The sequence below is a fragment of the Chiloscyllium plagiosum genome, unplaced genomic scaffold, assembly GCF_037043375.1.
Source record: "Chiloscyllium plagiosum isolate Xiang-an unplaced genomic scaffold, Cpla_swu_hap1 HiC_scaffold_13, whole genome shotgun sequence".
NCBI lineage: Eukaryota > Metazoa > Chordata > Chondrichthyes > Orectolobiformes > Hemiscylliidae > Chiloscyllium > Chiloscyllium plagiosum.
This window is the reverse complement of record NW_028270151.1, coordinates 12867872-13012050: the sequence shown is the minus strand read 5'-3', so window position 1 is coordinate 13012050 and position 144179 is coordinate 12867872. Positions and strand designations below refer to the sequence as shown.

Here is a 144179-nt window from a genome sequence, read left to right as displayed (position 1 = left end):
CCCTCCCCCCCCGTCTCTCTCCCTCCCCCCCCGTCTCTCTCCCTCCCCCCCCGTCTCTCTCCCTCCCCCCCCGTCTCTCCCTCTCCCCCCCGTCTCTCCCTCCCCCCCCCCCCCCGTCTCTCCCTCCCCCCCCCGTCTCTCCCTCCCCCCCCCCGTCTCTCCCCCCCCCCCCCCCGTCTCTCCCCCCCCCGTCTCTTCCCCCCCCCCCCCGTCTCTTCCCCCCCCCCCCCAGTCTCTCCCCCCCCCCCCCGTCTCTTCCCCCCCCCCCCGTCTCTCTCCCCCCCCCCCCCGTCTCTCCCCCCCCCCCCCCCCCCCCCGTCTCTCCCCCCCCCCCCCCCCCCCCCCCCCCCCCGTCTCTCTCTTCCCCCCCCCCCCCCCCCCCGTCTCTCTCCCCCCCCCCCATCTCTCTCCCCCCCGGTCTCTCTCCCCCCCCCCCCCCCCACCGTCTCTCTCCCCCCCCCCCCCCGTCTCTCTTCTCCCCCCGTCTTCCCACCCCCCCCCCCCGTCTTCCCACCCCCCCCCCCCGTCTTCCACCCCCCCCCGTCTTCCCACCCCCCCCCCGTCTTCCCACCCCCCCCCCCGTCTTCCCACCCCCCCCCCCGTCTTCCCACCCCCCCCCGTCTTCCCAACCCCCCCGTCTTCCCACCCCCCCCCGTCTTCCCACCCCCCCCCCCGTCTTCCCAGCCCCCCCGTCTTCCCAGCCCCCCCCCGTCTTCCCACCCCCCCTGTCTTCCCACCCCCCCCCCGTCTTCCCACCCCCCCCCCCCGTCTTCCCCCCCCCCCCCGTCTTCCCCCCCCCCCCCCCCCCCCCGTCTTCCCCCCCCCCCCCGTCTTCCCACCCCCCCCCGTCTTCCCCCCCCCCCGTCTTCCCCCCCCCCCCCGTCTTCCCACCCCCCCCCCGTCTTCCCACCCCCCCCGTCTTCCCACCCCCCCCCCGTCTTCCCACCCCCCCCCCCGTCTTCCCACCCCCCCCCCGTCTCCCACCCCCCCCCCCCGTCTTCCCCACCCCCCCCCCCCGTCTTCCCACCCCCCCCCGTCTTCCCACCCCCCCCCCCCGTCTCTCTCCCCCCCCCCCCCCCCCGTCTCTCTCCCCCCCCCCCCCGTCTCTCTCCCCCCCCCCCCCCGTCTCTCTCCCCCCCCCCCCGTCTCTCTCCCCCCCCCCCCGTCTCTCTCTCCCCCCCCCCGTCTCTCTCTCCCCCCCCACCCCCCCGTCTCTCTCTCTCCCCCCCCCCGTCTCTCTCTCTCCCCCCCCCGTCTCTCTCTCCCCCCCCCCCCCCCGTCTCCCCCCCCCCCCCCCCGTCTCTCCCCCCCCCCCCCGTCTCCCCCCCCCCCGTCTCTCCCCCCCCCCCCCCGTCTCTTCCCCCCCCCCCCCCCCCGTCTCTCTCTCTCCCCCCCCCCCCCCGTCTCTCTCCCCCCCTCCCCCGTCTTCCCACCCCCCCCCCCGTCTTCCCACCACCCCCCCCCGTCTTCCCACCCCCCCCCCCCCCCGTCTTCCCCCCCCCCCCACCCAGATAATCTCTCCAACATTGTCCTGTACAGGGCAGAGGTGGAACCTGTCAAAAAGGGGTGTGCGCGTCTATTTGGTCACGTATCCCCAAAAAGGCAGCAGCAGTTTTACTATTAGTGTACAGTCCGGCTGCCATGGGGGGGGTGGGGACACAGACGTGGGTCAGCTGGTGGGTGGGGATGGACAGGGGAGCGGGTTTGGGGATGGTGGGGGGGCGGGGTCTCGTGCACAGTGTGCTTCTGCCTCGTCTCCTGAACGGGGAACAGACGTCACAGAAAACTCCGAGCCCCAGAGGAAATCCATTAACTGAATAATCAATTATCTGAATGAAATAGTGCCCGCCCCTCTCGTTTGGATAATCGAGGTACCTCGGTACTTGGAAATGAATGCACTGGAGCATTGGTCTAAGGTAGACCAGATAAGACGGGCCAGTATACAATCATTCACAAGTTTTACTGGGATTGTTTCTGAATACATGCCTTGTGTAGATACGTTTGATAGTGTGATTTTGATTGTTTAATTATATAATCAAGTATATCAGAGTGCTTAAATATTATTTTAGTGGACAGAAAACCGTGAGTTTGAGGTCTTTAGTTTCTCCATACGATACTTGGCAAAGATAAACATTTCATTTTAAATTCTTTACTGCAGCTGGGACTTCATATTTTTGATGAAGTGCTTCAGCTTCTGTGGCAGTGCTCATGGACAAGATAGAAATAATCTGCAATTGTCTTAAATTCTTTTCTCACTCTCCCGTTCTCTCCTGTTTTGCTGAGCACTTCGGGGAGGATGCCATTTGGTGGCTGTCTCACCCTGCTGTATGTGTAAAGCCTTGACAACCCATGAGTCCAGGGAGGACACGGCGCTGACTGAACATATCAGTTTGCTGCTTTCAAACACACACGTCCACCATTTAACACTTACCTGCCTTACAACATTTTTCAGATATTTCAGTGAAGGATCCGTTTTCACACATTATGCAGATGTCCTCGCTATCCTCGTCTGGCTGAGGCAGCTGTGTTGTCATCCGCGTCTGTTTGCAAATTCTTCAGCTGTAATGGGTTCCTCAGGTGGGTGCAGCTGACTCCGAACTTCTGTCATTATCCTAACGTCAATAAAACAGGAGACTGTATCAGAGACGTTTGATATACAATTGAGGTTCATGAGATTTGAATGGGCAGTGTGAATACAAAATGGACTGAGATAGAACCATGGGTTTTCCCACAGTAGGGTGGTAGTTGTTTATTGTCGTGTGCCCTAGGGGTCTTTTGGAATGAATGGTTGGTTGATTGGATTAAATTAGATTAGATTACTTAGTGTGGAAACAGGCCCTTCGGCCCAACAGGTCCACACCGACCCGCTGAAGCGCAACCCACCCAGATCCATTCCCCTACATTTACCCTTTCACCTAACACTACGGGCAATTTAGCATTTTCCAATTTACCTAATCTGCACATTTTTGGACAGTGGGAGGAAACCGGAGCACCCGGAGCAAACCCACGCAGACACTGGGAGAATGTGCAAACTCCACACACAGTTGCCCGAGGCGGGAATTGAACCCGGGTCTCTGGCGCTGAGGCAGCAGTGCTAACCACTGTGCCACCGTGCCACCCAAAAAGAAAAAGAAAACGCCACTTCGCAGCCAAGGAAGCAATTGGAGAGAGAACAGTGAGCACTCCACCCCTGGGTGGTTGATTTATTATCACGTATCTAGGGAGGTACAGTGAGAAAAGGGTTTTGTCACCACAATCCAGCACCATTTTAAGTTACAAAAGAATGCATGTAAAGAAAAGTTCACCTTCAATGTCCCAAACGCTGCTCCAGGGTTTCTGCAATGCTTCCACAAGAGTAGGCCTCAAGGAGTTCCCTGCTCCAGATACAGCACTGATGATGCTGATGCCCCAGGAGATCCTGGCTCCTGGTGCCACCCGCTGCCTCAGTCACACTGTCACAAGTCTCTGCTCTGGGCCTACTGGAGTCAGGGGTCCGAGCTCTGGGCACTAACACTACCTCAGTCAATGTTGTGACACCAACACCAGGAGTGTTTTTAAGGATTACAGCACTTTCACACCTATAGAATCCCTACAGTGTGGAAACAGCCCCTTCGGCCTAACAAATCCACACTGACCCGCCAAACAGTAACCCACCCAGACCCATTCCTCTACCCTATTATCCTATAGAATCCCTACAGTGAACACATCATAATGATCTGGATTTCACAATTTAGGACATAACTATGAAACTTGCAGATGTGCAGAAACACTCAGAACAGCAGTCATCAATTATGGACTTCAGGATACAGATGGGTAAAATGGGCAGGTATGTAAATGGCAGATGAAATTTAACTGAAAATGTGAAATCCAGTTTGTCTTTGTTCTTCCGATGTGTAAGGATTGCAACAATGATACCTGGACTTCAAGGGTTCAGTTCTGAGTAGAGGTGAGACAAATTACACCTGTTTTTCTCTAGAATTTAGAACGTAATGTGGTGATCTGATTCAAGTCTTCAAGGTATTAACAGAATAAACTATTTCCAGATTGTGGATACCAGAACCAGGGGTAGAGTCTGAGAATTAGGGCCAGACTGTTCAGGAGAGATGTAGAAAACACTTCTACATCCCAAAGGGTGGTGGATATTTGGATTTTTTTCCACCAGCAACAGTGGATATTGGATAGTTTAAATCTGACACAGATAGTTGTTAAGCAAAGGTGCTAAGGGGTATGGGTCAGAGGACATGGAGTGAACACCCTAGGACAGCCATGCTCTCTCTGAATGGTGGAACAGACTTGAGAGGCTGAATGGCCTACTCCTCTTCCTACATATGGTATAGCTTTTAAAGGGGCTGCAGAAACATTGAGGCCTGGAGAGTTTGCAGGTAGAAATCCTTTTTAAGGTAGAAGAGAAACAAATTGTGGTCTAGTGGTGCATTTGATAACATCCCTGCCTCTGGACCGGAAGCTTCATGCTTAAGGCCCACTCCAGGACTCAATGGCCAAGGAAGGTGCATTTGTAACCTGGCAAAGTGGGTTCACTGTCAACTTGTAAACCCCTTGACCGTACACCAGTGGCAGGCAGTAAGGATGGGACAGATGCCTGGCTAACCATGTGATGGAACATCACTAGATCCAACACAGTTGGATTCCCAAACTGCAGATAGGGGAGTGGCAAGCTGAGATTTTGGGGTTGCCAGCTCCAATGCGTTAGTGGCTGATCCTGCCCTATTGAGTACTCCACGACCTTGCACCCCCTCAGCCAGGGGTCAGGCCAAAATTGGAGCCTCAAAATGGAGGAAAGGGTTTGGGAAGCACTACCCTACGATCACCACTCGTAACTCCAGGCTACAAGCATGTAAAAGTGTGTGTTGTCATGGCAATGTGAACACATGGGGCCAGTTCAGTCAGTGTTTGGGGTGGAGGGTGGGGGAGGGTGTCACATTGGTACAGGCTGAGGGGCAATCCCACTTCGGCTGGGGTACATCTGGGAATTGCCTCCTTACACTGTCCATGGCGAAGATCCTGATGGTTCGGAGCAGCCTTCGGGTTGAGGACTGGAGAAGGATAAGAAAACACAAGTCAGCCATGATGTTAAATGGCAGAACTCTGGGCTGAATGGTCCACTCCTGTTCCTGTGGTTGAATTGAAGAGACATAAATTTTCTTTTCATTAAAAATTTTGACTTTATAAGTGGAGGCACAGAGTGCAAAAAGCAGACAGTGATGGTAAATGTTTATGATATCCTAATTTAGATCCATGTTGAAGCATTGGGTCCAATTCTGTGTGCCATGCTTAGAGAAGAATGTCAGGGCATCAGAGGGGTTTGGCAGAGAGAAGCTGAGTTAACGTTTTGAATCCAGTATTGACTCTTTTTCTGAACTAGAGGGGCAGCAAAAATGCATCATCTTTTGTGTTGTTGACAAAGAAGGTGGTGATGTAAGGCAGAGAGATGACGAGTGCCCAGAGCGAAAGCGAAGGGAAGAGTTAATGGTAATAGAGGAGTGATCCAGATGAAGAATAAGCGTTAATGTTAGGTGTGAATATGTGATTGGTTAGCTCTGCAACATGTAGCTGGGGAGGGGAGAGGAGTGGTGGTAGAGGGTGTAATCTGAATGGAGGACAGAGTGCAATGGATACATGGGCTAGAGTTGTTGAATTCAGTGTTGAGTCATGAAGGTTATAAAGTGCGTTAAGTATAACATTGGATACTGTTCCTCCAGCTTCACTGCAGCAAGCCTGGGACAGGGATGTTAGCATTGAGAGTTAGATGGCGTATGGAAATGGAAAATTGGACGTCCTGGGTCACATTGAGGAGGACAGGCCAGCAGGTCTCCTCCCGTCTGCAGGTTCCCCTCCAAGCCCCTCACCATCCTGACTTAGAAAAATACTGCTGTTCTTTGCTGTCGCTGGGTCAAGACCTTTGAATTCCCTCCCCAGTGGCATTGTGGGTCACCCCACAGCAGATTCAAGAAGGAAGCTCACCCCCAGGGTGTCCACCTTCTCCAGGCCAGCTAGGGACAGACAATAAATACTGGCCCAGCTCGCGGCAGCACATCCCATGAGTGAATACAGATCAAAATTGACCAAATTGAATACTGATCCAAACAAGGCCATTTTGTAAACTGGGTAAAAACAAGGACTGCAGATGCTGGAAACCAGAGTCTAGATCAGAGTGGTGCTGGAAAAGCACAGCAGGTCAGGCAGCATCCGAGGAGCAGGAAAATCGGCGTTTCGGGCAAAAGCCCTTCCTCAGGAATAAAGGCAGAGAGCCTGAAGGATGGAGACATAAATGAGAGGAGGGTGGGGAGAAAATAGCATAGAGTACAATAGGTGAGTGGGGGAGGGGATGAAGGTGATGGGGTGGGGGGAAGTGGAGTGGATAGGTGGAAAAGAAGATAGGCAGGTAGGACAAGTCATGGGGACAGTGCTGAGCTGGATGTTTGGAACTGGGGTGAGGTGGGGGAAGGGGAAATGAGGAAACTGTTGAAGTCCACATTGATGCCCTGGGGTTGAAGTGTTCTGAGGCGGAAGTTGAGGCGTTCTTCCTCCAGGCGTCGGGTGGTGAGGGAGTGGCGGTGGAGGTGGCCCAGGACCTCCATGTCCTCGGCAGAGTGGGAGGGGGAGTTGAAATGTTGGGCCACAGGGCGGTGTGGTTGATTGGTGTGGGTGTCCCAGAGATGTTCCCTAAAGCGCTCTGCTAGGAAGTGTCCAGTCTCCCCAATGTAGAGGAGAACGCATTGGGAGCAACGGATACAATAAATGATATTGGTGAATGTGCAGGTAAAACTTTGATGGATGTGGAAGGCTCCTTTAGGTCCTTGGATAGAGGTGAGGGAGGAGGTGTGGGCGCAGGTTTTGCAATTCCTGCGGTGGCAGGGGAAGGTGCCAGGATGGGAGGGTGGGTCGTAGGGGGGCGTGAACCTGACCAGGTAGTCACCGGAGGGAACGGTCTTTGTGGAAGGTGGAAAGGGGTGGGGAGGGAAATGTATCCCTGGTGGTGGGGTCTGTTTGGAGGTGGCGGAAATGTCGGCGGATAATTTGGTTGTAAACTGATCAACGATAATAGCAGTTGGCTGTGCTGAGGTGAATAGGCGATCTGTCTGCTTGTGCAAATTATTTAAATTAGGATGATGGGTAATTCTGTTCGAGGTCAGTACATTGTGTGTCTCTCGCTGTCTCATTTTATTTCTTTCTCTCTAGACAATGCCACTCCTGACGAACTGCGGGAGAAACTGCTGAAGAAAATGAAACTGGTTTTGAGTTGTGGCTCTGATGAAGAGTGTGCCATTTGCCTGGAATCACTAACCTTTCCTGTGATTACCCACTGTGCCCATGTTTACTGCAGACCGTGTATCTGTCAGGTCATTCAGAGCGAGCAGGTCAGCGAGCGCAGCTTTTTGTTCATTCTGGAATTTCACAGGATTCCTGGATATGTTTGTGTTTGACCTTGTTATTAGGAATTTGTTTGGGAGATTGGAATCTCTGTGAAACCTCCATTCATATATGTATGAAGTTTTTATTTTATTCATTCACAAGATTAGGGCGTTGCTGGCTGGTCCAGCATTTATTGTCCGGAGGGTAGTTAAGAGTCAACTACGATCACATTGCTGTGGGTCTGGAGTCATGTGTAGGGCAGGCCCTCTCTTTCCTAAGGGGCATTAGTGAACCAGATAGGTTGTTCCTGACAGTCAACAATGAATTCATAGTCATTGTTAGACAGTAATTCTAGATTTTTATTGAATTCAAATTCCTCCATCTGCCGTGGTGGGATTCGAACCCAGGTCCCCAGAGCATTACCTAGGTCTCTGGATAAACAATCCAATGATTAATATCACTGGGCCATTGCCTCCCCCTAAGTGTTGTCTGCATAAGGCATGGCTGTTTAGAGGCTGCTTTATCACGGTTTTGCACATAGTAGTTCTGCTTCATATTGGTGTGAAGTAAAGTTGCCGTATGTTCCCCTTTTAATTGTTCCTGAGTTAGGTGGTGGTTTCTGACCAGTAGAGCTGGTGGGTGGATGGGTCTTTCTCCGGCCTGTAGATCTCTGACTCTAACACCACTTCAGGAGTTTGCTTATGTGATGCACCATAAAAACCCTTAAAAGGTATCAACAAATTTTCATTCAAAGTCTGCACAGGGAGCTCCATGTGAGGCAGTTCCACCTTTACTCTGTGTGTTGGAAAGGCTTACGAGTAAACTGTAAGCTCACCAGTGCATTTATATTGTAGTGTTCACTCTGCAATATTAAAAAATGACAGTCTTAATGCTTCTGGCTAAAAGAAAATCACCTCCGATGTTGATGTGTGCCACAGGTTATTTTCTAAAGAGCGTGGAAAAGGACCTTTCAGCCATTCATGTCTGTGCCAATTCTCCTGGATTCTATCTATTCTAATCCCATTTTGCTGCATTTGGCCCAGAGCCTTGTTTCAGGGACCGATTTAAATATTTTTTGTACGTCTCGCGTGTTGTCGCCACAACCAGCCTTTTAAGCCCCGGGTTCCAGACACCCCCACCCTCCCAATCCTCTGGAGGACTTTTGCTTTACGTTCCCTCTCTCAACCTGCTCCATACCTTGAAACTGTGCCGATTGGTTACTGACCCCTCTACTAAGGGGAAAGGTTTCTCTATATCTACCCTGTCCTTGTCCCTCAGAACATGGTACACCTCGAACTGATCTGCCACCCCCCTGCCTCCGCCTTCTCTGCTCTGCGGAGAACCATCCCAGTCTGAAGTGATGTTGACCACAAAGGGAAATGCAGCAAACCTTTTTATTGACCGGGATCAGGAGCGTGCTAGTTCATCAAATATTCCGGAAAATGAAGAGGTTACACGTAACTAGTTGGACCGAAGTGTCTGTTTCCGTGCTGTACATCTCTCTGACTCTATAACTGCAGTAAACCCTGAGCAAGCGAAGCTTCAAGGCATCAACATTCCTCAAAAAGTCTGTGTGAAAACATCAACGTACCTCCTAAAACCAACGTTAAAAACACACAGTAAATAGTAGAATTGTAACGCAGGGGGTGTGCACATCACTGTTATACTTATTTCCAGCAAAACCACTCAGACATTGCAGTAGATTATGGTATTTCTGCTGGTTTATCAAGAGTGCTGGTTACTCAAAACAAAGATTGCTGTATAAGAAGCCAGCGTTGACCCAATCCTTAAATGCTGGGGTGTGTGCTATAGTGTCCTGTCATTTCGGCTGTCTTATGCAAATGGTGAACTTTTAAAGCATTTGTGGCTTTGGTGGAAGGCGTTGATTGGTGTAAGGGCAACAGCTTTGCCTGCTATGTGTTAATTAAGTGTGTCTGATCTTTGGCTACGTCCTATTTATATTTGCCTCCTGTTTTGTTTCTGTTGTTGGTGCTAGCCCACTGCCAGATGCCCCTTGTGCAGGGCAGAGATCCGAGTGGAACAGCTGGTGGAATGTCCCCCTGAAGAGGCAGACGTCGCGGCACCTGATAAATCCCAGCAGATCTGGGTCTCCAGTTCAAAGGTCAGCCTGCAGCCCTTGTTTCTAAAAAAAAAGCCTCTTCCATTTGTGGGAAGGAGAAACACCGACATCAGGGAAGGGGAGATTCTGTGAGAGAGAGAGAATGGATGTCGTCTGTGGAATGTCAGCGTGCAGACATTTGCAAAACCCAGCAGCTGCAACGTATGGGCAGTCTGCATCCATTCAGGAATAAGGGAGGGGATTGAATTCCTGACGTTTAGCTTGAAGGTGACCAGACAGGAGAGAGGATTTTCTTTAAGGCCACTTTTTTTTTAAAGTGAGGAGAGGGCTTGATTCCAGCCAAGTGGCATGTAATTTTCCACGTTACAGCTGAGTTTCTGCGTTTTACTGGAAACGTAGAAGGTCAGAAATGTCTGCCGTGTTTTGAGTCGTGTACTGACTTTGATATGATTGCATTACTCATACGGGTGCAGAGGAGATTTACCAGGATGTTGCCGGGTATGGAAGGCTTCAGTTACAAAGAAAGACTGGATAGGCTGGGACATTTTACACTGGAGCGCAAGAGGTGACTTCATAGAAATTCATAAAATCATGATGGACGTAGATAGAGTTAATGGTAGTTGCCTTTTCCCTAGGAGGGGGGATTTCAAGACTAGGGGGGTAAGTTTTTAAGGTGAGAGGAGAGAGATTTAAGAAAGACGTGAGGGGTAACTTTTTCTGACAGCGGGTGGTTCATGTGTGGAGTAAACATTCTGAGGAAGTGATGGATTCAGGTATAATTACAATGTGCCAGAGACTTTTGGGTCAATACGTGAACAGGAAAGGTTTGGAGGGATATGGGCCAGGAGCAGACAGGTGGAATTAGTTTAGTCTAGGATTATGTTCGGCATAGACTGGTTGCACTAAAGAGTCTGTTTCTGTGCTGAATGACTATAAGGTGATTTTAGACCAGTCGAGTGAGTGGGCAAACCCATGGCAGATACAGTGTAGCTAAATGTAATGTTATACACTTTGGTGTGAAAAACAGGCAGAATACTGTTTATTGGGAAACGTAGATATATAAAGGGATCTCTATGTCCTTGTACAACAGTCAGTGAACATAAACAGGCAGGTGCAGCAAGCAGTTGGGAAGGCAAGTAGTATATTGGCCTTCATTACAAGAGAATTTATATTCAGAAGCCTTACTGCAATTAAATGGGCCCTTGATGAGACCACATCTGGAGTATTGCATGCAGTTTTGTTCTTCCTGCTTAAGACGGGATATACTTGCCACAGTGGGCCTGTAGCACAGGGTCACTAGGCTATTACTGACTGGGTCAACACTGTCCAAAGGGGAGATATTGACTTGAACGGGGCTGTATTCTTTGCTTACTGTCTGGCTGTGAAAAGTAGTGGGTAGTTGTGGGATAGAAATACTAAACCACTGGTCCTGTAGTAAGTGTGTGTAATAAGATTTTAGTTAGAATTAAATCGAAAGGCCCAATGATCATAAAGCAAAGAGTTGGCTGTTCCACCCATTGACCCTGCGTTGATTCTTTACAAAAGCTGTCCCTTGGGATTCACTGCCCTGCCCTTGCCCCGTGGCTATCTAAATCTTTCTGTTTGAGTATTTATTCATTTTCTGCTGACATATCCTCCACTGTTCTCTCTGGCAGTGCATTCCAACCTGCGTATAAACATTGTGTTAGGGAAAACAAACATTCTCTCATCTCCCTTCTAATTATTTTGGCAAGTTATCTAGATCTGTGTCTCCTGATCCTTCAGCCAGTGGAAGGGTCTGTGTTAATTGTCCTATTGAAGCCCCTGGTACTTCTACAAGTTGCCCCTTTACCTTCTCTATAGCAAAGAGAACAATCCATATATTTACAGCCTCCACACAGCACGAGGAAGTGCAGAATGAGATTGAGAACAAAAGTAGTACTGATCGCTGTGAGTGAATGTAAATGTAACTTGCTGTCTTGTCTTGCTATGAGACATAGAAGTAGGCTGTTTAACCTATCAAGTCTGCTCAGCTATTCAGTGAGATCATGGGCTGATCTGATATTCTTCAACTCCACTTACCTGCCTTTTCCCCCACAGCCCATGATTCCCTTCCTGATTTCAAAAGCTGCCTATCTCAGACTTGAATATACTGAATAACCCAACCTCTGCAGTAAGGGATTCACTATCCTCTGAGGGACATCATTCCTCCTCATCACTGCTAAATGTGCAATCCCATATCCTGAGATTATGCCCTCCTGGTCCGAAACACTCAAACAAGGGGAAGCAACTTTGGATAGGTACATGGCATTTGGATAGGTACATGGATGGGTACGTAATCTAGGTTAGAAGTTCGGCACAACATCGTGGGCCGAAGGGCCTGTTCTGTGCTGTATTGTTCTATGTTCTATAACTTTCTTGTTAAGTCACCTAAGAATCTTGTTTGTTTCAATAATGTTGCCTCTCCTCAGTGAGTACAGGCTCCACCCACTCTACTTCTCCTCCATAGGACAGTCCCTCCATACCTGGGATCAGCTTAGTGAACCTTCTCTGGATGCCACTATAACCTTCCTTAGATAATGGGCCCCAAACTGTTCACCATACTCCTGCAGTGGTCTGATTAGTGCTTCGTAGAGTTTAAGCACAACGTCCCTCCTTATGTTATTTCACAGCAAGGTAAATAAAAGTAACTGGAACAGATTAAATGTCTGGCTCCCTCTCACCAAATGTTTGCTGAGTTTCAAGAAAGAGCACGTGTGAAAGATGCAAATATCTGTTTCAGAAGAAAAGGAGACACTGATATAACGTCTCTGTGTACAGATAGATACTATACAGGAGAACATACCTACTTCATCATACCTACTACTCTGTTGGAATACTGTGTGCAGTTCTGGTCTCCTTCCTCTCCGGAAAGATCGGAAATATCTTGAAAGGGTTCAGAAAATATTTACAAGGATGTTGCCAGGTTTGGAGGATCTGAGCTACAAGGAGGGGCTGAACAGGCTGGGGCTGTTTTCCCTGGAGCATCGGAGGCCGAGGGGGGAGGTGTGGGCGCAAGTTTTGCATTTCTTGCGGTTGCAGGGAAAGGTGCCGGGAGTGGAGGTTGGGTTGGTGGAGGGTGTGGATCTGGCGAGGGAGTCACGGAGGGAGTGGTCTTTTCGGAATGCTGATAGGGGAGGGGAATATATCCCTGGTGGTGGGGTCCGTTTGGAGGTGGCGGAAATGACGGCGGATGATACGCTGTACATGGAGGTTGGTGGGGTGGTAGGTGAGGACCAGTGGGGTTCTGTCCTGGTGGCGGTTGGAGGGGTGGGGCTCAAGGGCGGAGGAGCGGGAAGTGGAAGAGATGCAGTGGAGGGCATCGTCGACCATGTCTGGGAGGAAATTGTGGTCCTTGAAGAAGGAGGCCATCTGGGTTGTAGGGTTTTGGAACTGGTCCTCCTGGGAGCAGATGCGGCGGAGACGAAGGAATTGGGAATATGGGATGGCGTTTTTACAGGGGGCAGGGTGGGAGAAGGTGTAGTCTAGGTAGCTGTGGGAGTCGGTCGGTTTATAGTAAATGTCCGTGTTGATTCGGTCACCCGAGATAGAAATGGAAAGGTCTAGGAAGGGGAGGGAGGAGTCTGAGACGGTCCAGTGAATTTGAGGTCAGGGTGGAAGGTGTTGGTAAAGTGGATGAACTGTTCAACCTGGGAGCACGAGGCAGCGCCGATACAGTCTTCGATGTAGCGGAGGAAAAAGGTGGGGGGTGGTGCCAGTGTAGCTGCGGAAGATGGACTGTTCCACATATCCTACGAAGAGGCAGGCATAGCTGGGGCCCATGCGGGTGCCCATGGCTACTCCTTTGGTTTGGAGGAAGTGGGAGGATTGGAAAGAAAAGTTGTTCAGGGTGAGGACCAGTTCAGTCAGTCGAAGGAGGGTGTCAGTGGAAGGGTACTGGTTGGTACGGCGGGAAAGGAAGAAGCGGAGGGCTTTGAGTCCTTTGTGATGGGGGATGGAGGTGTACAGGGACTGGATGTCCATGTTGAAGATAAGGCCTTCCCCTGCAACTGCAAGAAATGCAAAACTTGCGCCCACACCTCCCCCCTTACTTCCCTCCAAGGCCCCAAGGGACACTTCCATATCCGCCACAAATTTAGCTGCACCTCCACACACATCATCTATTGCATCCGCTGCACCCGATGTGGCCTCCTCTATATTGGGGAGACAGGCCGCCTACTTGCGGAACGTTTCCGAGAACACCTCTGGGACACCCGGACTAACCAACCCAACCACCCCGTGGCTCAACACTTCAACTCCCCCTCCCACTCCACCAAGGACATGCAGGTCCTTGGACTCCTCCATCGCCAGACCATGGCAACATGACAGTTGGAGGAGGAGCGCCTCATCTTCCACCTGGAAACCCGCCAACTACAAGGGATGAACTCAAATTTCTCCAGTTTCCTCATTTCCCCTCCCCCCACCTTGTCTCAGTCAAATCCCTCGAACTCAGCACCACCTTCCTAACCTGCAATCTTCTTCCTGACCTCTCCGCCCCCACCCCCACTCCGGCCTATCACCCTCACCTTGACCTCCCTCCACCTATCGCATTTCCTACGCTCCTCCCCCAAGTCCGTCCTCCCTACCTTTTATCTTAGCCTGCTGGACACACTTTCCTCATTCCTGAAGAAGGGCTTATGCCCGAAACGTCGATTCTCCTGTTCCTTGGATGCTGCCTGACCTGCTGCGCTTTTCCAGCACACATTTTCAGTTGTGTGATTTTTAATTTGGTACACCCCAGTCCAACACCGGCATCTCCAAATCAAGGAGTGATTGAAAACAGGGATGCTGAAAAGGCCAAAGTTAAATAAGTACAAATAACTTGAAGGTTTATTGAGCCGGAGGAGAGAAGGATCGCAAGTTTGAAAAAATCTGAAAGTAAGGCTGAGCTGTTTTTAAACTTGAGGCGTTGCTTGAGCAGGAAGCAGTGGAGGTTGGTAAGGCAATGGGTAAGCAGGACTTGGTGAGATTGAGACCACAAACAATGGAGTTCTAGTTGACCTGAAGCCTAGCGGGTTGACTGTGGGAGACCAGCTAAGATTGTCTTGGATTAATTAAATTTAGAGGCTTTTTTTAAATAAAAAGGGGGAGATAAGTGTTTGAGGAAGCAGAGGAGGAATTGAGCCAAGCTACCAATAGGTGGTCTTTGTGACATCATGGCGATGTATCAGCGGATCACCCTGAGATCAAACATGGCACCTGGGCGGCAACAGTCTGGTTCAGCCTCAAATTGTTACCACAGAGGAACGGCCTCAGAAGCTGGGGAACAGAGTTTCCAGTGTGTCCAAGGACATTGGCTTTGGCCTTCCCAATATTTAGTCAGAAATGTTTCCTTCTAGATGTTTCCTCTTCCACTACCAGATGTCTGACCTGTTTAAAATGGCGAGGGAGTTGAGACACATGGTGATGAGGTAGAGCTGGGTGCAATCAGTGTACATTTGGAAATTCTACTGTGTTTTTAGATATCACTGAGGGGTAGCACATGGATGAGAAATCATGAGGGGTCAAGGAGGGCTGTTTGAGGGATACCAGGGGTAGTGGTGTAGGGGCAGGAAGTCAAGCCATTGCAAGCAGTACATTGATCACAGTAAAAGTAGAGGAGAATGGAACCTTTGGGTGCCATTTTGTTTTAGCTAGTTCATGGGGCGTGGGCATCACTGGCTGGGTCAGCATTTATTGTCAATCTGTAGTTGCCCAGGGGGAGGTGGTGATGAGCTGACATCTTGAACTGCTGCAGCCTATTTGGTGTGAATAAACCCACAGAGCTGTTGGGATATGATCGTTTAGATATGTGGCAATTAAAAGGAAGTGCTGCACTGTGCCACATAGCCTGTAAATCTTTCGGAACGCATGTCAGCCAGCTACTGATACTGACCTATATAATGTTACGGTGTGTCATGACAGGTCGATGCCCTGATGCATTCCTTGATCGAGCTTCGAAAGCAGGATCCCACCGTCAAGAGTTTAGTAGTGTCTCAGTTCACAGCTTTTCTAACTCTTATAGAAACACCACTCCGGTAGGTACAGACCTGTTTCATATTTCTTTTCTTGTGTTTCCTTGAATTGAAGCAGCTGGTATTGTTACAGTGGGAGGTCAGGAAGCCTGGCACTGATTCATCATGAGTATTGCAGTTTTAATAAATGTTTTTTTGGAAGTGTTTAGGAAAAAATAGCTGCTACTTGTGAAAAGCCAATGGTTGGTCCTTTATAGGAGAGGAAGGTCACCAGTTCTTTGCAGCTCATTGAGAAATAAAAATCCCAAATAGTAAACAAAGTTAAAAATCACATGACACTAGGTTATAGTCCAACAGGTTTATTTTAAAGTTCAATCTTTCAGAGCGCTGCTCCTCCCAGGCAGCGAGTGGGGCAGGATTGTAGGACACAGAATTTATAGCAAAAGATCAAAATGTTATATAACAGATGCAATGTACATCGAACAATACAGCGCAAAGCAAGCCCTTCAGCCCTCGATGTTGCCCCGACCTGTGAACTAATCTAAGCCCATCCCCCTACACCATCCCATTATCATCCATGTACTTATCAAAGGACTGTTTAAATCTCACCAATGCGGCTGCGTTAATTACATTGGCAGGCAGGGCATTCCACGCCCTTACCACTCTCCCTGAGTAAAGAGAGTAAACGGCCTGGCACCCAGAATGAAAAGTGGTGGAAGGGGAACTGTCGATCTCTAGTTGCCCATGAGGAGGTGGTGATGAGCTGCTATCTTGAACTGCCTGTTTGGTATAAGTGAGCCCTCTCAGCTATTGGGATATGAACATTTACGTACCTGGCAATTAAATATTGCTTGCCCAGCAGCAATGTCTTTGTGATTGTTTTACGAGTAGCTTTTTTTTCATGTAGGGCTGTGTTCTGAAGCATGATACACACCAAAAGCAACTGGGATCATTGTACACTCCCGGATAACTTGCTTGTTGCCTTTGGTTCCACACATTTTCGGGGAGTGTAGTTGGATGCTGAGTCGCGTACAATAGAGATTTGTTTTGTTTTAATTTCACTGAAGACTTGAGTGACTCGACCAAATGCAACCCATGTTAGTGTCTGCTTTTAACGATAAATTTCTCAGTGCACTGCCTCCCAACCAGTTTCCCAAAGCTACCTCGTTTTGAGGTTTGAAAATGGGCCCTGCCCACAGAGGCGGGGGGATTAGGAGGGTGGGAGGGGGCAAGTGATGGCCTGCGACAGTAGGGCAGAGAGCTGGTTGGGGGAAGGAGCTGTTTAGACTTTAGCGTCTTTTAAATAAGGAACACATACCTCGTAACTGGGAGTTTCAGAAGGCTGCGCTCAGGAATGCCTGCTTTGAAGGGAGGGGGAGGGAAGGGGGTTAGATGTTGCTTTCAGGGGAGGTGGATACTACTGAAAGGGGTTAGGGTGGGAGGGAAGGGTGAGAGGAGGTGGTTTGGAAAAAGAGGTGGGTTAGAGGGGAGTGTAGGGGTGGTAGGCAGGGGGAATGGAGGGGATGGATGCTGCTGTGAGCAGGAACTGAACCTCCGTGATTAGCCAGTTAGTCCACACCCACTACTTTATTCGCAAATGCAGTGCACGGATTTAAAGGTTGTGATGTGGAGGAACTGGTGATTGACTGCATGGACATAGTTAAAAATCACAACACCAGGTTATAGTCCAGTAGATTTATTTGGAAGCACTAGTCTTCAGAGCGCTGCTCCTTCAGCAGGTAACTAGTGTGGCATGATGGGAAATTTACCTTCCCAGCAACCCCCAGTCCTTGGTTCTGAAAGGTTCCTTATAATATGTTCGGGCTGTGGTGAACTGCAGGTAACAAACCGTGGAAAACAATTCTGCAGATATGGGGATCGCCCTGTAATGAACAAACCTAGATTGTTGTTAAGTCTTTCATCTTTTAGAATGGGTTGCAGGTTTCGGTTCATTTAATATGTAAATCACTGAACTTAGTGGGCGGCACGGTGGCACAGTGGTTAGCACTGCTGCCTCACAGCGCCAGAGACCCGGGTTCAATTCCCGCCTCAGGCGACTGACTGTGTGGAGTTTGCACGTTCTCCCCGTGTCTGCGTGGGTTTCCTCCGGGTGCTCCGGTTTCCTCCCACAGTCCAAAGATGTGCAGGGTCAGGTGAATTGGCCATACTAAATTGCCCATAGTGTTAGGTAAGGGGTAAATGTAGGGGTATGGGTGGGTTTCGCTTCGGCGGGTCGGTGTGGACTTGTTGGGCCGAAGGGCCTGTTTCCACACTGTAATCTAATCTAATCTAATCTAATTTTAAGAGTCATAGAGCCGTACAGCATGGAGACAGACCCTTCGTTCCAATCCGTCTATCCTGATCAGGTATCCCAACCCAATCTCGTCCCACCTGCCAGCACCCAGCCCTTATCCCTCCAAACCCTTCCTATTCATATACCCATCCAGATGCCTTTTTAAATGTTGCAATTGTACCAGCCTCCACCACTTCCTCTGGCAGCTCAATCCATACACGTACCACCCTCTGCATGAAAAGGTTGCCCCTTAGGTCCCTTTTATATCTTTCCCCTCTCACTCTAAATCTATGCCCTCTAGTTCTGGACTCTCCCACACCGACAAAAAGACTTTGTCTATTTATCCTATCCATGCCCCTCATGATTTTATAAACCTCCGACACTCCAGGGAAAACAGCCCTAGACTATTCAACTGTCCCTAGAGCTCAAATCCTTCAACCCTGGCAACATCTTTGTAAATCTTTTCTGAACCTTTCAAGTTTCACAACATCTTTCCGATAGGAAGGAGACTAGAATTGCACGCAATATTCCAACAGTGGCCTAACCAATGTCCTGTACAGCCACAACATTACGTCCCAACTCCTCAATACTCTGACCAATAAAGGAAAGCATAACAAACGCTGCCTTCACTATCCTATCTACCTGTGACTCCACTTTCAAGGAGCTATGAACCTGCACTCCAAGGTCCCTTTGTTCAGCAACATTCCCTAGGACCTTACCATTAAGCATATAAGTACAGCTAAGTTTTGTTTTCCCAAAATGCAGCACCTCTCATTTATCTGAATTAAACTCCATCTGCCACGTCTCAGCCCAATGGCCCACCTGGTCAAGATCCTGTTGTAATCTGAGGTAACCTTCTTTGCTGTTCACTACACCTCCAATTTTGGTGTCATCTGCAAACTTACTAACTGTACCTCTTATGCTTGCATCCAAATCATTTATATAACTGATGAAAAGTAGTGGACCCAGCACCGATCTTAGTGGCACTCCACTGGTCACAGGCCTCCAGTCTGAAAGACAACCCTCCACCACCACCCTCTGTCTTCTACCTTTGAGCCAGTTCTGTATCCAAATGGCTAGTTCTCCCTTTTGTTCTCCTTTAAGTCACTTTCTTTAATACATTTTCTGAGCTGAGATGTTACCTTTTTTTTTAATAAAGCCTTAAGTTATTTTGAGAATGTGACTTAAAAGATGTTTTGGGTTTTGCGTATTAATGAACCGGAACCTGCAACCCAATCTAAAAGATGAAAGACTTCACAGCAATCGAGGTTTGTTCAGTATATCATCTTAATTGCATGACACTGTGATCTTTTGCTATAGATCCTGTGTCGTATGATCCTGCCCCATTAGTAGCCTGATGAAGGAACAGTGCTGTGAAAGCTAGTGCTTCCAAATAAACCTGTTGGACTATAACCTGGTGTTGTGATTTTTTAACTCTGGATTTAAAGGTGGCTGGCAGCTGTTCGCAGTCTGAGCTCTGTGCTGGCCATTTCTGTATTGGAGCTCGCAACCCTTTATTTCAGCCAATCTCTCAATACTTGGGGAAGCCCTGCTCTAGATCAAACCTGTGTCCAGCTTCAGAGTGAATGTGAGAAGCTGGGAGCTGACACTGTTTTAGCATTCGAGTGTAAGCTGCAACGATGTTGAAACTTAACTAGGAGCTGGCACGGATGAAGTACATGAGGTCAAAAGTCACATGACACCAGGTTTATGGTCCAATATGTTCATTTGAAAACGCAAGCTTTCAGAGCCTCCCTCCTCCAGGTGCTAGGAATGATACCATGGGATTTTGTAGCATTAGGTTGAACACACTTTAGGAATCCGTGTAGAGGAGTTGGCTCCACAATGCAAATACAGTAGCTGCGGTATCAAGCACTCCTGGAATAGTCTGTTGAAACCACTTGGTAACTGTGCCAGAGTTTATCATGCTGAATCGGACTTGTGGATACCACGGGACAGATTCAACATCAGGTATGAACTGTGGTGTGTGCGATTTAGTTTTGGAGCAGCTTTGCCTCAGTTGGTGAGTGGAGGGGAAAATAACCAGGGTTTCTCCAACCTGCTCATGGACAGTTAGTGTACAAACAAACAACTGAACAAAACCAAGCCATTTGGCCCTTCCATCCTGCTCCAACATACAATAAGATCGTGGCTGATCTGATTTTAACCTCGACTGTATGTTCCTGCATACCCCTGATAATGTTTACCCCCTCGGTGATCAACAATCTATCAAACTCTGCCTTAAAAATATTTAAAGATTCTGTATCCACTGCATTTGGAGCAAGGAAATTCTAAAGACTCTTGACCTTCTGAGAGGTAATCCTAACCTGTCTTAAATGGACAACCTCTTATTTTTAAACTATGATGCCCAAGTTCTAAATTGTTCCACAAGAGGTAACTTTTTTTTCCACATCCACCCGGCAAGACCTCTCGGGATCTTATGAAGTTACCTCTGACTCTTCTAAACTCCGTAGAATCCAGGTGTAACTTGGACAGCCTTTCCTTATTAGACAATCTGCTCTCTTTAGTAAACCTTCCCTGAACTGTTTCACTGCAGTCAGTACAGTGACCGCTGCTGTACACAGTACTCCAAACGTGGCCTCACCAATGAAGCCTAACTCTTGCATTTGATTCCCCTTGCAATAAAAAAAAGTGGCATTCTGAGCTTTCTTGATTACTGGCTGTACCTGCATACTAACCTTCCGCACTAGTTCATGCACTAGGGCACTCCGATCTCTCAGCGTCTCAGAGCTCTGCAACATCTCCCTATTAGGATAATAAGCCTTTTTTTCCCTTTCTGCCAAAATAGACAAATTCACACTTGCCCACATTGTCCTCCATTTGCCAAATCTTTTCCCACTCGCTAAAATTAATGACTGTTACTTAGAATCGTAGAATCCCTACAGTGCAGATAAAGGCCATTTGGCCCATTGAGTGTGCACCAACCCTCCGAAGCACATCCTGCTTTATCCCCATAACCCCACGTTGATTGTCGTTAACTCACTTAGTCTGCACATCCCTGAACATTATGGGGCAATTTATCATGGTCAACCTGCATGTTTTGGACTGTGAAAGGAAATTGGAGTACCTGGCAGAAACCCACACAGACATGGGAGAATTGGAAACTCCTCACAGATAGTCACCCGAGCTGGAATTGAACCTGGATTGCTGGTGCTGTGAGGCAGCAATGCTAACCACTCCTCTAACAGTGCTAAGCAGTGAGGCAAAAGTGAGGACTGCAGATGCTAGGAATCAGAGTCAAGATTAGAGTGGTGCTGGAAAAGCACAGCATCCAAGGAGCAGGAAAATCAATGTATCGGGCAATAGTCCTTCTTCAAGAATGATGTAGGGCTATTGCCCGACACATTGATTTTCCTGATCCTCGGATGCTGCCTGACCTGCTGTGCTTTTCCAGCACCACTCTAATCTAGTGCTGAGCAGTGAGCCAACCCTCCTAGGCTTGTGCTATTTCCTACATGCTAAAGGGAGGAGATTCAGTCAGTCTGCACAGATGGGCTGTAAGGGCAAGCTGATAACTGTCTTGCTGCAGTCAACTCAAAAATGGGTAACTCTGAAGCATGTACTTTGATCAGCATGGCAGTGCTAGTTTGGGTGTTGATTCAGAACTCGGTGATTGTTAGACTTTGGGTCAAGTTTCACTATGTTGCTGGTAGATAATCCTTCAGCATAAAGGATGCATTAATAGTTCCCTACATTTTTTTAAAAATCTGGTAAAGCTGATTGTTTACAGATTGACCTTTACATATAAATTCTGTGCTATCAGCAAAAGCTAGGAAGCCACGAATGAAATGGGGGGGCTGTCCTTTGTCATCTTTGACCCGTGCTCTGAGAGAAAATCTGCCTACAGTGCGGTTCTGCTTTGGTTTTTGTTTTGTAGACAAGAAGGCTTTGCATTTACGCGCCTGGATGGCTCAATGCCCCAGAAACGGCGGATAAATGCCATTGAGTCCTTCCAGAGCAGTGAGCCAGGCTCTCCGACTGTCATGCTGCTGTCGCTGAAAGCTGGTGGAGTTGGTTTGAATTTGACGGCAGCGTCTCGTGTATTCCTCATGGACCCTGTGAGTATTGATGCAGAACCTCGTGACCTTAATGTGAAGAGCTTTTGCAGCCATTGCTGCCACTTTTTCTGTTTGTGAAGAATCTGTGTTGAATGCACATTGTATTCTGATTTAAGTCATCCGAAAATAAAGGCAGTGTTGTGGAATGTTCCAGATCCACCTTTCTCTCCCTGGACTAGAAATTACATGGATTCCATTTGTTAAAACATTAGAAATCACATATAACTACACCTCCTGAATTAACTGTTTAATTGTCTTCTGGGATGTGGGCATCACTGGCTGGGCCAGCATTTATTGCCCGTCCCTCGTTGCCCTTGAGAAGGTGGGGGGGTGGGCTGCCTTCATAGGGCTGCTGCAGTCCACCTGCTGTGGGTTGACCCACAATACCATCAGGGAGGGAATTCCAGGATTTTGACCCAGCAACAGTGAAGGAATGGCGATATATTTCGAAGTCCAGATGGTGAGTGGCTTGGAGGGGAACTTGAAGTTGGTGGAGTTCTCATGTATCTGCTGCCCTTGTCCTTCTAGGTGGAAGTGGTCATGGGTTTGGAAGGTGCTGCCTGATGATCTTTGGTGAATTTCTGCAGTGCATCTTGTAGATAGTACGCACTGTTGCTTCTGAGCTTTAGTGGTAGTGGGAGTGGATGTTTGTGGATGTGGTGCCAATAAGCGGGCTGCTTTGTCCTGGATGGTGTCAAGCTTCTTGAGTGTTATTGGAGCTGCACTTTCTGGTTTTTGTGTGAATGGTTTCTTGTCACTTGTCAGCCTAAGCCTCCAGATCTTCTTGGATTTGAACTTTTGAACTGCTTCAAGTTCCGAGGAGTCGAGAATGAACGTTGTGCAATCATTAGCGAACGTACCCATTTCTAAACCTTCCTTTATCAAGGAGGGGAGGTGACAGAATGAATCTGGGAAAACGGATTGCCATTTTTTCCCCAAGATGGAGTCGGACGAAGTAGAGTCCTCCAGCTTATTTTGATCCCTTGCTTCCAAAATACTAGCATTTTCGTTTTTCCATGACTGTGTATAGTAGGAAAGGGGCATTGAGGTTTAATGATCGGTCATGGTCTAAGTGAACTGGGGGTAGCAGGCTCAATGGTCTGCAGGGCCTACTCCTGTCGTTTTATTATTTAACATCCAAACTCCCACTCGTCCCACTATAAAACTTGCGTTCCTTTTCCCAGATCTCCTACATCAAATCATCAGTAAAAGGTGGTGCTTAATGCAGTTTGTCTTAACAGCATAGAAATCTGAGACTTTTTAAACCAATGACCAATCGCCTGACTTTATTTTCATAGGTAGGCAAACCCCATGTTACTGTACTCTCCACTTGAATGACTGTTAACAGAGTGATACTGGTCACGTAGACAGGAAATCCTCTTCACATGAATGACTGATAAGATTTGTAAAGTGACAAAATCCCAGTAGCAGTGACACTAAAGAGGGGGAAAAACACAATGATTAAAATCTGACTTCCACCAGTTCAGTTTAGGCAGTTGAGAGTAAACTGGATGTCCACGGTCACTTCTGAATGTACTGTTCGCACTCAGTTTCTGTGTCTTGTTTACAGGGGACTTTTGGGTGAATTTTCTTTTATAAGCTGAGGATGTTGTTGGGTTTGACAGATGACGGGGCAGAGTTGGTGTTCTGTGGCTTGTGGTCGTGTTCACGTGGTGCAGGTGTGGCCTTGTGACATTTATAGAATGGTACAGTAGAGAAGAGGTCTATCGGCCTATTGAGCCAAGGCGAAGCTAAATCTATACGGGTCTCACTTTCCAGCACTAGGCTCATAGCCTTGAGTGTTATGACATTTCAGCTGTTCAGCCAAGAACTTTTTCAAGGTTGTGCGGTTACCTGCTTCAAATGCCCTCCCAGGTAGTGTATTTGAGACCCCCAGCACCCTCTGGGTGAACTGGATTTCCTCAAATCCCCCTCCACCTCCTGCCTCTCACCTTTTAAAATGAAGTTGGTTGTTTACTGTGCAAACTGTATTGTGCATGCCTGTAATAAGGTGCCATTCCCACAGTGCTGTAACTATCCTTTCTGTGTCAGGCCTGGAATCCTGCTGCTGAGGATCAATGCTTTGACAGATGCCACAGACTGGGCCAGACCAGGGATGTTGTAATCACCAAGGTAAGTCATTAGCACAGCTCTGAAGAGCTGATTGGTAAATATTTATTCATAGAGGCGGCATGCTTTATCTGTGTAGAATTGGACTGTACTGCTCTGCATGCAGTCGCTGGGATTTGTGAAATTAGCTTCACATGCATTGTTGTAGAGTCTTAACTACTGTCATCAATTACACTCCATCTCTATGCAGCTTTAGTCTCAAAGCATTCTGTGGTATCCTGGTGTTGGGAGAGAAGGTGCAACGTAAAGGGACCTGGGGGCACTTGTGCACGAAACACAGAAAGCTAGCATTTAGCAATAATACCACCAGGCCATTGTATTTGAAAATATTTAAATGAGACAAAAGTACTGCAGATGTTGGAGATCTGAAACAGCACTTAACATATTTACTCATCCCTGTTCCCTCTTTTGTATTTATCTCTCATTGTCCCTGTGCACCATTTTTGTCTTTATAAAATCCATTTTCTGTCACTTGTTAGGCATATCCATTTAGATTTGCTTTAATATTGTAAAAGATGTCCACCTGAGAAACAGAAGAAGACATATGGAAGAGAGAAACCATGAGGGGCTAGGGAGAGCGAAACACCGAGAGATTCTAGGAGGAGTGGTTGGTGATAGAGGTTTGGAGCTAATGGAGAGAAAATCAGAATGGAGGCAAGATTGACCAGGTGGAGAGAAGAATTAGAAAATGGAAATGAGGAGGAAGAGAAAGTTATGTATTAATTTGTAGAAACTGAACGTTTAACCAGCTCTATTTGTCAATTATTTTCATAAAAGTATTGATAGTTTGCATGTGAAGGCTCCATTGAAGTGAAAAGTGTTAATTGCCCTTCTCTGTTATTCTCATACAGACCAGAATATCCCAGAACTCGAACTTAAAACAGTTTCACAGACATGTCTTTCTGCCAACAAAAATATGAGGGAAAAGCTAACAACTCAACATACCATAAACCAAATGATGTAAACAAATTTGTGGGGGCAGTAGCCTAGTGGTATTATCGCTAGACTATTAACCCAGAAATTCAGCTAATGTTCCGGGGGCCTGAGTTCACATCCTAACATTGCTGATGTGGAATTTGAATTCAATAAAGAATCTAGCATTAAAGAGTCTAATGATGACCACAAAACCATTGTTGATTGTCAGAAAAACCCATCCAGTTTGCTGATGTCCTTTTAGGCAATGCAACTGCCATCCTTACCCGGTCTGACCTACGTGTGACTCCAGACCCACAGCAATGCCACTGACTCTTATCTGTCCTCTGGGCAATCCGGGATGAGCAATAAATGCTGGTTCAGGAAAGCACTGCTACTCTAGCCAACATGTTCAGATTAAATCTTCATCCCCAGCTATAAAGGCAGGTTAATTTGGACTTGGTACTGCTGGATTCCTTATTGGCAGCTTCCTTAGGGATGAACAGTGTCATGTTTTTCTGTACAAAGTCTCTCACTGAATGTGAGATGCAGGGAGAGCAGACAATGTACCTATTGACTCATCAGTTTTTTTTTCACTGGACATAAGCTCCTTACGTAGTTTGGTGTCAAATTTTGTCCAAAAATAATTCTGTGAAGCAGCTTCAGATATTTTACATTTTTAAAGGTGGCACATAAACAGGCTGTGCAAGCTGCTGTGCTGTGAGAGGCTGAGCTGCTGTAGAGGTTTAGGCTTCCATGATGCAAAGCCCAGCTCAGCTCCGCTCGTCAGCAAAGGGTTAGAATGAATTTAAACCTGGGTGGGTTGAAAATAGATTAGTCCTGCTCAGACCAGAACAAGCAAAAAAGAAAGAAATGTGGTGAATCAAAACATCTATAGATTTGAGACAACTGTTCCTCTGACTGACTGACTGGGTGAGTGAGCAGCAAGTGAGGCAAGAAGAAAGCAGAGAGCATAGACCGAGTGGACAAAAGCTTAGATGGAATATGGGAAAATGTGAGGTTGTGCACTTTGACCAGAAGAATAAAAGAGCTGAATATTATTTAAATGGAGAAAGACTGTAGAAAGTTGGGAAACAAAGAGAACTGGGGCTCCTAATGCATGAATCACTAGAAACCAGCACCCAAGGCCAGTAAGCAATAGGGACGGCAAATGGAATGTTGGCCTTAATTTCAAAAGGAATCGAGAATATAAGGAGGGAGATTTTGCTGAAGCTATACAGAGGAACCTCTGATTATCTAAAGGAAACGGGCAGGGAGTATTTCATTCGGTTAATCGATGCCTGGCGAACTGTTATCTGGCATCAGGACCTTGCGGTCTTGTTTGGATCATCCAAAGTTTGGTTAATCGAATGGCAGGTAATCCAGGTTCCTCTGTACAAGGCACTTGTCAGATTACAACTGAGATGCATTGAATGGGTTTGGGCCCCTCAGTCTAAGGAAGGGTATACTGGTGCTGGAGGTAATCCAGAGAAGGTTTTAAGCTAATACCAGGCGTGGAGGGTTTTTTTCTCGAAGAGAGGTTGAACCGGTTGGGCTTGTGCTCATTGGTGTTTAGAAGAATGGGAGGAGACCTATTCAAATATAAAAGATTTGTAGGCTGAGTGCGGAGAGATTGTTTCCCTTTGTCGGAGAGTGTAGGACCAGAGACCATAATCTCGGTGTAAGGAGTCACCAATTTCAGACCGAAATGAGGAATAACTCTTTACCTACAAGTCAGTGGTAAGTCTTTAGAATTCTTTACTACAGGTGAATCTCAAGACTGGGTTATGACATATATTTAGATATAGACATCTATTTCTAAGGTTAAAAATCACACAATACCAGGTTAGAGTCCAATAGGTTTATTTGGAATTACAAGTTTTCAGAACACAGCTCCTTTGTCAGGGAGCTAGTGGGACAGGATTATAGGACGCAGAATTTCTAGTAAAACTGATCCTGCCCCACAAACACCCTGACGAAGAAGTGTCACTCCGAAAGCTTGTACTTCCAAATAAATCTGTTAGATCTTAACCTGGCGTTGTGATTTTTAACTTTGTACACCCCCGTCCAACACTGGCTCCTCCACATCATCGATTTCTAACAGAGGGTTATGGAGATAAAGCAGGAAAGTGGAGTTGAGGATTATCAGAGCAGCCACGATCACATTGAATGGTGGAACGGACTCAATGGGCCGAATGGCCCGCTTAAGTTCCCATGTCTTTTTTTTTATTTAATCTTGCTTATTATGCTCGTGACGAGGAATGTAAATGGTGCGTGCCTGACACTGCAGTTTTGTAGTCATAGATTTTTGACAGCATCCACTAAACCTCATCCTACTGTCTGTCTGTCTACCTCTGTGCAGTTCATTGTGAAAAACTCCGTGGAGGAAAATATGATCAAGATTCAGAACAAGAAACGAGAACTTGCAGCAGGGGCTTTTGGAACGAAGAGACAGCGCGAGATAAAACAAAGCCGAATTGAAGAGATTAAGATTCTGATTGACATGTAACGCTGTTTTATGGCATCGTGTCTGCTTTTATTTTTCCTTTCTAGCCCTCCCAGACATTTGAGCTTATTGAAATTTTCAAACTTTTGAGTACTGTATTGGGACAGAAAAATGGGAAGTAATTTGTAAACCAAATACAAATTTATATGAGATGGTAACTTTTAATGCGAAGTGTTTGTTGAATTCTGAATCAAAATGTAGAAAACCAATTGTTCCGTCTGATATAGTGTAGAAACTGTTGCAGCTGAAGTGCATCACTCAGATGAAAGATTGAGACTTAGCTCAATCTGCCTATTTCAGTTGTCAGGTGGACATTTAATAGCCCCATGGTAATACTTAGAACCAGAGTGTTCTGCCAGTCTTCTGACTAATGTTTCTCCCTCAACCTACACCAACTAAATCAAATTTGCTGGTATCTCGTCTTATCATTATTTGTGACGTGTTTGTGTGAGCCTTGTGTGCTTGCCTGAGTAATCATTTATTGTATTCCAGAATTCACTATGTGAAAGGGATTGAGATATTTTACAGATGTGGTGGAATGCTTCGTAAAGGCAAGGTTTGTTTTTTTTTAAAAAAAAAGCTTGTCCCTGCTCTGTTATTCAGCTAAGGACCTTCTAAACTTGACGTTACTTGTCCAACTTCATTACACCTCCCTTTTTAAGAAGAATAGAAACTTCAGTAAAGTCCTGCTGGTTTACATTCTTCAAAACCCTCGCAAATGGTGATTCTTACAAATGATGAATGTGGCAGACGGGATGGGTGCTATGCAGGGGGAGCCCAATTTACAAATGCTCACACTTCCAAGCTCGATCCCGCACAGGGCTGTAATTGTAAAGAACTGACGTATGGCCGTTGCCAGTATGTATGAATAGCTATTTTAGTTTGTTCTGAGCTATCTTCCAACTTCTATAAAACTCTACTCGCAAACTGCACCCGTTTGCAATGCAGGGTCTCCCCGTATGAAAGACTTTTGGATCTGGGGCAGTTTTGAGGATAACCAGTTTTCCACCAGAAGGTGGTGAATATCTGGAACTGACTTTGTGAAAGGCTGGTAGGGACAGGAACCTTCAGACCGTTGGCAGAGAGGTGGTGATTTAATGTGAGGGTCACCCAGCCTCAAGTGAGAGGTGAGGTTGAGAGGGACAAACCTTGGGGCAGCACAATGGCTCAGTACTCTTGCCTCTCAGCACCAGGCACCTGGGTTCGGTCCCAGCCTTGGGTGCCTGTGTGTACAGAGCTTACATGTTCTCCCTGTGTCTGTCTGGGTTTCCCCTTATAGTCCAAAGGTGTGCAGGTTAGGTAGATTGGCCATGCTAAATTGTCTATGGAGTCTAGGGATGTACAGGCTAAGTAGATTAGCCTTGGGAATGCACGATTACAGAGATAGGGTAGGAGATGTGGGTCTTAGTGAAATGGTCTTTGGATGGTTGGTAGATACTCGATTGACTGCATGGCTTCTTGCTGTACTATAGGCATTCTATGGTGCAGGAATTGAACCCATGCTGTTGGAGTCATTGTATTGCAAGCCAGCTGTCCGGCCAACTGAGCTGACCAGTCCCCCTCTGGCTCTTGTGATGGGATATCAAGTCTGGCTTTCCCATTGAAAATACCACTATGGTGCTTTCTGATATAGGTTTAAGAATGAGTCTAGCCATTGAAACCTATAAATTCATGTCTCTGTATTATCTCTCTCCCTCTATCACCATCAGGCTAGATCACTGGCGCTGGTTCAGTGAGGGCTCGCAAGTGTAGACAAAAGTATTTGCAACCTTCTTTACCAGAGGGAATCAGAAATGCTGAGTGGATGATCCTTCTTGACCTTCTCCTGAGCTCCCAACCATCACCAATGCCCATCGTTGTGCAATTTGAACCACTCCACACACTATCAGCAAGTGACTATGTACACGACATGACCCCAGTAGCAGCTCAGTTAAATTGTTGGAGACCTGACTCCCCCGAACCAGCAGTGCCTCCAGCCAGCCTGAAACCAAACTGGCACAATCCAGCAACTCAAATAGGCCACTACCACCCCTCACTGATCTGGCTAGTCAAACAGACAATTGGTTACAGGTTGTGCAGTGACAATGGCTCACATGGTGACCTCCGTCCTGTCAACTGCCCCGACAAAGGGCCAACAGCAACACGTTTGCCTTGCATGCTCTCCACTTATCCAGATCAACACTCCAGCCTCAAACTATCCAGCACAAAATAATCCACCTGCTCAAATGGGAGGGGAATAGGGAGATGGTTAAACTTGGGGCTAACAAAGTGCAAGGTGAAGGCTTCAGTAGCAGATGGGTTGCAGGATGTGAGGAGAGGAATGATGTGGTGTATTTTCTGATTTGGATGATCAAACTAGCTCCTATCCGAAAGCCCCTTTTTCTCATTGTGCAAAGGCTTCTAGTGGTTTATGTATGTACAAGGGTGCTTCTCAGTACATTCCATCTGAACTTGTTCACTATGTGTGTGAGAACTGTGGCCTATTATTTTACCCTCCTCCAGATGCATGGAGAGCAATGGTAGCCTGTCTCAAATATGCAAATACATCACAGACTAGAAATTTTCCCAGAGTCCTGTAGATCTGCTGAGGTCACTGCAGCCTTGATGAGAGGTAGGACAAGTAACATAGAGATGGTCTTGTTTTCACAGTAAGTACAGTCTGTACACCCCTCATTATGATTAAGTTCCACTGCTCAGAACATTAAACCAGAAACATTTTGTTTCAATTTGTCATAATTTGAACACTTCTGTTTAAATTAAAATGTCACATCAGAATGGTAAGAATGAAGCATATTTTGATAGTGGATACAGTTTCACTCTTTAAAAGTTGGAATTCAGCACATTCTGTTAATTCTCCAGTATGGCTGCTCACTGCAGGCAACTGCAAAGGTGTCTGTGCAGGCTGCAGTGAATTCAGAATCAGCAACTGTGTGTTACACGGAGGGTACTCTCAGGTGTTCCTGAACATGAAGCCTAGTTTATATTAGTAACACGGGGCCAGTTCCTCACTTCCAGTAGAGGAGATGAATCAGCCTGCAAGGAATGTCACGTGAAGAAGGATTCTACATACACAACAACTGCTCATAAATCTTCATTATGGCTAACCCTCTAACATAGTGTGAATGTGCTGGCCACCTGTCATGTCAAATAAAACTCTGTGCTCATGTTTGTAGCTTCCCACAGGCCGGTTAGATTGGTTACAGTGACAGAAAGTGGAAGATTCAATTCCTCCGCTCGCAACTGGGTGCCATTTGATAAGTTAGGGCTGCTGAGGACTGTTGGGAAGAGAGAAAAAAATCATTTAATAGACCTTGAAGATCTTGGAGCATCTTAAAAATGCAAAAGGCACTGTTATTGTGACTTCTTAATCTCTTCATTTTTCTAATTTATTACTGTGATTTTGTACTTTTGAAGGTCTGTAATATTGGACTTTTTATTTCTTTATTTTCTGTTTTTTTTCTAATGTGTACTCTAGGATATGTACCTTTTGTGCCTAAGATGGTGCTGTAAATGGTGACTTGTAAACTCCACTGTACTCATGTGAGAGCGTGTGACACGAATAAGGTAGCACTGGTTAGTTCTGATGTCTCACAGCTCCAGGGACCCAGGTTCAATTCCAGCCTCAGGCGACTGACTTGTGGAGTTTGCACATTTTCCCTGTGTTTGTGTGGGGTTTGCTCCCACAGTCCAAAGATATGCAATTTAGATGGATTGGCCATTCTAAATTGTCCAAGGATGTATAGGTTTAGGTGCATTAGCCATGGGAAATGCAGGGATAGGGTAAGGGAATGTGGATGGATCTGGGTGGGAAGATCTTTGGAGGGTCCCTGTGGACTTGATGGACCGAATGGCTTGTTTCTACACTGAAGGTTCTATGGTCTATAAACCTAATTCAATTCAGTTCACAAATGCAAATCTCTTGTCACACAGTAGCTGTGTTTCTACCTCAGACCAGAAGACTCTGCTTCAAGTACCACCCAGTCCAGCGATGTGTCTGAACATATTGATTAAAAATATCTGTAAGTGTAAGTATTTCACCATCTGAAGACTCTTGTCTGAATGACTGGTGGCAATATGAAATGAGAACATGGCTGTGGTTTGTGAGTAACGGACAGCTTCAGAGGGTGGGGGTGACAGTGATATAAGTACAAATGGCAGATACAGTGTGGAAGCCTGCCTGTTATTGAGTTGCTCAAATGAATTAGCTGACCAATGCAAAAGCAGTCATCATGAAAGGGAGTCAATAATGCAGCTGTCTGTTCTGTGTTCATGGTGAGTGTTTAGGATTCTGTAAATATCCTTGTCCAGGAGGATGAAGGAACAAACATTCAAGCAGTAGCTCAACTACACATTAGGTCGTCTTTGACCTCGGTACTCAGTCCCATTGGGAAAGCAGCAGTAACTTACAGATGTGCTGTGGAAAACAAACTGCACATCAGCCTGGTATGTCAACTGCTCTGCCCAGGGCCATAAGAAAGTTGTGTGTACAGCCCAGAACATCACGGAAGCCAACCTCCCAACATCGACTCCACTTACACTTCTCGCTGCAGAAAGGCAAGTAACATTATCAAAGACCCATCCTACCCTGGTAATGCTCTCCTCCAACCTTTTCCGTCAGGCAGAAAATACAAAAGCTTCATCACATGCACCAACAGGTTCAAGAGCTTCTTCCCTGCCGTTATTAGACTGCTGAATGAACTCTAACCAGATCAACAACATTTGGGGTTAATGTTGCTCTTGTTTTGTGCTCTCTTGTGCAGTGTAGCCTTGTATTCCTTGCTCTGACTAAGCACCCTATGATCTGTAGGTCCTTGTTTGCTTTGATCTGCCTATACTGCTTGCAAAACAAAACTTTACACTGTAATAAGGCACACATGACTACAATAAATTGTATCAAATCAGAGAATGAATATTGTGCGGCATCTCATTGAAGGTCACCTTTACAAGCAGGCATTGCTCTCAGAGATTTTATGGGCAGATGTTTCATTAACATGCTGACTAAACAGACCCACTTCTTTTGATGGCTATTGGCCAATGTTATTACTGACAATCTTACAACATGCAAGAATCACTGGTTTCCTGTAACTGAATAATTCAGATTGATTTAAATTATATATGATTAAAGGATTTTAGGTTGTATTTTGAGGGTGAAATCATCTCCATCTGGGGTCATTGGGTTGATGTGACTAAGTGAAGGATAGGTTTTCATGGAAACTATTTTATATTGCAGCATCATAGGCACTCTTAGTGATGAAATGCATCAATGGAAAATTGCCTGAGAATTCCTGATGTACATATCTCTGCAGGTGATTGTAAAAATTCCACAACTGTTCAATGAAGAAGAAGAATTCTCCCAGTAGCCTGGCTGATGGTTTCCGACCCCTCCACCCACTCCACATCACTTGTTGTTAGGAAGAAAGTCTCACAAATCTACTTCGCAACCGATGACTCTTTATGCCAATATATTTGTTCTTTCATGGAGGTAAGAATCAGTCAATGCTATGTTTTCGAAAAGGAACCAGAAACCCAATAACAGTTACGCAGAGGTAGGGGTAATACGTTTGCTTGGATAGAGGATTGGCCCACCAGACAGCAGAGAGGTGGGATAAATGGTGGGCAAATGCAACTAGCCACACAGTTCAGTCCTTGGGCTCCAATTGTTTGAAATCTATGTTAGTGACTTAGATGCACAGATAGAATATACTAAAGCCAAATTTGCAGATGACACTAAAATAGATCGGAGAGTTAAGCTGCAATGAAGGGCTTTTGCCCGAAACATCAATTTTTCCTGCTCCTCGGATGCTGCCTGACCTGCTATGCTTTTCCAGCACCACTCTAATCTAGAATCTGGTTTCCAGCATCTGCAGTCCTTGTTTTTACTCAAATAAAAACAAAATTATAAATGGATGGGTGAGGTGAATGCGCTAAAATTTGGAAGGTGGAGTTTAATGTGGATAAATGTGAGGTTATTCATTTTGCTCAGAATAGAAAGGCAACATATGTAAGTGGAGGGAAATTTCAGACAGCTTCAGTGCAGAGGGATCTGAGTATCTTTGTGCATGCATCACAGAAAGCTAGTATATAGGTACAGGAGGTAATAAGGAAGGCAAATGGAATTTTGACATTTATTGCTAAAGGAATGCAGTAGAAGATTAGGGAAATGTTGCTGCAACTGCATAAGGTATTGGTGAGATCACAGCTGGAGTATTGTGTAGAGTTTTGATCTTACTTGAGAAAAGATGTCATTGATTTTGAGGCAAGTCAGTGGAAAGTCGCAAGATTAATTGCAGAGATGAAAAGCTTGTTGTATGAGGAGAGATTGAGCATTTTAAGCCTATACTTGCAAGAGTTTTCAGAATGTGAGGATTTAGGCTAAAGGGTGGCAGACAAAGGTCCTGTTTCCACACTGTAGGGATTCTATGATGATGATTTAAAATATGGATAAGCAGGAATTGCTTCTCTGACAGGGTCATGAATCTGTGGAATTCATTACGCCAGAGTGCATTTGACATTACACCAGTGAATAAATTTGAGGAGGTACATTATTTAATTAGAGGCAGGTTGATGTGTTATAAAGAATGGGGCAGGAAAGTGGAGTTGAGGTTGAGATGAGATCTAGAAGGCATTTAGCACACTTACCTTCATTGATCAGACCATTGAATAGGAGTTGGGATGTCCTGTTGAGGTTGTACAGGATATTGGAGAGGCCAGTTTTGGAATACTGTGTACCCTGCTGGAGGAAGGATATTGAATTGGAGAGCATTCAGAAAGAGGTTACCAGGACTGGAAGGTTTGAGTTATATGGAGAGGCTGGGACTATTTTCACTGGAGTATCAGAAGCTGAGGGGTGACCTTGTGGAGATTTATAAAAACATGAAAGACATAGATAAGGGGAATAGTAAAGGTCTTTTCCGTATGGTAAGGGAATTCAAAAATAGACAACATTTTTAAGACTAGAGGAGAAAGATTTAAAAGGGATCTGCGGGATTACTTTTTCACACAGACGGTGGTTCGTATGTGAAATGAACTGTCAGAGGAAGGGTAGCTGTGGGTACAGTTAAAACATTTAAAAGACATTTAGACAGATTTGGAGGCCCAAACGTAGGCAAATGGGACTAGTTTAGTTCGGGAAACCTGTTCAGCATTGACAAATTGTTCTGAAGGGGTAAAAACAATGACTGCCGATGCTGGAAACCAGATTCTGGATTAGTGGTGCTGGAAGAGCACAGCAGTTCAGGCAGCATCCAAGGAGCTTCAAAATCGACGTTTCGGGCAAAAGCCCTTCATCAGAAGCTACCTGAACTGCTGTGCTCTTCCAGCACCACTAATCCAGAAATTGTTCTGGAGGGAATGTTTTCATGCAATATGACTCTATCAGCCATGAACTTATTGAATGGCGGAGCAGGAGTGATAGGCTGAATGGCCTACTCAAGCTTCTCGTCCTTAGAATATGCAAAGTGTGCCTTCTGTGAGTGTTTTGAAGAAGGGTCACTGGACACCAAACGTTTGCTGTTCTCTCCACAGATGCAGCTGGACCTGCTGAGTTTTTCCAGCAATTTCTGATTTTGTTTCTTCTGTACTTGTTTCTACATCACATGTCCTTTAGACTAGGAGATAGTGAGGACTGCAGATGCTGGAGAAGTCAGAGCCAATAGAATGTGGCGCTGGAGAAAGCATAGCAGGTCAGGCAGCATCTGAGGAGTAAGAGTTAACATTTTGGGCATAAGCTCTTCATCAGGAATGAGGAGAGGGAAAGGGGGCTGAGACACAAATGGGGGGGGGAGGGGTGTGTGCTGGGGAGGAAGTAGGTGGAATGGCAATAGGTGGGCGAAGGTAGGAGGTGATTGTGATAGGCCGGTGGGAAGTGTGGAGTGGATAGGTGGGAAGGAAGATGAACAGTCAGTCAGGTCAAGAGGGCAGGGCCGAGTCAGTGGGTTGGACCAGGAGTGGGGTGGGGAGATTTGGAAACTGGTGAAGTCAATGTTGAGGCCATGTGGTTGTAGGCTTCTGAGGCAGAAGATGAGGTGTTGTTCCTCCAATTTGCGGGTGGCCTGTAGGTGATGGAGAGGCCCAGAATGGACATGTCATCGGGGGAGTTGAAATGGATGGTGACAGGAAGGTGGGGTTGGTTGGTACGTATGGACCAGACATGTTCCCTGAACCATTCCCTGAGTCCTTTCTACTAGCCCTGTCTTAAAAGCAGTCGTGGTACCATGCCTGACTGTTATGAAGGCAAAAGATCAGCAGATAACACCACTCCCTCAAGACTTTCCACTTTATTTTTAGCATCTGAGTTGTTCTGCCAAACTATTACACAAGTACATCCTGAGAACATTAGAAATGTATTCCAGTTAGTATCGTTTAAATGCTGGCAGCCTCAGCTCAGTCAGCTGATTGCAAATGGCATTCTCTCAATTCCATCCACCACCCCCATGTTGGCAGTATTGCGCGTCACCATCCAGCTGAGAAAAACAATGTCGAACGTCTTGCTTCCAGCCTTTCTTGCTATTAACTGCAATTGATCCCTTTAGCCGAACACTTCCAGGAACTGTGGTTCCATCGGAGATGTTATTTTTGGTAAAGTCTCAGTTGAAAAGCTATAAAGCAACTTGGATAGCCAATCATTAAGAATGTCCAGTTTAAAAGTTGGGTGTTGAGGCTCTTTGTGACCCATTGAATAGATACAACAGCCGTTTGTTTCATCTCAAATGAAAAGTTTTTAAAGGAATATTAATGAACCAGACCTTTTTAAAATGAAAGTCAGTGAGAGTCTCAGTAATAGGGACCAGGACAACTAAGTCTCAGTTCCAGATTTTGTATGAATTGAATTTGAGTTTCATCAGTTGGTAAGGTGGACTTTGAACGCACGATCCAAATAGTATAGCCTATGGTTCTGTTTGGTGACATTACGATCATGTCACTGTCCCTCCGCAATTGAAATGTCATGTCAAATTTGGTGACTGCACATTACCATACTAAAAATGGTAGGTGCATTTCAAATTTCAGGAATGTGAAAGAAGTACTAGGATACTGGTCTCAGCATTTTGAATAGTGTTCCAACCATTATATAGGATTTAAGTTTCATGGTGAAGGTTTTTTTAAAAAGTGTAGCATAGAGAGGAAACCGGGGCAGGCACAAACTTAGGAATGAGATTTCTCAGAATCGTAGAGATGTACAGCACGGAAAAAGACCTTTCGGTCCAACTCATCCACGCCGACCAGATATCCTAAATTAATCTAGTCCCACTTGCCAGCACTTGGCCCATATCCCTCTAAATCCTTCCTATTCATATACCCATCCAGGTGCCTTTTACATGTTGTATTTGTACCAGCCTCCACCACTTCATCTGGCAGCTCATTCCATACACGTACCACCCTTTGCATGAAAAAGCTGTCCCTTAGGTCCCTTTTATATCTTTCCCCTCTCACCCTAAACCTATGCCCTCTAGTTCTTAACTCCCCACCCCAGGGGAAAGACTTTGTCTATTTACCCTATCCATGCCTCTCATGTTTCTTCACCTAGAAGGTGGTGAGCCTGTGGAATTCTCTGCCACAGAAAGCGACTAAAGACGCAACAGTCAATGAACTTTAGAGTTAGAATCCCTACAGTGTGGAAACAGGCCCTTCGGCCCAACAAGTCCACACGGATCATCCGAAGAGTAACTCTCCCAGAACCATTCCCCTATATTTACCCCTGACTAATACACCTAGCCTATACATCCCTGAACACTATGGGTAATTTACCTAACCTGCACATCTTTGGACTGTGGGAGAAAACTAGAACAGCCGGAGGAAATCCACACAGACACGGGGAGAATGTGCAAACTCCACACAGTCACCCGAGGCTGGAATCGAACCCAGGTCCCTGGCGCTGTGAAGCAGCAGTGCTAATCACTGAGTCACTGCGCTGCCCTAAGAATGCTTTTAAGAAAGAGTTAGATATATTTTTTAGGACTAAAGGAAATCAAAAATCAGAAAACAGAAACAGGATACTGAGTTGGATGGTCATTTTGAATGACGGAGTAGGTTGGAAAGGGCTGAATGGCCTATTCGTATTTTCTATGTTTCTAAACATTGAGGCAAATTCAGTAGTAGGTGGTTGTTCAATTTTGTGTTACTTACTCTTTCATGGGATGTGGCATTGTTGGCCAGACCGGTACTTGTTGCCTGTCCCTAACTGATGAGCAAACTGAACTGAACGGGGTGTTTTGCTCGGCCATTTCAGAGGCTGTTAAGAGTAAACCACTTGTTACAGGTCTGGAGTCACATGTATGCCAGCGCAGACAAGGAGGCCTGAACTCCTTCCTTAAGGGGCATCAGGGCACCAGGTGGTTTGTTTTATGGCAACTAATGGTAGTTTCATGGTCACCATTACAGTGGCTCGTTTTTGATTCCGGCTTAATTAATTGATTAATTATTTGGGATTTGAACCATTGACCACAGACTTTGTTTTAACAGCAAACAACACAGTAAGGTCAAAAATATTGTTATGTCAAGAAAGATGAAGCTATTAAACATGATGATTGGAGCATGGGGTCAATACTATATTGATTCATTCATGGGATGTAATACATGCCATCATTTATTACCCATCCCTAATTGTCCAGAGAGCAGTTAAGCATTAAGCACATTGCAGTGGGTCTGGAATCACATGTAGGCCAGACTAGGGAACGCAATCTAGGTAAAAACAATGATTGCAGATGCTGGAAACCAGATTCTGGATTAGTGGTGCTGGAAGAGCAGAGCAGTTCAGGCAGCATCCGAGGAGCAGTAAAATCGACGTTTCGGGCAAAAGCCCTTCATCAGGAATAAAGGCAGAGAGCCTGAAGCGTGGAGAGATAAGCTAGAGGAGGGTTGGGGTGGGGAGAAAGTAGCATAGAGTACAATAGGTGAGTGGATGAAGGTGATAGGTCAGGGAGGAGGGTGGAGTGGATAGGTGGGAAAAGAAGATAGGCAGGTAGGACAAGTTATGGAGACAGTGCTGAGCTGGAAGTTTGGATCTAGGGTGAGGTGGGGGAAGGGGAAATGAGGAAACTGTTGAAGTCCACATTGCTGCCCTGGGGTTGAAGTGTTCCGAGGCAGAAGATGAGGCATTCTTCCTCCAGGCGTCTGGTGGTGAGGGAGCGGCGGTGAAGGAGGCCCTTCCCCTGCCACCGCAGGAACTGCAAAACCCGCGCCCACACCTCCTCCCTCACCTCCATCCAAGGCCCTAAAAGAGCCTTCCACATCCATCAAAGTTTTTCTGCACATCCACTAATATCATTTATTGTATCCGATGCTCCTGTTAATTGGGGAGACTGGACGCCGCCTAGCAGAGCGCTTTAGGGAACATCTCCGGCACACCCGCACCAATCAACCAAACCGCCCTGTGGCCCAACATTTCAACTCCCCCTCCCACTCTGCCGAGGACATGGAGGTCCTGGGCCTCCTCCACCGCCGCTCCCTCACCACCAGACGCCTGGAGGAAGAACGCCTCATCTTCCACCTCGGAACACTTCAACCCCAGGGCATCAATGTGGATTTCAACAATTTCCTCATTTCCCCTTCCCCCATTTCACCCTAGATCCAAACTTCCAGCTCAGCACTGTCCCCATGACTTGTCCTACCTGCCTATCTTCTTTTCCCACCTATACACTCCACCCTCCCCCACTCACCTATTGTACTCTATGCTACTTTCTCCCCACCCCCACCCTCCTCTAGCTTATCTCTTCACGCTTCAGGCTCTTTGCCTTTATTCCTGATGAAGGGCTTTTGCCCGAAACGTCGATTTTACTGCTCCTCGGATGCTGCCTGAACTGCTCTGCTCTTCCAGCACCACTAATCCAGAATAGGGAACGCAATCTGCCAACTGTACTCGAACTGTGAAGAAGACCGTGTGAAACTTCAAAGGGACATTGACAAGTTGGTGAACTATGCAGGAAGATCGTAGATAAGGTTCAATGCAGTGAACAAAGAATATAGAACAATACAACATACCCTTCGGCCCTCGATGCTACACCAACCTGTGAACTATTCTCAGCTTGACCCCCTACACTATCCCCAAATCATCCATGTGCTTATCTAAGGATTGTTTAAATCTCCCTAATGTGGCTGAGTTAACTACATTAGCAGGTAGGGCATTCCACGCCCTTACCATTGTCTGAGTAAAGAACTTGCCTCTGACATCTGTCTTAAATCCATCACCCCTCAACTTGTTATGCCCTCTCGTACAAGCTGACGGCATCATCCTAGAAAAAAGGCTTTCACTGTCTTCTCTATCTAATCCTCTGATCATCTTGTATGTCTTTATCAAATCCCCTCTCAGCCGCCTTCTTGCCAGTGAGAACAGAAGTTGGTCAGAAGAACATATAAAATAGGGAGGTACTATTCTACATGGGGGGCAGGAGCAGAGGGAGCTGGGTGTAAATGTGCACAGATCATTGAAGGAGGCAGGACACGTGAAGAGAGCAGTTAATAAAGCATGTAGTTCTCCAGCTTTATTAGTAGGGGCTTTAGAATACAAGTGCAAGGAGGTGATATTGAACTTGTAAAAGTACTCATCAGATTTGAGCTAAAGTATTGTGTACAATTCTAGACACATAGAATCCTTACAATGTGGAAGCAGGCCATGTGGTCCAGTGAACCCGCACTGACCCTCTTAAAGACATCCCACCCACACCCATCCCCCTATACCATTCCTGTGAAAGTGCATTTTCCAGGGTCAATCCACCTACCCTGCACATCTTCAGAGTGTGGGAGGAAACCCACACAGACACGGGGTGAGTGCAAACTTCACATAGACAATCGCCTGAGGGTGGAATTGAACCTGGGTCCCTTGCGCTGTGAGGCAGCAGTGCTAAACACTGAACCACGCGTGGTATGAAAGATGTGAATGCATAGAAGAATGTGCAGAAGGGAATGAGAAACTTCAATTCTGGGAATAGATTGAAGACGTTGAGAGACTGTAATAGGCTGGGTTTGTTTTCCTTGGAGCAGAGGAGGCTTTGGGGAAATCTGATAGAGGTGTACGACATTATGACAGGCATAGACACAATGAATTGTGAGAATCTTTTCCTCACAACAGACATGCCCAAGGCCAGAGGGCATTAATTTAAGGTGAGGAGTAAGTAGTTTGGAGGGGATCTGAGCAAAGATTTTTTCATCTAGCGGGTGACAGATTGTGCTGCCTGACAAGGTGATGGAGGCAAGTACGATTGCAATTTAAGTTGAGCACTTAAATGCTAGGGCATTTAGGCTATAGACCAAGCGCAGGTAAATGGGATTAGTGTACTTTGGTGTTTGTTGCTTGGCATAAGCATGGTGGGCCAAGGGGCCTCCTTCTATACTATATGACTCTAAGGACATTAGCCCTGAGATCATGAAAGGTGGTATACAAATGCAAGCCTTTGTTTTTTGCATCCATTCTGCAGCTTTGAAACATTGCTGATGGAGATCTGAAACTTAATGCAGTAGAGTTGGGAAAGTGAGATAATTAAACCCACTGGAAGATGTATTAAAAAATAAATTCAACAATTTCAAACCAATAAGTTTATTTCATGGGTAAAGTGCTATGAGGCACATAGAAATTGATGGTCAGCAGATTAATCACAACACGAATATCAGAACAGGTTGAAAAAGTCTTCAATTCTATGTACCATTGTTTTAAGGTACTGGTTATGTACAGTTTGCAGAAATTCAATCCCTAGGTTTTATCTTTTACCATCAAAGATAGAAATTACTTTTTTTTCTCACAATGGAAAAAGGAGTACAGCATGTCCTTTGTAAAGCCATGGGTGCTGGTGTTCGGGGGAGGCAGTAGTTTATTGGCTTTCATGCATGTGAAGCTACTTAAAACATCTGTAAAATACTGCGAGCACTGTTAAACACAGTGTCTATAACACAGTTCAAAAGTTTAATTAAGTCTGTTTTACTAAGTTAAGCAAAAAGCCTTCTGGAGGAACATTACAGTAGTAGGCAGTATGTCAATGTGCAAAGTATTGAATACTGGGAAGAGATTTACTTCAGGCGTCTGAAAGATGATGTTCACTGGTCTCTCTGCCACATTCTTACTACAGACGCTCATCACTGAGGTGACAGCCTGATAGCAACACCCCTTTCAAACTATGCCACTAACAGGTTAGGTACAAACCAGCCATGCACTGAACTCCAACCTAGATGCTGTAGACCTTCTGTATTCAGTCCTCGCTGGTAACCACGTGGGGATTTCAGTCACCTGCTGTTAGTTCAAGTAAGCATCTAGCTTCTTTTGGATGTTCTGGAAGGAATCCACTCCCATGTAATCAGCTTGACCCTGTTCCCACTTCTTCCTGCGTTCGTCTGAGGAGACCACTTCATCAGGCGGGGTGATTGAAAGCTGGGAGACAGCCTCACTGAACTTATCCTCCTGTAAGTTTTCAAAATGAGAAATGTTTACCATAAGCTTTAAACCTCTGCAAAGGCACATTGGAACATCTTTGTAAATGATTTTAATTGCGATTGAAACTTTGAATTATATAACACGAGGACGCATCAGCTAATTAACGCTTCTTTCTACATCTGATCAGCAATCTACTTTTGCACTGATCATTATTAAGCAATAAACAAAATGCAAACAGAAAAATCTCCCATGCATGTGTCAGGAGCTGACCCATCGTTCTTTTTAACTAAGAAGTCACGTACTTCACTCGCACAATCTTTAAACAACACTTACGTCAATACTATTGAGTTAGCAAAGGTTTTCCCTGATAAAAAAGTTAATTAACCAAGAAACAAAAAGTTGAATGAGAACTGATTGTAGGGACAGGGACCTTTGAAGTTGAGCATACCTTCCTACAGAATGACAGGCCACAAGTGAAAGCCAGTGCATAGACCAAGCATGACAGCTGAAAGGTTGCCAGACATATTTGTGAAGACAGAGAAAAAGAGTCAATGTGGGAACTTTCACACATCAGTTTACTGCATACAACAATGGCTTCTCATCTCGACCGCCTTCCAGAGTTCCGACAAACCGTGAATTTAAGACCGAAGCAATGGCCGAATGTTGAGGGAGCCGGCTCAGAGCCGCAGGTCTGAATTTTACTGGTGGGACCGGGTTGAGAAAATGATTTTGCACGTCAGGCGACATTGAACCGCGCTGCTGGGGAAGCGAACGCTGAAGGATTGTTCCCATTTCCCGAGGAGGGTGGCATATACCCTCTGCCTCCCATTCGGTCAGGGCTAGAGGAACGGATGGGGGGTTGCGGGGAGCGGGATGTGTGCTGGAAGGCGATGCGAGGGGAGGGTGGGTACACAATAGAGTCAACAGCACCTCTGACATTTTCTCAAGGTATCAAAGGGGCACCCTGGCTTCCAAACCAAAAAGAAAAAGTGACTTTTTTCTTCAGGGTTTTCTCAATTTTTTTGTGAGCAGCCACCTTTAAGGACCCACTGGTCTGATGGCCTATGGTCTGGTCAACCCAGGTGGAACATGCTTGGGTGCAAGTTCCATCTACTTGCACCCAAATTTCAATCAGGGAGCTCTGTCTAGCTACAGATTTGCAGCTTATGGAGCTGCCCTTATTCCTGTTTCAGGTGCCTTGGCTGATTTTGCTCTTACAGGCTTGCCTGAATATTGTCATCAGGTGGGTATTCAGCTTCCAAGGGGTAATATCCCACCCATGGACCCACGCACACACGTATTTCATCCCTCATCCAACGTGGAATTCCAACTCTGGCCACCAGTTTTACAGAAGTTGGACATTTGCCCCAATTCTGATTTATGTTTTAAAAAAAAACAGAGAGGGTTGTGGGAGGTGTTGCTTCAACATCTTGCCTGATGAAGCAAATGTCTAGGGCCCAAATGGTCAGCCTGAGCCAAGACTGCAGTGTGCCCTTTTGTATTCCTAACTTAGTTGGAAGGAGACACATTTCTGAATGACACAGAGCAGAGATCAAGAAGCAGGCAGAAACTGGGCTGGTCATTTTTTTCTCGTTGTCCTGAATGACGAACGAAGTGAGAACTGAGTCCCAAATCATCCCTTTACAAACCTAAACTTAATAAAGTAGAAGTCACCATTTCATTCCCACACAGTCTTTTGGGAGTAATTTATTCAACTAAGGACAATGCTTCCCAAACTAAGACACGAACTCCCCTTGGGAATGCCCCTGTTTGGAAGAGAAATTGCCTAGATATTTTTCTGAACAACCTCTTCAGAGATGTACCCTCTGGAGCAGATGGGACTTGAACCCAGTCTCTTGGCCTAGAGGTAGGAACACTACCACAAGAGCTCTATCTGAGAGAAATTGTCTCAAGTCTTATCAATTTTTCCCCTCATTTTTAGCCCATTATTTTTCCATTGGGTGCATGTGTAAGTGGAGTAAAGACAGTTAGCATGATTCCTGGTGGACGCTGGCTCAGTTTGGTGTGTTTTCCTCCAAATGCATAGGCATGGCCCAGGGACAGACTGCTGGGGGAATGTGGTAATCAACAACCCCTTATCTCTGTCTCTCTCTCCTCGCATGGGTCAGAAATCTCAATGGAGGACTCAACCGTTTCCAAACTACAGGGAGCTGGCAGGGTGATACAATGGTAATGCCCCTGCTTCTGGGCTAGTAGGTCCAGGGTTCAAGTCCCACCTACCTTTCAGGTAGATGATAACATGTCTGAACAGGTTAATTAAAATTGGGGTATATATGTGAAGAGATCATTGAAGATGGTAGAGGTAACCAGTTGCACATACAGTGCTCTTGGCTTTATAGAGTGCAAGAGCAAGGAGGTGATGTTGATCTTGTAATGGAAACCCATTAGAGCTCTTCTGGAGTGTTGAGGGTGCTGCGTTACAGGGAAGATGAGAACGCAGTGGTTTACAAGAATAGTTCCAGGAGTGAGAAGCTTCAGTGATAAGGCTAGTTTGAAGAAGGGACTGTTCTCCCTGGAGCGAAGAAGACTGCACAGGGACTGAAAGAGGTTCTCAAAGTTTTGAGCAGGTTGGCAGAGTAGGTAGGGAGAAGCTGTTTTTGCGTGTAAAAGGCAAAAGAATGAGAGGACATAGATGTAAAGGGATGGGCGAAAGAAGCAAGGGTGATGTGACAAAAATAACATTTTCACACAGCGAGTAGTTTGGGTATGGAAATGTGCCGTGGCAAGTTCAATTGTGGTATTCCAGAGGGTACTTGATAGTTATTTGGATTGAAATGGTGTACAGGGATATGAGGGAGATTGGTTCTCAGGGGTAGGTATGATGGACTGAATGGCCTCTTGCTGTGCCATAATAATTCTGTGATTCTGAGCCTGCTGCCTTCAAGATTCCAGTGCTGCTGATCTGCATAAAGACACTGGGAGGCTCTAGTCAGATTGGGAGGGTTCTGGGCCCATGTGATACAGGACAAAAAAACCCACCAATTTAACCCATAGTGTTCAAGGTGTGGCACGGTGGTTAGCACTGCTGCCTCACAGGGCCAGGGACCTGGGTTCCATTCCAGCATTGGGTGACTGTCTGTGTGGAGTTTGCATATTCTCCCCATGTCTGCGTGGGTTTCCTCCCACAGTCCAAAGATGTGCAGGTTAGCTGGACTGGCGATGTTAAATTGCCCACAGTGTCCAGGAACGTACAGGTTGGATGGATTAACCATGGGAAATGGTTACAGGGATGGGCTGGGTCAGGGTGGGATGCTCTTCAGAGGGTTAGTATGGACTTTACAGCTGATTGGCCTGTTTCCACGCTGTAGGGATTCTAATTCCAAGGCTTTGATACCTTTGTCTGAACATTAACTTTTGATATCACAGAATCAGAAAATTTCAGATGTCATTGACTTAATGCACCATTTCCTTTTTCTATAAATGTGTGCATGCATGGGGGGGGTCTTGTTGGAAAAAATAATTCAGCAGATTTCTGTGCACAGCCAACTCAATAATCTGATTGCAAATTCAAACAGGAAGATTGCAAACACATAAAACGTGAAACATAAAGAAAAATACTCCAACAGTGTTCAATCCACAGAGGAAAGGTGACAGGGAAATGGAATGTGAGTTGTGGAGGGAGAGTTTGATATGGGCTCATCAAAACCTGGCCAAAATGATGGCTTTTGAAAACACTTTGAAAGAAGAGACTGGTGGACACACAGAAGTAGGTCAGGGACATTGTGGAGAAACTATCACATCTGTCCAAAGATGTGCAAGTCAGGTAGATTGGCTGTGCCAAAATGGCCATAGTGTCCAGGGATGTGCCGGGAAGGTGGATGAGTGATGGGAAATGCAGGGTTACAGGATTAGGGTGAAGTGAGTGGGATGCTCTTCAGAAGGTTGGTGTGAACTTGATGGGCCGAATGACCTTGTCTCACACTGTAGGGGATCCTGTGATTCTATCAATGGCTGGTGAGGTAAAGTGAGAGAACCACCTGGAGAGAGAAAAGACACCATGGGGTGGTCAATGACAAAGGAGGTCATTTAAGACTGAGGGCATTGTCGAGAAAATGCGCAGAAAGACCATAAGGAATTTGATGAGTGGTTTATATTAAAGATGATGTAGGACGGAGGCCAGTGTACACCAATGATGGATGAATGAGAGGTGCTGTAACCATGGTTTGGGCAGGCTGGGGCTTGTGACATTGTGACAAGTCTTTGAGGTAATGGGAAGTGGGAAAAAAAACTTTTATCAGCAGGTGTGGCAATGCTGCATTAGTGGAAATACATGGTAGGGATGAGGGTCGTTTGTACACCCCCAGCAAGGGGTTAAAGCATGGGATTTTTAGACAAATATAGAAATTGCTGGAAAAGCTCAACAGCTCTGGCATAATCTATGGAGACAAATCACAGTTAACGTTTTGGGTCATAGGGTCATAGACATACACAGCACAGAAACAGACCCTTCGGTCCAACTTGTCCATGCTGACCAAAAATTCTAACCTAATATAGTCTCATTTGCCAGCACTTGGCCCATATCCCTCTGAACCCTTCCTATTCATGTACCCATCCAGTTGCCTGTCGAGTGACCTGTCCTCAGAACTCAGTCCACCTGAATCATTAACTCTGATTTCTCTCCACAGATGCTGCCAGAGCTGCTGAGCTTTTCCTGCAATTTCTATATTGTCTCTGATTTACAACACCTGCATTTGTTTCAGCTTTTTCGTTGAGTATGATATTTGTACCCTGGAGGAGTGACACGGGCCAATGGTAGCTCTGGAAAAAACAGTAAGCAACGGGGAAAAATTGGCAACCTCTGAACAAGACCATTAGCTTAGAGGATAAATATATGCATTCATTTAATTAATTTATTGACCAAAAATTATTTTAGCAGGAAGTGTTTCTTCCTCAGGAAGATATCTACAAGTCACATTGTTAAATGGGGCCAATTCTTTTAGAGCCACTTGTCTACATGTTAGTTGATCTCCAACATGTCAAAAATTTCCCATCCAACTTGCCTGTCAGTACTTCAGCATGCTTAAGTCTACATTTCCCGATGCAACATACCTCCTGCGTGCCAGAACTAGTCTCCTTTGAGATACCGTGCTCTGTAAGCAGTGGCAAGACTGACGTCGTGAAGATGTCCCACCAAATGTTGAGGAACCCAGGGTGAATAATGGTGGAATAATCGTCACTATCTCGTATCACACATCTTGTCGTTGGGTCGTAGGAGTAGTCCCAAGGTTTGACCTTGCCAAGGAAGTGCACCACTTTGGAATCAGCACCATACCTGGAATTCCACATATTTAACACCATTAATGTTCCCATCTCAATCATCATTAAAATAAATATCGTAGCTCTTCTATGTTAATGCTCATTGTGAGTCAAAGCAAATGCTTTTCATAAAGACAGGAAAATTAAACCAGGTAATGGAGATTCCACCAGGTCACACAGAATATGATCTCAGCACTGTGTAATGCAGAGAGTGGATAGAAGAAACATAGATAATGGGAGGAGGCCATTTGGCCTTCAAGCCTGCTTCCCCATTCAATACAAGCATGGCTGATTATCCAGCACAGTACCTGCTCCTGCTTTCTCTCCGATGATAATGCACAAGGCAGAATAAGAATCAAATAGATCATGGTAAAGGAGTGTACTAAGGAGAGGGCATTACAGCACTGAATGTGCCTTCAAGAAAGACGATGCAACATAATGTACAGCGATAGGCACCATACAGTGTTATTCTACAGTGCAATGCCATTTCATCAATGTCCTATGAGTTAAGGCCAAAGTTAAAAATCACACAACACCGGGTTATAGACTACACTGCAGATTCAAAAACACCAGCAACAGTTCTCCTTCAAGATCCTCTGCTCCACACTTGCAGCAATGCGCTGGCACCTAACCTCTCTACAGTCTGCCCTGCCTCAGCTGAGGGCCACACTCTCTCAGAATTGCGAAGGACCCACTCTGTACTACATCCTCAGGAGAATTCATACTCTCAACAAACAGTATTTCAATTCCATCTCAAACATCAAAAACTGTAAGTACAACAAACTTTTATCGACCCACCTCCATAACCAGCGCTCCTCAAACATTCCAGAAGATTCCCCTGGCCTCACAATCTACTCAGATGCCATTAGCCATGCGGCTGATGCAGCTGCCACCCCACGCTGATTGATGATGTCACTTCCGCCCCCATCATGGCCACTCCCACAACCACTTCCACCCCTCACAATTCCTCATGCATTACACGTGACATCACTTCTACCCTTCACATCATCGCTGATGCCACATGCTCAGTGACTTCCGCCACCCCTACTGCTGTGGTCACCACCACTTCCGCCCCCACCAGCGCCACTCACCTGCATTCTGCTGACATGCCCCCCACAGACCCCACTGTCACTATCCCCACCCCCCAGAACCCCGAGGGGAACACTACCCCTGCTCATGACTCCAACCCCATTCCCCCCACCATCACACCCACTCCAGTTACAGGTTCTGCCCCCACTCCCAGCTCCACACCCACACCAGATCCCAGCTCCCAGCCCTGCCGAGTTTTCACCATCCCCCCAGACCTCCCCCTCACTGAGGAAAAACGATCAGTCCTCAGCAAAGGACTCACCTTCGTCCCCCTCCGTCTATGCATCAAAGAATTTAATACACGCCATGACGTCGAACAATTCTTCCGTTGCCTCCGCCTCCGAGCTTACTTTCACAATCAGGATTCCCGCCCACCTTCCGAGGACCCCTTCGCCCACCTCCAACACACTGCATCCACCTGGACACCCCGCGCTGGCCTATTACCTGCCCTCGACCTCTTCATTTCCAACTGCCACCGGGACATTAACCGCCTCAACCTGTCTACCCCCCTACCCCACTCCAAACTCTCACCCTCACAACGCGCAGCCCTCCAATCCCTCTGCTCCAATCCCAACCTCACCATCAAGCCAGCGGATAAAGGGGGTGCAGTGGTAGTCTGGCGCACTGACCTCTACACCGCTGAAGCCAAACGCCAACTCGAGGACACCTCTTCCTACTGCCCCCTTGACCATGACCCCACCCCCCATCACCAAACCATCATCTCCCAGACCACGCAGAACCTCATCACCTCAGGAGATCTCCCACCCACAGTTTCCAACCTCATAGTCCGGGAACCCCGCACTGTCCGGTTCTACCTCCTCCCAAGATCCACAAGCCTGACCACCCTGGCCGACCCATTGTCTCAGCATGCTCCTGCCCCACTGAACTCATCTCTACCTACCTCGACACTGTCCTACCCCCCCCCCAGTCCAGGAACTCCCCACATACGTTCGAGACACCACCCACGCCCTCCACCTCCTCCAAGACTTCCGTTTCTCCGTCTCCCAACGCCTCATCTTCACCATGGATATCCAATCCCTCTACACCTCCATCCGCCATGACCAGAGCCTCCAAGCCCTCCGTTTTTTCCTCTCCAGACGTCCCCAGCAGTACTCTTCCACCGACACTCTCATTTGTTTGGCCGAACTGGTCCTCACCCTTAACAATTTCTCCTTTGAATCCTCCCACTTCCTCCAGAGCAAAGGGGTAGCCATGGGCACACGTATGGGCCCCAGCTATGCCTGTCTCTTTGTTGGCTACGTAGAGCAGTTGATCTTCCGTAATTACACCGGCACCACTCCCCACCTCTTCCTCCACTACATTGATGACTGCATTGGCGCCACCTCGTGCTCCCGCGAGGAGGTTGAGCAATTCATCAACTTCACCAACACATTCCACCCTGACCTTAAATTTACCTGGACCATCTCTAACACCTCCCTCCCCTTCCTGGACCTCTCCATCTCCATTAATGATGACCGACTTGACACTGACATTTTTTACAAACCCACCGACTCCCACAGCTACCTGGATTACAACTCTTCCCACCCTACCTCTTGCAAAAATGCCATCCCGTATTCCCAATTCCTCTGCCTCCGCCGTATCTGCTCCCAGGAGGACCAGTTCCACCACAGAACACACCAGATGGCCTCCTTCTTTAGAGACCGCAATTTCCCTTCCCACATGGTTAAAGATGCCCTCCAACGCATCTCGTCCACATCCCGCACCTCCACCCTCAGACCCCACCCCTCCAACCGTAACAAGGACAGAACGCCCCGGTGCTCACCTTCCACCCTACCAACCTTCGCATAAACCAAATCATCCGTCGACATTTCCGCCACCTCCAAACAGACCCCACCACCAGGAATATATATCCCTCCCCACCCCTTTCCGCCTTCCGCAAAGACCGTTCCCTCCGTGACTACCTGGTCAGGTCCAAGCCCCCCTACAACTCACCCTCCCATCCTGGCACTTTCCCCTGCCACCGCAGGAACTGTAAAACCTGCGCCCACACCTCCTCCCTCACCTCTATCCAAGGTCCTAAAGGAGCCTTCCATATCCATCAAAGTTTTACTTGCACATCCACTTATATCATTTATTGTATCCGTTGCTCCTGATGCGGTCTCCTCTACATTGGGGAGACTGGGCGCCTCCTAGCAGAGCGCTTTAGGGAACATCTCCGGGACACCTGCACCAATCAACCAAACCGCCCTGTGGCCCAACATTTCAACTCCCCCTCCCACTCTGCCGAGGACATGGAGGTCCTGGGCCTCCTTCACCGCCGCTCCCTCACCACCAGACGCCTGGAGGAAGAACGCCTCATCTTCCGCCTCGGAACACTTCAACCCCAGGGCATCAATGTGGACTTCAACAGTTTCCTCATTTCCCCTTCCCCCACCTCACCCTAGTTCCAAACTTCCAGCTCCGCACTGTCCTCATGACTTGTCCGGACTTGTCCTACCTGCCTATCTCCTTTTCCACCTATCCACTCCACCCTCTCCTCCCTGACCTATCACCTTCATCCCCTCCCCCACTCACCCATTGTACTCTATGCTACTTTCTCCCCACCCCCACCCTCCTCTACCTTATCTCTCCACGCTTCAGGCTCTCTGCTTTTATTCCTGATGAACGGTTTTGCCTGAAACATCGATTTCGAAGCTCCGTAGATGCTGCCTGAACTTCTGTGCTCTTCCAGCACCACTAATCCAGAAATAGGATATAGTCCAACAGGTTTAATTGGAAGCAGACTTGCTTTCGGAGCGTCGCTCTTTCATCCAGGTGATAGTCTTCATCAGGTGAGTTAAGGCCAGCATCTACATTGTATAAGTAACGGCTTTCAACCCAGCAACAAAAGCCAGGCCCGAGTGCCTGTGGTAACTGAAGAGGTTGGTGTACAGATGTCACTGATCACAAACCACTTCAAAGGGCCCTGAAATCACACCACTTTCCCTGGTCGCGTTGGCTTTGAGTGTAGCCACCAACACGTTTTCCACCGTGGAAATACTAAAGCCTCTCAGTATCAGATATGAGATCACTCACAGTAATAATCTTGACAGATTAGTAACATTGACAGTGTGTCAGTTTATCAAGGCGTTTTAGTTATAGAACATAGAACAATACAGCACAGAACAGGCCCTTCGGCCCACGATGTTGTGCCGAATATTTGTCCTAGCTTAAGCACCCATCCATGTACTTATCCAATTGCCACTTAACATTCGCCAATGATTCTGACTCTGCCACTCCCACAGGCAGCGCATTCCATGCCCCCACCACTCTCTGGGTAAAGAACCTACCCCTGACATCTCCCCTATACCTTCCACCCTTCACCTTAAATTTATGTCCCCTTGTAACACTCTGTTGTACCCGGGGAAAAAGTTTCTGACTGTCTATCTATTCCCCTGATCATCTTATACACCTCTATCAAGTCACCCCTCATCCTTCTCCGTTCCAATGAGAAAAGGCCTAGCACTCTCAACCTATCCTCGTACAACCTATTCTCCATTCCAGGCAACATCCTGGTAAATCTTTGCACCCTCTCCAAAGCTTCCACATCTTTCCTAAAACATATCCCTTAAGTACAAGAAGGAATAAAAGGTAAAAGGTAAAGTTACCATAATCCTACCTGGACCATAGGGCTGCTCTCTCATTAGAGGAAGAGGACTGGTGGTGGTTTAACCTGACGGTCACCATGTCTCAGACAAGGGGAGAGGTTGAGATAGACAGTCCTTCATGGTGACCAGAAGGTCATACAGAAATCAAACACTTGACATTACTCTGCCTCGTAAACAGCCATCTGGCCAACTGAGCAGGAGGTTCAAATCAAAATCTAAGCATTGCTCCAGACAATCGACTTGAGCATTTTCTCTGAGGAATACCTTCCTCCTGGAACACAGTTCAAGTAAAGGGCACCAGAGACATGTCCTGGCCCTCAGACCAGGGAGAGGAATTATGAGAGCAGATGTTTCTCCTGTTTCACCAGCCCCTAGTTTATCCTTGCCCCACCCGACTCCCTTTAACCTTCCTCATTCACTTCAGAATTAGCAATAGGGATGAACATATCTTTTGTTCTCCCCCAACGAGTCTTCCTAAAGATTTTCTCAAGGGCTACTTTTGATGTTCGGGGTCTACTTTTCCATGCTCACTAACTCATTTATTGCAATCAAGTAGTGACCACATCTGTTGACATATGGGTTAACTGGGCTCACAAAGAACCAGAATTAGAATAATTCATCATTATCCTCAATAACTGTCTTAATAAACTGTAAGACCAGAAGACAGAGGAGCAGAAGTAAGCCATTTGGCCCACTGTTCAGATTGTACAGGACATTGGTGAGGCCTCTTCTGGAATACTGTGTCCTGTTCTGTTCGCCCAGTTATAGGAAGAATATTATTAAGCTGGAGAGGGTTCAGAAGACATCTACCAGGATGTTGCCAGGTATGGAAGATGTGAATTATAAAGAAAGGCTGGATAGGCTGGGAGCGTAGGAGGTTGAGAGGCAACATGATAAAGTCTATAAAATTATGAGAGCTATAGATAAAGTTAATGGTAGCTGTATTTTCCCTACGAAGGGGGATTTCAAGACTAAGGGATACATTTTTAAGGTGAGAGGAGAAAGATTTAGAAAAGACATAAGAGACAATTGCTTTACACAGAGGATGGTTTACGATTGGACTGAACTTCCTGAGGAAGTGATGGTTGCGGGTACAATTACAATGTTTAAAAGACATTTGGGTAGATACATGAATAGGAACAGGTTGGAGGGATACGGGCCAGGGGCAGGCAGGTGGGACTAGTTTAGTTTGGAATTATGTTCAGCATGGACTGGTTGGAGCGAAGGGTCTGTTTCTGTGCTGCATGACTCTATGACTCTGCTTCACCAATGAACAAGTTCATGGCTGATTTGATAATCCGTCGAGTCTACTTTCCTACCTTTTATCCATCACCTTGATTCCCTCCCTGATTAAAAACATGACTACCTCAGCTTTGTATCTCCTTAGTGACCCAACCTCCACAGCCTTTTGTGGTAAAGACCTCCACCCCCTGAAAGAAAAGAAATCTGCATATCTGTCTTAAATGGGCAACCCTTTTACTCTGAGGTTATGCCCTCCGGTCCTAGATTATCCCACAAATGGAAATAAACTCTTCTCCTGCACCTCGGATGTTGCTTGACCTGCTACACTTTTCGTCTTCGTATAGCCCCCTAAGAATCTTACAACTTTCAATAAGTTTGCCTCTCATTCTTCTAAACTCCAGTGAGTACAAACTTACTCAACCTTTCTTCATAAAACAATACCTCTATACCCAGTGAACCATCTCTGCACTGCCTGTACACCTTTCCTTCAGTAAGGGGACTAAAACTGTTCACAGTGTTCCAGCTACAGTCTACCTAACACTTTATGTATAGGATCAGCAAGGCATCCCTATTGTGTACTCCACTAAGGGGAGGCAATGACCTTTGGTATTGTTACTGGACTTTAAATCCAAGACCTGGGTATTGCCCTGGGGACCCTGGTTCAAATCCTGCCATGGCAGAATGGTGGAATGTGAATTCAATTAATATTGGGAATTAAGAATCTAATGATGACCATGAATCAACTGCCAGGAAAAACCCATCTTGTTCACTAGTGTCCTTTAGGGAAGGAAACTGACATTATTACATTCTGTCCTCGAGTCACATCAGACCCACAGCAATCTGGTTGACTCTTAACTACCCTCTGGGCAATTAGGGATGGGCAATAAATGCTGGCCTAGGCAGCAAGAATCTCATCCCATGAATGAATTTTAAAAGAAAATTCTCTTTGCAATAAGACCCACATTCCATTTGCCTTTCCTACTCCCTGCTGAACTTGGATGTTAGCTTTTTGTGACTCATGTACCAGTTTCCCCCAAATTCCTCTGTGCTGCAATTTTCTGCAGTCTTTCCACATTTAAATAATATTCAGTTTATCTGTTTTTCCTGCCAAAATGCACAACCTTACGTTTTACCACATTACCTTCCATCTGCCTGTTTTTTGTCCACGTACTTATCCTGTCCATATGCGTTTGGAGACCTCAGAGTGATTCTCATCACTTGCCTTCCTGCCTGGTTTCATGTCACAACTCAAATCATTAACTGCCTGTAACCACAGTATGTAAATTAGCACAAACAACAGGCAGAAGAACCAAAAATTTTTGTTTCAAAATAACTGACACTTTCACATGCTAAAAGCCATTACCGTAATTACACAGCTCACGGCCAATGAATTTCCATTATGTATGGAAGATATTAACCAGGCAGCTCCTAATCTTTTCAATGCAGCCTAGATCACAATCTCAGAGTTACATTTAACAATCCGCAATGTACATTACAACTGCATCCAGTACATTCTCCACTCCCTACCACCCATCGGGTAAATCCTAATTCCATGCATCCTTAAGCTAGAGATTCCACATTAATCGGCAAGGAATTCACTACCTCAGGAATTTACAGTTTTCCTGGCTCTCAGGTTGGAAGAGTAGTTTCTTAAAACTGTTTCATTTAAAATTGTTCACTCTCTTTACATACCTCCTTCCTAATACCCTGACTTTCCTCCCTCGTACCAAACCTTAGCAGTCTCCCTAGATCTCACTCTTCTTCTTACAGTCTCCCTTCCCCATGTTGCAGTCTCCTCCTCTTCTGTCTTGCAACCCCTTCTCAATTCCTGCAGTCTTCCTTTTTCTTTCCACACCCAACCCTTACAGTGTCCTGTCTCTCTCTCTCTCTGTTCATTCCTAATCCTTAGCGATCCCATCTCTCCATCTTTCCCCTCCTGCAACCTACCCCTTTCTCTGTCTTCCCAACAACTGCAGACTCCTAATTCCAGATATTTATTGAATTTAAATTCCACCATCTGCCATGGCAGGATTTGAACCCGGGTACCAGAAAGTTATCTGGGTCTCCGAATTAATAAGGCAAAAGTGAGGACTGCAGATGCTGGAAACCAGAGTTTAGATCAGAGTGGGGTGCTGGAAAAGCACAGAAGGTCAGGCAGCATCCGAGGAGCAGGAATATCGATGTTTCAGGCAAAAGCCTTCATCAGGGTTTGTAAAACCCACCGACTCCCACAGCTACCTGGATTACACCTTTTCCTACTTAACCTGCACCATCTCTGACACCTCCCTCCCCTTCCTGGACCTCTTCATCTCCATTAATGATGACCGACTTGACACTGACATTTTTTTACAAACCCACCGACTCCCACAGCTACCTGGATTACACCTCTTCCCACGCATTCCTGATGAAGGGCTTTTGCCCGAAACGTCGATTTTCCTGCTCCTTGATCGTTGCCTGACCTGCTGTGCTTTTCCAGCACCACTCTAATCTAAACTCCTAATTAGTAGTCCACTGACAATACCACTAGGTCATCGAATACCTATGTCACAAGATTGAGCCTGTGATTGAAGGAGTAGCTCCTCAGAGGTTCTACCTGCAGCTCCTACTGATTTTCCCGGGTATTTTAGGGGCAAATTTGCCCTCTGCTCCTGTGTGTTCTGAGGGCTGATATGTAATCATTGAGCCCAAGCTCCCTCAGAGCTGAATGAAAAAATGGGAGACACAAGAAGTAGAGCGGCCATGGGTCTATACTTGAACTGTTCAGATCTATATTTGCGAGAGTTTAGAAGAATAAGAGGAGAATGAATTGCGGTAAATGAGAGATCATAGTTTTAGGTGAAGGGGTGGAAGATTGAAATCAGAGATGGGGAGAAATTACTTCTCTCAAAGGGTCGTGAATCTGTGGAATTCACTAACCTGGTGGATGCCAGGGCACTGAACAAATTTAAGGAGAGGATAGACAGGTTTTTAATGAATAATCATAGAACTCCTACAGTGTAGAAGCAGGCCATTTGGCCTATCAGGTCCACAGTGACCCTCTGAAGCATCCCAACCAGACCCATTCCAACTTATCCCTGTAGCCCTGCCTTTCCCATGGCCAATTCACCCTAACCTTCATATCCGTGGACTGTGGGAGGAAACCAGAGCACCTGGAAGAAACCCACACAGAAACGGTGAGAATGTGCAAACTCCAGTCACCCGAGGGTGGAACCGAACCTGGGTCCCCTGCGCAATGAGGCAGCAGTGCTAACCACTGAGCCACGTGCCACCTATTGATGGGTTGAAGGGTGATGGGGTCAGGCAGAAAACTGGAGTCTAGGCCAAGATGAGATCAGCCGTGATTACGGTTTTATGGGGCTGAATGTCCTCCTGTACCCAGACTGTGCATTATCAAATTCCCAGGGGGTGGAGGTTCCACCTTGCAAGAGTTGTAGCCAACTACAATCTGTAGCTCTGGGCAGCAGCACCAGGAAGCCTTGGCTGCTGCCAAATGGACAAGCAACACCATGAAGACCAAGGTATTTTATTTGGAGTGGGACTTGGAGGTTGTGGAAAGGGGAAGGAAGCAGGACTGTGGCTCTCACAATTCTCCCTCTCACTGTATCCAGTCACTGGTTTACTGGAGCTGAGGTCTTCTTATTTTATTTAACTGATTTTTCCTAATCATCCTGGTCAGAAATGTTGTTATACACCTCTGGAGGAGGTGGGGCTTAAACCCAGACCTCCTGGTCCAGGGATAGGGACCGTGCTGCAAGAGATAACCCTTGGGGCCTGCTTTAAGTTTTTTTTTCAAATTTTTTATTTAACCTATTTTTCTCATCAGTCTGAACAGAGATGTTTTTATACCCCCCTGGAGCTGGTAGCTGCGGTCAATCTAGCACAAGCAGAGGGAGACCCTTAGTTGGTCCTTAGGTGGTCACTGATGAAAGGTCCTGACCTGAAACATCTACACTCCTGCTCCTCTGATGCTGCTTGACCTGCTGTGCTTTTTCCAGCTGCACACTTTATCGACTCTGGTTTTCCAGCATCTGTAGTCCTCACTATCTCCTTAAGTGGAGGCGAGTTGGTCACAGGAAGGCATGAAGATAGAGACTGGGCCTTTCCAAACGGCAAATAATTCAGGGGGAGGCAGGAAATTCTGGGATGCTACCACCCCCAACTGTATGAGTTACCTTTCTGCCTCCAGTCTTGCTACATCCTAGCCTGGAAGCTTCGTTCATTGTTCAGGGCATTTGTCGGAAGAATGCCAAGCATTTATATCACTTGCTGTTTTTCTTTTATTTTCCACATGGCGAGATGAGACAATTTTTCCAAATCCTTCACTGATTGTTAGCCCTTCATTTTGCAGGCCCCTCCAGCTTTCAACCACGTTTCCTGTTTTTGCCTCTAAAGTCCATTCCCCTTTCTTTCTCTGGATTTTTGGACTGAAATAGGAATAGAATTGTTTTTGAAAATCAAGGAGTGTTGAAGGATTCCGCAAGTTAGTGGACTCTCATTTTAAGCACTGTTTACACAGCAGCTCGTTCAAGTAAGCCTAGATTGCAGACGAACTGGAGCCAAGGTATCAAATGGAACTTTGGCCGGCAACAAGAAGCTGACCGGTCTGCGGACGAGTGACCCATGACAAAGGCCTTCTGCCTGCCAACAATGAGGTGATTGGCTCCCAAGTAGCTGAACAACCTGGGCATGTAAATGTTTCACCAGAAGCCACTGAGTGTCCAGAGGAGGAGAAGCTGTTTCTTGCAGTGCAGTAAAAAGCACCTCAAGCCTGAAGATGGCCAGTTTATTTCCCTTCATCAATTGCTGTATATGGTGACTTTAAATTACAATGTCTAAGACCGTTCTGAGTGTGAATCAGTCATCCTGCACCCTCCTGGAAACAAGTACTTGGAGAAGGAAGATCAAGGAGCAGTATCTGAGCTGCAAACCCTGTGGATAGAGACGAGTGAGATACCTCCCCGTCAAAACTACATACCTTTCCTGCCTGTGTCTATCTGTATATGTATGTAGGGGGGAGCTAGCGTTTTAACCTGTAGAGTTACATGCCAATGGTTTATAATTGTTTATCTGTAGTTAGAATCTATTAATTCGTAATAATAGTTGTTCTTGTTCAGAACAAAACCCTGGTCCATGATTTTGGTTGACTGGTCTAAAAGGCAGCTAAACTGGGGACTTCAGCACATTTATGAGTATTTAACTTCTGTGAAAATTCTGGGAATAATGGAGCTTGATTTCCCGGGCTTTAGCCTACCGCAATGAGGCATAACATTCCAAACAATGGGACTGGTCTACGACTTGTTAATCACTCGGGGACAAGAGATATAGGGTCTCTGGTCAGAGCTGAATGGTTAAGGCGATGCGTTCGAAATCCATTGATGCTTCTCCAAGCAGGTTTGGATCTTGCCGACTACATTTCTTAATCTTGCGGATTTTCACAGTGGCTCGGTGGTAAGCACTGCTGCCTCACAGCACCAAGGGACCTGAGTTCAATTCCACCCTTGGGTGACTGGCTGTGTGGAGTTTACATGTTCTCCCCGTGTCTGCTTGGGTTTCCTCCGGGTGCTCCGGTTTCCTCCCACAGTCACAAAGACGTGCAGTTTAGATGGATTGGCCATGCTAAATTACCCGTAGTGTCCAGGGGTGTGCAGGCTAGGTGGATGAGCCTTGGGGAATGCAGGGATAGGGTAGGGATGGGATGCTCTTTGGAGGGTTGGCGTGGGCTGAACGGCTTGCTTCCACACAGTAAGGATTCAATGATAAGACAGGGCCCAGTGTATTTTGGGCATCTTGCTTCTGAAGTGAAGATGGGCGTGTACACCAACAAGTTGACACCACTATTACAGCTCAGTGATTGGTGTCGGGTTCCTGTAGGCCAGAATGGAAAGTGAGGGACACCTTTGTTCAGTGTCATCCTAGAGAGCTTCATTCACGGTTTGATCTATAAATAAACCTGCTATTTTTAATGTGGTATATCAGCAGATCCATGAAAGTTGTTGACTTCAGCTTTAGCTCCCTCAGTTATGGATAGCATTTTCAGGCAGGACTGACCCACTGTCAAACATAAAAATCTCTTAAAACTGTGGCTCAGCAAACTGTGACACTAGATTTGCCACTGCCAGTTCCACAAACTCAGAAATGAGGGTCCACCAGCGCATGTTCATCAATCAGTGATGTTAAAGTGACTGATCTTATATGCAAATCCATTTTTAGCATTCAAATTGAACAGGATTGTTGAGGTCAGTAATGGTGTCCATGAATCTATCATCGATTGTCGCAAAAACCCAGCTGGTTCACTTAGTGTCCTTTCGCGAAGGAAATCTGCCAAACTTACTTGGTCTGGTCTACGTGACTCCAGACCCACAGCAATGTGGCTCAATCAAGTGCCTTCTGAATTAGCTGAGGAAACCACTCAACTCAAGGGTAACTAGGAATGGGCAACAAACGCTGGCTTTACCAGCGACGCCCAGATCCCATGAATGAGTAACCACAGAAACATTGAAAACAGGGGCAAGAGCAGACCATTTGGCCCTTTGAGACTGTTCCGTCGTTCAATATGATCCCGGCTGACCATCCAACTCAGTATCACGCATCTGCTTCCTTTGCCATATTTTTTGATTCCTTTCGCCCTATGAACTATATCTATCTCTTTCTTGAAAACGACCAACATTTCTGGCCTCACCTGCTTTCTGTCACACACAATTCCACAGCCTGCCCACTCTCCAGGTGAAGACATTTCTCCTCGTCTCAGTCCAAAAAAGGCCGACTCCTTATCCTTAGACTGTGACCCTGGTTCTGGAGCCCCCCTAATCATGGGAAACATCCCTCCTGTGTTTACCCTGTCATACATCTCAGAATTTTATGGGTTTAAGAAAGAAACAAATAGTCACATTGGAATATTAATTTCCATCGCATTATACACAGTGATTTTAGCCTTTTGCTTAAATTTTCCATGCCCATTTTCGAACTGCTTAGTCTCAAACCCTTTCCCAACTGGAAACTCTTGTAACTGATTAGATTAATTAGATTACTTTACAGTGTGGAAACAGGCCCTTCGGCCCAACAAGTCCACACCGACCCGCCGAAGCGCAAACCACCCATACCCCTACATTTACCCCTTACCTAACACTACGGACAATTTAGCATGGCCAATTCACCTGACCTGCACATCTTTGGACTGTGGGAGGAAACTGGAGCACGCGGAGGAAACCCACGCAGACACGGGGAGAATGTGAAAACTCCACAAAGTCAGTCGCCTGAGGCGGGAATTGATCCCGGGTCTCTGGCGCTGTGAGGCAGCAGTGCGAACCACTGTGCCACCGTGCCGCCCACTGATCGCCCATCTGCATGTGATTTGATGAACAAACCCAATGTTTAGCTGGCTTCCCACGCTAACCTAACAAATTCTGCCTTCCAAATCAAAACAATTCTTGCTGTCGTAATGTTATTTCCCAGGTCAGTAAGAATAGATTAATACCAGTCACAATGCCACAAAATGACTGATGCAGTGTAACCAGTCTTCTTGTACGCTGTGATGTGGGAAAGAAGCAAGGATCTCATCCTGAGGTCACAAAAGGCACTACATAAATGCAAATCATTTAAAAAAACATAACATATATCAGAAACAACTGCTGTTCCCTGGCTAGAGAGACAGAAATGAAGCTTGGGTGAAGAGGTTAAAGTACAGAACTGGTATATTGTTTTAGAATGCGAATTGCTAGAATTTGTTACTCCAGGCAGCTGTGCATGCTCTGTCATTGAACATGTTTAAGGCTGGGACTAGAGAGATTTCTGGTTTCTCAGGGAATCGAGGATCATGGGCAATGGACGGGAAATGGAGTTGGAGCCCAATGTTATGTCACGTTCATGCTGAACGGTGTAGAAGGCTCAACACATCCCATGATGCTCTCTTGCCCATTCTTTCAGGATTCTAAAAATGGAGTAAATTTTCTCAACTAATACCAAGGGAGGTATCCAGGGCTTAACAGCAACTGGCTCTCTCAATACAAGGAACAATTATTCTTCCTAAAAACTGATCCGTAGAGATATGGAACAGTTACATTAAAGAAGAATGCTGGTTGGTCCACTGAGCGTCTATGCAAATAGAATATACCTAGCCCTACCCTTCTCTCATTGTCTGCAAATGGTTCACTCTTGCTTTTTTAGAAAACAACCATCATGTTTGAGCTTTTTTTTTGAAGGTTTTACTTTGTACGTACTTACTGTTTGAAAGCAGGAAGGTAAGAATAGATTGCGACACTGCTGAGGTTGTAAATGAAAGGCAGGTGCTTATTGATGTCTGCTGTTGCCCAGTTGCTGAAGAAGCTGTTCAATAAACCCTGGTCCCCGCCTACATTAAAACAAAACTTCAAAGTGTTAAGATGATTTACATTATTTTTGTAACAACAAACTGCATTTATTGGATTCATATTTGTATAACGATAGGACAGGGTTTTAGAGTCATAGAGATGTACAGCATGGAAACAGACCCTTCAGTGCAACTCGTCCATGCTGACCAGATATCCCAACCCAATCTAGTCCCATTTGTCAGCATTTGGCCACATCCCTCTAAACCCTTCCTATTCATATATCCATCCAGATGCCTTTTAAATGCTGTAATTGTTTCAGCCTCCTTCATTTCCTCTGGCAGCTCATTCCAAACATGCACCAACTTCTGTGAAAAGGTTGCCCTTAAGTCTTTCTCCTCTGACCTTAAGCCGATGCCCTCTAACTCTGGATTCCCCCATCCCAGGGAAAAGACCTTGTCCATTTACCCTATCCATGCCCCTCATGATTTTGTAAACCTCTACAAGGTCACCCCTCAGCCTCCGACACTCCAGGGAAAACAGCCCCAACCTGTTCAGCCTCTCCCTATAGCTCAACCCTCTAACCCTGGCAACACTCTTGTAAATCTTTTCTGAACCGTTTCAAGTTTCATCACATCCTTCTGATAGAAAGGAGACCAGAATTGCACGCAATATTCCAAAAGTGGCCTCACCAGAGGTTTTAAATGAACAGGATTGGGAAACAGGGGGAGACTTTTGGTGTTGGGAAATTTAGAAATCTAAAGACAAAAATTGAGGCATCCCAATGTGGGTAAAACCAAGCAGGAACGGACAGGGTACTTAGCAAAATAAAAGTACCATGAACAGCACTCAGAAAATTGAAATGCAAGATGCTTTTCAATGATTGAAGCATCTGCAATAAGATAGAGGGAAGAAATAGAAGTAAACCATTTAGATGGAATTACTATTATCAAAGCAAGATTACAAGAGACAAAGTCAGAAATGGCACAACACCAATCATTGTTTTTATCCCGTTTTAACCGGTTTATAGTCCAACAGATTTATTTGAAACCACAAGCTTTCAGAGCGCTGTTCCTTCATCAGGTGCAATGCACTCCAACTGATGAAAGAGCAGCGCTCTGAAAGTTTGTGGTTTCAAATAAACCTGTTGGACTATAACCTGGTGTCATGCCACTCCTGACTTTGTCCACCCCAATCCAACATTGGCACCTCTACATCACGACTACAAGGGGATCAAGGTTGGAAAAACAATTCCAGAGCATACAATATTTCTGTATGACAGACAGAATGACAAAGGAGGAGAGGTGGGCTTGATAGTTCAGGATAACAAAAAGGACACAAGTGTGATAGCACCTTGCTTGAGAAGATCATAGAGTAGAATCAGTATTGGTGGAAATTAGGATTTGAGTCAAGAAAATACAGGCTGTTGAACAGTAGTTATTTTGTTTTTATTCATTCATGGGATAAGGGTGTCACCGGGAAGGCTAGCATTAAATACTGCCCGATTAACTAGCACGTTTAAGAGTCGACCCTGTGGACTGTGGTCCTGGAATCTCCAGGAGACAGTGAAGTCTGCAGATGCTGGAGATCAGAGTTGAGAGTGTGGTGCTGGAAAAACAAAGTAGGTCAGGCAGCATCCGAGAAGCAGGAAACTCGGCGTTTCGGGCCGGAGCCCTTCATCAGGAATGACAAAAAGGATGCAAGTGTGATAGCATCTTGCTTGAGAAGATCATGAAGTAGAATCAGTATTGGTGGAAATTAGGATCCTAATGAAGGGCTCTGGCCCGAAATGTTGATTTTCCTGCTCCTCGAATGCTGTCTGACTAGTTGTGCTTTTCCAGCAACACACTCTCAACTCCTGGATTCTCCATTTAGGCCAGACTGAGTATTGATGGCAGATTTCCTTCCCTAAAGGACACTGTTGTTAAAATACATTCAATGTGGTTACACTGGCTGACTTCTTACTCCAGACTTTTACTGAATTCACATTTCACCTCCTGTTATGGCGGGATTTACATCTGTGTCCCCACAGCGTTAACCTACCGGGGGGGAGAGGGGGGGTGGCGCGGGGGGCGGGTGGGGGGGATGCTTTCTGAATGATTAGTCCAGTGACACTGCCACTATGTCACAGCTTTATCCATTATTCCACTGGGCAGAGCATTGAACAAGAAATAATTGGATATCGTTAAAATAAAACAATTTAATAACTGTGGGAGACTTTAATCTTCACAAACTGGGACAATGAAATGAAAAAGGATGGTCTAGAACATAAGTTTGATGAATATTTTCTTGAAACAATATGTTTCGAACCAACTAGGGATGAAGCTATCTCACACTTAGCATTTTGCTATGAGCAGGTAAAATATCCACTCAGAAATAGTGACAGAACATTCTGGAATTCCATTTAAGTTTGACATTGAAATCATCCAGGCACATACAAAACTCTAAACTTAAACAAAGCCAATCTTATTGTTATAATGGACTCAGGTTAATTCAATAAATAGACTGAAAGTTATGGTGGTAAACAAACAATGGGGGATATTTAAATAAGCAGTTCAACTAAAACAGAGAGAGGAGTTGGGATATAAAAAGGATAGAAAGATGAAGTGGGAGCGAGGTTTCAGAAGCAAATTCGAAAGCATTTCTTAATTCACTCATGGGATATGGATATCACTGGCTGAGCCAGAATTTATTAGGAGGTAAAAACAATGACTGCAGATGCTGGAAACCAGATTCTGGATCAGTGGTGCTGGAAGAGCACAGCAGTTCAGGCAGCATCCGACGAGCAGCAAAACCTCGTCGGATGCTGCCTGAATTGCTGCGCTCTTTCAGCACCACTGATCCAGAAGCCAGAATTTATTCCCTATTCCCAATTGTCCTCAAATAAAATGCTGAATGGTTTGCTTGGGCTATTTTAGAGGTCAGAGTTAAAGTGTAAACCATATTGCTGTGGGCCTAGAGTCACTAGTACGCAGTTTCCTTCCCTAAAGGACATTAGTGAACCAGATGGGTCTTTACAACAATGGTTTCACTGTCAGAATTAGATGTAATAATTTCAGATTTTTTAAAAAATGGTGACGTTGAATCTGCTGTGGTGGGATTTAAACTCAGTTCCTCAGAACATCTCTGGATTCCAGCAACAGTACACTGCTAGGCCATGGCTTACCCGTGAAGTCAAGGCGATTGAAGACACTGCTATCAATGATAGAGTAATGGAAAATCAGGGGTGTTGGAAGAGATTTAAGAAAAGAGTGAGGCCTTGGGAGTATTCAAAAACATCAATGAGCATTGTAAAACCGCAGGGTTACCAATCATCAGTACAATTGAGTGTTGACAACAATTCACAGATAACTGGCAACCTCAGCTGTCGTCCCACTAAAACAGGACACTAAATCCAGATTTTAAAATCTAATGGTGCTAAATCTGACAAAAAAAATTGCCTAAGAGGAATGAGAGCAAGCCTAATGGTAAAGAGTGAGTAGTACTGAACCAAATACTTGAGCTGAAACAGGACGTTGGCAATCGTTTGTTTACATTCTTGAAGAACTCCTCAAAACATGTGTGTCACTAGAACGTTGAACGTTGAATTAAACTCAAAACTGAGTTAAGTGGGTCTGTTTACCCTTGGTATATAACAATGCAACACAAAGATAAAATGGTCTGGCTCCCTTCTCCACCATGGCTAAATTATAAAAGGAAATTTGCACTCTCTACTTTTAAAGTGCAGATCAGGCCATAATATGTAAGCCTCAAATTCTGATAGTGGATGCTTTTACTTTCGTCTGTTCTGCACCATATTTGGTGAGGTTGTCCTGCACTTGCACTGCAGTTTTCAGAATGCACTTCCACATGTACAGGCTTCACTTGGGCAACAAGTATTCGTTACAGCTTTTAGTGTCTCTCTCTCTCTCACACAGACAGACAGACACACACCATTCTTCCCCCCTCATCCCCAAAAATTAGGAGTCTAGGTAACTTGATACACTTATGACGATCTTCTTTATAACAAAGTACTTGTATTCAAATCTCACAAGATACATGAGACTGTGAGTCGGTGACTTTCTGAAATTTAACTTGAAGATTGAGATGAGTGCTGCCAAAGGCTGGAATCCTGAATCCGTCCCATTTTTGTCACCCAAAGCAGTGACAAATACTCTCATTGTAGCATAGAAAATAGGATAAAGCTGTCAGCCTGTGACAGCATGGATTAGTCAGGAGCATTCCCCTTCCCTTGGTAAAGAGATTATGTGGCTCCAGGAACTAATCAAAAGAAATTTCATAATGGGCTTCAGTCCTATTGCAGAGACTAAAGTATAAACTGACACGCTATTGCAGTAATGAGACTGTACTCTGCTGGTTGGAGGAAGGAAGATGGTACAAAGGAAGATGGTTTAGGTGGTTAGAAGTCAGTCATCTTAGCTCCAGGACATCTGTGCAGAAGTTCCTCAGGGTAGTCTCCCAGGCCCAACCATCTTCAGCTGCTTCATCACTGACTTCCCCTCCATCATAAGGTCAGAAGTAGATGAGCTTGCTGATAATTGCACAAAGTTCAGCACCATTCAAGATTCCTCAGCTACTGAAGAAGTCCTTGCCGAAATGTAGCAGGACCTGGACAAGTGTCGTGTAGCATTCATGCTACACAAACGCCAGGCAATGACCATCTCCAACAAGAGAGATTTTAATCATTGTCCCTTGTCATTCAATGGCATCACTATCATCAAACTGCCATTATCAACATGCGTGAGGTTACCACTGGCCAGAGACTGATCTGACCACCTTGGAACTTTTCCAAGTGCCCAGATATAGTCTGCCTAATAATCAATTCTAACAGCTTTCCCACAGCTGACGTCAAGCTAACTGGCTTACAGTTTCCTGTTTTCTGCTTCACTTCCTTCTAGATTGGAGTGGTTATATAAATAAACAACTAGAGGTGCCATATCAATACTGTGTTAACAACAGCAGGTCAGAGCCAAAGAATCCTGCAGTGAGAACTCATCTCCTGACTCCCTTAAACCTGTCCACCATTTACAAGACAGAAGTCAGGAGAATGATGGAATACTCCCCACTTGCCTGGATGTGTACAACTCTAATAACACTCAAGAAGCTTGATACCGTCCAGCAATCCACTTGACTAGCACTACATGTTCACTCCATTCACCACCGATGCTCAGTATCAGCAGTGCATACCATCTACAAGATGCACTGCAGAAACTCACCCAAGGCTCCTTTGACAGTGCTTTCCAAACCCATGACCATTGGGTCAAAATCCTGGAGCCTCCTCCCTAATGGTATTGCGTGTGGACTGACATCAAAATGGACTCTCGTGGTTCAAGAGGTGAACTCACCATCACCTTTTTAAGGGCTGCCATGAGTTTTTTAAAATTGCTACTTTATAATCTAATGGAACCTTTTCTTGATTGATTGAATTTTGGAAAGTTAATGCCAATGCATGTAAAAGCCCATTAGGTGTCCCTTTTAAGTCTCTAGGATGAAGTCAATCAGGACCCAGTCACTAAATTTCAATAAAGTCCTTCCTTCCTTCAATCTCCTGATTTATAGGCATTACTGCAAATTTTTTATATGCACTACAGTGAAGACAGAAGCAAAATTTTATGTATTACATCTACCATTTCCTTATTATCTATCATTAGCTCCCCATTCTCATTGTCTGGAGGACCAATGCTCACTTGACTTACTCTTTCCCCTTTTAATACAGACAGAAACTCTTGCTATCTGTTTTTAGATTTTTAGTCAGCTTCTTCCATGCTCAAATTAATTTGTCTTGATTAATCTTTAAGACATTTTCTGCCGTTCTTTGAATTGAGATCAGTCATAGAGTCATACAACACAGAAACAGACCCTTTGATATAATCAGTACATGTCTAACATAATACCAAACAAAACTGCTCCCACCTTCTTGCTCCTGGGCCATATCCCTTCAAACCTTTCCTACACATTTTCTTGTTGAAGTGTATTTTAAATGTTGTAATTGTGCCCTCATCCACCACTTCCTTAGGAAGCTCATTCCATATGTGAACCACCCTCTGTGTAAACAATTTGCCCCTCATGTCTTTTTTTAAGTTTCTCTCCTCGCACCTTAAAAGTATGCCCCCTAGTCTTCAAATCTGCCATCTTAGGGGGCAGACACCCCGATCATTCACCTTCCCTGTGTCCGTCATGATTTTATAAACCTCTATCAGGCCACCTTTCAACCTCCTATGCTCCAGTGAAAAAGGTCGCAGCCTGCCCAGCCTTTCTTTATTACTCAAACCTTCCACATCTGGCAACATCCTGGTAAATCTCTCGGAACCCTCTCCAGCTTAATAATATCCTTACGTAACAGGGCAACTAGAACTGGACACAGTGTTCAACTGAGCTTCCTCTAATCATAGAGCAATTACTTTTTTTTTCTTAAATCTGATGTTTTCCTTAATATCTTTCATTAACCATGGATGCTAGAACTTTTCCTTGTAGTAGGAATTACATTTTTCTGAAATATCCCTTTGAGTATATGCCACTGTTTCTACAATGATCTATCTCCCAGCCTCATATCACAGTTCCCTTCAGCTCGATCAGCATTCAGGCACCCAAATAGTGCCCCTATTTAAGTTTAAATACTAGCCTTAGATCCATTCTTCACATCAAATCTAAATGTAAACGTAATTCATTTTGTGATCACTATTACCGATAGGTGCCATTACTCAGAGATCATTAACCTGTCCTGTCAGATTGCATAATTCCAAGTGAAATAACTGCACAGGGGCCAGTATCCCCTCACCAAGTCACCCTTTATTTACATGTACACAGTACACTGGCTGTAGCCAGCCAGCTCGGAGTTGGTCCCCCAACTGAGGAGATTCTAAATCCCCTGTTTATGTCTATGTTGCCAACGCTGGAAGGTTTGAGTTATAAAGAAAGGCTGGATAGGCTGGAACCTTTTTCACTGGAGCGTAGGAGGTTGAAAGGGCTCCCTGACGGGCCCAGGTTAACCACCTGAATCAAGGATTTCGTAGTGAGTGAGATCCACCTGATTGCAATTACTAGACCAAGTTTACTACTGTTGGATTTGGCTGGATCCAGACTATGTTGCTTGAAAAAACTATCTTAAAAACATTCTATTAATATCTTATTGATTATTACAAGAAGATATCTAGAATTTACTTTTAGATTAAAACAAGGCTAGGTCATTTCATTTGCATTAATGATGGATGTGACCGTGCTCAAGACTCTTGGGAAATTTGAAACAGCTACAGTAATGGCTGATTTTCTTATCAACTCTGTGCTTTCTCTTGTTTCTTCATATCTGCTGGTGTTGCTTTGTATGGCAGCTTGAAGGGAACACTACATACACATTGTCACGTTGAAACAATCGTACAGTTCATCAGACTGGAGAATTAAGGGTGGAAATGCTCTGCCAGTAACTGGCCACCAGAAAACAGATCACCCATTTTGTACAGGCTATGCACATCCTGGTCAGCAGATTTTCATTTGTTCTGTTACTTGGCCAAACAACACAAATTTCTACAACTGTTCAAACTCTTCCAGCGTTCAAATGCAAGTCTGATTTCTATATTCTTGTCAAAAACAAAGGCAATCCATCTAGCTCAGTAAACTCTTTCATTATAATTTTAATTCAGGGTGATTTACTTGAAAGGAAAAAGCCAATAAATTATAAACAAAGCTCAGAGTAAGGAATTGGAAATAATATGCAAAAAGGGTACCAAAATGTATAAACCTAACATGTTGGCTTTTTAACATCCTCAGATATGGTACAGGAACACATCAATCAAATTTAACACTGAGCAACATAAGGAGATCATAGAATCCTTGCAGTGTGGAAGCAGACCAACTGAACAGCACCCAAACTCCCCCTACTCTGCATTTCCATTGGCTAGCCCACCCACTATAAGCAACTTAGCATGTCTAGTCCACCTAACCTGTATATCTTTGGATTGTGGGAGGAAACCCACACAGACACAAGGAGAATGTGTAAACTTCATACAGATAGTTGCCTGAGGGTGGAATTGAATCTGGGTCCCTGGCGCTGTGAGGCAGCAGTGCTAACCACTGAGCCACCTTGCTGCCCTATTAGGACACGGGACTCAAATCTTGGTAGGAGAGGTCAATTTTAAAGTACATCTTAGAGGAAGAAATGGAGGTCGGGAAGTGAAGAGGTTTAGGGAAGGCATTCCACTGTCTAAAGCCTAGGCAGGGGGTTAGTTAGCTAGTCAGCTGGTTTGTGATGCAGAGTGATATGAACTGCACTGAACACACTGGCTAAGCTCACTGTAAAAATCGCATCTTGCCTCTTGCCTGAGGTGTGGTGACCGTCAGGTTAACTTCACCCACAGTTGTCTCTGCCCGATGAGAGAGCAGTCCACTGGGAGTATGGTGACTTTATTTTTACCCAGCTAAAAGCATAGCTTTCAATGGCAGTGATGAAAGTTGAGGGTTTGGAAGAGGGCAGGTATTTCAGGAGGATTTGCGATCTGGAGGAATGAATGATTTTATGGTCATGTGTATTTTACAGTAAGGATTCAACAAAGTACAGTGAAAAGCTGTCACCATGATTCGGTGCCGTTTTGAGTAATTTAAGAATAAGGTAAGAACAAGATATAGTTTAAAGAGAATCCCTTGATCCTGAGCCAGTGACACCTGTGCTGCCATCTCTCCTCCACTGTCTCGCTGTCATCTACACCGGACCCAACCAACAGATTCGCCGATCCTCAGGCGCCATCTTTTGTTGCTGGGCCGTTACTCCTCCTCCCTCACCACCGCCTGCACCTGACCCACCAATGTCAGTGTCACGTCTCTCTCCGCTGGGTCCACCTCACTGATGTCGGTGTGACAGCCTTCCACCATTGCCTCATCAAGACCGGATCCAATCAACATTGAAGTCGCTGAACCTCAAGGTCCAGCTTTCGCTGCTGGGCCTACGTTGCCGAGATAGCCTCTGCTGATGTCGCAGCTGCCAATTACAATTCCAGGTTCCTTGCTCATCCTAGAAATCCTGGGATTGGAACTGCCGGCTGCTACATCAGCGGATGTTATCTCGGCCGTGCTCATCCCAGAAAGGTAGGTTCTTTTTGTTCATTCAGAGGATGAAGGTGTCGCTCACTAGTTTAGCCCATCCCTAATTAGCCAGAGGGCAGTTAAGTGTCAACCACATTGCAGTGGGTCTGGAGTCACATGGAGGCCAGATTGGGTAAAGTTGGCAGCTTCCTTCCCTCAAGGCCATTAGTGAACCAGATGGGATTTTCCCTGACAGATTCATGGTCATCGTTAAACTCCTAATTCCAGATTTTTTATTGAATTCAAATTCCACCATCTGCCACGGTGGGATTCGAACCCAAGTCCCCAGAACAGTACAGAGATTATACCACTAGGCTATCGTCTCCCTGTAAGTAAGAGCCCACTTGAGGTCTGTGCTGGGCCCATTCTCCTCTACACTGGGCCCAGTCAAGGTCCGCATCCTGCATTCACTCCAGCTCCACGGTTTGTTGAGACTGGGAAGAGGGAATTTGAAAACAAAGAATGTGAATTTTAAAGTGGAGGCAATGCTGGACTAGGGTCCAATAACGGCTAGCAGCGCAGGGGCGATGGGTGAAATGGGTGACCCTCCCCGATCAAGAAAACCAAATAGATCTGCGTCACCATCTGATAGGAAACAGAATCCTAAAGATGGCAGACACCTGCAGAACAGAGGGATTTTGGGAGGCCTCATGTACAAACGATAAAGAAAACTATCACACAAGCTCAGCAGGTAATGGGGAAGGCAATGGAATACTGGCCTCATTTCAAACGGCATGAAGTATAAAAATAGGGAGCTTTTGCCAAAACTATACAACACATACTCAGACAGCTAGAAGTCTGTGAACAGTTTTGGGTCCCTTATCTAAGGAACAATACTTGAAAGCAGTCCAGCAAGGGTTCACTTGGCTGATGCCAGGTCTTATGAGGAGAGGTTGTGTAGTTTGGGTCTGTACACATTGGAATTTATAAGAATGAGAGGCAACATTTCTGAAACAGACAAGATTCTTCAGGGGCTTATCAGAGTAGATGCGAAGTAGTTTTTTTCTGTGTGTGGAAGAGTCTAGGACCAGAGATATAATCCCTGTTTATGGGGTCGTGGATTGAGGATGGAGGTGAGGAGAAATGTCTTCTCTTAGACGGGAGTGAATCTGTGGAATTCTTTACCACAGAGGGCTGTTGAAGCTGGATCATTAAGTATATTCAAGGCTGAGGTAGGCAGTTTTTTAATCAGGAAGGGAATTGAGGATTATGGGGAAAAGGCAGGAAAGTGGAGTTGAGATGATCAGATAAGGCATGATCTCATTGAACGGCAGAGCAGATGGACCAAATGGCCTAATTCCTACATGTTATGGTATGGGTCGTCACTATGGAAGAGGTCACTATCTAAAGAATTTAGATATTACTTCTCAGCAATTGGGGAAATTGCCCAGAAAAGTTGCAAAACGCCCTCCCTCCTTAATTAACTCATCAATGAAATATAGCTGTAATGTTAAGTCACTTCCTTGGTGTTCATTAAAACTGACAGTTCAATAAGCCAAGATGAAACTGTGATCTAGCTTACCACGGCTGCAAAGTTATGCAAGAATAATGTTGCAATGTCAATGCCTGCTCTTCTAATTAGAATTGTACACTGAAAGCGGCAAAACTGGTTAAGTATTTCAGAAGTACAGCAGTTATACAGGCAAGTCCCAGCAATGAAGTAATAACAGCAAGTCATGGAGGAACTCAGCAGGTCTTGCAGCATGTATGGAAGGAGAAACAAAGTTAACATTTCGAGTCCAGTTTAACTTTTCTTCGGAGAACTGACTCCTTTTGAAATCCAAGTAACACAGTTACAGCATCAAATGTGGCTTCAGGTTAGATCTGATTGGTAATAGGCTTAGAATCAGAATCGGGTTTTATTATCACATGATAATAAGTCAAGTACAGGACTACATGAGTACAGCGAAAAGTGTACAAAGTTGCCATTACAAGGGTACCTAGGTACAAAATCTTACGTATAAATTAGAAAAACGAAAAAATAAAGTTTAAAGATTAGTATTACAGTTCCCATAAAGCTAGGTATCTTTGTACTGGATACAATGCAGTAAAAGAAAATAAGATATGATTCATAGAATCCCCACTGTGCAGAAAGAGGGCATTTGACTCATGCTGACCCTCTGAAGAGCATCCCACCTAAATGCAGCACCCCACATTATCCCCATTTCATCCAAACCTGCACACCTTTGGTCTGTGGAAAGAAACTGGAGCACCTGGAGGAAACCCCACGCAGACACGGGGAGAATGTGCAAACGCCACAAAGAGAGTCACCCAAGGGCGGAATCGAACCCAGGCCCCGGCCACATGAAGTAGCAGTGCTAGCCACTGAGCCACCTTTGCTGCCCTTTACTGAATAACTTAGCAGTAATTCATAATCATGTGTTCATTCATGTTCTCTAAGGAAAGGAAATATGTCGCTCTTACCCAGGATCTCACTGGCTGCCGAAGCAGATGTGATGGGCTGAATGGCCTATTTCTGTTTCTACACTTTATGTCACATCCCCATACCACCCCAGGTTGCTGATCTTTCCTTAATTGGGCTCTGAGGTCACCTAGCAATTCACTTTGTCACATCAAAGTGGTGGTTACCTTCTGAAGGTAGCTGGGGATGGATAATAAATTGTGGTCTTGTCAGGTATTGACCATGATAACACTCTAAACTAATCCCATCTGCCTGAACATGGTTGCATACCTCTATTGCCTGCCTGTTTCAGGTCTCTATCTAAATGCCTCTTAAACATTGCTACGGTATCTTGCTCTTCCGCCTCCCTTGGCAGCGTCTTCCAGGCTCAAAAAGTGTGGAGCTGCTAAAGCAGAGAAGGCCAGGCAACATCCGAGGAGCGGGAGAATCGACGTTTCAGGCATAAGCCCTTCACCGTTGATTCTCCTGCTCCTCGGTTGCTGCCTGACCTGCTGTGCTTTTCCAGCGCCACACTTTTTAACTCTGATCTCCAACATCTGCAACCCTCACTTTCTTCTAGTGCATTCCAGGCACCTACCTCCTTCTGTGCAAAAAACTTACCTCGCAAATTTCCTTTAATCTCTCCGCCTCTCACCTTAAACCTATGTCCCTTAGTATTTGACATGTCCATTTAGGGAAAAAGACTTCCATAATCCATGCCGCCCCTAATTTTCTATACTTCTATCAGGTTGCCCCTCAGCGTCCAATGCTCTAGCGAAAACAATCTAAGTTTGTCCAACCTCTCCTTATAGTTCATACACTCCAATCCAGGCAACATCCTAGTAAACCTCTTTTGAACCCTCTCCAATAGCCTCCACATCCTTCCTATAGTGTGGGGACCAGAATTGCGCACAATTCTTCAAATGTGGCCTGATGAAAGTTTTATACAACTGCAACATGTCATAGATAGTCATAGGCATAGAGATGTACAGCATGGAAGCAGACTCTTCAGTCCAACTTGTCCATGCCGACTTGCCTACTTTTATACTTGATGAAGGTAAGCATTATGTTTTCACTTTTTTTCTCCACAGATGCTGCCAGACTTGCTGAGTTCCTCCAGCATTTTCTGTGCTAGTTTCCAGCACCCACAGTACTTTGCTCTTACTAAAGCCCTTATTAGCAAATCTAGAAGCAGGGGCCACAATTTAAAAATAAAGGGGATGTCACTTAGGTCTGAGAGAAGGAGAAATGATTTTACTCAGAGGGTTGTGAATTTGGAATTCTCCAGGAGTGAGGGCTGCGGAGGCTCAGTGTTTGAGTATGTTTAAGAGAGATTGATGGATTTCGGATTACCGGTGGTGTACAGGGTTATGAGGATGGGGTGGTCAGAAGACATTGAAGTGTTCAAACAACCATTCTCGTGTTGAAGGGTGGGGCAGGCTTGATGGGCTGAATGGCCTACAGCTGCTCCTACATTCCTAAGCATTTCAGCCCATACAGTGTAGGTTCACTGGGATAACGCCAGGTATGGAACCTCCAGTTCAGAGGAGAGCAATAAGCTACTCGAGCTTATTCCACCACATGGGTAAGAATAAATTAATTCTTAAATTATTCAAGAGCATTAATGGAGACAAAAGACTCTTTGTGCCAATTGGGGAGTCAGTGATGAAGGGGTCATGAATCTCAATTTGTCATGATAAGTGAGGAAAGGGTTTTAAAAATAATCTTGACAGCGGGCTGTTGGAGTATTAAACACGTTACCACAGTGGTGAAAGAGACAAAATATATAACTACTTGGAGCAGACTGTAAGACTACAAGGACAGCACAACACACTGGGATTCATTTTACTCCAAAACTGGTCTGGCACAAACTCAAAAAGCTAAATGCTCTTCTTTTGTGCTGTGCTACAGTTCTAAAAGGGATCACACAAGAGTTATCCAATATGCTAATGATGAACTTGTCAAGATAAGTAGGTGTCTGGTTTGCGATATATTGCCATCTCAATTAATACAGTCAGAGTCACACAGCACAGAAACACACCCTTAAATCCAACCAGTCCATGCTGAATATAATCCCAAACTGAACTAGTCCCACCTGCCTGCTCCTGTCCCTCCAAACCTTTCCCATTCAACACTTTGACCTCAACATCATTAAGCCAGACAACAGTAAATTCTAATTTGGTTTAGACCAAATGTACAACATGTAAAGCATATAATTCAACCTTTAGTTTAAGCCCAATATCACAGCTGAACCTTTAGGTGGAAAATTCTATAGGAAAGTGAAAGTCTATTCTATTCTATGCTCACCTGAACAGGCAGACTTACAGTTTGGCTGCACGTTAAAATATAACATGGACAAAATGGATAATTGTTATACAATTTGTGATTGTTTGAAGTGTGCCATTTTTTCAAAGGAATCCACTGCTCAATGAGTAAAACAAGAATGTGTTTGAACCTCACTTTTTTTTAGTCTACGTTCAAAGACGATGGGTCATATTTTGAATGTTCATAGCTTCAATACATCCAGCTGGCTTATAGGATTGTGAAACCATTGCTTATTCAAAAAAAAACCTTTTCATACAGCAGGCATATAAAGGGGTGGTACGGTGGCTTAGTGGGTAGCATTGCTGCCTCGCAGTACCAGGGACCTGGGTTCAATTCCACCCTCAGGTGACTGTCTGTGTGAAGTTTGAACATTCTCCCTGTGTCTATGCGGGTTTCCTCCCACAGTCCAAAGATGTGCAGGTTAGGGTAGATTGCCCATTGTGTACAGGTTAGGTGGGTTAGCCATTGTGTACAAGTTAGGGTGGATTGCCCATTGTGTACAGGTTAGGGTGGATTTCCTATTGTGTACAAGTTAGGGTGGATTGCCCATTGTGTCCAGGTTAGGGTGGATTGCCCATTGTGTACAGGTTAGGGTGGATTGCCCATTGTGTACAGGTTAGGGTGGATTGCCCATTGTGTACAGGTTAGGGTGGATTTCCTATTGTGTACAGGTTAGGGTGGATTTCCTATGTGTACAGATTAGGGTGGATTGCCCATTGTGTACAGGTTACGTGGGTGAGCCATTGTGTACAGGTTAGGGTGGATTGCCCATTGTGTACAGGTTAAGTGGGTTAGCCATGGGTGGCTGGGTGGGATGCTCTTCAGAGGATCGGTGTGGACTCAATAGGCCGAATGGCCTAATTCCACACTGTAGCGATTCTAAGTAATTGCATTGCCTGGAAATGTGATGGAGGCAGATAAAATTGAAGCATTCAAGAGGGCATTGAGTAGCTATCTGGATAGAAATAGCACACAAGAGTATGGGGAAAAGACAGGAGATTGGCCCTTGGTAATGATGCTCGTTTGAAGAGCTGGTGCAGACATGTTGGACTGAATGGCCTCCATCTGTGCTGTAACACTTCTGCGATTCAATCTCCCTGAAAGCAGCTCAGAAATTTAACATTGCATAGACACTCATCTATGTTACCGAGATCCCTTCAATCTTAAAAACGACCACGTAATTACAAAAAGAAACCCAATGAACTGCAGATCCTGGAAATCAGAAATAAAAACAGAAACGCAGCAGGTATGGTAGCATTTGTGAAGAGAGCGCAGAGTCGACATTTTGGGTCGAGTGATTCTTCTTCAGAGCTTAATTACAGTCATTTCTGAGGCTCTCAGAGATTGCACAGTCTGCCATTTAATATCTCAACTGAAATACAGCATTGTAAGAATACAGAACGCCCGCAGTATTGGAAATGCCAGTCTAGATTATCTGCTATTATTTCAGTGAAATGGAAATTAATCACCCACTGTAATGACATTGGAGCTGCAGTATCGGTAAGATGCTCAGGAACACCCCAGTTAAAAATTCTTTCAACTCTTGCCATTGCTGAACCTATCATTCACTATTTTTTAAAAATCCATACTGTGCAAATCTGCCAATAATTATTAGGTGCATCCGACCTCAAGTGATAAAGGACAAAGCAATGAATTAACCAGAGCTGACATTTTAATTGTATCTGAAACACACCAGTAAACTTTTGACAATGCACCAAGAACATCATCAGCAGAGCCTAAGGCAGCTTGTCATTCCGATTTAAAAAGAATCAATGAGAAGTATTGTGAACAGTGAGGAGGACACAGACAGGCCGGGAGAATGGATGGGCAAGCGGCAGATGGAATTGAATTCAGGGGAGTATGAAGTGATTCATTTTGGGTGGAAGGATGAGAAGAAACCAAAGGTTCCAATTCTGAGGAGGGTGCAGGAACAGAGCGACCTTGGTGTGTTAGTACAGAACAGGTTGAGATGCAGAATACAACACATACAGGCTTTATCAATAGGGACAATACATGAAAGCAACAACTTTTACAAAACACTCATTCAGCCTCAACTGGAGTATTATATTTGGTTCTCACAGAATTCCTACACTGTGGAAACAGGCCCTTCGGCCCAACAAGTCCACACGCAACCCTCCGAAGAGTAACACATCATTTACCCAATGCACCTAACCTACATATCCCGAACACAATGGGCAGCTTAGCATGGCCAATCTACCCTAACCTGCACATCTTTGGATTGTGGAAGGAAACCAGAGCACCCAGAGGAAACCCACACAGACACGGGGAGAATGTTGCAGACACGATGCAGTTGTATAAGACTCTGGTACGGCCGCATCTGGAATATTGTGTGCAGTTTTGGTCGCCATACTATAGGAAGGATGTGGAGGCATTGGAACGGGTGCAGAGGAGGTTTACCAGGATGTTGCCTGGTATGGAAGGAAAATCGTATGAGGAAAGACTGAGGCACTTGGGGCTGTTTTCACTAGAGAAAAGAAGGTTTAGGGGTGACTTGATTGAGGTGTACAAGATGATTAGGGGGTTAGATAGGGTCGACAGTATGAACCTTTTCCCGCGTATTGAGTCGGGTATTACAAGGGGGCATAGCTTTAAATTAAGGGGGGGTAGATATAGGACTGATGTTAGGGGTAGGTTCTTCACTCAGCGAGTCGTTAGTTCATGGAATGCCCTGCCAGTAACAGTGGTGGACTCTCCCTCTTTATGGCATTTAAGAGGGCATTGGATAGGTATATGGAGGATAGTGGGTTAGTGTAGTTTAGGTGGGCTTGGATCGGCGCAACATCGAGGGCCCAAGGGCCTGTACTGCGCTGTATTCTTCTATGTTCTATGTTCTAATGTGCAAACTCACACAGTCACCTGAGGTGGGAATCGAACCCAGGTCCCTGGTGCTGTGAGGCAGCAGTGCTAACTACTAAGCCATTGTGCAACCCGTAAAATTTAAATTCCACCATCTGCCATGGCAAGGTTTGAACCCAAGTCCCCAGAACATTACCTGGGTCTTTGAATTAACAATCCAGTGTTAATACCACTAGGCCATTGCCTCCCCCTATGAGGGGATGAGGGGACTTGGTTGGAGGATGGATTAGCAAAGCTGGGGATCAGTTCCTTAGAGTAGATAAGGTTGAAATGAGATGGCAGTGCTCACAAAGATGAGGGGCTGGAGAGAATAGTTAGGGAGAAACTGTTTTGTAGGCTCAGGGGTTAAGAATACAGGACTCGACTTAAGACGATGAATGAAAGATGTAATGATTAATATGGTTAGGATTTGGAATTAACTGCACAAGAGTGTAGTGGAAGCAGCTTCAATTGTGGCTGTCAAAAGTGTATTGGATAATTATTTGGAGATGGAAGTTGTGTGCTTGAGGGAATAGTAGGGGATTGAGGCCAGTTGAGGTACTCTTGTGATGGACTGGATCCTCTCCTGTGTGTTCAGTATAAGTTCACCAGGTGCAATCCTGAGAAGATTTAACCAACTAATGCCTAGAATGAAAGGGTTGGCTCATAAGGAAAGGTCGGACTGCATATACTCCAGTCTCCACTGGAGTTTAGAACAGTAAGGGGCGACTTGATTGAAACAGAAAAAGTGCTGAGGGTGGGATGTTGAAAGGGTGTTTACTCCGGTGGGAGAATCGAGAATTGCGCGGGGTGGTGGGAGGCAATGACTGCTCAAATAGAAGACCCACCCATTTAGAATAGAGATGACAGAAATTCCTCTTCTCTCAAAGTGTTGCCACTCTTTGGAATTCTCTTCCTCCAAAGGTGATGGAAACAGAATCTTTCAATATTTCCAGACAGCAACAGAGATATTCTTGATGAACAAGGGTGAAAGGTTACTGGGGTTAGACAGGAATGTGGAATTGAGTTTAAAATCAGATCAGCCATGATCATTCTGAACGGCACAGCAGGTTTGAGGGGCTGAATGGTCCTAATTCCTATGTTTGTGTCGTCTCTGAGTGAAATAAAAAGCAACAAACTGTACACCTGGAATTTTAGCCCTTTTCTGAGACGCTGCATCATCAGCAAAAGTTTGATCCTTAATTAAAGTACTTTCTGGGATTATTATTTTCACATTCACTTTCAAGGTAACTTAGACCCCAGGCCTAGATCATTTCTGGAACAAGGAGTAGGTTGAAGATAAATTGACAATGTAATTTACTTGATCAAGATCATTAATTTATTTCCATGATATTTTGTTATTGTAAGCAGTTTAATGACTGTTAATATAACAACCCACAAAAGTGTTGTCCTGGCGACTGTCACTAATATATTCCCGTAAGAGACCAAAATCAGTGGAGATTGGGGACAATATTTCATCATCACTAACACTCAACACTGGAGCCCCCCAGGGGTGCGTACTCGTCCCCTACTGTACTCACTGTATGCCCATGACTGCGTCGCCAAATACCAGACTAATGCCATTTACAAGTTCGCTGATGACACCACCATCGTCAGTCGAATCTCAGATGGCAACAAAACAGACTACAGACGGAAGATGGAAGACCTGGAAAAATGGTGCACTGAGAACAACCAATGCTGGCAAAACCAAGGAACTCATTATTGACTTTCAGCGGAATGTTACTCATGCCCCCCTACACATTAACAGCACAGAGGTGGAACAAGTGGAGAGTGTCAAGCTCCTGGGAGCGGTCATCCACAACAAGCTTTCTTGGACTCTTCATGTGGACGCACTGGTTACAAAGGCCCAACAACGTCTCTTCTTCCTCAGGCAGCTGAGGAAATTTGGCATGACGACAAATACCCTTGCCAATTTTTATAGGTGCGCCATTGAGAGCGTTCTGTCTGGATGTATCAATACCTGGTATGGCAACTGTACCATTCAAGATCGGAGACGGTTACAGAGAGTGGTGAATTCGGCCCAAAGGCCACTCTCCCATCTACCAGGCCCGCTATCAAGATAAGACTGCCAGCATTCTTAAAGATCCATCCCACCTTGGCAATGTTTTTCCAAAACCTCTATAATTGGGGAGAAGGTACAGAAGCCTGAACATATGTACCAGGCAGTTTTGTAACAGTTTCTACCCTACTGTTGTTAGAATACTGAATGCTCCCACAAACTCTCAACATTCGCCTGTACCTGTGTTTTTGTTTTTGCTGCTGTTTGCTTATTATTTACTATCTATGCTGATTAACTCTGTGATCTGCCTGCATTGCTTGCAAGACAAAGCTTTTCACTGTGCCTCGGTACACATGACAATAAATTCAATAGAGTTCCTCCCCCGCCCCGCCCCCCTCCCCCACCGACAGCATCCAAACTGACAATTCCTCAAACTCACCTCTACCTTTTCCAACAACCATTAGAACATCTGTGGTGATGGAGCCATCATCTCAGCCTATCCTTGTCCCATGTAACATACTTCTGTTCACCTCAATGTAACTTTGTTTCAAAATATCCAATTGCCACATGACCAAATTCGCATTTCTTCCAATGCTCACTGCCACTTCGAGAGTTTTCTGAATCTAAGTGTCTCTTTTATAGGCAGTCCCTCGACTGACAGCTCCACTAGGATTTTCTGAAGGCTTTTCCATTTTGTCCCAAATTAGAAAATTTCATTATGTTGGCTTTCAATTTCCAAACCTCCCACATTTTCAAATGATGCGTCCCTTTCCTTTTCCTTCTCAAATTCTCTATCTGTGTTTTATGTACTGTCCACAATAAGCCCATCAACTTGTGCCGCTATCTTATTTATCCTTCCTCCCACTCGTCTTCCTGCAAGGAGGAGGCTCCTTTCAGCTACTACATCTCTCACATCAGTTCTGACAGTGCCACTTTTCACAATCACATTTTCAGTGTGGCTTCCTTGTACCTCAACTGAACAGCCCATTCAACGCTGATTTACAAGGGCCTTAGTTGTTTCGGTACCATTGACACATTGCTGACCTCCCAACTTCCCCTTCCTCTTTCTTATTCACTCACAGGATGGGGACATCCCATGAACTGCCCACCCTCAAAAAAGGACAGAAACATAGATATATGGAAAATAGGAGCCAGGGACATTGGTTAGGTCAGTTTTGGAATACTGTGTGCAATTCTGGTTTCCCTTCCACAGGAAAGATGTTGTGAAACTTTAAAGGGTTCAGAAAAAATTTACAAGGATGTTGCCAGGGTTGGAGGATTTGAGCTATAGGGAGAGGCTGAATAGGCTAGGCCTGTTTTCCCTGGAGTGTCAGAGGCTGAGGGGTGACCTTATAGAGGTTTATAAAATTATGAGAGGCATGGATAGGGTAAATAGTCAGAGTCTTTTCCCTGGGGTGGGGGAGTCCAGAGCTAGAGGGCATAGGTTTAGGGTGAGAGGGGAACGATTTAAAAGGGACCTGAGGGTAACTTTTCACACAGACGATGGTACGTGTATGGAATGAGCTGCCAGAGGAAGTGGCGGAGGCTGGTACAATTACAGCATTTAAAAGGCATCTGGATGGGTGTATGAATAGGGAAGGTTTAGAGGAATATGGGCCAAGTGCTGGCAAATGGGACTAAACAAATTTAGGATATCTGGTCGACATGGACGAGTTGGACTGAAGGGTCTGTTTCCGCGCTGTACTATGACTCTGCGAGTAGGCCATTTGGCCCTTTGAGTCTATGCCATTACTCAAGTTGATGAATGAATGTATGATTTATTGTCACACATATCTAGGGAGATACAGTGAAAAGTGTTCTGTCACCAGAATCTGGCACCATTTTGAGATATAAAAGAATAAAAAGTACTTAAATAAAGTTAATCTTTATCGGCCAAAAGTAGAGGGGGTATATTTTTGAGAGGAGAGAGATTTAAAAAAGACATGAGGGACAAATATTTACACAGGGGGTGGTTTGCATGTGGAATGAACTTCCTGGGAAGTGGTGGATGCAGGCACAGTTACAACATTGAAGAGATATTTGGATAAGTAGGAAAGGTATGGAGGGATATAGGCCAGGGGCAGGCAGATGGGACTAGTCTAGTTTGGAGATTATACTCAGCATAAACTGGTTGGACCGAAGGGTCTATTTCTGTGCTGTATGACTATATGACTCTATAATTTTTGCTTCAAATTTCACAAGAAGATGGCCAGAAAGATCCATCTTTGCTTAAACATCCTCATCTTTGTGGATCAAGTATTGATGAGATAGACCAACCATTTAAAGGCTGAGGAAATCTGAATAAGATCTATAAATGCCATTGTTTACAAAACATCCTTTAAGAGACACAAATGGCTTCGAGCCAACAAGTCAAAATGTTGTGTTTAAACTAAATATTACAGAGGGAAACCACGTAGGCAGTAAAAGCAGATTAAAGGGAAGTGTATTCTACTTAATTATGTCATTTCCTTCGTGAATTATCTCAGTCACTCCACTACAATATGCTATGCTAGTAAGGGAGTATCTCCAATACAGAACACATCTTCCCATCATACAAGTGCCAGACAATGGTCATCTCCAACAAGAGAGAAACTAACCATCACCCCTTGACAGTCAATACAACTGCCATCATTTAATCCTCCACTGTGAACCCCTTGGGGTTATCATTTGCCTAGAAACTGAACTGGATTAGCCATATAAATGCTGTAGTTACAAGAGCAGGTCAGGGGCTAGGAATTCTGCAGTGAACCTTGTCCACTATCTCTAAATGCAATGGAATACTTCTATTTGCCTTGAAAGGTGCAGCTCCAACAACACTGAAGTAGCTTGACATAATCCAGGACAAAGCAGCCCACTTGATTGGCATCACATCCTTCATTCCTTTTGCCACCGATACTGAGTAGCAGCAGGGGATACCATCTACAAGAAGCAGTGTAAAATTCACAAAGACTCCTCTTAAGATAGCACCCTTATAAACCCACTACCATCCACCAATATAAGGGCAGCATAGTGGCTCAGTGGGTAGAACTGCTACCTAACAGTACCAGGGACCTGAGTTCGACTCCAGCCTCGGGCAACTGTTTGTGTGGAGTTTGCACCTTCTCCCTGTATGTTTGTGGGTTTCCTTCAGGTGCTCAGGTTTCCTCCCACAGTCCATTGGTGGGCATATTAGCTGGATTGGCTGTGGCAAATTGCCCATAGTGTCCAGGGATGTGTGGACTGGCCATGGGAAATGCAGGGACCCAGGGATAGAGTAGCAGGTGTGTCTGAGTGGGATGCTCTCTAGAGAGTCTGTGTGGATGTGATGGGCCGAAGGGTCTGTTTCCACACTGTAGGGATTCCATGATTCTATCTAGAATGTCAAGGGCAGCAGATACAAGAGAATGCCACCACATGCAAGTTTCCTCCAAGTTCCTTCACTCTTGCTGGGTCAAAATCTTGGAATTTCCTCCCCAGTGGCATTGTGGATGGATCTACATTAAACAGACTGCAGTGTTTCAAGAAATCAGCTCACTAACGTCTTTTCAAGGGCAATTAGGGATGAGCAATAAATGCCGGCCCAGCCAATGATGTCCACATCTCCAGAAAAAGTTAAAAATACCTTATTTTGCTTTATCATTTTCTGCGTGGGAAAAGTCTCCCACATTCACACCCTTGGGTTGCTTCAAGGTAACAATTTGCAGCAAAACTCCCACAGCAAAGTAGGCAAACAGAAACATCACAAAGTCTAAAGGAAATGAATTATCAGACATCGGAATGTGCAGTGTTGCAGAAGGGTAATGGGAGATCCCACAACAAAGCTTTGAAACAAACCATTTTCATTGGTGGTCAATGAGGGAAACCTTTAAATGTGAAATCATTTAATTGTGATTTAGATAATACAGAATATTATCTACAGTGTGGAAACAGGTCGTTTGGTCCCACATGTCCACACTGACCCTCGGAAGAATATCCCAGACCCATCCTCCTACCCTATTTCTCTACATTTCCCCTGACTAATACACCTAGCCTACACCTTCCTGAACACTGTCCTGGGCAATTTAGCATTTGAAATTAATGACGGTGGACAAGATGGGTCACTGTCTCTCATACCTTCTGTACATCTCAGTCAATAAATGTGAAGTTGGAAAAGCACAGCAGGTCAGACAGCATCCGAGGAGCAGGAAAGTCAACATTCCTGGCTCAACCCTCCAAAGCATTGACTTTCCTGTTCCTCAGATGCTGCCTGACCTGCTGTGCTTTCTCAACTTCCCATTATACTGACTCTAGACTTCCAGTATCTGCAGCCCTCACTGTCTCCAAGCTTCTGTACATCTCGCTGGTTCATCAGGAGTTATTCATTCAATCGCAGTTAGATCAGGCAGAAAGCCTAAGACAGCACAAATAATCTATTTTCTTCAGGCCGCTTTCATTAGTGAACTTGTGTTTAATTACAGCTCTTGCAGAGTGCAAAGCTCTTCTCCAGACAGGTCGTGTCACAACAGTACGGAGAAAAAAAAAGGATAGATTCCGCTGAGCAGTCCTGCAGCAAACAAATCAACCCAATGAATTGAGCTGTTCCTCGTCACCAATTACAGTCGATACTCAATTGTACTGGCTATAATTAGAATGGCTCAGTGTTCCCCAGACTTACTGATCCTTCCGAAAGCACTGTCTAGCAAGCCAAAACTAGATTAGATTACTTACAGTGTGGAAACAGGCCCTTCGGCCCAACAAGTCCACACCGACCCGTCGAAGCGTAACCCACCCATACCCCTACATTTACCACTTTACCTAACACTACGGGCAATTTAGCATGGCCAATTCACCTGACTTGCACATCTTTGTGACTGTGGGAGGAAACCGGAGCCCGAGGAGGAAACCCACGCAGACACGGGGAGAACGTGCAAACTCCACACAGTCAGTCGCCTGAGTCGGGAATTGAACCCGGGTCTCTGGCGCTGCGAGGCAGCAGTGCTAACCACTGTGCCACCGTGCCGCCCACAATCATATTGTACAGTGTAACTTCCTCCTTCAAGAGAACATTGTCAAAATTGGCACTTTTTGGCTCCTCCAAACCAATTAAAGGAATTTGTTATTTTCTGCAATTACTTTGAAACTATCTCTGCCAATGTCGATGTCCTTTGTGACTTCAACAAGCACCAATTAACAACAAACATTTCAAGTTCCCAAGGCAGAAACAAAAGGTTTTTGAAATTAATGACAGCGGACGAGAAAAAAAAGATTGGAATGGAAAGCCCGTTGGAGGGAGGAGCAGAACTTCTCCAAGGTGGGGCAGGCCGAGAAGAGACGTGCCAGTCAGTTAAATGCTCACTAAAAACCGGAAAGAACAGCAGGTGCTGGAAATCAGAAGAAAAACCAGAAATTGCCAGAAAAGCTCAGCAGGGCTGGTGGCATCTGTGGAGAGAAATCAGAGTTATCGTTTCGGGTGGAATCGAGTTCTGAGGAAGGGTCACCGGACCCCACAACATTAACTCTTATTTCTCTCTACAGATGCTGCCGGACCTGCTGAGTTTTTTCAGCAATTTCTGGTTTTTCTTCTGATTTCCAGCACACGCTGTTCTTTCAGTCCTCTTGCAAGGATGCCTACCTTGAAGAAGTTCTCCTCCTCTCTCCACAAGAATCTCAGTGAGTCTCTCTCTCACTGCAACCCTCTGCCCTGAAGCTCTTCACCTATTGTACTCTTTACTACTTTCTCCCCAACTCCCCCCCCCCCCCCCCCTTCCATTTATCTCTCCATCCTGGAGGCTCCCTGCCTCTGTTCCTGATGAAGGGCTTTAGCCCGAAACGTCGATTTTCCTGCTCTTCGGATGCTGCCTGACCTGCTGTGCTATTCCAGCACCACTCTGATCTAAACTCTGGTTTCCAGCATCTGCAGTCCTCACTTTTGCCTACAAGATTTTTTTTGTCTACTGACACTGAAGTGTGGAACGGTTATTTCAGGCTAAGTCTTCATTGTTCCTCAGGTTGATCCAAACCATAAAGCCTACTCTTGCTAGAGTCCGGAGCTGTGACACAATCTTCTGACCATAGCATCTTCCTCTCAAGACGGAAGCGACGTTGCGACACTTTCCCTGCACTTCACGTGGAATGTGCTGCAATGTGTTTCAAAGCGGGTCATGAACTTGAGCAAGTTATTGAGGGCCAGGATGAGAGCTAGCAGGTGGTTTAATGGGCTACAATACAACAGGGAAAGGAGGGGAGCTCACACTATCACTTTGACCTTGCCGTCTGGGAGGGAAGCACAAATACAACTTCCAGTGTCACAACACTCTTAACAGCAGCGAAGTTAGAAAACAAAACTCACACAACACCAGGTTATAGTCCAACAGGTTTATTTGGAAGTATTAGCTTTCAGAGTGCTGCTCTCCGTCATCGAATAACTAGTTACCTGATGAAGGAACAGTGGTCTGAAAGCTTGTATTCCAAATAAACCTGTTGGACTATCATCTGGTGTTTGTGTCATTTTTAACTTTCCTGAACGGATTCCTGAAGAAGGGCTTATGCCCGAAACGTCGATCCTCCTGTTCCCTGGATGCTGCCTGACCTGCTGCGCTTTTCCAGCAACACATTTCCAGCTCTGATCTCCAGCATCTGCAGACCTCACTTTCTCCTCATTTTTAACTTTGTCCACCCTCGTCCAACACCGGCTCCTCCACATCATGAACACCAGTGAAATGTAACAAATGCTCAGCAAGGGAGAAAGGAAGGTGGGAGAGAGGGACAGGTGGCAAAGTTCCTGGAGCCTGGAGGAATATCCAAGTGATAAAATCTGACGTCGGTGTTCTTAACAAAGTGTCACCCAAGGTGCAAGTGGTGGCCAGCATTTCTTCACATGAACATTGGGTTGATTTGGACATTCTGCTGCATTACAATAATCAATGCCCAAACCTGCTCTGTGCTACTGAATGGCTAATGCACTCAGTTTAAGAAGAACGTACAATTTCTGGGTCGACTGAGACCTGAAATTGCTTCACGCCCCAGTTGTTCAATATTCTCTGCATGTTGTAATTATACATCCCTGTCTGATGGAATCAAACCGCTAGATCCTCTGGTCGTTTGCAATTGTCAGAGTACAGGGTGTACCAGCCCAGACTGAATAGCTGGCACCAGTGTTGAGTGGAAGGCTTTCAACACAGGTCACTGTGTGACAATAACAAGAAGCAACAACCATGCAGCCTGAGTCTTAGTGGGTATCCCCAGCGTTTTCTGTTTCTGACAGAATTGTTACGGCACAGCAGGAGGCCATTTGGCCCATCGTGCCTGCACAGACTCTTCAAGCAAACACCAATATGCAGTGCCAATCTCCTGGTTTTCCCCCATTCCCTTGCACACTATTTCTCATCAAACAACCATCCAATGCCCTCCCTGATGCCCCCACTGAACCTGTCCCTCCACATTTTCAGGCACTGCATTCCATACCCTGGCTACTCGGCGTGTGACAAAGCTTTTCTCACATCACCCTTGTTTCTTTCGCATGTCACTTTAAATCTGTGCCCTCTTTACGAGCAGAAACACCCTCGCCCTATCTACTCTATCCAGCCTGCTCCTGATTATGAAAACCCGTCTCAAAACTCCTCTCAGCCTTCCTCTCTCCGAAGAGAACAGTCCTCCACTGCTGCGGCCTATCCTCAGCACCGATGTTTCTCATTCCTGGAATCACACTTCTGCACTCTCTCCAAATGTATTCACATTTTTCATATCGTGCGGTGTCCAGAATTGTACACAGTACTCCAGTTGAAGTCTACCGAGTATCTTATACAAGTTCAACATCACCTCCTTGCCCATGTACCCATACTGCTATTAATAGGCTGGGAACACTGTTCACTTTATTGGCTGTTCTCTCTACCTGTCCCGTCACCTTCAATGGGTCTGTGTACATATACACCCGGATCCTTCTACTCCTGCACTCCCTTTAGAATGGGACCCTCTGTTTCATTTTGTCTTTCAAAGTTCTTCTGACCAAAATGCATCACTTCACACTTCTCTGCATTGAATCTCATCTGCAGTCTGCCTGCCCACTTCACTAACTTTTCAATGGCCTCTTAGAGATTCACGCTGACGTCCTCACAGTTTACAATTTTTTCAAATTTTTATTTCATTTGACGCCCTTTGAGGATCATCGAGAAAAAGAAAACTATTAAATATTATAGAATTCCTGAGGATTTCTCCTCTCATTCTGGTAACCTCGTCGAACATGAAACTTGGGCCTTAATGTTTTTTTCACAGCTTTGCTCTGGTATCTGGCCAGGCCTCAGGCTCTGTATGTTTGGCTGGCCATGATCCAGGCCCACCTAGCAGAAGGGATGTGAATTGGGAAACAGAGATGAGACTTACGGAGTTGCGATGGTGGTGGTGGTGGATGGGGGGACAGGATGCAAGTCTGGAAGCTGCTGTCAGACTTTGTTAACTTGCTTCCAGTCAGAACAAGAGTCTGCCAGACATGCAAGAAGTCTGGCTTTTATTTCAAAGGGGTTAGAATATCACAGTAAAGAAGTCTTACTACAATTGTAAAAGGTGCAGATGAGATTACTGGCACTGTGAGCAGTTTTGAGGTTCTTATTTAAGGAAAGATATCATTTCATTGGAGGCTGTCCAGAGGTTTATCATAGAATCCCTACAGTATAGAAACAGGTTATTCTGCCCATCAGGTTCACATGGTCCCTCCGAAGAGCATCCCATACAGCCCTACCTCCCTACCCTATCCCTGTAACCCTGCAATTCCCATGGCCAATCCATCTAACCTGCACATGCCTGGACACTATGGGCAATTTAGCATACAGCATAGAAAGGTACAGCACAGAACAGGCCCTTTGGCGATGATGTTGTGCCAAGGATTAATTCTAATGTAAAATAAAATAACCTAACCATGGCCAATCCATCTAACCTGCACATCTTTGGACTATGGGAGGAAACTGGAAACCCACACAGACACTGGGAGAATATGCAAACTGCACATTGTTAGTCACCCGAAGTTGAAATTGAACCTAGGTCCCTGGCACTATGAGGCAGCAGTGCTAACCACTGAGTCACCATGTCATCCCATGCACTCCGATAATCCCTGGTGTGGTATGGAGGGAGTGTCTTATGAGCAAAGGCTAAACAGGTTGGACACTAATCACGGGAGTTTGGAAGAATGGAGTGGTGAATGAGTGGTGATTTTATTGTCACATATATCTTGAAGATACAGTGAAAGGTGTTTTGTCATCACAATCCGGCACCATTTTGAGTTACAATAGGATAAAAATAAATTACTGAAATAACAGTTAATCTTCTGTTCAAACTTGGGTCTCAAGCACGGCTCTAGGGCTTCTGCAAGGTTTTCGTTAAGGTGTTTGAGGCCCACCGCCACCACCAAGAGCCCAGACCTCGGGCACAGTCACCAGGAGTCCCTACTCTAGGCACCACTATTAACGAGAGTACAGGCTCCGGGCCTACCACCACCAAGATTCCAAGCGCCAACACCACCACCACCAAGAGCCCAGACTCTGGGCACAGTCACCAGGAATCTCCACTTCAGGCACCACTATTATTGAGAGTCCAGGCTCCAGGCCTACCCACCACCAAGAGTCCAGGCACCACCACCGCAACTAGGAGCCCACGCTCCAGGCACCACCACCAGCGGTCCCGATCCATGCCACCAACGCTGCATCCCACCACCCCAGCCTCGAGGATGAAGAACAAAAAGAAGGAAAAGAAGAAGAAGACGAAAAATACATAGAGAAAAGGAGGCCACCGGCCTGGGACAGTCGGGCTCTGACAAGCCTGAACACCACCTACTGTGCCCGTGCTGCCATCTTTGATCTCATTGAAACACATCAAATTCTTACAGGTGCATGGCAGGGTAAACGCTGAGGGGATGTTGCTCCTCATGGGAGAGTCTAGGACCAGAGGGCACAGCCTCAGAATAAAGGGGCACCGATTTAAGACTGAGATGAGAAGGAGTTCCTTCTCTCAGAGGACTGAGGGTCTTTAGAACTGGGGACGGAGCCTCTCATTACATTTCAGGCTGAGATAGATAAATTCTTGATCCATGGGGAAACTCAGGGTTCTGGGGAAAAGGCAGAAAGTGGACATGAGGAAGATCCTATTGAGGGGCGGAGAGTCTCAAGAGGCCAAACAGCCTATTCCTGTTCTTATTCCTCATGGTGCACAGGAGGAATGTAGTCTGACCCTTTTAAATTTCTCTTGACTTATACTGGCCTTCTGGAAACACTTACTTGAGATACTCAAGTGGAAGGATTAATGCCAGTTTTCTCAGGTCACTCTGAATATGATGATGTGCCTTTCCAGTCTCAGACTGAAAGTCAGGCAATAGCATACCCACAACTGCATGCTCCGTGACTCCGAAAAAATCCATAGAACAACCACAGGACAGACTCGGGATAACTGGCATCTCCACAACAGCTGGGAAGCAAGGGATAAATGAAAGACATTAACAGACAAAGAGGCAGACAGAGAGAGCGACATAAAAGAGAGAATGACTGATGAGTACAGCAAAAGACAGAGACAGAGAGAGACCAAGAGCAAAAAAGGAGGTGGAGAGATATAGATATTACATCCACTGTATTCACAATTAATGAAATTGAGTGATAGAGATGTACAGCATGGAAAAACACCCTTCGGCCCAACTCGACAATGCAAACCCAGAGGCTCCCTACCTCATTCCTGATGAAGGGCTTTTGCCCGAAACACCGATTTTCCTGCTCCTCGGATGCTGCCCGACCTACTGTGCTTTTCCAGCACCACTCTAACCTTGACTCTGATCTCCAGCATCTGAAGTCCTCACTTTCGCTTAGTTGATTTTAACCTTACTGCGAGTCCTAAATTAATCTAGTCCCATTTGCCAGCATTTGGCCCATATCCCACCAAACCCTTCCTATTCATGTACCCATTCAGACGCCCTTTAAATGTTGCAATTGGACTGGCTTCCTCTGGCAGCTCATTCTATGCATACACTACCCCCGTGTGAAAATACTGCCCCTTGAGTCCCTTTTAAATCTTTCCCGTCTTACCTTAAATCTATGCCCTCTGGTTTTGAACTCCCCTCCCTGGGTAAATGGTCCAAGTTATCCATGATTTTATAAACTTCGATAGTAAAACATAATTTTATAGAAGTTTACATTCCTGCAATTTTGAGCACTTCATCATTTACTGTGTCTTTATACATTATGTTGCCATTTGCACATTTCCTTATATAGAAAAGGGAGTTCATTATAATATGAAGGAGTCTAAGTCAATCTGCTTTATATAGCTATGGCTGGATAATGATAAGCTTTGAGCACTCACTGACTTATTCACAACTTTATTTATAGTTAATCCAACACAGAGTTTACTCAGGTGCTCCCAGCTTTTTCGTTGAGAAACCAATTGTGCCTGTAGGATGATATCGAAAAACTTTATTAATAGACATGGGAGCAGTGCCACCACGATGCAGATTGCCAAGAGTTCAAGTTCACATTTGTGTCATGCTTGTTTTTCAAACGCAGGGGATGTCTCAAATAATTAACACTTCACAGGTCCAAATTGTTAATTAATTGGAAGTTCTTTTTTAACTTCCCAATTCAAATCAAGGACATTAAATTAGAAAAGTGAATACTGGAGTGAAGGGAGTAGAATGGAGTTAAACTGCCAACCTCAGACTGCGATGAAAATAGAACTTGGTCTATTTTCACAGATTTCAAGACTTCTGTTCCCTGGGATCCAGTACTGCTCACACTTTTCCAGCAAAGAACCTGCAAAATGCTTGTCTCTCTCTGCCGCCAAATGTGATCACACAAGAATTGTGTCTCAAACTGCCTGGGAATCATTCAGGGTTGAAATATTACCAAAGTTTTGTTTTGTTTCATTCCTGCTCTTGGTCCTGCAACATTAACCGAGACCCAAAACCCTACCTGTTGCCACCAAGAAGGACCAGGGCAGTAAGTTACTGGGGACACCATCAACTCCGACCTCCTCAAATGTGACTTGGAAAATATATCATCATTCCTTCAGGGTTGAGATCCTGCAATTCCCCTTCCAGTAGCAAATCGGTTCCCACTTCAGCACATGAGCTGCAGCGGTGAACCCCTTCACCCCTCCTCACTGCAGTATTTCCCCACAACCAGTTCTCCTTTCCCTCACACAGTCTCCCCCACCTCCTCACATCTCCCAGTCCAGCTTAATTGCAGTTTTGTGTTGTCGGCTTTACTGCTGGGTAAACAGACAAGCTGTCACTCAGAATAAAATTTAAATTTAAACACATACTTCCGGGTTTCCCAATCTCAAAGAGCTCCCTAGCTCCTTCCTGAATCCCTGACCTCAAACCCATGCCAGCTCCTTGCTTTTCAGGCTTGGTTCCATTACCCTCAAGCACTGAGTAGAACAGAAATGTGGTTTTCTAAATGACACGCACACACATTTCAGTGTTTGAGCTGGTTTGAGACACCCATTTGAACACTGTGCCATCTCTAAAGGTCGACCTGGGATTAAAAGCTCTCAAACAATGCTACGATGCATCTTGATTGCACAACATTCCTTCAGGGCAACTAAGGAAAGGCAACAATGATTGGCTCTGGTGGTAAAATGTATACCGCTAGAATGTGGTTTCCTGTGATGCAGTGGTATGTCCCTACCTCTGAGGCAGGAGACCTGGGTTCAAGTCCCACCTTTTCCAGAGGAGTGTAATAACATTTCTGAACAACTTGATTCAAAACATCTAGGACAGACTTTCAAAAGGGATGGTGTGGTGCAGTGGTAGTGTCCCTGTCTCTGAGCAAGAGGACCTGACTTCTCATCCCGTCTGCTCCAGAAGTGCGTAATAATGTCTCTGGTCAGGCTGCTTCGAAAAATGTCAATCATAGAGTCATTACAGTGCACAAGGAGACCCTTTGGCCCATCGTCTCTCTACTGGTTCTCTTACCTTGTGCCAATCTCTTGCCTTTTCCCCATGTCCCTGCATGATATTTCTCTCCAAATAATCATCCAATGCCCTCCTTGATTGAACCTACTTCCACCACATTTCCAGACAGTGCATTCTAGACGCTAATTAGTCACAGTGTGAAAGCGTTCTTTCTCACATCACCCTTTCTTTTTTTACAACTAAATCTTTTCACTTTGTTTTTAATGAGTGGGACTAGCTTCTGCCTGGCTACTAAATGAAAACTGAAACAATTGTGGATGCTGGAGATCAAAAACAGAAATCGTCCTCTACATTAGGGACTGGGTGACCACTTTGCAAAACGCCTTCATTCTCTTAGCAAAACAAATTCTTTGAGCTTCCAGTTCCCTGCCACTTGAACGCCCCACTCTGTTCCCTGGCCAATATCTCTGTCTCAGGCTTGCTGCAGTGCTCCAGTGAAGCTCAGCATAAGCTGGAAGAACAGCACCTCATTTTCCACTTGGGAATTCTATCACCTTCTGGATTCAATAATGAGTTCAGCAATTATAACTCCTGAGCTCTTTCCTGTCCTTACCCCTAGCCCCACAAGCCAGGCCTTGTTATCATATAGCCTGCTATTACACACAGGGAGAAAGTGAGGACTGCAGAGGCTGGAGGTCAGAGTCGAGAGCGTGGTGCTGGAAAAGCACAGCAGGTCAGGCAGCATCCGAGGAGCAGGAGAATCATCTTTTCGGGCAAGAGCCCTTCATCAGGAATAAGGCCTCACTCCTAATGAAGGGCTCTTGCCCAAAACATCGATTTTCCTGCTCCTCAGATGCTGCCTGACCTGCTGTGCTTTTCCAGCACCACACTCTCGACTGTTATTACACATGACCCATTGTTAGCCACTAACAGTCCCCATTAACAGCTGTTCACTCTCCCAGCCTGATCACGATCCACTCCTTTGTCAGTCCAACTGTTCTCTCTCTTTGGGCTCGTTTACTTCCCACTCCTTATCCATTCCCCCACCCCATCTTCAGCATAAAAACAGGATTTTCCTCGCTACCATCAATTCTGAGGAAGGGTCACTGGACCCGAAACGTTAACTCTGATTTCTCTCCACAGAAGCTGCCAGACCTGTTGAGCTTTTCCAGCAATTTCTGCTTTTGTTTCACCCTATCTTTGTCCAAACCAGTACAATTTTGATAACCTCTACCACATCTCCTCTCAGCCTTCTTCTCTCCAAGAATATCAGCCCCAAATTCATCAATCTATCCTCATAACAGAAGTTTCTCATTCTTGGAACTGTTCTGGTAAATCGCTTCTGCATGGTCTCAATACATTCACGTCCTTTCTATAATGCAGTGGTCATAACCCAGGAGTGATTTTTCCTTTGCTTTGAAGTATTGCATATTTGCTTGGGATTGTGTCATTTTGCTCGCTTAAATTGAAATTGAACTACCCCGTTCCTGAGTTACAGTACATAAAGGCACAGACTAAATTGAAAACATATGGACAGCGAGACGTGCGAGTGCAAGGAAAGTTTCTGCCAGGATCTAGATTAGAAGTGGTGCTGGAAAAGCACAGCAGTTCAGGCAGTATCTGAGGAGCGGATGCCGCCTGACCTGCTGTGCTTTTCCAGCACCACTCTAATCTAGAATCTGGTTTCCAGCATCTGCAGTCCTTGTTTTTACCGAGGAGACAGGTATCACAAACAAATTATTCTTTCCGACAATGAAACATACCATCGAAGCTGCCCTTCTCTGTGGAATACTGTAAAAGTTCATTGTATGTTTCAATGGAAGGGCGATAAACAAATACTCCTGTATTGAAACAATCTGGCCAACCAGGGTCCGGGGCCGCAGACAACTCTTCCCTTTCAAAGAGTTCGTCGATGTTGCATAACACCTGTTTAAAGATATTAGAAGCACTGGTTAGAGGAAAGCCACTCTGAAAGGGAAATATTTAAGAGAACAAATTATAGGATCAGAGCAAGGGACAGGGAGTAATTGGGTAGCAGTTTCAAAAGAGCTAGCACAGAGGGGATGGGTCAAATGGCCTCTTTCTGAGCGGCAGCTTTCAATTTATGTGCACCCCATCTAAAGCCAGTTGAGATCGGCAGCATTTATCAACTGGTATGTTCTGTCTTTTTTTATCATATTGGCGCAACTGAAGATGGGCATAATTCAGCTGGCTCACCCCCAAGATGAGTGAGTTAATGCAGACTGACAGCACAACACAATGCAAACTGTGCAGCTGTCATACTGACTGACATTTCAGACACACCTTTTTAAAGCTGTCCATGAATAATGTGCAGTATTGAGCAACTTCCACCATTTTAGACTGAAATCATTCTCCCGTACCATCCCACTGCTGTTTGTCGAACCTATATTAAGGTCATGATTACAGTTTCGAAGTACTTCATTGGCTATACAGTGCACTGGGAGGTCATACATCTGTGAAAGACACTATATAAAAGCCAGTTCCTTTTTCCTTTAACCAGTTACTAAGACAGCAGTCAGTCACTTTGATAGAAACCTTGAAAAAGTAACTGAAGACAAACTGGCCATGCCTTCAGATGCACTGAATAAGCAATTTCAAGCTTACTGTTGACACATGAATGGATACAAGGAATTCTAATGTCCTGCCTAATGGAATTGTTGGAAGACATTTAAAGCAGTGAAAACTAGTTCAATTGGAGGCAACTTTATTGGCATCTTGACAAAAGGCAAATCTTCCCACCCCAATTATAGCATCAGTAAGTGGAGCTCAACACCATCGATCACGTTCATACCTCTGGCACCATATCAACCACATGTGACAACTGACGTTAACTCTGAGTAGAAATAGCCTTCCATCCACCCCAATCAAATAAATCAGGGAAGCTGCAGAATGCTACAGCAATTCTTTCTCTTGGTTTGTTTAATGCAATGCATTTCTCAACTATATAAGCAAGCTAACAGAATATAAAAAAAACTTAGGCTCCTATGGTTCCTTTATTGGTCAGAGCATTAAGTACAGGAGTTGGGATGTCATGTTGCGGCTGTACAGGACATTCGTTAGGTCACTTTTGGAATATTGTGTGCAATTCTGGTCTCCCTGCTATAGGAAGGATGTTGTGAAACTTGAAAGGGTTCAGAAAAGATTTGCAAGGATGTTGCCAGGTTGGATGATTTGAGCTACAGAGAGACACTGAATAGGCTGGGGCTGTTTCTTCTGGAGCATCAGAGGCTGAGGGGTGACCTTATAGAGGTTTATAAGATCATGAGGGGCATGGATAGGATAAATAGACAAGGTCTTTTCCCTGGGGTGGGGGAGTCCAGAACTAGAGGGCATAGGTTTCGCATGAGAGTGGAAAAATTTAAAAGGGACCTGAGGGACAACTTTTTCATGCAGAGAGTGGTGTGTGTATGGAATGAGCTGCCAGAGGAAGTGGTGGAGGTTGGTACAATTACAACATTTAAAAGGCATCTGGATGGGTATATGAATAAGAAGGGTTTGGGGACATATGGGCCAAATGGTGGCAAATGGGACTAGATTAGGTTATGATATCTGGTTGGACTGGATGAGTTGGACCGAAGGGTCTATTACCGTGCTGTACGTCTCCATGACTCTATGGTACTGTGACAGCACCCCTGCTTCTGGACTAGGAAGCCCAGCTTCAAGCCCCCCCTGCTCCAGATGTATAGATGTACAATGTAACCTGTCTGAACAGATTGATGTAGGATGACTGAGGGAGTACCCGCAATCAAGACGTATTGTCTGGAGTTTTTAACTCCCAATACAACTTTTAGGGATATTGTCAACTTCTTCATTACTGGTTTCTGAAACGAGTTTGAGCCTGAAACCTGTTTGACCATTTAGAAAACCAGCTTCCATTCAGTGCCCGAGGGTGATGGGAGTTGCCCTGGGTTGGGTTCAGGGACACGGAAGGGAGCTCTTTTGAGGTTGGGAATCCTGAAAGAATGTGCTTAAATGTAAGTTCTTTTCTGAGTGACAGCTTGTCTGTTTATCCAGCAGCAAAACTGACAACACAAAGCTGCAATTAAGCTGGACTGAGAGCTGGTACGTCCTGTGAGAAGGGGGGAGCCATAGAGGTATTCAGCACGGAAACAGACCCTTCGGTCCAACTTGTCCATACCGACAAAGTCTCCCAAACTGCACTTGTCCCATTTGCCTGCATTTGGCCTATATCCCACTAAACCTTCCTATTAATATACCCATGCAGATGTTGTAACTGTACCAGCATCTAATACTTCCTCTGGCAGAGTTAAAAATCACACATCACCAGGTTATAAGTCCAACAGGTTTAATTGGAAGCACACTAGCTTTCGGAGCGACGCTCCTTCCTTCATCAGGAGCGTCGCTCCGAAAGCTAGTGTGCTTCCAATTAAACCTGTTGGACTATAACCTGGTGTTGTGTGATTTTTAATTTTGTACACCCCAGTCCAACACCGGCATCTCCAAATCATTCCTCTGGCAGTTCACTCTACATACAAATCACCCTCTGAACAACGTAAAGGTTACATGGCCTTCAGCCACCAGAATAAAGAATGGGGTCAAACTGGAATTTTGCTGTATGAATCCACAATACTCTTTATAAAGCTATGACTGTCTAACTACAATTCCAACTGTTTTTAACTTTCTAAATTCCAGACATTCAGTTTTCTGGATATAATTTCACAGATCATACAATCCCTATAGTGTCCAAGAAGGCCATTCTGCTCATCAAGTTCACATTGACCCTCCAAACAGCAACCCATACACATCCTCACCCCTACCCTATCCCTGCATTTCTCATGATTAATCCACTTAATCTCCACATCCCTGAACACTATGGGCAATTTCCCATGGCTAATCCACCTAGCCTGCACAATTTTGGATTGTGGGAGGAAACCCACGCAGACACAGGGAGAAGGCGCAAACTCCACACAGACCGTTGCCTGAGGCTGGAATCGAACCCAGGTTCCCAGTGCTGTGGGGCAGAGTGCTTACCATTGAGGGACGGTGCTGCCCTGTAACTTTGTCAAAGTTAACATAAGAAAGCAAACCCACCCAGAGACTTAAAATGGATTACTGCAGCTGAGTCATCTCTTGAAACATAAGCAGCAAGGAGCGATGTCTGTGTACATTCCAAAGAATATTGGATTGCTTAAGCTGCTCTTGGTTGACATTGAGGATAGTTGGCAAGCTTCAGGTCATCTCCCCCAATTTGTGAAGCCCATCACTTACCAATGTGTCTGCATCCATGAATACACACTTGGAATAATGTGTGAGAGCCCAGCAGTGGAGCTTTGTAAATGTCACACCGAGTTCTGGCCTCTTAATCATGGCCAAATGCGCTGAATCCTTGCTGTCTAGCACGTCCACTAAGATAACTTCATCAAAGATTTGTTCCAGCACAGCCCTAGGGAAAGAGGGATTGGTTTTAATACAGTAAAGCACACCTTTTACATTTGAGATGTTCACTGTGTTTTCAGAGGCAATTTATATTGTATTCAGCTCTAATGAGGTGTCAAACTGAACACAATTTTTTCAACTCATCCCACTTAAATCCTTTTGTTCCAGCCAACTTAATAAAGTTCCAGATTATTGAAGAAACATTTGTGCTTCAAGAAAAGCAGAGAAAAAAAAGGCACAACTGCACCAAAATGGAGTTTAAAGATTATTGACTTAAATATACAGCCAGAAAGTGCTGGAGAAACTCAGCATATCTGAGTACAATTCTGCACAAGAGTTATATTGGACTCAAAATGTTTAATCTTGTTTATCTCTCACGATAGATGCTGCCAGACCCACCACCTATCTCCCACACTTTGTGCTTTTATTTCCAATATGCGCAGTTCTTTGTGATTTTTACCCTCACGACTCTTCCCTGCTTAACTGAACAGTTAAATGTTCCTTCAACACATGGACTGGAGCAATTCAAGAAGGCAGATAGCCACCACCTTCTCAAGGGCTTCTCAAGGGATTCTCCTGTTCCCTGGATGCTGCCTGACCTGCTGCGCTTTTCCAGCAACACATTTTCAGCTCTGATCTCCAGCATCTGCAGACCTCACTTTCTCCTCAATAAATGTTGACCCAGCCAGCAATGTCCACACTCAGAAAGGGTGAGCCATCCATGTCTCCACCACCCTCCGTAAGAATACAGAAAGTTTGAGGATGGGCATTAGGTGGCAATCTGACCACTCACTGGATTTTACATTCAATCCCCGTTGCTGAAAGCATGACATCCAGCCCATAATTTGTGAATGCAACTAACGCTGCTGATTGCATAAGGGCCAGCTTCTCTTGCTTAAACCCAGTCTCCATGTGGCAACATAGCATCATGCTGGTATCATGCTCTAGTAATCTAGGGGCCTGGACTGATGATCCAACTACATAAGTTCAAATCCCACCAGCGTTATTTACACTGAATTAACAATTTTGGAATTACAAAAATTGGTATCATTAATGACGATCATAAAACTCTCAGATTATTGTAAATCCGACCTGATTTACTTTATGAAAGAAATCATAAAGACATCTTCATGAACTGGTCAGCATGTAACTGTCGACCCCAATGATGTGGTTGACTCTTTGCTGTCCTCTGAAATGGCCAAGCAAACCACTCAAGCTGCTGAAAGTTCAAACACAGTGGCTCATCACAACCTTCCCGAGGACAGCTAGAAATGGGCATCAAATCCCTTGAATGAAGGCATTCAATGGCAAAGGATGGTCAAGAATCCAGCACCCCTTTGGCACAGGGCTCTGAGTGGAAGCTTGAGCCTAACGTTTCCACAGATGACGAACTGCATTGTAGCATCTGATGGCTAATATCTCAGATCCCAATGTTACAAAATGGGGGTTCCAATAAAAGTCACCAGTGTTCCAGTAGGAACTCAGTCTGAAAACTGCAAGACCAGCTGGCCAACAATACTCAACCCGCTGTTATTATGGCCATTTATCCTGATATTCTATGGGGCCTGTAAATTGCCGCATCCCTCCAATTACGCAGCAGTCCAGTGATCTCTCCTCAACAGATTACCAGTATTGCTGAGGGGTCATTCCAGGGGCATATACAACACAAACTGGTTGCAACCTCTTTCTCTGCCTGGATAAGGTTAGAAATCACACAACACAATGTTACAGTCTAAAGGGTTTATTTGGAAGCACAAGCTTTCAGAGTGCTGTTACTTCATCGGGAAGCAAGTGGGGCAGGATTATAGGACCCCCACTAGCTACCTGATGAAGATGCAGCACTCCAAAAGCTAGTGTTTCCAATTAAACGTGCTGGACTGTAACCTGGTGTTGTGTGATTTTTAATTTTGTACACCTCGGATCAACACCAGCACCTCCACATCTCTGGATGAGAACACTCCCCTCTCCTTATACCCTCAATCCAGCAAAGCCCTTGTTGTTGCCCATGCTGAGTTGGGGCAGACAGAGACTTGTTTGGGCTTCTCCTGGAAGCCATTTGCAATGTTCATTGCTGAGAGTGAGCAGTTTTCCTTTCCTCTGCTGGCACTTGCCCAGGTCCAACCACAATATCAAAGGTTTATTCATAAAATTATACAATCCCTGCAGTGTGGAAACAGGCCATTTGGCTCAATAAGTCCACACTGACCTCTCAAAGTGTAACCCACCCAGACCATTCTCCTATTACTCAATGGAGGAATTGCACGTTTGATTGGTTTATGTCCGTATGTATCATTTTCTTTACAAATTTGTTTAAAAATGTGTATTTTATGTTGGCTTCTGGTTTCTCATTGTAGTTCAGAGGAAGGTAGAGATAAGGGTTAGTGTTGTGAGGCCATTGGGAATTCCGGTTTCTGTTGTACTCAGGTTAGTTCCTCATGCACAGCCAGAGCAGGAGAATGTCATACGCCTCGGTTTCCATCTGCTCCTTACCTGAAAACTGGTGTCTGTGGTTGTCATAAACTCAAAGAGCTGTACAGCACAGACACAGACACTCTGGTCCAACTCATTCATGCCAACCAAATATCCTAAATTAATCGAGCTCTGTTTGCCAGCATTTGGGCCACAATCCTCTAAACCCTTCCTATTCATATACCCATCCAGATGCCTTTTAAATGTTGTAATTGTACCAGCTTCCACCACTTCCTCTGACAGCTCATTCCAAACACGGACATCCTTTAGGGAAGGAAACTGCCATCCTTACCTGGTCTGGCCCACACGTGACTCCAAACCCACAGCAATGTGATTGACTCTTAACTACCCTCTGGGCAATTAGGGATGGGCAATAAATGCTGGCCAAGCCAGGAACACCCTCATCCTGTGAATGAATAAAAAAAAAACACCCTCTGCCTGTTGCCCCTTCGGACTCTTTTAAATATTTCCCCTTAAATGTATGCCCTCTAGTTTGGGACCCTCCCCAACCTGGGGGAAAAGACTTTGGCTATTCACCCTACCCATGTCCCTCATGATTTTATAAACGTCTATAAGGTCACCCCTCAGCCTCCAACGCTCCAGGGAAAACAGCTCCAGTCTATTCAACCTCTCCCTATAGCTCAAGCCCTCCAACCCTGGCAACATCCTTGTAAATCTTTTCTGCACCCTTTCAAGTTTAACAACATCTTTATGATAGCAAGAAGGCCCGAATTGAACCAATATTTCAAACGTCCCCTCACACTAACAAGGCTGAGCTGTGAACCACAATGAACCCTCAGCAACAGTATAACAGGCCTTTTCCAGGCAGCAAAATCATTGCTTTTGCTTGCGACTAGTCTTCCCTATCACATAATATGTGATAGCATGTTTCTCAATGTCTGCATGCTCCATATTTACATGCATGCGTACAAGAGTGTGTGCGTGTGAGTGTGCTTCTGAGTGAGACTGTCAGCTCCTGCATGTGAGTGTGTGCACACACAAGTGTGTAGGTGCGCGCGTGTGTGTGTGTGTCATAAACCAAAGGTGTAGCCCTCAGCTTCCAGTAACCACACTTATTTGCTGAAACATAGCTGACTGCCACAGAAGGAGGGTGCTCTGTCTGGGTTCTGCGCAGTGATCTGATCATTATCAAACGGACAGTAGTCCCTTTCAGTTCTGGTATTTGGCAGAACCGCCACATGGTGCCCAGCAAAGCTTGGTGTGTGTGTGTGTGAATTTATTGCACCCTGCAGCACTAGGAATTCTACAGTCTGAGCAAAGCTTCCTGCTCACTGTGTCTGCTTTCCTCTGGCATTGTCAACTCCATGTCCTCAGTGACCCTCATCTTACTATGGGGGATGGTGAACTGTGGGATATATCAGTAAGGAGTTAGATACGTAAAATATAACAGTCCCAGTCACCTACACAGCCATGGCACCGTGACCCTTCACCTGCCGCGAGGGTGTAGCTCGGGCTGAATACAACGGAGAACCATTTTAGTGAAGCTCAGTCACCTCCCAATGTGCTCCATGCAAAGATAAATGCAGGAGATATTGCTTATTGCTGTAAGCCTATGTACATAACCACGTTTTTCCATTTCTAGCAGCTCGTCCTGCTCAACATAGATAATTGCTCCTCGGATGCTGCCTGCCCCGTGTGCTGTGCTTTTCCAGCACCACATTCGACTCCAATCTCCAGCATCTGCAGTCCTCACTTTCTCCCTGCTTACTCTCCATTTCTGTGCGAAGGCTGATTACTCCACCCACAGCAATATTGCATCACTCTCTCTCTGATGTTACATGCTAACTTGCGCTTTCCTCCAGCCGTTTCCCCACATCTTCCTTAAGGCTGATTTGGATAAGCAGGTTCTGCAAAGGTCATGGGGTCAATACCAGCAGCAAGGCGGGAGAGGTGACAAGAGGCTCAACTATGGGTCTGAGAGGTATGTAATATCATCTCTGAAGAGCTGAATTATATTTATTTAAAGTGCCCAGAGTTCCTCTGAACAGAAAGGAGAAATCCCGGAATTGAAAGAGCTCTTGTGGTTCAGAGTGACCCAACATCTGGGTTCAAGTCCGACCTGCTCCAGACATTGACTTGAGCAAGTCAATTTAAAAATAAACTTAGAATTGAAAGCTGCTTTCATTAATGGTGACCATGCAAGTACCATCCATTGCCAGCATTTCTTTAATTTCGTTCGTCTAGTGTTCCTGCTGTTGTCATCATACACAATAGACAGCTACTCAACCCGTAATAAAATTTACATTGCTCAATACAACTATTTGGACACTTATCACAATGGCACACACTCGGAAAAACTTAACTAGCCTTTTCTTTAAATAATATCTTTTATTTGAAAAAAAACAACAAAATAGCGCCAGAGTGTGGTGACACTTTGTGTAAAACATGCAAAAAAAATACTCTTTTTTTAAAACTATATTATTATACATGTGACAATAAATCTAATCTAATTAGCAGTGGGGGAAGAAAACATTCTCCAACGAGGCCTGAGTTGGAGAGATGGTAGGCCCTATATCTCTCTGGGGCGGCACGTTGGCACAGTGGTTAGCACTGCTGCCTCACAGCGCCAGAGACCCGGGTTCAATTCCCACCTCAGGCGACTGGCTGTGTGGAGTTTGCACATTCTCCCTGTGTCTGCGTGGATTTCCTCCGGGTGCTCCGGTTTCCTCCCATAGTCCAAAGATGTGCAGGGGTATGGGTGGGTTGCGCTTCGGCGGGTTGGTGTGGACTTGTTGGGCCGAAGGGCCTGTTTCCACACTGTAAGTAATCTAATCTCATAGCATTTAAATATGCCCAATCCTCCAAACACACAGCAGGGGTAGGAATTACATTCAGAGCAACCAGTGAGAGCATACATATAATGGGAAGATGTTGAAAAATGTGGGTGAAAAGAGGTTTTTAAATACAAAAGTCCTTGAATAGAGATCAGACTACAAAAAAAAGTGGACTTTTTAAAATGGAGTTCAAGAGAAACAAAAAGACTACATTTAAGGCAGGATCATTAAACATGGGCGATGTGCAGTTTTGATGTTCCATTATATTAAAAAAGCATCATTAAAGCCACACAGAAATAAGAAACCAGTGTTAAAATCACAATAAATGGGAACATGCCCCTCAGGCATGCTCCACCATTCTATGGGACCTTGGCTGATTGGACATTCCTCACACCCACCTTCCTGCCATTTCCCAATAATCTCACCCCCCTGACAGATCAAGAATCTAGCTCAACCCTTAAATATACACAAGGACTCTGTCCCCACAACTCTCTGTGACAAGGAATTCCAAAGACTCTCAACCCTCAGAAGAAATTCCTCATCATCTCAGCCTTGAATTGGCACCTGTTTATTCAGAGATGACACCCTGTAACCCTCGATGGGAAACATCCTCTCAGCATTTATCCTGTCAAGCCCCTTAAGAATCCTCTACGTTTCAATGAGATCACACCTCATTCTTCTAAACGCCAGTGAGTAGACAGTCCCAGCCTGCTTTAGCCTTTGCGCTTAAGACAATCTCTCCATACCAGGGATCATCCCAGTAAACCTTCTCTGAACTACCTCCAATGAAATTAAATCTTTTGTTAAAAGCGAAGGGACGAAAACTGCTCACAGGTGCGTTCTCAGCAGTGCTTTCAGAGGAGAAATATTGGACTATGGGTGAAGGAAAGGAAGATGAACATGTAATTCAGGCAGAAACTTATGGCAGAGAAAGTAAACATAGTTGGATTAATTTTGGTTTGCTCTACTTAAGTAGTGAGATATATACCATGGGCTGTGAAGCCTTTCCCGGAAGTGAAAATGGTTGTGTTATCAAAATTTAAGGTTGACAGTTCCAACACCCAATATTCTGAACAGCACTTCAGATAAACGTGGCTCTGGGAGCAAGGGAAGTGTACAAGCCAACTGTACAGCCTGCTTCTAATGAACTGCTTTGAATGTACAACACAGGGCAAGGCAAAAACATTCCATTTATACCACCCATTATCACCTGGTCAGATTTGTTTTGATTGAAACAACTGTAGTTTCTGAAGAATGCAGCTTCTTACTAAATGCCCCTCCTTTTAGCTTTTCAATTATCTCTCCTTTTGACCTTACTGAAGGTGATGAGCCTTTGAAAATCTCATCTTCAAAGGCAGTGGAAGAGGAGTCTTTGAATTTTTGATTCTTGATCAGGAATGAGGGGTTATTGGGGAAGAGACAGGAACGTGGAGTAATCAGATCAACCATGATCCGATTGAATGGGGGAAGCAGGCTTGACGGGCAAGTGGCTTCATTTCTCATGAAGAGTTGACTCTAAACATTAATTCTGTTCTCTCTCCACAAATGTCAGTAGATGGACTGAGTTTCTCTGGCGCCTTTTGTTTTAATCTGCGATTTACAGCATCAGAGGTTTTTTTGCCAGTATTTAAGCTTGCTCTAAATCACTTCCCATGCGGTATAGCCCTTCAGGCACCCAAAACTGTACATGTGGCTTCACCAACTGCAGAGTTGTAGCAAGACCTTCCTCCGTTTATATCTCACTCCCCTGTAATAAAGGCCAATATTCTATTTACCTTGTCCGTTATGTGCTGTATGTCCATGCTAATTTCTTGCAATTTATGCACAAGGGCACCCAGATCCTCTGCACCACAGAATTCCACAGTCTGTCTCCATTTAATAATAAACTTGCTTTTTTATTCTACCTACCAATCTGGACCACCTCATTTCCCCACATGATATTCCACCTCCCAAATGTTCCCACTCACTTAAGCTATGTACAACCCTTTGTGTACTCCTCCCAACCTGTTTGCCTATGTACATTTGCATTTGCAATCTGGCTGCAACACAAATCAGTTCCGTCATGCAAGTCATTAATATAATCAACAGTGGAGGTCCAATATCCTTTTGGCACTCCACTAGTTAGCGATTGACAACCTGAAAAAGTGATCCATTTATCTTAAATTGGTTTCCAGCTAGTTAACGAAGTCTCTATGAACACTTTTTCACACGAATACCAGAGGCTTTTATCTTTCTATATGGCACCTTATTGAAGGTCTTTTGGAAATCCAAAAACACCGCATCTATTTGTAGCTCTTTAACAAGAAAAGTTGTAATACCTTCAAACATCTAATAAAACGTTTCAAACAATTTTCCTTTCAATTGGATTATTGTCACATGTACCTAATTACAGTGAAAAGTTTTGTTTTGCAGGCAGTACAGGCAAATCGTGCCATACAAAGATCATGGGGTGATTGAACAGAGAGAGGAATACAATGTTACGGCCGCAGAGTAGGTGCACAAAACCATGTTGGCTCTGCCCGATTTATAAAATCATTAGTGCCCTACTACCATTTCTTTAATATTGGAATCAAGCGTTTCTCCCCTTCTTCAAGACACTTGAACTACATTCATTTTAGCCAAATGTTTCCTTGTTATGCTCCCTTGGAGACTTTTATAGTCCATTTATGTTTTTCCAAGATTGCCTGCATATTCTATTTGCCTTTCTTATCAGTTTCTTGGTCCACCTTTGTTGTTGTAATTCCATAGATCTCCCAAATCTTCAGAACTCCTGCTGTTCTGCAACATCATAGACTTTTTATTTTAATCTTATATGCAACCCTGAACTCCTTCAGTAACCATGGCTGACTGACCTTATTTGAATTTTGCACATGGAAAAAGTGCATAGTACCTAAAACTCATGTAACAATTATTTAAAGACTATCCCTTCCTTTACTCTGTAATGTATTTTCCTTTAGTCACTTTGTCCCTCATGCTTTGGTGATTTTCCTCATTCAAATTTCACATTATTGCTTCAGAATGCATTACCTCCCTTACATATTTTAAGAAAGAAAGTATTCTAAAAGGCTATAGCTTTTTGTTCACAACAAAACCAGATAGATTGCTGGAAAAGCTCAGTTCTGAAGAAAGGTCACTGAACCTGAAATGTTGACTCTGATTTCTCTCCACAGGTGCTGCCAGACCTGCTGAGCTTTTCCAGCAATTTCTGATCTGCAGTCATTTCAGTTTTTAGAGTAGAGTAGATTTCCTACAGTATGGAAACAGGCCATTTGGCCCAACAAATCCACACTGACCCTCCAAAGTTACCCACTCAGATCCATTCCCCCTATCCTATATTTGCCCCTGACTAATGCACCCACACATCCCTGAATGCTGTGGGAAGTTTAGTAAAGCCAATTCACCTAACCTGCACATCTTTGGATTGTGGGAGGAAACCAGAGAACCCAGAGGAAACCACAAAGACACGGGGAGAACATGCAAGCTCCACAGACAAACAGTCACCCAAGGCTAGAATCGAACCCAGGTCCCTGACCCTGTGAGACAGCAATGCTAACCACTGAGCCACCGTGCCACCCTTTTATTCAGCTTTATCTGTTCACTTTATCCAGCCACTGTGCTTCATGTCATTCTAGATATACCTTTTTCAGTCAAGTCCCTCACCCTCCTGCAACATTAAACTTCTTTTCCAACCTACATGTCCATTTTATTTATAAACTTAGCAGTGGGTTGTTCCTGGTTGGAATTAGCCTAACTTCAAGTAAGCTTCACTAAATCGTGTGCAAAGCATTAAAGTGGAAATAACAGTCATCAGGACACAATAAAACCAAGTGGGCAAACAAGACTTTATTTACACATGAATTAATGTTGTTTAAAAAGCATTACAGGTTGCATCACGAACAACACAGTTCCATGTAAGTTTAGAATAAGCTACTAGTAATTTGGAGTAATTGTTACAACCACTGTACCATGCCTAGTTGTCATTATTTTTAAAAGCAAGACGCAAAAATTATACATATCTTAGAACAAACAGAGGCTTTTGATAATCTAACATCTTCCTTGTCAATTTTAGCACTTTGTTATTTCCAGAATTTTTTTTACACTTAAATTTTCAAACTTTTTCAATAGGATTTGAAATTATGATTCAGTGAACCCAGTAATACAACTCAAATATCCCAAACTTTTGCACTATTTCTGGTGTAACTAATTCATAAAGTATTTAGAAAGGTACAAAACGTATTAAGAAACTTTTCAAACCAGCTCTGCACTGGCTTATATTCAAAACAGACTTATTTCACATGAATAAATTTTCCCAGCCACTGAACAACATGGCCATTAGTGAGAGAAATGGGAGACCAATGGGAGATCAGCAGCGAGGAGACTCCAGACATCACAACAGCAAAAAAGCTCCACTTTCCAACCAGGTATTGAAGGAAGAGACAAAGTGAGTGGTGAGAGGCCTACTTGCATATGTATTAACATTTCGTCATTTGTTATCCTTACCTCATCAATATGCAGGTCCCTATTTTCCACTGCATACAAGTGACAATTCCTGCTATAGAAATCAGAGCAGCAAGTCAGGCAGCACCCGAGAAGCAGGAGAATTGGTGTTTCGGGAAAAAGGGCTTATGCCTGAAACGTCAATTCTCTTGCTACTTGGATGCTGCCTGACTTGCTGTGCAGTTCCAGCACCACACTCTCAGCTCTGATCCCCAGCATCTGTAGTCCTCACTTCCTCATAGAAGTCAGAGCAATATATTACTGACTCCAGTTCACCTCTTGGCCCACCGGTCCTCCATCTTGGTTACCAGCTGACAATACCTCAGGGCATGTTTCATGGACAGCGCCTGCACGCATCCACATTCCCTCCCCTCAATTAGGATAAAGTAGGCTGCCAATGTCAATTAAATCACAACTGCAAAACCATTTGGATAAATAACAGCCTCAATCTGAAGCAAATATTAGGCTTTACATTTCTGCTATACTGAACACCTGTGGTTGACGAAATTCAACATTTTAAGGGGGTTTTTTGTACATCCATTATCCTCCATCCTAAAAATGTAGGAGAAAGTGAGGACTGCAGATGCTGGAGATCAGAGTCGAAAAGCGTGGTGCTGGAAAAGCACAGCAGGTCAGGCAGCATCTGAGGAGCAGGAAAGTCAATGTGTTGGGTATACATCAGGAATGTTGGGGGATAGAAAGGGGGCTGAGAGATAAATAGGAGGGGAGTGGTGGGGCTGGGGGTGGGGGAGATAGCTTGGAAGGCAATAGGTAGATGAAGGTAGGGGCCGATGGTGATAGGTCAGAGTGGAGGGTGGAGCAGATAGATGGGAAAGACGATGGATAGGTGGAACAGTTCAAGAGGGCAGTGCAGAGTTGGAGAATTGGATCTGGGATGAGATGGGGGAGGGAAGTTGAAGAAACTGGTGAAATTGTCATTGGTCCTGTGTGGTTGGAGGGTCCCAAGGGGGAAGAGGAGGCTTTCTTCCTCCAGTTTTCAGGTGGCTAGAATCTGACGGTGGAGGTGGCCCAAAACTAGCATGTCCTTGGCGGAGTGGGAGGGGGAAGTGGAAGTGGTCAGCCACGGGGCGGTGGGTTGTTTGGTGTATGTCCCAGAATTGTTTCGTGAGTTGGTGTCCTGTCTCTCCAATGTAGAGCAGATCACATCGAGTGTAACAGACACAGTAGATGAGGAGCGTGGATGTGCAGGAAATGTAACCAACCACACTGGTCAAACAATGCGGTAAACTCAAGATAACCAGGGCTTTTCCAAAATTAGTCCAACTTGCAACTTCACCACCAATACAGCAGCAAAAGTGCCAAGTAAAAGTATTTAAGAATGGTTCAAGCTACCCAAACCAGTTTATTCATATTCAGTGATCAAAGATCAATCCAGCACTTTAGACCATGCTGAATTCCAAAATAGACACCAGGGACTTCCAGCCAACTGAATTATTTAGACCACTGTCATTTTTGCAACTGTCATTGTGTTTGTTTGCAGTAAAATATAAACATTCAGGATCATCTGAGATTATGGCCATGCAATCAATGTGCACAAAGGGATAATATAATTGCTTAACTGCTAAAAGGGAGGGAGGAGGAGGGTGGGAACTGGTACTGTTTGAGGGAATTAAGTATGATGACTGGTGGCCACAAAACATAACCAAGTTGTAAAGGTTAATTAGTTGATCAATGAGGTTAGTGACACAAAAAATAATTTTTAACATCCTCCGCTGTAAATGAATACCATATGTATACTATACTGACAGTTCCATGTTAAATTGGGAGCAGAGAACATCAAACATAAATGATTCAATTAATAAATACCTCATATTGTTTGATACTTGGGGACTAACAAGAACCACCAGTTTTCTTGTAGTTTTGTGGTTTCGCAATGATGTTCCCAGTACCAAGGCACCTTTCCCATATAGGTCATTGGTTGCTAGTGTTACAAAGGCTTGATCTAGAAAGAGAAAAAAAACAAAAATGAACAGAAGGCAAGGGCATTTAGAGAGAAACTGCTCCTATTGACTGAAGGGTCAAGAACTCAAAGAGCGAAAGGAACTGGCAACGGGAGGGAAACAAAACATTCAACACCACTGCAGTGAGTGCTCAGGACCTGGAATACACCACCGGAAAGGAGACAGAGCGAGAGAGCGAGACAGAGAGAAGAGCACATATTATGGCTTTCAAGGAGCATTTATGATTTTCTGAAGACAAATAGCTTTCCAGGACTATGTGAAAAAGGCAGCGATCAAGCACAGACATGGCTGGTTGAAATGGTGTGATCTCCCTTTTGTATATAATTCTGCAATTATTACTCATCTTGAGATTACTAAATACTCCAAAATTCCTTGACAGCCATCAATCACATTTAGCAAGGAAGCTACCCCTGACATAATAGATTCAATAGTTTTTCTGCAGTGTACCCTCTATAGTCTTGGTGAGTGATGCCAAGCAGGTCAAGATGTGTAAAAGAGACAAGTAGGTATCACACCCGAGTTGTACTATGACCATGTTTGTATATCACAGTACATCGACAGGATGGACAGCTTTCAAACCCACAACCACTTCCATCTAGAAGGACAGGGGCAGCAGATACGTGGAACTAAAAACAGCAGCTGTAACTTCTTCTTCAAGCCATTAAACATCCTAGCTTGGAAATATAAAACACCCGTTATTCACTGCAGCGGAGTCAAAATCCTAGAACTCCTGAACAGCAATGTAGGATGTACCGACATCAAATGAACAGTTCAGGAAGGTAGCTTACCACCATCTCCTTAAGGGATGGGTAACTGATACTGGAACAGCCAACATCCCATGAATGATTAAAAAGCAGAAACTGAGCTTTATTACAATACTTCAACGATTACAGGGTTACATCAATGTGCCCTATGTTGCTACAGAGATGGTTCGAAGCATACTAATCCCAGGTCAGTCTCCTACAAAAAACTCTTTAATTCTCCATAACAGTGAATGAAATTTGGCAAAAGTGAGGACCGCAGATGCTGGAAACCAGAATTTAGATCAGAGTGGTGCTGGAAAAGCACAGCAGGTCAGGCAGCATCCGAGGAGCAGGAAAATTAACAGTTCGGGCAAAAGCCCTTAAATCAGGAATAGAGGCAGGAAGCCTCCAGAATGGAGAGATAAATGTGTGGGGTGGGGCTGAGGAGAAGGTAACAAAGAGTACAATAGGTGAATGGGGGTGGGGATGGAGGTGATAGGTCAGAGGGGAGGATGGAGTGGATAGGTGTGAAGGGAGATTGGCAGGTAGGACAGGTCATGGGGACAGTGCTGAGCTGGAAGGTTGGAACGGAGGTAAGGTGGGTGGAGGGGAAATGAGGAAACTGGTGAAGTCCAGTGAATGAAACTTGCTGTACTCAATCAAGTATTATCTCCTTCAAACCTGAGTACAACAGAAACTGGCTAGAATGTTGAATCAAATAAGTGAACAGGTCTCAATTCTAACATCTAATGGTAGGTGGCTTGCATTGCTGTCTCAGCAGCAGGGACACAGGTTCAATTCCAGCCTCAGACAACTATCTGTGTGGAGTTTGCATATTCTCCCCATGTCTGCATGGGTTTCCTCTGGGTGTTCCAGTTTCCTCCCAGTCCAAAGATGTGCAGGTTAGATGGACTAGCCATGCTAAATTGCCCATAGTGACCAGGGATGTGCAGGTTAGGTGGGTTAGCCATGGGAAGTGCGTCGCGATAGGGAAAGGCTGGGTTGGGCTCAGATGGGTTGGTGTGAATTCAATGGGCTGAATGGCCTGCTTCAACACTGAAGGGATTCTATGAAATGAGTAACTCCTTTTTAACTGAGCTGAAAATGTGTTGCTGGAAAAGCGCAGCAGGTCAGGCAGCATCCAAGGAGCAGGAGAATCGACGTTTCGGGCATGAGCCCAAAGAAGGGCTCATGCCCGAAACGTCGATTCACCTGCTCCTTGGATGCTGCCTGACCCGCTGCGCTTTTCCAGCAACACATTTTCAGCTCTGATCTCCAGCATCTGCAGTCCTCACTTTCTTCTAATTTGTTTAAAAAGGAGTTAATGACCAATTTAAACCAATAGACCAAACGCCTTCTTTTTGACACTAACAGTATCCATAACAGTAGTCTCATAGATTCATTAGGGATTAAAAACACATGACCAGCCACTTGGATCACTCTTCAGCTATACTCTGGTGTCTGACCAAGATGAGAAGCTCTCTCCCTGGTATTCTGCTAAATGCTGTGGTCATGGACAGGAGCAGAAAGGCTGTGCACCCTTATAGAGTGCTCCAGGCAGATCAGGCACATGTCGACACAGTCTTCACTATTAACATACAGTGTAGTCATCAGGGTTGCTTACTGTTGGCTCAGGGAAATAGCTCACAGCAAAATAAATATGTAACAGAGGTGAACAAAGTAGGAACATCAAAATGATCCCAGCACAAGTTATTGTGCACTGCTGAAAAAAAATCAATGTGGTTGGCATCTCATTCTCAGTTTGGAAATAATTATATCCTTACCACCAAAGGCAATGTTTCCACAAGGGAGAGGACAGTGCAGAAGGACAAAAGACTAAAGATGAGAATATAGCTGGCACAAGTAATAAGCCAAGCAACAACTTGATAGAAACACTCCAATTACTGCAAAAATCTCTCAAAAATACAAAGACGCAGTATGTACATAATTCAACATTATAAGCACAATACAGGGCAACACAGGGCACAGTTAAAACAGATGGATCTTAAAGCAACTTCCATTAGATATGGTGCCTGTATCAGGCCTCTAGAAATGACAATAAACCTCAAGTTACCAGAATAAACAGAAACACCACGTGAGTAACAAAACATGATGTTGACAGGTTTTTAAGACTGAAGGGAGGTTTAGAGTGGGGCTCCCCAGGAGCCAGGATTATAACCTTGCTCTTCCCCACCTGTATTATTGACCAGGAACTTGATGTTCAAGAACCAATTCCAAAATTTGTAGACAATGAGATATTCTGGGACATAGTAAGCAGCGAGGAGGATAGTGCAAAACTTCAAAAAGACATGGATAGGTTGGCGGAGTGAGCAGACAAGTGACAAATGAAGTTCAACGCATAGAAATACAGATAATTCATTTTGCGAGGTAAAGCCCGTATTTTTACTTCTCTGCATTTTTGGTTGCGGACTAAAATTGGAAAAGGACTGTTTTCAAAATAGATACTGTGGAAGGAACTGCTGCACTGAGCTACTGCACTCATTGCAAGATGTGTTTACACTGCTGCTTTGTTTGAGCTATTGGGGAGAGGAGAGATAAGATGGTGCTACACACTCAGCACAGGATTTAACTGCCCAACCTGAGGACAGCTTTCCTGTTGGCTCTTGGATGGGTAAACAGCTTGGGAGTTTACAACAGATGGATAAAAAGCCACTGGACTCAGAGAAGAGTGGTCTTTGATCCTTTGTCTCTCTGCAGTAAAAGTATTTGAAACCTCAAGAAAGCCAGTTATTGTCTGCTACCAGCTGCTGTTGTGTTTAGTGAGCAACTAAAAGAAACTTTGTCATTTGTGTACCAATTATCCTGTGCCTCTTGTGAAGCAGTGAAAGAACTTGGAGGAAGGAAATCAAAGAACTGAAAAAGTCTTAGGAAGGAAAAGGAACTCTGTAACTGGTGCTATTGAACAGTGTCACGCCAGTTTTATCCCTTCCACACTAACGCCAAATTTCTTTTGTCTTGGTGTGTTTGTAGTGATTTAAAAAAAAAGGTTTAAGAGATTCAATTACTTGACTTATAGTTGAAAGCTCAAAACTTTGTTTATGAATGGCTTGAATGAATTTGTGATAAACAGCAGTTTTTTAAATAGGGAACCTTGCCAGTATTTGGAACCAAATTAACTCCATCAGACAGGTGAATTGTGACTTTCCCATACTTTAATTAAGTCATTAACTTTTGTGATGGAAAGAGTGGGCTCTAGAATTACAGCAATTTTCCCCAAGAAGGTGGTAATAGAACGGCCAAGATGGAATGAAGGGAACAATTCCACAGGCACACAAAATATCAAAAGAGACCTGGGGGGTTGATATGTCTATAAAGGTGAAAGTGGCAGGGTAAGTTCAGAGATTATTACCTTGGACTTTTTTTCTTCTCTCTTTCATGGTATTGCTGCCATCGCTAATTACTCTTGAATATAGTGCCTTGTTCAGCCATTACAGAAGGCAGTTCAGAGTCAACAGTCACACATAGGCAGACTGGTAACGGATGGCAGAGGCTGAGGAAGAGTCACAACAAACATGATGTCTCTCTTTCTCTCCCCACAGATGTTACCAGACCAGAGTTTCTCCAGTACTTTTTTTTTTAACTTCAGGTTTCCATCATCTGCAGTATTTTATTCATACAAGGATAGCAGGATTTCTTCCCTGTAAAAAGGCATTCGAGACCCAGATGGGATTTTACAAAAAATCCCCATTTAGGAATTCATTCATGCAATGTACGGGTCACTGGCTAGGGCAGCATTTATTTCTCATCCCCAATAGGGACCCCCCCAGAGTGCTGATAAGAAGAGTACGAGGATTTTGATCCAGTGACAGTGAGAGAATGGTAGCACTCCAAGTCAGGATTGTGGGTGGCAGCATTCCAATGTATCTTTTTCCTTCTGGGAGATAGAGGTCACAGATTTGGAAAATATTATCAGTCAAGACATGGGGAGTTACTGCAGGGGATTTTATAGTTGGTACCTACTTCCACCAGTGCTGGGTGTGAAGGGACAGCTGTGCACGATGTGTCAAGCAAATGGGTAGCCTGTTCAGAGATGGTGTCAAGCTTCAGGAGTGTTGTTGGAGTTGCACCCATCTAGACAAGTGAGGAGTATTCCATCACACTCTGACGTGTGTCTTTCAGATAACGGACAGGCTTTGGAGAGTCAAGTGGTGAGTTGCTCACTGCAGGAGTCCCGGTTTCTGACCTGTTTTCGTAGCCACAGTTTTTCTATGGCTGGTCTAGTTCAGTTCCCCTGGTCAATGGCATCCTCCAGGATATTGATAGTGACAGATTCAGCAACAGTAATGGCAATGGGGATTCCTTCTTTTAGGAGATGGTAATTGCCAGGAATGTGTAGGCTACAAATATTATTCTTTTCCTGCTATTGCTGTGGTTCTGTTCGCCAAGCTGGAAGTTTTTGTTGCAAACATTTTGTCCCCTGTCTAGGTGACATCCTCAGTGCTTGGGAGCCTCCTGTGAAGCGCTTCTGTGGTGTTTCCTCCAGTGGCCTGTCCCTGCCGCTTCCGGTTGTCAGTTTCAGCTGTCCGCTGTAGTGGCCGGTATATTGGGTCCAGGTCTATGTGTTTGTTGATGGAGTTTGTGGATGAGTGCCATGCTTCTAGGAATTCCCTGGCTGTTCTTTGTTTGGCTTGCCCTATAATGGTAGTGTTGTCCCAGTCAAATTCATGTTGCTTGTCATCTGCGTGTGTGGCTACTAGGGATAGCTGGTCGTGTCGTTTCGTGGCTAGTTGATGTTCATGGATGCGGATCATTAGCTGTCTTCCTGTTTGTCCTATATAGTGTTTTGTGCAGTCCTTGCATGGGATTTTGTACACTTGCATGGGATTATTCTTTTCCATTTACCAGCCCTAGCTTGATTGGGTGACGCAGTGGCTCAGTGGTTAGCACTGCTGTCTTACAGCACCAGGGATCTGGGTTTAATTCCACCCTCAGGCGACTGTACGTGGAGATGTTGCACATTCTCCCCATGTTTTTGTGGGTCTCCTCCCACAGTGCAAAGAGAGTTAAGTTAGGTGGACTGGCCATGCTTAATTGCCCATTGTATTCGGGGATGTGTCGGTGAGGTGGATTACCATGGGAAATTCAGGGTTATAGGTATAGGGTAGGAGTGTGGGTACATGTGGGATGTTCTTCAGAGGGACAGTGTGGCCTCAATGGGCCAAACGGCCTAATTGCACACTGGAGGGATTCTATGATTCCACTGTTGAGGTCTCACTCCAATCGGACACAGACTTATATTACAAACATATTAACTGAAATTCAAATTCCATTCAACTGCCTTGGTAGAAATTGAACTCACAGTTTGAGAGCAATAGCCTGTATCTGCAGATTACTGATCCACTAACACTACCTTTACCAGCTGGGATACACAGGCACGAGCAAGGTGGTTCAACTTATATAAAAAACTGGTTTGGTCTCAACTGGACTATTGTGCATAAAAGTTGTTTTTTTAAAAAGTCCCAGGGAAGAAGTACTTTAGTAAAGTAGATAGAACAGGAGGAGAGAAGGTGGTGAAATGGAGATTTGATCAAGATATTCAAAATCACAAGGTGCTCTAAGGAGAAACTTACCGGGGGTACAAGGACTGAGAACCAAAGGACAACTTTCAGGTAATTGGCAAAAAAAAAGCTTTGAAGACACAAAGAGGAACCTTTTCATGCAGTGGATACCTTGGATCTGTCCCAGTGTTGTGGTGGAAGCAGAGTCAAACAAGATATTCAAGAGGAGAAAGTGAGGGCTGCAAATGCTGGAGATCAGAGTCGAGAGTGTGGTGCTGGAAAAGCACAGCAGGTCAGGCAGCATCCGAGGAGCAGGAGAATCGATGTTTTGGGCAAAAGTTGGGGAGAGAAGGGTGGAGTGGATAGAAGGGTTTATGCCTGAAATGTTGATCCTCCTGCTCCTCGGATGCTGCCTGAAGATATTCAAGTGGGTCTGGATATTAGCAGCAAAGAAGTGTATTCCAGGGACAGAGGGCGGCAATGGCACCAGGTGGACTGTTCATTTCCTGAAGAAGGGCATGTGCCCTAAACGTCGAATCTTCTGTTCCCTAGATGCTGCCTGACCTGCTGTGCTGTTCCAGCAATAAAGTTTCAGCTTTGATCTCCAGCGTCTGCAGACCTCACTTTCTCCTGTTCATTTGCAATGTCAAGTGTAGAGATGGCAGACTGAATTATCTCTTCCTATATTGTAAAAAGTCCATTCCATTTATAATGGACAGCAAAATCAATAGGCTATGCAGAGAACTTTAATTCAAAGATCATCCTTCAAGTTCCCTACGCTGAGTACTACATCCAATTCATCATGAGACAGGACGATCACTTTTTTAAAAAGTTCATTCACGGGATGAAGGTGTCACTGGCAAGGCCAGCATTCGTGACCGAGAGGTCAGTTAAGAGTTAGCCACATTGCTATGGGTGTGGAGTGACGTGTAGGCCAGATCAAGTAAGGATGGCAGTTTCCTTCTCTAAAGGATGTTAGTGAACCAGTTGGGTTTTTCCAACAATTAATTCACGGTCATCATTAGATTCTTAATTTCAGAAAATTTTATTGAATTCAAATACCACCATCTGCCATAGTGGGAGTCAAATCTGGGTCATTCCCAGACATTTTCTGGGTCTGTGTGTTGCTAGTCCAGTGATAATATCACTAGGCAAGTGACCTTTTCTATACAACTTCTCCTATAAACTTATACTTCTCAACTGTAAACTTACCCTTAAAAAGTGTCAATTCATTCTGCTCTTAACTAAAAAACACCCAGCTTCTACTGTAAGTAAGTTTTACAAGTCACCAGCTTCTTTTCCTGGGCATTTAGTGTTGCAAAGGTATAGGAGGGTTTGCACGACTGAGTCAATGTTTCATGGTCCACTGTAAAATGACCCAGGATTTTCTGAACGTTTATACTTGAATTGATGACTGACGCTTATCGACAGAAATGTTTCCATTTTTCAACTTATAAACTGTACTTTACAAACTTACATATGCCTTAACAGTTTATTTTCCAAATGAAAGCCAGGAGAACTGTGAATGTTGGGAACCTGAAACAAAAACAGAAACTGCTGGAACAGCTCAATGGGTCTGGCAGCATCTGTGGATGGAATTCAGAGTTAACGTTTCGGGTCCAATGAAACCTCCTCAGAACTCACTTGACTTGGAGTGGTAACTCTGATTTCCCTCCACAGATGCTGCCAGACTTGCTGAGCTTTTCCAGTAATCTGTTTTAGTTCCTTATGCAACACTTTAAAAATCTTGCATTATGTGAACATCTAATGGTGTCTGTTGCAATAACCATTCAACAAATGAGTATAATGAGGTCCCAATCAGATACCCAGCAAACGTGAATTCTTCTGAGGTTTGTTATCACAACAAACCCTCATCCATGACTCATTATCTCTGGAGACTAAACTGTTCTGACACATCCCTGACTGGTTTGCTGCATTCTACCTCTAAACAGGAGCACACCCAGAGCTTTGTCCCTATTTCTTAGTTCCCATCAAGTTCCATTCTCCTGTCACTCCTGTATTCATTGGGCTACATTGGCTTTTGTTCAAGTGACACCTCTACTTTAAAATTCCCAGCCTTGCTTTAAAATCTATATAATGCCTTATCCTTCCTTTCCCTTACCTCCATCAGTCCACAACCTCCAGATATCTGAAATAATTCCAATCACAAACTGAAGCCATTTGTCATTCCCACCTCGCATTACTCCTTTCAGACACTTAAAAATACACATCTTTGACCAATCTTTTGATTATCTGTCCACTTTTAGCCTTCATTGTCTCACCATCATACTTGGTCTTAAAATGCTTTATGTATTGTTCGATTCTGCTCTTGTTACCCATGGGGAGTTTTTCTTTTTTCACTGATTGGACGTGGATGTTGCTGGCTGGGCCAGTACAGTGACTGGAACGAGTTTGACCAGGTGGACCTCAACATACGAGATCCCCGATTGGACCAAATTAACGGCCCCAATCAGGGAGTCCTGGCTGACAGCTATAATTAGGAGTGTTCACCCAGTGCAAAAGGGGGAGAGTAGATTGGAGGACCTCCTTGTGGGTCTGTTCCTGGGCCTGGCCAAACTGGCCATAAACAGGTCCAGGCAGTGGGCCATGGAGGGCGTCATTAGGGCCAATCGCCTGCCCCTCTTCTGCGGTTATGTCAGAGCCTGCCTGTCTCTGGAGAAGGAACATGCAATGTCCATCAACACCCTGGAGTTGTTCAGGGAGAGGTGGACGCCGCAGGGAGTGGAGTGCATTATTTCCCCCTCCAACTCTATTTTGATTTAGTCCCTGCCCTCCCCTTCACTGTTTGATCACACAGCATTGCGCTTTGGTGTGAAGGGCATCGCCTATCACTGGCCACTCAGGTGTTTCCTTTCTTCCTGGTGGTGGAAATTGAATAAAGATTTATACCCCTGTTGCCTTTCACTAAACAAAAGGAGGGTTCACCCAATGTGGGTGTGTGTGTGTGTGTGTGTGTGTAGGTCAGAGGACTTCCTCGTGGGTCTGCTCTTGGGCCTGGCCAAACTGGCCATAAACAGGTCCAGGCAGTGGGCTGTGGTGGGGGTCGTTATAGCTGACTGCCTGCCCCTCTTCCACTGGTATGTCAGTGTCCACATTTCTCTGGAGAAGGAGCACACCGCGTCCACTAACACCCTTGAGATTTTCAGGGAAAGGTGGGCACCATAGGGAGTGTTTCATTTCCCCCTCCAACTCTATTCTGATTTAGTCCCCACCCTCCCCTTCACAGTTTGATTGCCCTTTGATGTGAAGGGCACTGCTTGTCGCTGGCCACTCGGGTGTTTCCTTTCCTCCTGGTGGTGGAATATAAATAAAGATTTACACACTTTTTTTTTTAAAACTGTGTCTGAACACCTACATGCACACAACATGGGTGCTGGGGAACAATAAGAACTACCGCTGGAAAAAAAACAAAAAAAGAGAGAAAATAAAATAAACAGGAGCGTTTCACAGGTTCTGTTCACTCAGAACTGGCTCTGAGGGAGTTGAACCTGTGGTGAAGGACTCTTCATTTTGTGTTAGGGAGGGGACTGACATCTGAACTGTTGGGATCACACAGTCTTATTACTGTTATTGGGTTTCCTACTGAGGAGGAGAGGTTTTGTTTGTTTCTCTGCCTTGTTTCAGGAAGACTTTGTTTAATTTTTTGGTTTTCTTTATTGTTTATTAAAAAAATAAACACGAGTGCCAGGGATTTTCCTGACTCTCGGGACTGGCTCTCAGCTAGTTGGTCAGAGTCCACGTACTGTGCAAGAGCAAATAAAGGGTGACTTGGTGATGGGATACCAGCCTCTGTGAAGTGATTTAAGTCAGTATTTATTCCCCATCCTTGGTGGCGAACTGCCTTCTTGAACTATGGCAGTCCATTTGGACCCAGTGACACTAAAGATATGACAATGTATTTCAAAGTCTGGATACTGAGCAGAGATTAGGTTACTTCACTGGTAATACAGAGGCCCATACTGCTAGGAGGACTAAGACTCAAAGTTCACCACCCGTAGTGTTTCTAACTTCAATTAATAAAAATCTGAAATATCAAGCTAGCTTTGGTAATGGTCTCAGATCATGAAACCATCAGTATGGTCAGGTGATGTGCACCAGAAATCCTTACTTGGTCTCCATAGCAACAGGACTCATTTGCTGGGCCAGCATCTACTGCCCATCCCCAACTGTCCAAAGTCAACCACATTGCCGTAGGCCTGGGGTCACATGTAGGCCAGACCAGATAAGGATAGGAAATTTCTTTTCCTAAGAAAAGGATCATTAGTGAAGCAATGTTTTTAACAATAACCATCGACAATGGCTTCATGGTCATCACTAAATTAGTTCTTCATTCATTGGGCAGTATGGTGGCTCAGTGGTTAGCACTGCTGCCCCACAGCGCCAGGGTCCTGGACTCGATTCTCACCTGTCTGTGTGGAGTTTGCACATTCTCCCTGTGTCTGTGTGGGTTTCCTCCCACAATCCAAAGATGTGCAGGTCAGGTGAATTGGCCATGCTAAATTGCCCACAGTGTTAGGTGTGTCAGTCAGGGTAAATATAGGGTAGGGAAATGGGTTTGGGTGGGTTTCTCTTCAGAGGGGTGGTGTGGACTTGTTGGGCCGAAGGGCCTATTTCCACACTGTAGAGAATCTAATTCCAGATTTTATTGAATTCAAATTCCACCATCTGCCTTGGTGGAACTTAAACACATGCCCCAGAACTATGGCCTGGGGCTACTGGGTCACTAGTCCAGTAACATTATTACTGTTCCACCTGCTCTCCTTAAATACCCTCCAACATGGCCAGGCAAGCCACTCATACCAAAGTGCAACAAAATACCTATCCCTATTTAACTCTGCCCCTCACCCAATTAGATTCATGAGAAATTCACAGCAGAGTGAACTATTTCCACCTTTGCAACAATTTAAAACAATAAGTTTTTCATTAGGGGACACAAAGCATGCTACTGAACAAAATAAATAGAGTCATCAGGAAAAAAAATGAAAGCAAAGAAATGATCTTTGACATTGGATAATGACAGAAAAATCACAAAGGTTAAAGAACATTTCTTAGCATGGGACTAAGAGGCAGCAAGAAACTGGAGAAACTGCCTAGTGTCAGAATGTAAGGAGGCAGGTGCTGAAAGTAGAGGCTGTAAATCATTGTGGGAATGAAAGATGGGGACCGGACTAGCTTATGACAGAGTGGTTGGAAGATCCAGGTTCAAGTCCTACCTCTTACGTACAGACATAAGAACAAGGAACAAGAGGCTACTCCAGCACAAGCCCTAACCTCCCCCCCCCACCCCCGATTTCTGCAGCTGCCCTTACACCCACTCCCAGTCCTGAAGCAGAGTTACACCTGAAATGGCAACTTCTTCACCTCCTGATGCTGCCTGGCTTACTGTGTTCTTCCAGGCTCCTGCTTGTCTGCCTTGGATTCCAGTATCTGCAGTGGGGTTTTTTTGTCTCCTGCATTTCAATAGCATCTGTTTTTAACTTCAACTCTACAGAACACCTCTTGGCAGGTTGACTAAAAAATACATTTTTTAAAAAACTTGGGAAAAATCAGGAGTAAACAAGGACACAGATGGTTAAATCAAATTAAATGCAACTTGAGAAATGAAGTCCAGGTAGAATGGCAGAGAAATTAACATAAATGATATTGTTTTTAAAAAAAGTGTAGAATTTGAAGCAAGTAAGGAGAAGTTTGATGTGTGACAGAGTCAAGGATTTTAGCAACAATTGGAGTATTGAGGTTTCTAAATAAAATAGTAATTGAGTAATACCGACTGACTTTAATCCACACGGAACAGCACATCAACATGATAATAATACTCAATTATTGATAAATATTTTCAAATTAATCTGCTCACAGATGTCATTACACACTTGCAGAGCAGGTGGGACTTGGCCTCTTAACTGAGAGGTAGGGACATAACCACTGCACCACTTTTCAATCATTGATCATTTTATCAATGAAAACACTTGGAACTTGCGGCTTGGCTGAACAACGCCAGCTACTGGGCTGTTCCAGAAACTGGGAAGGAACATTTTAAAACTCCAACTCTGAGACAAGGTTATCTTCCTTCATGTTGTGTTTCTGTTTAAGCTGAAGCACATTCTATTTTTTTTTTGAATGAACCAAACTCCACTCCTGTTTCCCACACTGTAGGGAATTTAATCTAAAAAAAATCTTAAAGTGGGAATGGACTGGAGAAATTGCGACTTTATTTTTTTAAAAATAAAAAGGTTTTTCACGCAAAGTTGAAGAGGAAAGTACTGTGGGTTGCATTTAGTGGGATCTGGCACAGCAGGTTGGAGTCAGATCGCATCATTTTTAAAAAAAAATTTAATTGTGGAAACAAAAATCAAGGGGATCTCGATCGTGCACACAATCTGTCTGAAGGTATAGATTTACAAGAATGATCAAATGCAAAGAATCTGCTGCTGGGATACTTCAGCTGGTCAATTTCTCCCGGAAGAGGAGAGAGAGCGGAAAGAGAAGTTAATTTTAAACGATTTTTTAAAAAGCAAGATAAATTGGGGCAGAAGGATAAATGATTAAGAGCACAGGCGTACGGTCTGCGGCTGGCTTCAGGCCCGCAGCACAGGCACAGACAGTGCTCTGCATCAGCCCTGGGATCCGCAGCCGCTTCCCCCACTCTCCCTTCCGCAGTTTCAAACGACAAGTTGTGCATTTGAAGCCTTCAGGACAAACTAACACCTCCCTGAGGCAGCAGCACCACTGAGTATTCACTCACCAGACATACTGAGACAGCGCAGTCGGTCCGGGATTCCAATGGGGAGGCGAGGGTTTGGGTATTAGCTACGATCCAGCGGAGTCTGTGTAGAGGGAGGGAGGGAAGGAAGGAAGGAAGGAAGGATGAAAGTAAGGTCAGGCGAAAACACTACGTCTCCCTCTCTCTCCGGGCACTGGGATTGTGCTTGAGCTGCCCCAGTCTCTTCTATATAAGGAGGCCACCGCACACGTGATAGAGATAGAAGCCAGCCCTCTATACATATACACATACACACACACACACAGAGATAGTGTAAGTGTGCCTCTGACTGCTCTATGATACAAATAGAAACATTAGTGCAAGCCATTCAGCCCTCTGACAGTGCCCTGCTATTCAACCAGTGAAAGTGTGTTTGGCTGCAATGTTTAGTGTGCACATAAAACACACACAAGAGCAAGGGCAAAATGCTGAAACAAACACAGATAAACACAACAGGCCTAGCAGAGAATACTGGAGAAACATCACAGGCTTGGCAGCATCCGTGGAGTAAGAAACAGTTTTGAGTTCAACATGACGTTCAGACTTCAGAGGGACATGGGGCAAATACTAGCAAATGGGACTAGATTAATTTCGGATGTCTGGGCAGATGAGTTGGATTAAAGGGTCTGTTTGCGTAGCTCTGTGAGTAAGAGGTAAAGTAGGCCATTCAGCCCCTTCGAATCATAGAATCCCCACAGTGTGGAAGCAAGCCATTTGGTCCAGCAACTCCACACCAACCCTCCAAAAAGAATCCCACTAGACCTATCCTGTCTCTGTAACACTGCATTACCCATGGTTAATCTACCTCACCAGCACATCGCTGGACACTATGGGCAACTTAGCACCTGACCTGCTTTGGACTGTGGGAGGAAACTGCACTCAGAGGAAACCCAAGCAGACATAGGGAGAATGTGTAAACTCCACACAGTTACCTAAGGGTGAATCAATCCAACTCCATGCTTCTGTGAGCTAACCACTGAGCAACCTTTCTGCCAAACCTACTCCACCACTTAATACAGTCATGGCTGACCATCCAACCCAGTCCCCTGTTCCTGTTTTCTCCCCATATCTTTTGATCCCTTTAGCCGTAAGAACTTTATCTAACCTCTTCTTGAAAATTTTCAATGCTTTGGCCTCAACTGCTTTCTGTGGCAGAGAATTCTAATTTCAAACTCATTCCCTGGAGAAAACTCTGCGCTTGGATCGGCGCAACATCGAGGGCCGAAGGGCCTGTACTGCGCTGTATTCTTCTATGTTCTATGTTCTATGTAATCACTTCGAATTGCCCCCTCAAATTCCCAGTTGGTTCCTAAGCCGCAAATACTGTGTCTCCATGCAAATGGTGTGCATGTGTTGTTGGATAGGTGTCTCCAGTCTGTATCCTATTTGTGGATGTGCATGCTCATTAATTTTGTATTTATGCATGTATGTGTATTTCATGTATGTGGGTTTGCACATTTATGTGCATGGATATGTGTAGTTTGAGAATACATGTTTGCAAATATGGAAGGTAAGATATATGCAATGTTGGTTCATATGTATACTGGCACAAACATGAGCACTCCTATGCATTGGGTCCTGGTCTGTGGGTAGCATTTTTACCTGAGGCTGATGGTGCAAGTGCCATGTACATTAGAGCCTAAAAAATCTAGACTGACATTCGAATGCAGTACTAAGGGAGCGCTATATTGCCGCAAGTTCTGTCTTTCCTAAAGCTAAATGCTGTCTCATTAAAAGGTTAAATATCATGCAACACCAGGTTATAGTCGAACAGGTTTATTTGGAAGCACTAGCTTTCGGAGCGCTGCTCCTTCATCAGGTGATGGGGAAGGAGCACTGCTTTGAGGGTTAGTGTTTCCACATAAACCTGTTGGACTATAACCTGGTGTTGTGTGATTTTTAACTTGTCCACCCCAGTCCAACACTGGCATCTCCAAATCATCAGTAAAAGGTCACGTGGTAAGATCTTAAAAGAAAAGCAGGAGAGTTCTTACTAATGTCCTGGCCAAGATTTAGCCCTCCAACTTCATCAGTAAGCAGCAGATTTGGTTATTTCTGTCTTTGCGATCTTGCTATGCACACATTCCATGCTGTGTTTTCTACATTAGAAAAAAAAGACAACATTTCACAGTCCCCTGAATTGGCTGTAAGACGTAAGGAGTAATTCCAAAACTGTGAAAGACCCCTGCTCAGTTAAAATCCCGGTTCACTGCTCAGAATCCAGCCTGCTATCTTCCTCCCTCAGCCCCAGCATTGAGGAGCTTCTCATCCTGAGGGATTTGACCTTCAATTTCAATTCATCATGTTCTCAGAGTTCTGTGCCCTTTTGTAGTATCTCAACCTCACATTTGGTGTAAACTCCCCAATCCATCTGTGCAGTGACCTGCTTGACTTTACCATCTCATAAGAACTAAGAGCAGAGTAGGCCATCTGGCCCGTAGAGCCTGCTCTGCCATTCAATAAGATCACGGCTGATCTTTTCAGCTCCGCTTACCCACCCTCTCACTATAACCCTTAATTCCTTTACTAAAAAAATCCTTAATTTCTTTACTCTGCTCCCTCATAACTGCTATCATTTTACACCCTGCATTCCAGCACCACACATTTTGACTCATTTCTCACTGACAACTGTCTGAAGCGAAACCAAACTGAACACAACCTTGCAGTTACAGTGCACCCCCAAGGACACATTGTCCGATTACATTGTCATAAAGGCCACCTTTTTAGAGTCATTGAGTGGTACAACACGGAAACAGACCCTTCGGTCCAACTCGTCCATGCTGACCAGATATCCCAACCTAATCTAGTCCCATTTGCCAGCATTTGGCCCATATCCCTCTAATCCCTTCCTATTCATATACCCAACCAGATGTCTTTTAAATGTTGTAATTGTACCACTTCCTCTGGTTAGAGACAAAAAAACTGCAGATGCTGAATCCAAAGTAGACAAGCAGGAGGCTGGGAGAACACAGCAAGCCAGGGCAGAAGTCAATGTTTCGGGTGTAACCTTTCTTCAGGACTACTTCCTCTGGCAGCTCATTCCATACACTCACCATGCTCTCCATGAAAATATTGTCTCTTCAGTCCTTTTTATATCTTTCCCTTCTCACCTTAAGCCCATGCTCTCTAGTTTTGGACTCTCCTACCCTGGGGAAAAAACTTTGTCTATTCATTCTGTCTATGCCCCTCATGATTTTATAAACTTCTATAAGGTCACCCCTCAGTCTCCAACACTCCAGGGAAAATAGCCCCAGACTATTCAGCCTCTCTCGATAGCTCAAACCCTCAAACCATGACAACATCCTGGTAAATATTTTCTGCGCCTTTCAAGTTTAACAATGTCTTTCCTGTAGCAGGAAGACCAGGATTAAATGCAGCATTCCAAAAGTGGCCTAACCTATATCCTGTACAATTGCAACATGACATCCCTTCTTAATGTCACATGTCTTCACTCCTGCTTCAACTCACCTGATGATGTCCTGATGCCTTTGTTACCTCCTGATTTTATGAGTGGTCTCCTTGGTGAGCTCCCAGATTCTTCCCTCTCTAAGCTGGAGGTCATCCAAAGTTCAATTGTCCATGTCCTAACCACAAAATGCCATTCAACCCTGTGCTTACTGACTTACAGTGGCTCCCAGTTAAACCACACCTCGATTGTAATATTTTCATCCTTGTTTTTGACCGTCTCCATGGTCTTGGTCTTGCTATCTTTGTGATCTTCTCCAGCCCTTCACCCTCAGAGATATCTAAACTCCTCTAATTTCGGCCTGATGACCATCCTGGATTTTAATCACTCCACCAATGGTGGTTATGTTCGGCTCAGGAATTCTCTTATTAAAGCCCTCCACCTCTCTGCCTCACTTTCCCTCTTTAAGAAGTTCCTTAAAACCTCTCACATTAGCCAAGCTTTTAGTCATCAGCTTTAATATTTCTCCATGTGGCTCAATGGCCCATTTTGTTTTGTGACGCTTCTATGAGGTGACTTGAGATATTTTATTGCATTAAAAGAACTATATAAGTGCAAGTTGTGGTACATAAGTCCAATATTTTTCCTTTATATCTTCAAATAGTTAATTTATGTGAATTGTTCTTGATTTGATGTTCTTGGCTCATTCACACCATAAGGATATGGGTAGAACATTTAGGACTGACTACCTGGTCAGGTCCACGCTCCCCAACAACCCACCCTCCCTTCCTGGCACCCTCCCCTGCCACCGCAGGAATTGCAAAATCTGCACCCACATCTCCTCCCTCACCTCAATCCAACGCTCCAAAGGAGCCTTCCACATCCATCAAAGTTTTACCTGCACATCCACCAATATCATTTATTGTATCCGTTGCTCCCGATGCGGTCTCCTCAACATTGGGGAGATTGGACACCTCCTAGCAGAGCGCTTCAGGGAACATCTCCAGGACACCCGCACCAATCAACCCCACCGCCCCGTGTCCCAACATTTCAACTCCCCCTTCCACTCTGCCGAGGACATGCAGGTCTTGGGCCTCTTCCACCGCCACCCCCTCACCACCCGACGCCTGGAGGAAGAACGCCTCATCTTTCACCTCAGAACACTTCAACCCCAGGGCATCAATGTGGACTTCAACAGTTTCCTCATTTCCCCTTTCCCCACCTCACCCCAGCTCCAACCTTCCAGCTCAGCACTGTCCCCTTGACCTGTCCTATCTGCCAATCTCCCTTCCCACCAATCCACTCCACCCTCCTCTCTGGTCTATCACCTTCATCTCCACCCCCATTCACCCATTGTACTCTTTGCTACCTTCCCCCACCCTCCTCTCTAACCTATCACCTTCATCCCCACCCCCATTCACCCATTGTACTCTTTGCTACCTTCCCCCACCCTCCTCTCTAACCTATCACCTCCATCCCCACCCCCATTCACCTATTGTACTCTATTCTACATTCTCCCCACCTCCACCCCTCTCTCATTTATCTCTCCACTCTGCAGGCACCCTGCCTGTATTCTTGATGAAGGGCTTTTGCCCGAAACGTCGATTTTCCTGCTCCTCAGATGCTGCCTGACCCCTGCTGTGCTTTTCCAGCACCACTCTGATCTAGACTCTGGTTTCCAGCATCTGCAGGCCTTGTTTTTACCCATTTAGGACTGAGATGAGGAGACACGTCTTCTCTCAGAATGGTAAGCCTGTGGCATTCTCTGCCTCAGAAAGCAGCTGAGGCCAAAAGATTGAATGTCTTCATCTGTGACTGTATGCTCCATTAGTTAGATATTGTTACTCGGGCTAACAGTTATGAGAAGAAAGCATATGAAGAATGGCAGAACCACCTGATGAAGGAGCAGCGCTCCGAAAGCTAGTGCTTCCAATTAAACCTGTTTGACTATAACCTGGTGTTGTGTGATTTTTAACTTTGTACACCCCAGTCCAACACCGGCGTCTCCGAATCAGGAATGGTAAAACAGGCTTGAGGAGCTAACTGGTCTCACCTTCTTTCCCCTTTCAAAGTTCCTCTACCACTAAGAAGGTTGAGTTCAAACCCCACTTCAGCAATCTGAACATAATATAGCCAGACCCTTTGGCTCACAACTGAGGGAGTGCTGCATTGTCATGTAAACATCAAAGCAGAGCAGAGGAGTCCTCTTATTGGCCTGGCCAACCTCTATCTATCAATCATAGATTTGGTTGTTTATCTCATTGCTGTGGAGTTTTAAGTGAAAGTTGGTGATGATTTCCCTTCATTTCAGTCACTGCACATCAAAAGTACATTGACTGTGAAATACAAGGGATATTCTGAGCTTAAGAAAGATGCCATATCATTTATTGTAAAATCATATTTTCACGTGAGTATATGCACACTGAGACAAACATTAGCTTGCCTGGAGGACCAGCAACTCGGAAAAAGGTGCTCTTTGGCCTGCCCAAAATGTATTGGTCTTCCAGAACAAGGAGTTGACTCCGACTGAGTGTTACAGACTGGCATATTCCAAGGTCCAGGACCACGTGCTGAGGGATGCACTAAAGCTTGGGGCATCTGCTGACAAGGTGCAGTGGGGAGAGACCACGTTGTAAGGTCTTTTTGCCGAAGTTAAATGGGTAACCATTCAGTTATAGGACCGTCCTGGTGCCTAAGATGTATGTAAATATAGTCTTGTACAAGTAAGAGGTGGTGTGGTGGCTCAGTGGTTAACACTACTGCCTCACAGCACCAGGGTCCCACGTTTGATTCCAGCCTCGGGCGACAGTCTGTGTGGAGTTTGCACATTCTTCCTGAGTCCGTGTGGGTTTGTTCTGATTTCCTCCCACAGTCCAAAGATGTGCAGGTTAGCTGGATTGGCCATGCTAAATTGCCCATAGTGTTAGATGCATTAGTCAGAGGGAAATGGGTCTGGGAGGGTCAGTGTGGACTTGTTGGGCTGAAGGACCTGTTTCTACACTGTAGGAAATCTAATCTGAGAGATGCGTTTGGATAGAGTCATGCAGAAAATGTGTTGCTGGAAAAGCGCAGCAGGTCAGGCAGCATCCAAGGAGCAGGAGGATCGACATTTCGGGCATGAACCTGAAGAAGGACTCATGCCCGAAACGTCGATTCTCCTGCTCCTTGGATGCTGCCTGACCTGCTGCGCTTTTCCAGCAATACATTTTCAGCTCTGATCTCCAGCATCTGCAGTCCTCACTTTCTCCTCGATAGAGTCATGCATCAATGTTTGTTTGTTTCTTCATAGCTACTGGACAGAACCAAACAGTTTTCGATTAGATTAGATTCCCTACAGTGTGAAAACAGGCCCTTCGGCCCAACAAGTCCACACCGACCCTCCGAAGAGTAACCCACCCAGTTCCATTTCCCTCTGGCTAATGCACCAAACACTATGGACAATTTAACATGGCCAATTCACCTGACTTGCACATCTTTGGACCTGTGGGAGGAAACCGGAGCACCCGGGGGAAACCCACACAGACACAGGGAGATTGTGCAAACTCCACACAGACTGTCGCCCGAGGCTGGAATCAAACCTGGGACCCTGGTGCTGTGAGGCAACAGTGCTAACCACTGAGCCACTGTGCCGCCATTTAGTGATTATGTATGTATTTTATGATTAAAATATATTTTTGAAGTTAAAATAAAGAGTATATGGGACTAGGCATTAAAAATGGAAACTGAAAGCCATTGTCTTTGACTACCAGCCATGGTTTTCATACCACTCCCTGACCACTAGCATGGAAACAAACCCTTTGGATCAGCTCATCCATGCTGACCAGGTATCCCAAACATAACAAGTCCCATTTGCCTACATTTGGACCTACCTGCAGCAGAATCAAACTACCTGCAACTAGAGTGTCCTTTCTGATCCTTGTCCCTTGTCTGGTATTTATAGTGAACTCCATCTCTTAGCTGGCATGGTATATACTGTGGTTGTGTTCATTGGAAGCATTGAGATGCTACGGGTTGATTCACAGCCACCATCCATGTAAGCTGTGTAACAGCTCCAAGGTTCCATGCATGGCGATCGACATTTGAATTGCAGCATTGACTTCCCATTCTGGAAATTGCTGCCGCACACAGATCTCGAAGGTCTGTGTAGCTGAAAAGGAAATCAGAGGAACGCTGGCTGCCACCAATCCTTTTTCGTTAGCTCATTTGGCTGGATGACTGGTTTGCAATGCAGAGTGAAGGCAACAATGTGGCTTCAGTTCCTGTACAGGCTGAGGTTCCCATGAAGGACTCTCCTTAGCTGGGATGTGGGGGTGATCCTCAGGTTAAACCATCACCGATTCTCTCTCTCTCTCTCTCTCTAATGACAGAGTGGGACTGTGGTGTCTTTACCCTCTGTGTTTACTGGTACAATATTGGGAAGGATGCCCACGCAAAGTCTTTAGTGGAAGACTGGCTCAGTGTTGATGAACAGAATGGGTTTATTACACAGTAATTAATAACTCATTATATTACATCTCAGACACATGATAGTCTCTTATGAGAAATCAAGCTCAATTTAAACTAAGTACATATTACTGTGCACTACATGGACATAGCATTAGAATAGCAACTGGTATACTCAAACACCCCAGCAAAATCCGATTACCTCCTCCCAGGAAGAGACCTTCGTACTGTAAAGGTCCAAGCTCATCTAGTTAACCCTCCTAGGTATGAACTGTCCTATACTGTAGGATCCTGTCCAATACCAAACTAGTTAATTTCACTTCTTCAATGTTTCTGCGCTCTGCCCCTGCCCCAGCTCATCTGCCACAGAAATCCTGATGAATATCTTTGTTACCTTACCTCTTCTTGCACTTTCCTGGGAAAACCCTATGCGCCACAAAATGGAACTCATCCAAATTGGTAGGCCACTCTGCTACAGACTTAGAATGTATTGCACAAAACCTCTACAACGTTTTAAAAAGCGTAGATTTGATGGGCTGAAAGCAGTGTGCAGATCAATGACAGACTATAAACAACAGAGTAACATTGATGGGAATAAAAAGTTAAAAATCACACAACACCAGGTTATACATTTATTTTGAGGCCGTGGCTTTCTGAGCGCTGCTCCTTCATCAGAAGGTTGTGGAGCATAAGATCTTCAGACACTTACGACCCCAGTCCAACACTGGCATCTTCAAATCATTGATGGGAATATTGCATTGAGAGAGCCGTACATTCTGTCCAGGAGTATCCTCACCCACCCTTGCCTCCTCCAGGTGCTCTGTTGGTGTTGCCATCAGATGGCTTATTTCAATTCCCCTGACTGCATGGCATTCTGCTGGCAATGGTCTCAATGAAATTGGAAGATACAGATTAAAGCAAATCTTTCATATGGCTTCTTCTATCACATGCACAGACATCTTAAAGAGTGGGAACCAAAGAGAGTCATAGAGTCATACAGTATAGAAACAGACTTGTTGGTCTCTCCAGTCCATGCTGAACACAATTCCAAACTACACTAGTCCCACCTGCCTGCTCCTGGCCCTTATCCCTCCTTTCCTATTCATGTACTAATCTAAGTGTCTTTTAAATGTTGTAACTGTACTCCACATCGACCACTTCCAGAGTAAGTTCATTCCACATGTGAACCACATTGTGTAAAATATTTGCCCCACATATCTTTTTTAAATCTCTCTTCTCTCGCCTTAAAAATATGCCCCCAGTCTTGAAATCCCTCACTGTCAGGAAAAGACAACTATCATTAACTCTATCTGTACCCCTCAGGATTTTATTAACTTCTATAAGGTCACCTCTCAACCTCCTATGCTCCAGTGAAAAATATTCCCAGTGTATCTAGTCTTTCTTTGTAACACAAACCTTCCATACCCAGCACCATCCTGGTAAATCTCTTCTGAACCTCTCTTCCTACAACAGGGAAACTAGAACTAGACACAGTGCTCCAGAGGATGTCTCTCATCAATGTCCTGTACCACCTCAACATGATGTCCCAATTCCTATACTCAAAGGTCTGAGCAATGAAGGCAAACGTGCAAATGGGGTGAAAAATTAGCTTCCTGGTAGGTAGTGGCATAATGTGAATGTTACTGGACTAGTAACCTAGAGGTCTGGGCACAAGGGTTTAAATCCACCACAGTAGCTGGTGCAAGTTAAAATCTAGGGGTGGCACAGTGGCTCAGTGGTTAGCACTGCTGCCTCACAGCACCAAGGTTCCGGGTTCAATTCCAGCCTCGGGCGACTGTCTGTGTGGAATTTGCACATTCTCCCCTGTGTCTGTGTGGGTTTCCTCTGCGTGCTCCAGTTTCCTCCCACAGTCGCAAAGATGTGCAGGTCAGGTGGATTGGCCATGCTAAATTGCCCGTAGTGTTAGGTGCATTAGTCAGAGGGAAATGGGTCTGGGTGGGTTACTCTTCGGAGGGTCGGTGTGGACTTGTGGGGCCCAAGGGCCTGTTCCCACACTGTAGGGAATCTAATTTAATCTAAAATCTAATCTAATCTGATGGCAGGGTGGAACTTACAAATTAAGTTGTACATAGGCCTTAGCTCTTAACTCCAGACTAGCCGCAAACTACCTACTACCACTACTGGGAATGTCATAGAGTGATACAAAACAGAAGAGGTCTTTCGGCCCATTGAGTCTGGGCTGACATAACTACATTAATTCCACTTTCCAACAATTGGCCCATAGCCTTGAATGTTATGACACTTCAAGTGCACGTCAACGTAATTTCTAAAGGTTTCCTGCCTCAACTACCGTCCCAGGCAGTGTGTTCCAGACCTCTGGGTGAAAAACCTTTCCCTCAAATGCCCTCTAAACATCCTGCCCTTCGTATTAACATTACACCCTTCGTTATTGACTCTGAGCTTCAAATGCAGATTGAGTTTCCTGTATGATGATAAAAGGCCATCTCACCAGTATTATGTTCCCCTTCCCAAATAAATTCTCCATCAGTGAGCAGTGCATGCAGTCAGATCACTGCCTGATTGTATATAAATGGTGGGCAGCTGGTGAGGTTGGATATGAAATAACTCGACAGAGACTGGTACCCTGTCGCCTTTACGCACACATGAACAGTCCTTGATTATGTTACTGCCTCACACTGAGTCAGCCACCAGAGGGTCAGAATCTGGGGTGGCACAGTGGTTCAGTGGCTAGCACTGTTGCCTCACAGCGCTAGGGACCTGGGTTTGGTTCCAGCCTTGGGAGACTGTCTGTGTGGAGTTTGCACATTCTCCCCATGTCTGCGTGGGTTTCTTCCTGGTGCTCTTGTTTCCTCCCACAGTCCAAAGATGTGCAGGTCAGGTGAATTGGCCATGGGAAATTGCCCATAGTGTTAGGTGAATTAGTCAGGGGTAAATGTAGGATGGGGGCAATGGATCTGGGTGGGTTACTCTTTGGAGGGTCACTGTGGACTTGTTGGGCTGAAGGGCCTGTTTCCACACTGTAGGGATTCTAATCCCTGACATTCATTTTTTTTCATGTTAGCCTGGGCTCCCTGATTGGATCAGATTAATAGCTCCAGTCAGGAAACTCACATTCTATGCTGTCCAGATGGTGACCTCGTTATAAGCATTATCATATACTTGAGTGAGTAGGTACTGCTTTGTTCTCTTCAGGTAGTGTTCATACATGTGATGATCCAGATTGGGAAGGGACAGATCAGAGGGGTAATGGAGCAGCAAGGTAGGTCAAGGGAGGCTGAGTGTCTGGGACACAGAACATGGCTAAAGGGGAGCAGAGCTTTCAGGTCATTGAGACTGGAGTCAGGAAGAGTGAATCCTCCCGGTGTGTAACCAGGTCTCCAGTGCTTCATCAGCCGAGTGGTATTATTGCTGGCTGTCTGTTGATCCAGAAATCCAGATAAAATTCTGGGTTCAAATCCAGCCATGGTAGATGGTGGAATTTGAATTCAATAATAAAAACATCTGGAATTACATGTCTCATGATGGCCATGAGTTGATTGTCAGGAAAAACCCATTTGGCTCACTTTGCTCCTGTTGGGCTCCACCTTGGGCAGCAGCCCCGATTTCCTCAGGGCATACCCCATAGGCAGTGACTATTAGTCCGGACCCACAGCAATGTGGTTGATTCTAAAATGCCCTCTGGGTAATTAGGGATGGGCAATAAATGTTGCCCAGCTAGCGATGTTCTCATCTGGTGAATGAACACAAAAAATGAATAAAAAAGAAATCTAGCTTCATATATCTTCCATCTAACCATTTGGCTGCCAGTGGGAGGTGGATGCAGCCCGCCAGATATGGTCTCTTTTCATCTTGATGTTTTAAAAAATGGCTTCAGTGGCCACCTCCATGGTGAAGTGCCCTCTGTCTTGTATAACTCCATCAGCAGAGCCTGTTGTTGTTGGTGGTGGGGATGCCAATCTGTCAGTTTTGGAGGACCTCCTATTGGCTGACCGACCTCAGAAGCCCATTCATGTGCCTTAATTGGACAATGAGTGGGTAATCTGGCCATTAATTGACCGTCCTTTCAAAAATAGCGTCAGGTGTCAGGCATTGGTGTGACGCTGTGGACAGAACCTGGAAATACTTCTGATATTAATGTCTCAATTTGGAATTAAAGATCAGCCTAAGGTGTAAGATGAATTGACTGTTCTCAGAATTCTAACCTTTGCACTGATTACTTATCGGTATCAGTTTGTTAGAGAATAGGGATTATGTTATTATCAGCAAGTGAGATGGAGTTTATGGGTTTGATTCTATACAAACATTTACAAGGACAAAGAGAAATAAAAATAAGTTACTTAACTGATTATTTTACTGACCAACTAGTCAGAATATAAAGTGACTGAGGATCTTAAGAATAGGAGTCAAACACAAAGAAATTTGGGAAGGCAGTGACAATGCAAATAGACCATAATTTAAACAGCCCAGGCCAATGCTTGAGGGGCATAGGGGTGAAATTTATCAGCCAGTGTGGGTAGTGATAAACCAGTTGGGAAAATATTGTGAAATCAGAAAAACTGATTCTCAACACCAAGGGAAGAAAAGTCTGATTTTGTAGCCGGGCCTGCAGAGGATGAGAATTTCGCTAGTGAGTGGTGAGGGGCCCATTTGCATGCATCGTTATCTCACTATTACTGATTCCAGGCTCATTTAAACACAATTTGCCTTTCTCCCCACACCCTGGATAGAAACTACACCAAGAAGTCCTGACTTGAAAGTCAGAGCGGGCGCCTGCTGGCCTGATGCTCCTGTCGGTCTCCACCTTGGACAGTAGCCCCCATTTCCTCAGGGCACACCCTATGGGCAGTGACCATTCATCCTGCCAAACCACTGCTATCCAGCCTCACGTACTATCATGGCACATTCCTTCAATGCCGCAGTTTGGGGAATGCCAACACTTTGCTGATGCTAGGAGCATTTGCAAGGTAGACAAGCAGGAGGTTGGAAGAGCACATCAAGTTGACAGCATCAGGAGGTGGAGAAGTCAATTTTTCAGGTGTAACCCTTACCCATCACATAGATCGGAACAGACTGCCTGTCAGCTTGCTCTCTTCATGATCACTCACTCTGAACCTACTTGGCAGCTCACTGCATCACTGCCTTGCCTTGCCTCTTTGAACATTGCTGTCTCATTCATAACCTAAAGGCTATTAATACATCAGTCTTGGCTTGCCTTTTAGCACAGAGAGAAAGCCAGGCAACTTGTCACGTTTGCCAGCAATGATCTGCTAAGGAGGAGGCCATTTTAACTTTTGGCACTGAGCTCCATCAACGTTGCACTTGCAGCCCATGCAAGCCATTGACAGTGAAAGTGCCTCAACCAAATTGTCACGTCTCCATATCTAAGGGGAGTCATGCTCAGTCAGGTCAAGGGACAGAACCTTCAGTAAGGGGGTTACTGGTATAATGAGGGGTGAAGTTTACCAGCCAGTGTAGGTAGTGATAAACCAGTTGGGAAAATATTGTGAGATCAGAAAAACTGATTCTCAACATCGAGGGAAGAAAAGTCTGATTTTGCAGCCGGGCCTGCAGAGAATGAGAATTTCGCTAGTGAGTGGTGAGAGGCCCATTTGCATGCATTGACATCTCACTATTACTGATTCCCGCCTCATTTAAACACAGTTTGCCTTTCTCCCCACACCTGGTTCCAGTGACTTGGGTATAGCCAGTTGGGAGCTTGTGGTGGTCAGGGTCAGGGGTTCTGTAACATTACAGTCTGGGGAGTGAGCAGTCTCACAGATCCAGTGAGCAGTGGATAAGTTGATTGGGAAAATGCACAGACATCAGTTAGGAGTTTGCTCACTCCTCAGCTGGAGCTGTCAGGAGAGTGGTCTACGTGTCAATCATGAACTATGCTGAGATGTTATGTGATGCTGGGCATCAGGAAGAAAGTAGCACTGAAAAAAGGTTCATATATTTGTATGGTGCTGAGAACTGGTAGCCTTGATTCCTTTACCTGTAGTTTACAATGTCGGGCAGGTGGTGATGGAAAGTGGCAATGCATTTCCGTTTGTAATGAAGTCTCACTACGCCACCTATCTGCCCTCCTTTTCTGTTTCCACCTGCACGATGAAGGGCAGTTCCTGGTTGGCAGCAATGTAGCTGGTGCACAGATGGGCTTTAACTGTGGTGTGGGTGGTCAGAAATCCAGCAGCTTCCACCTCCAATGGTCTGTCTGTGGGAAAAGATCTGCCGCCCTGCCAACCCACGATAGGCCCACAAAAACAAAATTGGCCAAACTGTACCAAAAAATACCCAGAATTTCCAAGCAGGTTCACAAGCCAAATCAGACACCCCACACAGACAAGGGAATACACTTCAAGCTCACTAACAATGACAGAGCATCACAGGTATCTCAAAGCTCCAAGGACAGTTTCACAACCCACCAATACCAAAGCCACACAAAGAGCAGGTCAGACAGAGAGGTACAAGCAAGGACATGTTTCCAGGACAAGACAATGGAAACACCTGACAACTTCAGAGGAGACATTAACACCTACCTGTGAAGAGGAATGGAACCATCGATACTGTCAGGATGTTGCATTGTGTAAAGGAACAGGACATTCATCCAATAACTGTTTTCCAGTTAGCATCCTTGTGACCAGATTACTCCATTTTCAGATACATTGTATTTCCTCCATTTCTTAATCAGCCTTATTGTGCAGCATTATTATAACATTGGTCTCATCCTCAGCTCTGGGAAGAGAATCCTTGACTGCCTGGGCAGACTGCCTGTACTGTTCGAGCTTGGTCAGTTTCTCTTCCGCGATATCAATTTCATTTCGAGATGTGTTTTGTGATCCCTAACCTATTGGGCAAATTTCTCTGACACTGTCCTTGTACCGGTGAGTGTGAATGGCACCCTAGAAGGGTGGTGCATTCATAATGAGGCAAGTTCTAGACAATAGTGCAGGATAATTTGCTGAAACGCACAGAGAGAAAGCCTCCATGAAACTCCCCCAAAATCGATACTTAGCTGAACCTTTGGTAAAGTTCAGCCCAGGAGTTCAAATACCATCACGGTAACTGATAGCTGAATTGAAGTTCCATTAATAAATCCATAATGCAAAGCTCGTCTCAGAAATGGTGACTGTGACAACTATCCTTGATTGTAAAGCTCATCTGGTCCTTAATGGTGGCTTTTCGCAAAATGTCCACATCCCATTGAGGTATTTAAAATGCCAATTCTTATCGGCATGAAATTGGGAGGAAGTTTGAATGGTTCACATTCTATGCTGCTTTGTAATATGATATCAGGCAGACAACTGATAATACTGGCCAAATCCAAGTGCAAACTAAATAGTGCATGATCTGACAAGTGGTGACAACCAGGGAATAGAGGGATACGGACAGTGTGCAGGCAAATGGGATTAAGACAAAGTGAGGCCTGCAGATGCTGGAGATCAGAGTGGAGATTGTAGTGCTGGGAAAGCACAGCAGGTCAGGCAGCATCTGAGGAGCTGGAGAATCAATGTTACAGGCATAAGCCCTTCATCAGGAAGGCTGATGAAGGGCTTATGCCCGAAACGTTGATTCTTCTGCTCCTCGGATGCTGCCTGACCTGCTGTGCTTTTCCAGCAACACACTCTCAGGCAGATGGGATTAGAATGGCAGCATGATCAGCACTGACATGGTGGGCTGAAGGGCCTGTTCCTATGATGGACTGTTCTATGTTCTATGGTGAAAGGATGTCAAGGAGGTGTGTATTCACCAAAGACAGCACCTTCTAAACCCACAGCCCACTTCCATCCAGAGGAACAAGGGCAGCAGATACCTTGAAGCGCCAGCACCTTCAAGTTTCCTCCAAGCCCCCACCAGCCTGACTTGGAAATATATCGCCTTTCCTTCACTGTCACTAGGTTATGATCCCTCCGTAAGGGAATTGTGGGTCATCCCATAGAAGGTGGACTGCAACTGATCAAGAAAACAGCACACCCCCTCCTTCTCCAGGGCCCAGCCAGCAATGCCCACATCCCACAGATGAACATAAAAAAAGCTATATGTCTGTGCAATGCTTTTGAGAGTACAATTTGATTCCACCTTTTTGGAAGGATACAACATACAGAGATTTGAAATGGTTACTGTGAGTGAATGGCATGGGTGAGCTTGCCACTTTACTTCTAGGGTCTTTGGATAACATTATGGACCTGAGGATGGGAAAAGAAAAGCTGAGTAAGTTGTATTGTTTTGTAAAGTGCACGATAAAGAGATTCCACTTGTTTAAAAAATAACTTAGTTTGAGCTGGGCTGCCCAAATAATGGAAAAAATTAACAAAAGGTTACAAGCATTTGAATCATCCCATTGGGTTATGGGACTTCAGCCAGAGCCGTTTTTAACAGTGCTGTCACAGCGCTAGATGTGGAAGATCTTGATGATGTTCTGTGACTATTGATTTTCGCTCAATTTTGTTGTACCGTTATTCCACTTAGTGAATTTTTCGTGACATGCTGAAATGGAAGAAAACTATACACGGGCCTCCACTAAAGCTTGCAGCTTCAACAATTGAGATTAAGCCTTGTGATATCAGTAACAATAGACAATAGACAATTGGTGCAGGAGTAGGCCATTCTGCCCTTCGAGCCTGCACCACCATTCATTATGATCATGGCTGATCATCCTCAATCAGTATCCTGTTCCTGCCTTATCTCCATAACCCTTGATTCCACTATCCTTGAGAGCTCTATCCAACTCTTTCTTAAACGACTCCAGAGACTGTGCCTCCACTGCCCTCTGGGGCAGAGCATTCCACACAGCCAGCACTCTCTGGGTGAAGAAGTTTCTCCTCATCTCTGTCCTAAATGGCCTACCCCTTACTTTTAAGCTGTGTCCTCTGGTTCGAGACTCACCCATCAGCGGAAATATGTTTCCTGCCTCCAGAGTGTCCAATCCTTTAATAATCTTATACGTCTCAATCAGATCCCCTCTCAGTCTTCTAAACTTAAGGGTATACAAGCCCAGTCGCTCCAATCTTTCAACATAAAATAGTCCCGCCATTCCAGGAATTGACCTCGTGGACCTACGTTGTACTCCTTCAATAGCCAGAATGTCTTTCCACAGATTTGGAGACCAGAACTGCACACAATATTCCAGGTGCGGTCTCACCAGGCCCTGTACAGCTGCAGAAGAACCTCTTTGCTTCTATACTCAATCCCTCTTATTATGAAGGCCAGCATGCTATTAGCTTTCTTCACTACCTGCTGTACCTGCATGCTTACCTTCATTGACTGGTGTACAAGAACACCCAGATCTCTTTGTACTGCCCCTTTACCTAACTTGACTCCATTTAGTAGTAATCTGCCTTCCTGTTCTTGCCACCAAAGTGGATAACCATACATTTATCCAAATTAAACTGCATCTGCCATGCATCTGTCCACTCACCTAACCTGTCCAGGTCACCCTGTAATCTCCTAACATCCTCCTCACTTTTCACCCTGCCACCCAGCTTAGTATCATCAGCAAAATTGCTAATGTTACTATTAATACCATTTTCTATATCATTATTATATATTGTAAAAAGCTGCAGTCCCAGCACTGATCTCTGCGGTACCCCACTGGTCACCGCCTGCCATTCCGAAAGGGAGCCATTTATCACTACTCTTTGTTTCCTGTCAGCCAACCAATTTTCAATCCAAGTCAGTACTTTGTCCTCAATATCATGCGCCCTAATTTTGCTCACTAACCTCCTACGTGGGACTTTATCAAAGGCTTTCTGAAAGTCCAGGTATACTACATCCACTGGCTCTCCCTTGTCCATCTTCAGAGTTACATCCTCAAAGATTTCCAGAAGATTAGTCAAGCATGATTTCCCCTTCATAAATCCGTGCTGACTGTGACCTATCCTGTTACTGCTATCCAGATGTGTCGTAATTTCATCCTTTATAATTGACTCCAGTATCTTTCCCACCATTGAGGTCAGACTAACTGGTCTATAATTTCCTGCTTTCTCTCTCGCTCCTTTCTTAAAAAGTGGTACAACATTAGCCATCCTCCAATCAGCAGGAACTGATCCTGAATCTATTGAACTCTGGAAAATAATCACCAATGCATCCACGATTTCTCGAGCCACCTCCTTCAGTACCCTGGGATGCAAACCATCAGGCCCCGGGGATTTATCAACCTTCAGACCTAACAGTCTCTCCAACCCCAATTCCTGGCAAACATAAATTCCCTTCAGTTCAGGTCCTTCAGCCACTGTTACCTCAGGGAGATTGCTTGTGTCTTCCCCAGTGAACACAGATCTGAAGTACCAATTCAACTCTTCTGCCATTTCTTTGTTCCCCATAATATTTTCCCGTTTCTGTCTTCAAGGGCCCTATTTTAGTCTTAACCAATTTTTTGCCTTTCACATACCTAAAAAAGCTTTTAGTAACCTCCTTTATATTTTTGGCCAGTTTACCTTTGTACCTCATTTTTCTCTGCGTATTTCCTTCTTAGTAATCCTCTGTTGTTCTTTAAAAGCTTCCCAGTCCTCCGTTTTCCCACTTATCTTTGCTATGTTATACTTTTTCTCTTTTGACTTTATATCAGTAACAAAGAAAGGAGCTAAATGGTCATACTATTTGTATTTAGTGAAAACGCTGACTAATAATCTGGACTGCTGATCTGGCACTTATAGGGAATTGAAATTCAATGAATTAATTTAATTAAATTTAATTATCTCTGGAAATAAAACTCTTGTATCAGGAATGATGACCATGAAAATACAAAGTTGATATAAAACCACATCTGCTTCACTAATGTCACTTAAAGAAATAGATCTGCTGCCTTTCCTAGTCTGGTCAAATTGTGACTCCAGATATAGTGCAATGTGATTCACTCTCAACAGCCATATGTAATGCCCTGTTAAACCTAGAATCCCTGCAGTGTGGAGGCAGGCCATTCAGCCCTTTGGGTCCACACCAATCCTCCAAAGAGCATCCCACCCTGTCCCTGTAACCCTGCATTTTCCATGGCTAATCCACCTGGCCTGCACATCCCTGGATACTATGGGCAATTTAGCATTGCCAATCCACCTGACCTTCACATCTTTGGACTGTGGGAGGAAACCAGAGCGCCTGGAGGAGACCCACGCAGGCACAGAGAGAATGTGCAAACTCCACACAGACCAGTCGCCTGAGGTTGGAATCGAACCCGGGTCCCTGGTGCAGCGAGGCAGCAGTGCTGACCACTGAGCCGCAGTGCTGCCAAGCCTATCAGTTATGTTCAAGAAAGTGGCTCGCCATCACCTTTTCAAGGGCAATTGGTGATGGGCACTGCCAGCGAGACCTCAAATCTGCCAATGAATGTACAAAGTGAACAGCTCGCTGTTTACTTGTTAAAACAATGAACAAAGGAATTGCACGATACTGTCAAGGATTTGACCAAAATATTTTTTTAAAAATAGGCAAATATGTTATTGCAAATAGGTACCAATAAATGAGCAAAATAATTATAGAAAAACTTTTAGCAATCTTGGAGTGTTGTCAAGTGTCACTGATGGATAGCAGCTGGGAAGACTTGTTGAATGATTCAGCTTCATGGAGGAAACAGTCCAAATAAAGCAATAAGGCTTGTTTGTGATGTACAATGAACATAGACAGCTTGTCTCTCTACCCCAGCGACAAATTATAGTGCAACACACAAATATTACAGAGACAGACAGACAGAACGTCAGACCTCTGAGGATACAAAAAATTCTAATAGAATTTAAGAAGTTGAGACGATACCCTAAAAAAAATCACACTTCATTCTGATATTGTTTTCTTTATTTGATTGAATATTCAGTCGTGGATTTAAACATTGTATAGAAATCTAGAGTAGTCATGCTTATAACTATCTTTGGCGCAGCATTCATTATAATGTAATTTAGAATTGATTCTTACAACAAATATTCATAAGCAAGTCTAAAAAGTTGTAAAATAAAATCGGGTTTAGAGGGATATGGGCCAAATGCTGGCAAATGGGACGAGATTAATTTGGGATATCTGGTTGGCATGAATGAGTTGGACTGAAGGGTCTGTATCTGTGCCGTACATTTCCATGACTATAAAATTAAAGAATGTTCTGAAGAATGGTCACTGGACTTCAAAGTTGACTCTGTAGGTGGTGCCATACCTGCTGAGTTTCGCCAGTATTTTCTGTTTTCATTTCAGATGAAAAGTTGCAGTTTTGAATCGCAATCCTCATGAGAGCACAGCTAGATAACAATGTCACTCAAGCAGAATGCCAGTGGTGTCACCAACCCTGACAGTCCCAGAGACACCTGTTCTCTTGGTCACCTTTGCAGATGTTAGACTGATCTCCCTGTGGGCCAACGTGAGGAAAGTGATGGGCCTGGACAATGTCCCTGGCCGAGCACTCAGATCCTGTGTGGACCAGTTGGTGAAAGTATTCACCCACATCTTCAACCCCTCCCTCCTAGAAGCCAAAGTCCCCACCTGTTTCAAGGAGACTACTATAATTTCCATACCTAAGAAAGCATATGCAATGTGCATTAATAACCACCGTCCAGTGGCTCTGACCTCAATAATCATGAAGTGTTTTGAGAGGATGGTCATGGCCCACATCAATATCAGTCTCCCAACCTGCCTTGATCCCCTACAATTTGCCTACAATGTAACAGGTCCACAGCAGGTGCCTTATCCCTAGCCTTGCATTCAGCTCAGGAACATCTGGACAACAAGAACACCTATGTCAGACTTCTGCTCATTGACTACAGCTCCACCTTCAACATTATTATCCCCTCCAGACCGAATTCAAAACTCTGTGACTTAAGTCTCAGCTCCATTCTGTGCAACTGGATCCTCAGATTCCTCACCAACAGTCTGCAATCGATGAAGATAGACAACTGTACCTCCTCCACAATAACACTCAATACTGGTGCCCCTAAGGATGTGTCCTCAGCCCCCACTGTACGGCCTGTACACCCACAACTGCGTTGCTAAATTCTGAATGAACACCAGCCTACAAGCTTGCTGGTGACACCACTGTGGGTAGGATGGACATCTAACAATAGTGAGGTTAAAAACAATGACTGCAGATGCTGGAAACCAGATTCTGGATTAGTGCTGCTGGAAGAGCACAGCAGTTCAGGCAGCATCCAACAATAGTGAGTCAAAATACAGAAGGGAAATAGAGGGCTTGGTGATGTGGTGTAATGAAAACTACCTCTCTCTCATTTTTGACAAAACTAAAGAACTAATCATTGACTTCCGGAAGAACGGGAGAGAACATGCTCCCATATATACCAACTGAGCAGAGGTGGAGAGGGTGGAGACCGTCAAGTTCCTTGGAGTGACGATAACCCACAGCTTGTCCTGGACTTCCCAATTAGATGCAATAGTCAAGAAGGAACAGCAACGCCTCTTCTTCCTCAGGTGGCTCAGGAAA

General features: G+C 45.0%; 2 protein-coding genes across 3 annotated transcripts in view; one reads left to right on the top strand and one right to left on the bottom strand.

Moving 5' to 3' along the window:
- Nucleotides 1-27504, top strand: part of hltf (helicase-like transcription factor) — a 73985-nt gene extending 46481 nt beyond the window's left edge. For both annotated transcript variants that reach the window (XM_087993327.1, XM_043702688.2), the window contains exons 19-25: nt 2453-2577; nt 7201-7379; nt 9371-9496; nt 15377-15489; nt 21618-21798; nt 23851-23931; nt 27203-27504. In XM_087993327.1, coding sequence (XP_087849453.1) covers nt 2453-2577; nt 7201-7379; nt 9371-9496; nt 15377-15489; nt 21618-21798; nt 23851-23931; nt 27203-27349 — 952 coding nt within the window. In that variant the 3' untranslated portion in view covers nt 27350-27504. The remainder of the gene's footprint in view (nt 1-2452; nt 2578-7200; nt 7380-9370; nt 9497-15376; nt 15490-21617; nt 21799-23850; nt 23932-27202) is intronic.
- Nucleotides 27505-40858: 13354 nt separating this feature from the next.
- LOC122556171 (glycogenin-1-like) lies at nt 40859-123090 on the bottom strand. The gene is made up of 7 exons (XM_043702691.2): nt 122923-123090; nt 109743-109878; nt 97987-98161; nt 94500-94662; nt 61139-61265; nt 46773-46995; nt 40859-41729 (listed from the first exon to the last, which is right to left on the bottom strand). The coding sequence occupies exons 1-7, from the start codon at nt 122927-122929 to the stop codon at nt 41565-41567; spliced, it is 996 nt and encodes a 331-aa protein (XP_043558626.1). The 5' UTR covers nt 122930-123090; the 3' UTR covers nt 40859-41564.
- Between the last annotated feature and the right edge of the window lie 21089 nt (nt 123091-144179).

What these genes read in the sequence shown, in the direction of transcription:
- LOC122556171 (XM_043702691.2), bottom strand. An exon ending in TCATGGATGCAGACACATTG is followed by an intron (nt 94,663 to 97,986) that starts GTAAGTGATGGG and finishes ATCTTTAAACAG; the next exon opens with GTGTTATGCAACATCGACGA. An exon ending in TACCTTCCTGCTTTCAAACA is followed by an intron (nt 46,996 to 61,138) that starts GTAAGTACGTAC and finishes GTGGAATTCCAG; the next exon opens with GTATGGTGCTGATTCCAAAG.